Genomic DNA, 144,179 nt, shown 5'->3' on the forward strand with positions numbered 1-144,179 from the left:
TTTCTTTCTTTTTTTTAATGAGTTGAGTACCTAGTTCATGATGTTTCTCTCTACTCTATTCCCTTTCCTCATCTTTGGAGAATTCAATATTCATGTTAATGGTTTTTCTATCAACATTATCTCTCAATTTCTCAACCCCTTCATCTTCAAAAACCTCTTCCATTCTGCTTCAGGTACATGAAATATCTTTTAGATCTAATCATTTCTTAGAATTTGTACCATTTTCAAGATCCAGACATCTATAAAATTCCATTTTAACCGCAAGTCCTCATCCTTTCAATCTCTCTCCATCTTTATATTTATTATATCTGTTATACATACCTGTTTTCCATCCTTATTGTAAAACATTACTATTCTTCTAGTCTATTAACTGATTCTAGTTTTACTTGCTTCCATACCCATCCTTGACCCTTGTGATTTGCCATTTTAATGCTTTTTAGCCAATGCCTTGGAACATAACTTTTGCTGAGCTCCTCTGACTGCCCAGTAATCCTATTTTTTATCCTTATCAACTCCTTATTTTATTTCCAACAGCAACTTATTTCAATGTTTCCTTTTGTTATTTACATGCACCCTTAGAACTTATTACAAGTGACCCACCCTTCTAATTCACTGAGACAAAAAATATTCAATTCCTCAACTCTGCCATAGTTTTTCCATCCTTCCTTCTTCAGTAAGCATGCAGTTAAGACAACCAGGTTTCAAAACCTCATTCTGCTACCTACTATCTATGGACCCTTCAGTGAGAACCTTACTTTCTCTTACATAGCCTAGAAGATTCTTTCTTGCTCTAATCCTATGGCCGATTCCATTCCTTCTCACCTCTTCTAGAACTTGAGTTCATCAGGAAATCTCTCCCTTAATTCTCACATCTAATCAATTACCAGGTCCTGATAATTCCATTTCCATAATATTTCTTAATCCTCTGATTCCACCCCCTTTTTAGGGTCTTCAATGCTATCCACATTATTGAAATATTATCATTTCACTTATCAAATGAGATGATAAAAATAACTTTGTAAACCTTGGAGACATTTGTGTTAGCTCTTGTCAAGAATCCGTTTACATGTCTTCCCACTTCCAGTCTTGTCCTATCCCAATAACATTTACAGAATAATTTTTCTTGCATATAAGTCTAATTATGCTACTCTGCTAAAAAAATCTTCAATGACTCATTATGCATCTTGAGTTTCTTTTTTTGACATTGAAAGCCCTCTACAAGTTGGACCCACCCTACCATTATAGTACCCTTCATGCATGGTAGAGTTCATCTAAACAAGACAACTTTCTGTTTTTTGAACACATTGAATTCTTATACATCCAAGGATTTGATCAGCTTATATATTAAGCAGCCTGGCTGTGGGTCTCTATGACTATTTCTTAGTTTATGCATCTAGAATAAGGAGTTTTTAAATATCTTCTCCATATTACTTTTTGCATGGAATGTACTCTTTCTTTCCCATCATCATCATCTGACATGCACCTATTTGTTCTCTAAAACCCATCTCTTTAGAAAGGAGATAGATGCTAGAGTACTGTATATTTGAGTGTATTAGTGAATAATCCCTCAACTAAACTGTAAGTCCCTAAAAGAGAGGGACTATATCTTAGCTAAACTTGACATCGTCTCCAGTACTCAGGAAGTTGCACAGCAGGGGACTAGTAAAAGTTTGTTGACTGAGATTGAAGCACAAAGGCTAGGAAAATTAGGTAGAAAAGGGATATCAAAATGAGATCATTGGAAGTAAATGAAGATATACTACTATAATCTATAAAAAAGAATGCTGGACTAGAATAAATACAGCCGACTGTAGGTCTGTGTCTTAGTGTCTACATTCAGGAAATAGGTTTTATCATATATTCTCATCAACATCCTTGCAGGAAATAGTAGAGGTACTAAGTTGGTACATATTCATGCAATCAGTTAATTAATCAACAAATTATGAACTCAGCATTGTGTAGGATAGCAAAGTATTATAATACAGAATCCGATCTCCATTAATTTGCATTTTGGACATCTCAGAAGAACAACAGCACCTGACATTTATGCAATGCATTTATGTTTACAGAATGTTTTACATTCAGTACCCATTGGAGCCTCACAGCAATTCTATGAGGTAGGTACTCTGGTATTACTATCCTGGATTATTACCTTTATTTCACAGATAAGAAAACTAAGGCTCAGAAAGATATATTAAAATTCAGGCAATATGGTTTATATTATTGCTGATTGCCAAGTAAAGGTCCAGGACTTCAAGCCCAAGATGATGAGTCCCAAATAGTTAGAAACCCTAATATCCTTTTTTCCTTTTACCATCTATAAGATGTGAAAGTGTTGTTGTTGTTGTCCAGTAATACTTAAAGATTATTTCACAGTTTTAGGAGAAAACAGTCTATAAATGCAAAATTTATTACTGATGACTAAAAGAGACCAATTTCTCTGACACACTCGGTGGACTTAAACAAAACAAGAAAAGTTCTCTCAACTTCTTCTAAGAATAAGTTCCTAATCTCTGTAGAAATAAAAATAATTTTGTTACATGGTTTAGTTAGAGAAGTGGTTCTTAATCTTTTTTTGTGTCATGGATCCCATGACAGAGTGGTGAAGCTATGAACCTTTTTTCACAATAATGTTTTTAAATACATAGAATAAAATACAAAAGATTACAAAAGAAAGCAATTATATTGAAACACAGTTATCAAAATGTATTTTTTAAAAGTTCATAAGCTACAACTAATAAGCCTTGGTTTATTTTGTTTCATTCCTAAAATCATCATCAACTTTTTATTCTAAGAAACTAAGGAAATGATTTAGAAAATTCCACTGTCTCTTTCTCAATTGGTTAAAAAATGACAATGTTTCTTTGGAAGCATAAACAAGCCTATTTTGCTTTATAGACACCTCAGAAATGGTGAGGGATGGAAAAAAAAAATAAGATTTCACTGAAAATTTAGTCCAGAAAGGTTTTCTAAATACCATTTTGTTTAAAAGGAAATAATTTTCTTTCAAAATCTGTTGAACTTTCAAAATGCTCCTGGATCCTTTCAAAGGAAAGATTTATTAGGTCAGATCATTACTTCCAGAGTTCATTAGGGTCAATCTGTGGAATGACACTGCCACCTGGTGGCGGGCCCCTCTAACACACGCTATATGAAAAGGGTGTCAGCAATGATATATATGTTGGCTATACACCCTCCATGTAGAAATACTATTTGATGAATAATTAGATCTACAAATAAAAAGGAAATCAAACTTAAAGACCAGCCCTTCCTAAAGAGAGACTTATTCTAACAGAGGCTTCATATTGGGAAAAAAATTAACATGTAAACTGAATAAAAGATATTTCCTACCTACTCATTTCTTTGTATAGGGTGTTCTACATTATGCAATGAAAAAAACTGACTGTTCATAAAAAGTCCAGGACATTTTATTTCATAATAGTATACACATTTTAAAAAATGCAGAAACATTTTAATATAATAACACTTGACATTAGGAGAACCTTGTTTCGCTGGAATTCCAAAAGTCTCTTGGAAATCATCAGTTAAAAAAAGTTTTCTTTTTACATAGTAGTCTTTTTCATGGATGCTTGTGTGACACTGAAGAGATAAGCTTCATAGATTATATTTAAGAAATTGTCATCATTCTGGAAGACAAAAATCACAAGACATAATGGAATATGATACAGTTTCTAGGGACAAAAAAAACTTCTCCATTTGGGGGCTGAATAGGCTTGGGTTTCAAAAAGAGAAAATACTACCCTGGCACTCATTTCTAGACACCAAGGAGCTCATCTCTCTATGTATCTCTCTTATCAAGCTAGAAATTTTAATTGCATAAGTAAATGCTAAAGTACAGTAAGAGACCAGGCTAGGCAGTTAAGATTCTCACTGTCAGTGTGTAGGGTGACAAACAGTAAGAGAATGTATAATTGCATGGTAACATTAGAGTAATCCATTAAAAACTTCAGTTTGTTGCATGGAATAGATGGATGAGCTGAGATGAAATGACTATGGTCAACAAGTAGAGAATCTGGGAACTGAAGGTCCCCCCGTAATTCACATGTTAGGTTCATTTAACAGTCCATATTCATAATATGGCACATATACATTTATTTCTGGCAAGAATCATTAATTTGGCTTTGGCATCCTCAATGATGTCTTCTCAAAAATAGTACTAACTTTTCCATTCATTCAGCAAAACAGATACGGATGCAGGGGTTTGATTGTGGATCTTCTGCCCACCTGAGGGATGTCTCTAGTCTAAGTCAGAGGTTCTCTTAAGTTTTCATTTTGGGGCCTCTTTCCCTTCTCGGTCCCTTTGGCAACATTTAACACCACTCCAAAACAAAAAAGTGTGGCAGTTTTTATGCAATTAAGCAGAGCAATAATTTTTAGTTTTTCTGATTTAGAAAATTAATAGGTTATCACTTGTCCATCCAACTTAAAAGAAATAGGGAGAGGGGAAGTGCTAACAGTAGAGGGAGGTAGGGGAAAGGGGCAGAGGTACCTGAAAGAGAATGAAACAACACTGAGTATTTTGTTAGATGCCAGAAAGATGTTGTACTTATGCACTATACCCAGTCCCTGTGATAACCTTCCTTAAGAGATCTCAAACATCTTAGGCTTCTTGGGTTCTACAATGAGATATTCTTTAGGCTAATGTGATCTCAATGGAGTGAATCAAAATGGCATTTAAATAATTTTATTTCAAAGTTAATTTTCATTATTTATCTTTCATTTTAAAAATATGGTTGTCAATGGAAATTTCCCTTCCTACATTCTTACAAGTTCCTCATGAATAAATTACACAAAAGGAAAAGGTTTTTAACTTGATATTTAATAGTCTACAAAGTATAATTAACCCCTTAGCATCTAATTAGTTATATAAAATTACATTTCTATTATTGCACTCAGCTTCAATCTTTTTTTTTTCTGATTTTAGAGCCTACATTTTCTAATCCTCTCTAAAATGTTCCTATGTCTTTCCAGTCATTAGATAAAGATCATTAGAAGAAATAAAATATCTTGCCTTTTTAGTAAGAAAGGACAAATATAGCCATCATGATAAAGCCCCCTAAGAATCATTTGGCACTTAGATAAATTACTACAACAAACAATATACTAACATTATCTAAAGATCTCATATGAGCTATCTGAATCTGAAATCAGTGGTCAAAAGCATTCAATTGCCCAAGTCTAAATCTATCATCTTAGTTTCCTAATTCTTTTGACAATATAGCTATTCTTCCAGTGACCCAGGTTCAAAACACGAGGAAAGTTTGATTATTCCTTTTCTCCTATAAGTTCCACAATCAAAATTTCCAAATCCACTTGATTCTGCCTCTAGAAGTATCCTGCAACTTTTCCTGCTCTGCATTCATGTAGCTACCATTCTGGTGCAGTTTCCAAATGTCACTTCTTCTGCCCTAAGTCTCTCCTCTCCACAAAGCTACCAAAATAATCTTCTTGATGAACAGGTTCCACTTTTTCCTGTTTAAAAATCTCTATGGGCTCTTGACTGCCTGTGGGATAAAATACAAACTCTTCAATCCAGCTCCAACCAGTCTAATTTCACATGACTGTACTTCTTTATATACTCTCTTCTCCAAGCACACTGGAATAGCAGCTGTTTTGCAAACTGATTCTACCAAGTAATACATCTGTGTATTCAAGTAGTCAGTGTATCATTCTATACCTGGAATACTCTCTTTCCGTCATCTTCTTCATTTTAAAATGCTTCTCTTTCTTCAAAGCTCAGGTCAGGGGCCATTTACTCCAATGATCATCCACTGTTCAAATTTTCCTATAGTACTTAGGAGCTCTTATTTGCCCTATTCCATTTTATAATATGCTTATTGTATATGTGTTATAATTCTCCAACTATCAAATAGTAAGCTGAAAGCTCCAAGGGAGAGGTATTTAGTATTTGTATCCTTAGCATCTAGTTGTACAATTAAGTAATTAATAAATTTTATGTCTGCTAAGTTGATGGAATTGTTCTTGAAAATTATTTGGCATTATTTGAAAAAGATTACTAAAGTATTTATGTCCTCTGATCCAGCTATCCCATTGACTGAGTTTATACCCCAAGGTCAATGATAGAAAGAAAGGTCCCATATGAACTAAACTATTCATGACAGCATTACTTATAATAACAGAAATCTGGAATAAATTATGTTTTCAACAATCAGGAAGTATTTGAACAAAGTGTGGCATATGAAGGTAATGGAATATTAGCATGAGCACTTGATAATCTTCCTAATGATTCTCAATTAAAGAGTGCACAGAAAAATGAATGTTACAAATGCTCACCAAGGTAAAAGATGAATACATCAAAGTGAATTTTTTCTTGTTGTGATATATGATATTTATCTGCTTCATATTTTAATTTTCACAGCCTTTAATTTGCTGGTTACTTTTCCTTTCCCTTATTTTCTTTGGCTATTCTTTTTACTTTTCCTCATATTTCATAAATTATAGAAATATATGCAGTAAATTTAAAATATTGAAATAACCCTCTTGTTTTTCCCACAACGTTCTACAAAAGAAATTAATGATGTCTAGAGGTGGTGGGGAGAATGGAGAACCTACACAAATAGAAAAGGGATTACCTATCCATGGCAATGTTCTCCAGATGCTCCTGTTTCCAGATAACATTGTGCTGATTGCATCAAACCCCAGACCACCACAGGGCTTCCTCAATGAGATCCAGTCATTCAGAAGAGATTGGCCTAGTCATCCATACTGGAAAAATAAAGTGGATGAAGAAAGCATATTGCCCAGATGATGACATGCAATTGGATGGCCATTCTATTGAATTAGTCCATTAGTATATCTAGCTTGGACAAATGGGAAGTCACCTAGCCCCAGAAATGAATAGGAGGAAGAAAACAGGTTGGGTCACATTTGGGAAAATGTATAGCATTTCCACTGATCTCAAGCTGCTTGTAACTCCAAATTCATCTCTATTATCATCAATATGGATTTGGAATTAGAAGTTAAGGGTTCAAATAATGGCTCAGTCACCATGACTAATACTGTTATTTCACATTTCATGCCTCAGTGTTCTTATTTGTACAATATGGGGACTGGAGGAATTCCAAGGTCCCTTCTAGCTCTCTTGATAACCCTATGACTCCATGTACTATAAGAGAAGATGAAGACTTGAGAGACATAGGAAGGCTTTTATAAACTGATGCAGAACAAAGAGAACAATGACTATAATAAAGGATAGAGACACTAAAATCAAATATAATGGCCTAAATGGATTTCAGATGACTGAGATTAAAACATTCTCTTCTCCTTTCTATGAAGAAATGGTAAACTATAAATGGGAAGGTATATGTCCTGACAATCACAGTTGTATAGCTATGACTTTTTTTTTTTTTAAATAAGAAGACATCAGGGGAGTGAATGGTTTATTGAGAAGTAAATGAAGTGTCAAAACAAAATGTATCAAGATTTTTTTAAACAAATTGAGTATTTTTTGGGGAGGGGGTGGCAGAAGGAGGCTTGTTGCTAATAGTTGTTGGATCAGTTATTTGTATGATGACATAAAAAATCATGCACATACACATAACCTCGAATAGACAATAGACAAGGGGTTGTTGTCAGTGAAGTTCCTTATTATCTTTTATGGCATCATTCACTAGGTTCAAAATAAGCCACAAATTGCACATTGAGAAGTGTAAAGAAAAGTTAAAGAAAGCCATCTAGATTCCTTTGCTTTGTGTGGCTATTTCTTTTTCCTTTCCTTATACCTCAAAGGTTGTAGAAACATGCAGTAAATTTAAAATATTGGAATAATCCTCTTTTCTTTCCTACAACTTTCTATAAAAGAAATAGATGATGTCTAAAGATATTTGGGAGATAAAATAACAAAATAATGTCCTACCCTTATATTTGTCATGAATAGCACATAGGAATTTGGGAAGGAAGTCTGTAAGTCACTTACCTATAATCAAAATAGGTTAAAAAAATAACAATTTTCACAAGGCTTTATAAGGGATTTGACTCACTCCATTTAGGATCACACTAGTCTAAGGAAGCCCCCAGAGTATAGAGGCTCATTTACTTGTTTCTTATCAAGCCAACAATCTTCCACAATTCTTAGCTTACTATTTGTAAAATACATTCAAGCCTCATTTGTTTCCTACTCATGAACTCTTTGTAAAATACCCTTTAAAATGGGAATCATGTTAATAACTATCTTCTGGTCAACCTCAATATGTTTTTGTACTTTTTTTGAAGGCTTTCATCATTCTTTATAATCTAAAATATTCTTTGTAAATTGGGGGTACCCCAAGGCAATAAAATTATAAATACTATTGGCACATATCTCTATGAAGAATATCATCTTCTGGGTCTGAGAGGTGATTAAAAAGTTGTCTTATTTCCAAAGAATAGCCAAGTAGATTTTGATTAATTCCATTTTATGTCTTGGGTCAAAGAAAACTTAAATCTCACAATTAATATGGTTAATGTGCTTTAAATATTAGAAAGAGGGCAGAAGATTTGCCCTCTCTTACCTGGATGAGATGCAGAAGTGTTTCCTGAAGCTGTAGTTTGGTTAGCAAGTTGTTGTTAATCACAGAAGCCTCTGGGTTCTGGATAGGTAGAAGGAGGCTGGTACCAGCTGAACTGGGTTCTTTGCTTCCTAGTGGTAACAACTCACTTTCACTAACCTTGGGTGAGGAAGGTGTGGGCTGAGTGAATACCATAGGGGACATCAGCAGGGAAGGAGCCACAGTAGCAGGAATGCGTTGAGGTGAGATGACCTGCTTATGCCAAAACAGATACACAAAGGCCAGGAATTAGGAAATGTACTCAATGACACTCACAGAGCAAAGGCAAAGAGTTCTTTGGCCTCCACAGGCCTTTAACAAAAGATTCTACCTGTTCTTTGCTCAAGGCAGCTAGGTAGTACTTTGGTTAGAGTACTGCTTGGAGCTTCCCATTTCAAATTTAGCCCTAGGTACTTATTAGTGGTCTGACTGGGCAAATCAATTACCTTGTCTACCAGTTTCTTAACTGTAAAATGAGCTGGAGAAGGAAAAGGCAACCCACTCCAGTATTTTTGCCAGGAAAACTCTAAATGGGGTTTGAGAGAATCAGAAATCATACATAAGAATCAGACATAAATGAACAACAACAAATTCTTTGCTCACTATACAATAATGATATAATTGGCAGTGTGATATAAGTAGAATATGCTGGACCTGGAATTATGGAGACCTTGATTCAAATCCCATTTCCTAGTTTTGTGACCGTCACAAAATATTTCACCCTTCTGAACTTCAATTTCTTATCTATAAATATTTGAGTAATAATGGAGTATTTAACCTATAAGAATGATAAATATCAAATGAGATAATGTTTAAATTAACACTTTATAAACTTTGATGTCAGTTATATCATTGTTAATCATACTGTAAGTCACACAAAGTGCCGTATGGTATATATAAACTTCTAACAATATTAAGATTTAAGGAATCATCAATAAGCTTTTTAAATTTAATTATAAATTTCACTGCTGCATTTTAACATCTCTCCAACTTTGTACCTGCACAGCAGAACCTTTAACTCAATCTATTTACCTGAAAAAGAGGGGTCTGTTTTTCTGCATTCGATGTCTTGTCAATCCAGGATTCCAAGGGTTTCAGAGTCCTAGCATTCTGAGTAACTACAGGAAACTTAGCAGCTAAGGCAGGTCTGGTAGATGCATGCAACTGTTGCTCTTGCTGTACAATCTGGAGCTTTTTCAGCAACTCTTGAGGAGAGATCACTCCAGAACTGCTTGTTTGGTTGCCAGAGAGGGGGAGGGTTTGCCTTGAAACTTTAGATTCTTCTTTTCTAAGAGTCTGAGAGGGAAGAGAACCATTGAAGTACACCAGCTGGGGCTGGTTCATACCCTTTATCTGTGCTGCAGGGGCTGCAGGAGTAGAAGTCCTGCTGAAAACTGGTGCAGTTGAACTAGCAGGCACTGTTGCTCTCGATTCTATCTTGCTCGCTGTTCCAGGGGTACCCTGAAGTTTCTCTAAAAGGCTCTGAGCTCCAGATGTACTTTGTGCTCTGTGAGAAGTCTCAGTGCTATGTGGGGTCACTGGTTGGAAAAGACCAGTGAAAGCCTCTCCTGCAGGGTGAATGCTGCCATTTTCACACAGTCGAGTTTCAGGCAGCTCTGACACTGGATGGAGATCAGTGCCCCGGACCATGAGTTTCTGAATGGCTGGACAAAGCTGCTTCTCTGGGGTTGGTGAATTTCTTTTGGGTTCTTCATAGGACAAGGAACGCACTACCCCTTGTCTCATGGGAGGTTTTTCTTGCTGCTGTTGCTGCGGTGGTGGTGGCAGTTGTGATTTCTGCTCTGTAACTTCCTGATAAGCAGTTTTTTCTGGTTTTCCAAAGAGTGTAGTTAAGGATAAGTGTTGTGGTTCAGGATCTAAGTTCTATAGAAAAAAAGGAAATATTAAGAAGAGTTATTTAGGTAATTGTGAAAAAGATTTCCAGTTCTTCTATCCAATTGAAAAGACTTGGGGGGGAGAAAAGGCTGTATTTTACCATAAGACAATAAATGTTAAAGAGGAAATAATAATGTAAACAGTAAATTCTTACAAAGTTTTGAGAGGGAGATGAGAAAGCTATAAGCATATTTAGGAATTCTAGAACTCCTAAAGTAACCAGAAACTCTTTTTCTTCAAGAATCTAGTGGATCTGTGAATTTAGAAATCTTAACTCCTCTAATCACTGTAAATCACAATTCCTCTAATGTCTTAGTCCAATGGTTTTAAGTATGAATTTAAAGATGAAAACATTTTGTAGACTTTCATTTGATGACAGTTGTGATAAAAAAAATTACCTATGAATTTAGTAATTCTTTTAAGTGAATCTTCATTTTAATAATCACAATAGTATAAGAAGTGACAATCACACAGAATTCTTAAGTTTGCTATTGACATATACCATCTCATTTGAGCCTCATCTATGAGGGAGATCATCTCCCTATTTTGGTAAATTCAGAGAGATTAAATGACTTCCCCATGGTCATAAAGCGTCTAAGTGTTACTTATGCTAAGTCATGCTGCCTCCGTATTCACATACATTTAACAAATAAATATATAAAGGTGGAATCCATGATTTAATTAGTCTATAAAAGGATGAGGGATAACAAGAAGTCACTTAGCCTCTCAGTGGTCTAGGCAACTATCTAAAACTTTAAATGACAAAGAAGATACTGACTTGTACTGGCAGAGAAAGTTCCCTCATCTAGTTCTTTACACCAATGAAATCATAGAGTCACTCCCCTTCCCTGAAAAGAATATACTTCGTTTTTGACTTTATGAGTCAGATTTTTGTTGAAGCTAAAGCTAGATCAAAATTATGGTTCGTGGTGCTCACATTATGATTTATGAATCTCTTACAATAACTATATGGTCTCCCTGAGGTCCCATGAATAAAAGCCTTGCCAAATGATCTTGATAAGATGCTACAGTTATTGCCCTTCAATGAAGCTGTCATGAACCTCTTAAGCTGGTCCTTCACATGAAAGTCATATAGAAAATATTTATAATTTTGTAAAGTGCTTAGTACGATGCCTGGGACACAGTAGGTGCTTAAAAATGCTTGTTCCCTCCTTTTTCTTTTTTGCTACTTGAAACCTTACTAGTTCATTAGGGCTTATCAGACCTTTACACTTCATTAGCAAACCTTCATGATAGCACTACAAGGTACCAGAAAATTTTAGTGGACATCTTTTAGCTGCAAACAATGATCCTTTTTATAATTCACAAATGATTTTTAAAATATCCTGGCTGGCCTACAATGAGAATGTTATAACACTGTTCATCTCACTATCTTCCCCCCTCCCCCTTTTCTACTACTTCCCATATCACTAAGGTAAAACTGTAGAAGCTTCAACTACAGAAGTTTCAACTTCAAACACAATTCTACCAAATGAATTTGCTAATTGATAAATATTCTTTATTGTTACTTGCTCTTCTTTCCTGTTTTTTCTTTTAAAGAAAAAAAAAACTGTTTTTCATTATTGATATATTATTTCCATCCTATTTAAAGGGATAGAAAAAAGAGAAACAATTAATTATAAAATCATTTTAGATTATGAGATTCTTGAGGGCACGAATCATGTTTATGGTTTGTCAAGGTCTACAGCAATATTTGTCTATGTGACAGATGAGTAGTGTTAAATACTTCATTGACTGAAGATCTTATAATATTCTTAAGCAAACAATTTCAGAGGCTACCCAGTCTGCTACTCACATCAGTATCTGACTGGTTTGAACAGATTATTTATCCTTCTCTATATTAAAGAATGAATAAAGGTTCACGGAAGCCTCAAGGTGACAGTTCTGTTGCTACTACCTTTGCAACTAATGCAAATTACATTTTGAGAAAGTCTGTTCTAGGACTTTTTGATTAAAAAATGTAGTCAATATTCAAAATGGAAAGACCTTTCACTATACTGATATGTTAATTTTGTGTTTACCTATAAGATATTTTTAATATGAAAATATTTTAATGGACTAATTTTTCTTACTTCAAACCATTCTTGTAAAGTCTTAGTTTTGGGTCTTGGCCATTCTCTTGGTACAAATATTATGTGAGTACAGAGTATTATTCTAGAGTTGCCCAGTTTAGGAAATAGATGAAATAGTGTACCTGGCCTTGTTGAGGGACACGCTGATGATGTCCTTCACTAGGCTTCACTGGAATTGGCTTTATCAGATTAGGGTTGTCATAGATGGCAGATGAACTGGTTATCTGTTTTGGCTCAGAACAGGTTTTACACTGAAATGGAAGCAACACATTTTGGTGTTAAGTAATCTGTAGTCTTTCTGAAAGATTATCTATACTTCATTCTCAAACCTATCAACTATGAAACTGAAAAAAAAAAGTTCTTGAAGAGAAGACATTATCAAATCTATGAACATAATAAAAATAGAAAAATAACATTAAAATTTCTTCAACTTTTCAATTTGGTACCCTGACAGCTTGGAAGTATAAGGGCAAGACACGACTATATTATTTCCAGGATCAACAGCTTAGTCCTTAGGGGCTCTTAGGTATTTAAATCCCACAAGAATTCTTAAAGATATATGTGTAGAAAAAATTTTATATGTGTGTGCATGTATATATATATATATATACATACACACACACACACATACATACATACAGGCACTGACAATTTTATTTGTAACATAGGTTCATGCTCTCATTTAATTGTTAAGCAATGATGAAAGTCATTCTATAAAGTAACATGTATCTTTTTATGAGAAAACTATCTCTGTCTGGATTGAAATGGATTTTCTGTATTAAAAAACAAACAAAAAAACCCAATCTATTAAAAGTGTATAGCTAGTTTCATTAGTAAAATAGTAAAGACTTTGTGTCCCAAGAGCCAAGAAATTATTAGGCTGATTCGAGTCAGTGATTTTAAAACAATTAATGTCACCTTAACATGACAACTGTTTATAAAAAATAATTTTAATAGCTTGCTAAAAATAAGAATTTCTGAGATAAGGCTATAAGTTCAATGTGCTAAATTAATATCATATTTTAACCACTTTATATAACTGCTATCAGTAGGATACATGATATATAAAACACAACAATATTCTCCTTAATTAAAATACCAAATAAAACTGAAATTAAATTCTACCTTTTGGACTAACACAGTAACAACAACAGCCCTAGTAACAACAACAGCCCTCAACTCAAGTTTCTATTATGTAATTCAGTTTTGGGCCAAATTATGTTTTATAATGTACCTGTCCTAAGCTTTTCCTTCTTTTCTTTCTTTCTCACTTTCTCTCTTTCTTCCTTTATTTTCTTCTTCCTCCCCCCTTCCCTCTTTTCACACATTACAGTTATTAAAAAGAGATCCAGAAATTGATGTGGGAGCTCAATGATCAAATCACTCAGATGCTCCCTCTAGGGTTTTAGAACCAAAAGCAATCAGAATGCTAAAGGTACGAGAAGGCCTATACTTCATAACTGGAAACAGGTAGTATATCACTTGGGTGTGCATTTTGGAGGAAGTCTACAGAGCTGGTACCAAGATAAAATTTAGTCTGGCCAGGTGACTTGGTTGATTGCTCAAATTGAGACCAGATGTCTCAATTGTCATTCCTAGTTTCTCAGTGTATGGGATAATAAGCTATAAAAGCAAAAGCTTTGCCTTAGCTTTGTCATTATAGGAATTAAGACTGGGGTCCTGATCCAAGGTCAATAAAAACTCATTGTCTCATTTATTCACAACTTTAGTAAGAGAACATTTTTTTCTTACTTATTGTGGATTTGGGCTGGTCCCAGAGTAGTTTAAGTACTACATAAGACATTTGTATGTCACTTAATAGTAAACAAAAAGGAGGTTCTCTTAGGCACAGTCAGAATGGATACTTAACAAGTTTCTGACACTTAATTCAGAGGCAGAAACATAAGTGGTCTGTAGGGTAGGATGTGAAGATTTGAAGGACTTTAGGACTTCCGCTAAATTTTAAAAGCCTAGTGTCCAGGTTGGTAGGTCTTTTTAAGTGATCAGAAAGTTATATAGACATACCCTGAGACCATGAAGAAGAAAAGTCAAAAGTTAGAAGATATTAACCTTCAGTTTTTTTTTATTATTATTATTTTTTATTTAATAGCCTTTTATTTACAGGTTATATGTATGGGTAACTTTACAGCATTGACAACTGCCAAACCTCTTTTAACCTTCAGTTTAATCAAGTCTTAGGGAAAGTTTCCTTGTCTTTTAGAGAAAGAGCTAGCCAATCTACTTGGGGGGAGGGAAGGAGACTGGCAGATATTAATCCTATCAACATCTGATTCCCCAGTGATTGATGGACATTAATCCTATCCCAAAGAAAGACTTTTTAACTTTTAAATGACTTTGGGGTTATTTAGGATTAGCCAAATTTAAAAGAAGAGAGGAAAAGCATTATTGATGGAAAAAAAGAAGAAAAAACAATCCTAAAATTTAAAAGAACACAAACTAACAAATGAATAAAAAATTGAATGATCTTCAGAGCAAAAGGAGAAAAGAAGAGTTTTGCCTTAGCCTCTCCAGATGGACTCAAATCTGGTTCTTCTGGTGAGTGATGTCAAATCTCTGTTGCTTACAATGAGTTTCCTGATATAAGGGGGTAATCATAAACAAGTGATAGACTTGGACTATTAGGATCTCAGCACATCCCTGGTATGGTCACCTATTCATTATCACAGATTTATAGTAAAAATCTGTAGTAAAATAACTAAAAGGTCATGAGTATCTTGCATGCAGTCTGTCCAAGGATCTGAGCTTTCACAACTTCACTATTTCCTGGTTCAGGACCTCTTCCTCTCTAGGAGCCCTATTAAAGGGATAACAAATCTTTGCTTTTTTAGAAGATTCTGCTAAATAGTTGCCCTCTTCTTCCATAGAGACTGAATGCAGAGAGAGAAGCCCTTCCATGACCTGCCCACTTTGTGAGAGGTATCATCTTGCATCTACTCATAAAAGGCAACTTTTGGAAAAGAGTCATATGCTCAGTAGCCTAGTAGCATGTAAAATAATTGTTCTGTTTCGTACTAAATTTTTTTTTTGTTTGTTTTCAATTAAATAGTATTTCTTTCCCTCATCCCTAACTCCACAATAGAAATATTAAAAAAGTAAAGCAAAATCTTTATAATAAGTATGCAAGTTTAAGTCAAATTTCCACACAGGCCATGTCTAATACACAAAACATGTATTTGTGTATGCATGCATGTCTCCTCCTACATCTTGAGTCTATCAACTTTATATTATGAGGCAGATGTCATGCAATATCTCCAATCCTCTGAATTGTGATTGGCCATTTGCATTGATTAGATTTCTTACGTTTTTCAAAGTTGTTTGTTTATACAATGTTAACTTATAAATTGTTCTCCTGGTTTTGTTTATCTTCTTTTGCATCACTTCACACAAATCTTCCAAAGTTTCTCTGAAACTGTTCTTTTTATCACAGCAGTACTCCTATACATTCATATATCACAATTTGTTCAGTTACACTTCAATTGTTGAACATTCATTCCCTTAAGTGCCAGTTCTTTGTCATTACAAAAGTAGCTGCTAAAATTTTTTTATATAGATACTTTTCTTCTTTCTTTGAACTCTCTGGGTTATAGACTTAGTGGATCAAAGGGGCAATGTTCCAAATTGCAAGCCAGAAGAGCTGGACCAATTTATAGATCTATAAACAATATTTCAGTGGACCTATTTTCCTGCAGCTTCTCCAACATTTGTCATTTTCTATTTTTTCAACTTTCCAATCTGTTGGATAAGATGTGCCACTTTATAAGTTATTTAGTATGCACTTCTCTAATTATTTGGAGCATTACTTTCAATTTGATTATTATTACTTGGATTTCTTCCTTTGGAAACAATTTATTCTTATTCTTTAACCATATGTAAATAGGATTAGTTCCACAGATATCTTGGAAATGATCTTTATAGAAATTTTCCCTTCAGTTAAATGTTTACTTTCTAATTTTAGCAATATTGGTTTTGTTTGTTCAAAATATTTTGAATTTTATATAATCAAAATTTTCTTCTGTGATCCTTTTTAATCCTTTGCTTGGTCACAAACTCTTCCTTTTATCCATAAACCACAAAAGTCACTTTTTTCTTGCTCCTCTAATTTGTTTATAATGTGATTATATATATAATTATAAATGTTTATAATATATACATAAATGTATATATGACCTTGTTTATAATGTGATTTTATACCAATATCACATTATAAACAAGGTCATATATACATTTAGAGGTATCTTGCCATATAGTTTGAAATCTAAACCTAATTTATGCCTTGTGCTTTTCAGTTTTCCCAGCAATTTTTATGAAATAGTAACTATCTTAGGAGCAAGAGTTTTTGGGTTTATCAAACATTTTCTGTGTGTTATATACCTAATTTATTTCACTGACTTTAAAAGTATGAAATTATTTTAATAATTACTGTACTGTAGAATAGAAATATATGGCACTATTATGCTTCTTTCCTAACTCCCCTTTCCCCAATAATTTTCCTTGAAAATATTGATCTTTTGTTCCTCCAGATGAATTTTGTTATTACTTTTCTAGCTATATAAAATAATCCTTTGATAATGATTGGTATAGTGCTGAATAAAGTAGTACTACTATTTTAATTATACTGGCTCAGTCCACACATCAGCAATTACTCCAATTAACAAGGTCTGTCTTTATTTACATAAAAAAATGTTCGGTAGTTGTATTCATATATTGTGTGTTTTTCAATGGAAAGACAATCTCTTTATCTTTTCCAGCCAAGTTGTGTATGCAGAAGTGGAAATAACTTATTCAATATTTTGCTACTCTGCTAAACTTATTGTTTTAATTTTTAGTTTACTGCCTAGGGTTCTCAATAACACAACCATCTGCAAGAAGTGATAATTTTGGTTTTTTTCTTTGTCCATTCTTTCCCCCTCAATTTCTTTTAGTTGCTTTGTTGCTATAACTTACATTTTTAGCCCTACATGAAATAGTAAGATGGATACTGAATATTCTTGTTTTATCCCTGGTCATGTTGGAAAGACCTCCTCCCAATTTATCTTGATTATATATTATGACAGCTTATGGTTTTGAATAGATACTACTTATCATACTAAGGAAAGATGTTTATTTTTAATGTTTTCTAGTATTTTTTAACAGGAATAGTTGTTTTATCTTGTCAAGAGTTTTTGAATGCATCATTGACATAATCATATGATATCTGATTTTTAAAAAGAGAGTATAGAAAGAATGTTCATTATCAGTATTACTATTCCATACAAGGCTAAAAAATTCTAGCTATCTTTTGAATAAAGTTAATATTTAGTTTCTAATTAAATTTAACCCTTTAGTCAGCAGTCCTTTATTAAATATATTTTTATTTCATCATGGTTAGTAAAAGATGTTTGATTTTTCTGCAATTAAAGTGTTTATGTCCTAATACTTTGTCAATTTTTGTAAATCTATCATGCAGAACTGAAAAATATGTACACTCCTTTCTATACCTACCAGAGACCCATATTATCTAACTTTTCAAAAATTCCATATAGGTCCTTAATTTTTTTTTCTTTCTTAGATTTGTCTAGATCTGAAAGAGATATTCCATTCTTATAGTTTTACTACACATTTTTTCCCCTGTAACTCATTAGTTTTTTCCTTTAGATAAAATGCCATTCAGTGTGTGTGTGTGTGTGTGTGTGTGTGTGTGTGTGTGTGTGTGTAGGTAAATATTAACATTAATTAATTTATTGTCTATGGCACCTTTCCACATAATAAATTTCCCCATTTTTCTCTTTTAATAAAGTTTATTTTTCCTATTGCCTTGAGGTCATGATCATTACCTTTGATTTCTTGAGGCCAAATGAAGGATGACAGATTTTGCTACAATTATATTTTCTTGTACTTTCAATCTCTCTGCTCTCTGCCCTCTGTTTACAATGAAGAGACTGGTGAAAGAGGACTGTGCTCAATACAAGTGTTTGATGCTTCATATATCATTTCTTCTCCCAAACCCCAGTCACTGGTTTTTACTTTTTCATTTACATTCATTTATATCTTTCATGATGCACACTTTGAGATTGGGTTTTTTGGTTAGGAATAATTTCTCAATCTACTCTCTTCCTTCTCATGCCTCCTCTTTCTTCTGTTCCCTCCTACATCCTTATGCTTTAAATGTTTTTATATTAAGTTATATATATAATTATATGACCCAATTAGAAAACATGCTAAATCATCCCATTCTTTTTCTCCTTTTCTTTCTTAGTATATTTTCTTTTCTTTTAAGATCATAACATAACAGAACCATTCCTAGGACAACTATCTTATTTATTTGGTGACATTAAGAAACTGAGATGACATCTGTTATTATCTTCCCCAGTTAGAATGTTAGTAATATTTAACAACTGCCTGCTCTTACCTTTTTATGTTTCTCCTGACTACTGTGTTCATATTTCAAAATTTCCACTTAGCCTTTATATTTTCATCAATTGTATGACTTACTCAGTTTTGCTGGGTAAGTTATTTTTGGATGGAATCTTATTCCAAGCTCTTTGCTCTTTTAATATGGTACCTGCTAAATCTTGTGTGATCCAGAGTAGACCCTCAGTACTTGAACTTCTTTCTGTATGCATATAATAACTTTTCCTTCACTTGGAAGAATTACATTTTGGATGTAACATTCCTTGTAGTTTTTTTTTTTTTTCCAGGGATTACTCTCGGGTATTACCAGAGTGATTCTTTCCATTTTACCTCTTGAAATAGGATATGCAGGTTTTTAAATTAGGAATGGTTTTCAGTTATTTCAATGATTTTAAAATGATCTCTCTTTACTTGTTCTCCAGGTCAGCTGCTGTTTTTCTTTTGAGACAACTTACACTTTCTTCTGTTTCTTAGTCTTTTGACTTTGTTTTTAATATTTCTTTTTGTCTGAAAGAATTAACTCCTATTTGATCTGTATTAATTTTTGAAGAGTAGATTACTTGAATAAGGTTTTTTACTTCTTACTATGCTATTAATTCTCTTTACAATTCTTTCCTCCAAAGCTCTCATTTCTTTCCAATTATTTCATTTTTAGCTGCAACAGTCTTCCCTAAGACTTTTAACAACTGAATTCTTCATCAACAGATCACCACCTCCCTCTCTGCCTTTTCATCTTGTGCATTTTCATCTTTGTGCATTCTTTTAATGTTTCAAGGATAATCAGACTATGCCCTCACTCTCACTATGTCACCAACTTATCTCCTTTTCTAATCATATATACCCTTGATGATGCCTTTTATGTACCTTCTTCCATAAAAATTTTCACTGATAATATGTTGCTATTTACTTATGTCAACCAAATATTATTCCATTTATCTTTGGTTTATTTGGTATTTTGAATCTTCTCAGATTGTGTTGTTCCATGTCTCACAGACATATAGCAGTACATTTAAATTTAGGGACACTTGAGGTTATCTAAATCAACCCTCTCATTTTATAAATGGGGAAACTTGAGGCCCAGATAATTTATTTGACTTGTCCTACATTAGCAACTAATGGTCTGCACAACCAGGATGTGAATTTGGATCCCATGACTACAAGACCATACTATTAGAAACAAGAAGGGCTTGGGATCATTAAAAATGTTAAGCCATTTTCCAAATGTCCAATAATGGAATTTTTTTTCCTCTTCAATTTTTGTACCAAATATATAACAATTGTCTAAAAAAGGATATACTAATTCAATAGTATAATCTTACTGAACATCATGCAAGGTACAATATGATTTCCCTATCCATATTATTTTTACAATATGTTTGACGAAGCTAATATTTTCTGATTATTAATATTGTTAATGATGAGGAGGAAGATTACAGCTCACTGAGAAATCCCTGTGGTATTTTAGAGATTGATAAAATCAGCACAATCGTTTAAGGAAATAGGGGCATCTTGAAAATCTTGCTAAGGATAAGTAATTTCTTTTCTGTTTCTATTTAGTTTTCTGTTTACTTTTCCTACCTCTTCCAATTCTACCTATTTCATGGGGGGGAGAGGAGAAGTGGAGAAGTGGAGTTAGAAGGTTGTGGGGATGAAGAAAAGGGTTATCTCAACATTTTAAATTTTTGTATGTTTCTGTAAATTCTGAGGCCTTGGGAAAGGAAAAAAGAATAGCTAAGGAAAGGAAAAGAAGGAAGATTAGAATGAGGGTTATAAAAGGTGAGAACATAAAACAAACAAACAAAAACACCCCGTATGTGTCACAAACAGGAAAAAACTCACCTTGGTATATTCATCTTTGGCCTTGGTGAGCATTCGTAAGATATCAACTTCCTTGCCCTCTCCTGAATTGAGGATCATTGGGGAGATTCCTGCTCTAGCCCCCTGACGTGCTTTCAGTTGCTCATATTGAGTCAGGCTAGAAAGTGAGGGGTATAGAAGTAAATAGAAGGAAAAACTAGGGGAAAAAAAAAAAAAGACTGGCATAGTAAAAATAACAATGAATTGTAAGTCAGAGGGCCTGGGTTGGAATCCTTATTCTTACTACTTTGACAAGTCACCTGTTTTCTGGGCATCAGGCTCCTCATACTTTAAATAAGGCGGTTGTCACGAACTTCTAAGGTCCCTCTAGTTCTCTTTATATCAAATTACAGGCTGAAATTATTATTTAAAAAAAAAAAAACACTTTAAAAAAGGTAGTTTAAAAATGCCTCTTTTAATTACTTTCAACTGCTTATCTTTAGAGATAAGACTAATTAGGAATCCAAGGAAGTAGAAAGAATGAAACTTAAATCATAAGTACCTAGACTTCATATCCAAGTCATAACAAAAGTAATGGGGACTCTAAAGTTCTTCTCAAGGCAGCACCTGCAAACTCAGAAGACCCCTAAAGACATTGCAAAGGAAAATTCCTTACACTGAACTTGGAGTAAAAAAATTGGGCAGATTTCTAATTTAGCTGCTGGAGTAATCACTTGGAGAAGCCCTAACTCCATATAGCTGAGTCCCAACTGGGCCATTCAAAATATGGAGGAGTTCTTTTTATTTTTGGGGAAGAGGGTAGGAGAGAAAGGGAGAAGGGTAAACCTAATCACATAAAGACAAGTCCAGACAAGTCCAAACTGCTAATGCCCCGAAGCTACATAATCCTGAAAAAACTATTTTTACCTTGCAGTGATTTGGATCTTGAAGTAGGCCCTATCATGTCGAATAACTGCTTACTCCCCTAAAATTAATGAAGCCTGTAAGTCACACTAGGAATAGAGTTCCTAACAATTTTGCTAGTAAATAGCCCCCAAATTGCTAGGTTAGAAAAAAGAACAGCATCAAGGTCAATGACTGAGGCCTGGGAGGGAAGGCAAGCTAAACCATATCAGCTCCAGGGCACATGGCTACCCGGTTCTGATGCAAAACCCTGCTAAGCACACAGGCTGACATTTCTTTTCTAGACACACCCCCAAGAGGGCTTCAGATGCTAGGGAATTTTGTCTGACTTGATATCTGTAACCTGAAATCTGTCTCCTAAAACTGTTTCTGTGTCCTTTCCAAAAGCTAAGTCAGTTTATATTCAACCTGAGATTCCTATGTTTCATTTTCTGGGAATACTAGGTCTTGTCTCTTGGTCCTGCAGCAGCTGCAGGCATTACTGAGCTAGTACTGAAGATGCCTAACTTACACATGGCCTAGAAGAAGAACTAACTCCAATTAACTTGAATTCCATGGCAGACAAACAAGACCAAGGATTTTACTGAGGAACTTTATCCTGACAAAAAGTAAGGAATCACAAAAACTAATTACTAGTGATTTTTTTACTTGAATTATTGGTAATTACAGAAGAATACTTATGTATGTCAAATACTGCTATTATAAAACTACTACACAGTTTATAAAAGCATGAATTCTGAAACTCAATGTATATTATATTTCAGCTAGTTAATTAAAACGAACAATTACAAGCTAGTTGTTCAGGAATTAATGGTTATTAATGAAAAGGAAACTTTTGTATTTGAACATAATGTATTCAAAAATACATTATGTCTTTTGGCCACATTTTAGCAACCACATTTGCTCTGTCATTCCAGTGTGATCAGCAAGCAATGAACAAAGTCATCTTTGATAATATAGTCATAAGCAAACTCATTTCATTCTGAGGCTGTTATTTATTCATCACCCTGAATAGCTTAGACAGAATTGTTGCCTCAGAGTAAACAGATCAGAGAGTTCGAGAACTGACTGAAGGAGTAACCAATGGAAAAGTAGGCAGTAATAAGTCTCATTAGGGTTAATCAGTAGAATTAATCTTGAAGAATAATAAAGGTTCAACCAAAGTAGAACTGAGCATATTTGGTTGCACATTCAGAGTCTTACTAGGGCAGGGACAAGACAGGACTTGTGGGTTTTTTTGGCACTAGAAACTCTCTTTAAATTGTACTATCAAACACACTGCTTTTCTTCTACTTATAGCAGGATGGTAACAGACAGCAAGGCTGTCAAACTCAAATAGGACTGCATAATGACTTAAAAATTACAAAGTATATTATCTTATTGTTGTATTATATTTATATTTATGATATTACATTATATGTATTGTATTATGTATTATGTATTATATTATTTTTGTCTCACATGTCTCACATGTAGCCAGAAAGTTTGATACTTCTAGCCTAGAGCTTAAAGAGTTAAGTGACTTGGCTTTATCCTACAGCTAATAAGTGTCAGAGGCAAAACTTGTTTCCCGATCTTTCTGGTTACAAGGCCAACTCTCTGTACACTATGCATGCTACCTCTCATGGGCACTATTACTATTTTATTTTTTTTTTAAAGAGCTAACAGCAATGTTAGCATGAAATTGTACAATGATCAGTAATATAAATAATTCCTAAGAGATGAAAAAGAAAAAACTGCATTTACCATATGCACAGAAAAAAATTAAAAATCTACCAGAAAGTGGAAAATAGATGGGAATATCTGGCAGAGGAATAGGGAAATCAAACTCAGTTCAGAAAAGGGAGAAAAGATACCAGAAATGTAAATCTTTCAGTATTTCTCTCATTCTGCCTCTTTTCTTACTAATATGCTTGTTTTCTACAGCAAAAAAAGCTAACAACAATTGCATTTATAAAGGGAAAAATCACTATTTCACTACAAAAGATACACTCTTATTTGAGATTCATTTACATTTTACATCATTCCTGAAAAAACAGACCGAAGCTTATATGTTACATAAAACTAAATGTAGCAGGTAGACATCTATGTCTGTTTTTTGGTAAAATTTCTAATGTTAAGCATTTTTAATGTTAAGTATCAGTATTTAATTTCTCAATATTCATTATAAAGTATTTCCAAAGAGGAATATTCCATTAACATTAAAATTTATTTATATATGTGTATTTGTATGTGTGTCTGTATATATGTACATGTACATATAAATAAAAACAGTAGCTTATTACTACTTACCTTTTCATGAGCTCTGCAATTCTTTGGCATTCTTCCTTATCATAAAACCAAATTCCATAAATGGACACTACAAAAACACAAATATAAATTATGAGCAATTTCTCAACCACAAAATAGTGGGAAGTTCCTTTTCTCTTTTTCATGAATGAAAATAATCATAGAAATCAGAAGCTTAAAAAAAATAAGCCTTGAATCTGGGTGTAAATCCACAGAGAAATCTGCAATGACTAGGAATATATAGATTTAAGTGATGATTCAAAACCTATAAAGCATTTTATTTACTTGAAAATATAGTGATTAAAAGGATGTCTTTAAAACAGTATATGCTCAAAAAGTGTTTCTTGAGTAAATGAAAATAAGATTAAGAAAGTAGAATTCTAAGATTCTTGACTTTATATCTCTGTTTTACAATGTAGGGACACGTATCTTTATTTTTATGTTTAGAAAAACTTTTAGAAACTATTCCCAAGAAAGGTTTTTTTTTTCTTTCCAATTAAAATACTAGCAAAAATAGGCATAAAAGTGCAAAAAAAAAAAAAAGAAACTTAAAATAATCAGCTAATTATTATTTAATGTACATCTCTTGAAGTGAGTTTATTATGTGAGGAAATTTACAAGATAAAAAAGTTACTGGGGTTTTTTTATGCATTTGAAAATAAATTCCAAATTTTTTCATTTGTTCAACTACATCTTCTTAATAAACACAAGACTGAAAACATTTTCAAAATACATTTTAAATATCTAATTGAAAGATCTGACTGTATGAATTAAGGAAATATAAAGATCACATACATACTTTTTCCTAAAGCAAAGGGATTTATAAAATAACATTATAGGTTGCATTAGAACATTCTCCCCAGAAGTATTACTTTCTTTAAACATTTTTAAAAAATTGATATTAATTTTCTTTCTGTGGCCTTTTTCAAAAATGAAGGACCATCCCACTACCCTCATCACTACCATCAGCAATTTCCCCTTCCTTTAGTCTGCAACCCCTGTAAAAAAAAAAGAAAAAGAGAAACAAAACTCTTGTAATAATTATGCATGGTCAATAAAAATAAATTCCTATTTTGACTATGTCTAAAAATTAATATCTTTTTCTTTAAATCTCTCTGGCATGTTGGTGATCTATATACCCTTGGTTTTTGGTTGCCATCATCTCTCCCTGTTTGCATTATGTTTTCCCTCCCTAACCTTTGGCTTTCTGTTTTTACAAACTCTTCAAAAAAGAACCTATGACATTTGTTTTTGTTCTAAAAGGGAAAATGCACCTTTTCATATGTAGATTATTATAATAAATCAATGGGGATGTCACAAAATTTTAAAGAGCCTTATCAGCAAATCATAGTCTTTATAACAGACCTCATTTATTCTTTTTCTCTTTTCTTAAAAAGTGACTGACTTCCTATCTTTGAAATCAGTTTGCCCAACTCTGAATGATGATGGAATGGGATAGGTTAGTCCTCAAGTCTTAGACAACAAACTACTTTCACCAAGTCGTTAGGTGCCATTCTAAAATCTACTTTCTATGTCTAATCTCTAGGGACTTCTGGTCTTAAAGAATACTTATTCTGGATCATTCCCTTCTCTATAAAAGAGACAGGGAGAGAAGGGGGAAAGTAGAACCTTGTTCTTGTCCCTGATAACCAGATGGTAAAGACCCTTACTTTCTGGCCTCTCTAATATTCTTCCTTCTGTGTTACAGGTTTTAAGCAGCTCTGGAAACTGTTTCTTGAATATAACCCTTGACTCAAAGAGTCATTTGTATGGAACATTCTCTTATTAGTAGAGATTGATTATTCCAAGCCCCATACCTGTATAGGTGAGAGTTTGAGAAAGGGGAGATCCAGGATTTGAGAGATTTCAGCTATTTTCATTTACAAAATGGAGAAAACAGCACTTATCTCCCTAAGTTGTTATGAAGATCAAATGAGATAAGTATAAAGTGCTTATCACAGTCCCTGGCACAAAGTAGGTGCTATATAAATGTTAACTATTACTTATTAATTTTTGTCAGAAAAGGAGGCTCGGGTTCATCAATGAAAGTGCAACACCTGGAATCAGGAAGACCTGAGTTAAATCTGGTGTCAGCCATGTACTATCTATGTATCCCTGGGTAAGTCAGTAAACCCTGTTTGTCACAGTTTCCTTATCTGTAAAAGGAGTCAGAGAAGGAAATGACAAATCTCTTCAGTGTCTTTGCCAAGAAAACCCCAAATGAAATCGTGAAAAGTTGAACAGGACTGATATGATTAAACAAGAAACAATGAATTGACTCACAGTTAAGCAAACAAGCCTGGGAAAACAATTTAAACAAAGACAATACTATATTGGAAGAGGACTCGAAAAGACTTAAGAATTCTGATTAAAGCACTGACCACCCCAAACATAGGTTCCTGCTTCCTGGCTACAAGGAGAGGTATTCAAGAGTAAAACAAAACACATTTCTGAACAAGTTCACTGTGGAGATTAATTTTGCTTTGTTAGATCTATTTGTTACAAGGTTCCTTCCTCCCCTGTCAATTAATTGGGAAGCATGGGTTGGAAGAATTATCAACACTGATTCTCTCCCTACAAAACTAATACCAAGAGGGATAGTATAACATATTTTAAATGCACATAAGAGAACAAGGGGAAGTGAAGGCAACACTTTTAAAAGTAGTTTTTGTTTGTTATGTAAAAATAAAAAGCATGGGTATAAAATGAGAGATTTACATTTGAATGTGGAATCCTTTTTTTTGGGTTCCTGGAAATGCTCATTTTTGATGTTTAAGTTTAAAATGAAAAAAAAAAGTTTGTTAGACTGGTTTCTTATACATTCTGCTATTTTTGGGTTTGTTTTATGGATGAGTTTATTTCATTTACAGCCTATTCTACATTAAAAAAAAAAACACTAAATGAAATGAGAATTTCCACATATATTGTGGAAAAGGAGAAAACTGCTAGAAACTATGAATCTCTTATGTATAGTTTGCCTATTAAAGTATAACAACAAATTTGCCATATAATTTCAAAGCTATACTGCTTGTCTGTGGCTCCTTGTCTTCTTTTTTTCTTCTCTTTTGAGAGGGTAGGTGAAGACAGAATCCTATCTTTAATACTCCTTTGCCTTCTCTGAAATTGAAAGTAAAAAAGAAAGAAGACAAAAAACAGAATAAAAAAAAAGAAAAAACTTGTCACAAATACATACAGACAAGGGGGAAAAAAACTCCCACACTGGTCATGTATATATTTACTTTGTCTCTTTCTTTTAATCAAATCTATTTTTTGCTACTTCCTTCTTCCTCCTCCTCCATCATCATCATAATACTCATCATCTGTATATAGTGCTAAATGTCCTACAATTATCATTTGATCCTCAAAATGACCTTGAGGTAGGTATGCCTACTTTGTAGTTGAGGAAATTGAGGCAAACAGAAGTTAAGTGATCTTTCTAGAGTTCCATAATTAGTAGTAACTGTTCTGAGGTTGGATTTGACTCTAGACTTAGCATTCTATCTATTGCATGACACAGCTTCCCACTTTGTTCAAAGTTATTTATTATTTGATTTTTTTCTTCTGGAGTTTTAATTTCACTTATAATTTTATTTTTTAATTTCTTGTCTAATTTCTTTGAGGTCAAACCATTATTTTCTCTGAGGCCTTGCTTACAGTAGTTATGGAGTTATTTACTTTTGGCTTATCTCTTGGACAACTCCTGACCCATAATATTTTTCCATAGTGTTTTGGATCTTCTGTTTATTCTTATCTTTATTTTCAGTTGCTGATTTGAGACTTTGTGCCAGGGTTTAACTCTATACAACTCTCTCCCAAAACTCTTGAATAATCAGACTTTACTTATTCCAGACCTCAATTTTCTGAAGTTCTGCCATTGACTTCCATCTCTTCTTATGTGTCTATTTTTATCTTTAACTCCAAGCTTGAGTGTTTTCAAATGGACTTCTGCTAACTGCTAACTGCTAACTAGATGCCAGCCTCTGAGGGTTTCTAACTCAATTTCCTGTCCTTTTCATCCACTTCTGACCCCAGAAATTCCCTATCCAAATTTTATAGGCTTCTTGCTTCCTAAATAAAACAGGATGGTAAAATGTTTTAGGTAGGAAAGGAAAAATTTTGTCAAGAGTACAGACAGATTTCCCATTTGTTTAACTGCTACTGATTTCTATGATAATAGAGTCTTAGTATTGCTGGCTCCTATTCTGGAATCCAAGGTTTTTAACCTCTCTTCAAGCTTTCTCTGGCCACTTTCATATTCAACATCACTAAGAATAGAGAACTGAAAATTTCAGTAGTCCTTTAAGCATCTCTGGTCAGAATGCTAGGAATCTTTGCACCTCACTAACTTGCCTTCTTGCTGACTTCTCTGATAGAAGGGTCTTGCAGGGTTCTGTATTTCTTTTTGTACAGTCCTGTGCCATATGGGAAAGATCTTACTGTTGTTTCATTTTTGGCTTTCTTACTCATTGAATCTAGTCCCCTTTTAAGATTTTTGTCAGAGTACAAGTTGAAGAACAAGTACTCCATTTAATCTTTTATGCTTCCATTTTAAACCTCTATCCGCTCCCTTTTGATGTCATCTCCTTCTTTATTTAGGTCTTATGATTCTCTTCTGATCTCTCTGAATTCTTTTTTAGTTTCTTATCTTCCTTCCTTTTCCCTTCCTTCACTTCTCCACCTTAAGATTTTATTCCTGGTCCTTTGATCAACTCTCTACATTCTTTTTTTAGTGATCGCTATACAACCAGAGCATCAATTGACACCCACATTTTTATGCCTACTCTCAAGTTCTCCCTAAAATTCCATTAATATGGTTGTAACCACATATTATCTATTGTTATGTGGATATTGTGCCTTCACCTCAACCTGAGGCAATATGGTGTAGGAGAATGCTGGACTTGGAAGTTAGGAAGATATGGTTTCAAATACTGCCTCAGGCACTTACTAACTGTAGACCTTAAACAAGTCACTTAACTTTCAGTGCTACAATTTCCTCATCTGTGAAATGAGGGAGATGGCCTCTCAGGTCCCTTCAAGCTCTAAATCTATGATCCTATGGACAAAGTTAAAAGTGATCATCTTCCCTATAAAACCTTACTTTCCTTTTTCTGTCGATTTTTCCAAAATTATCTTCAGTTACATAGACTTGTAATCACTATCTTCTTTAGCTTTTCCTTTTTACTATTACCACTCTACCTCTCCTTCCAGTCCAATCAGTTACCCAAGTCCTATTGATTCTATTTTAGCAATATCTCTTAGGTCACTCCTCTCAACTCAAATGGCTAGCATACAAGGTCAGGCTTTCATTCTTCTGAAATTATTATAAGAACCTTTTAACTGCCCTTTCTTCTTCCCTCACCAAAAGAATCCTTTATATTGCTACCCAAGTAATATTCCCTGGGATTTTCATATTATATAAATTTCCTAATCAAAACTCTTCAAGGATTCCCAAGTATATACCGATTAAAATAAAAACTACTCACACAGCCTTCAAAAGGCTTACTATAATCTGGGTGCAATCAAATATTGGTTGATTGGCTCCAAACTATCTTTCCATTGTATTTCATATTCTTTCTTCTTCAAGTATACATTTATTCTAGAAAACTGGAATATTTTATGCTCCCTTTCCCCCAATTTTTGGCTCTTTGCCTATGTTACCTCCCAAGCCCAGAAAGGACCACAAACTTTTTCTTCTCCATCAACTGGAGTCCCTCCCTTCCTTCAAGGTCCAAATCAGGAGATGCTTCCAGTATGAAGCCTTCTCCAATCCTCCATCTAAAAGTGATCTCAATCTTACTCTTAATACCCTTTCCTTTGAATAAGTTATTTGTACACAAGTCTTCATCCTTGCTCCTCACCTTTATCTATTAGTCTGTAATATCCTAGAAGAACAAGGGCAGCAAGAGTAAAGGGAAAGCCACTTAACCTTGTTTGTCTCAGTTTTCTCATCTCTAAAATGAACTAGAGAGGAAATGGCAAGCAAACCACTCTATTGTCAAGAAAACCCAAAAATAAAATCATGAGAAGTCAGACACAACTCAGAATTACTGAACAACCAAAAAAAAAAAAAAAGATCTCTATTATACTTATCTTTGTAGTCCTGGGACCAGCCTAATGCTTTGCAAGTGGAGGATTATATTGAACTGAACTGAATTATAAGTTTTAGACTTCTATTTGTGGCATCTGACATGAGATCTTCATCAGAGGAAGGTGCCAAGAAAACTGTTAATATCTACCATGAAGGCAATTTGACATTGTCAGTACTCAATATAATTGAAATGCAGATTTGGGAAAGGAAAGTGCTAGGAAAGCATCTTTAAAATGTGAAAAAGTAAAGGAGGGAAAAACAGGATTCCTGGAAATTATTTTAGGACATGGAAGAAATTTTTCTACATCAGGAAACATTTTCTGGCACACACACACACACACACACACACACACACACAGCTTTAAAATTGAAACGAAATAATCTGTCCTATAAGTTGTGAGTACAGTTTAACCTGAACATCAAGTTTAAGTATCAGGATACAGTAACCCAAACTACTGGCCGGTGCTAAGCAATGACACATATTACCAAAATAAATAAATAAATAAATAAATAAATAAATGACTCAGGATTAGCCTCCCAAATAATATCTTTATGACTTTAGGAAAATCCCAACAGGACCAAGTAATGAATTTCATTAATGTTTTTAAAAAATGCAACTGTAGCTTTCTGTCAATGCCTCCACACCTCTAGACAAACTTACTGCTCTTCCCCTCTAGAGGTTATATGAAACTAACTAGTGGTGGTGTATAAAAACCAGAACTCCTCATGCCTCTGGAAGGTGAGGAGCTGACAGGCTGACAAAGACCATAATATCGTACTTCAATCCAAGTTTTCTTTGGATAAAACTGATCTGACTTTAGCCAGGCAGTGTTCACTACAACAAAGAAGGAAAGAGACTATGCTGTAACAAGATAAGAATAAAGACCTCTTTTAGTTTTAATTTTTTTTTTAATCATTATTTAAGAAGAATTTTTATAGCAGAAAAATGGCAATCTTGACAGAAACATAAAGAAAGTGATCATGGAAACTTCTGAAGATTAAGATGTGACAGAACAGGCATCTATGTTTTTCAATTTTATATTCAAAAAAGTTATAAAACAGGACTTTTTCCCTAAAATCCCAACAAAGCAACCAACAAAACAAATACAGGATATTTGGACATTTATAATGCTTCAAGCCTTTGTTAAATCAACGACTCCTGCATATCAGGCACTACCTAGTCACCTTCCAGCTGAAACAGAGGGGAAGTTTAAGGGCACTTTGGTGCATGAAGCTCAACTCAACTGTTTCTACATTTCACATGAAGGTAAGATATTTAATAACACAAAGAGTAAGAAAAACATGCTGAAATGTATTACAATGTATCTAAGTGATATATAAATAGTATGAGTTACATTCAATCACGATATGGATATTTCTTTGGCATTTACCTTGGTATCTAACACAGACTTTCAATAATATTGATATTTGAAGTCTGAGGTGCTACTATCTAATGGAGTTCTGCCTACAAACATGTGCCTCTGTAAACATATTATGTTATAGAAATTCTTAGGATGAAGATGTTAAGTTGGCAGCCTGAACAGGTAATATAATATTAAACATCTACTTAAATTAAAACATTAGTTCTATTTCTCTTTTCATTATTAGGTAAAAAAGACGGAAATTTTAGAATTAGTTTTCAAGTGATAATTTATATATAACAAATCAGTTACGACTAGGATAGTGATTTTGTTGTTGTTTTTCAATTTCTTCTGTTGAAAAGATAAAAATACTCAATTTCAAGATGTTAAAAGCATATGCAATTGATTTTTAAAGATCATGCAATCAAAAATTTTCATCTGCTTCTTTGTAGTGTGACACACCATTTAATTGAAAAGTTCTTGGAAATTTACTTATATAGTGTATACCCCTTAAAAGTATTTCTACATAAGATCTTTTAAAACATTTTTGTATTCCTATCACTTAGTATAATGCTTGACACATTTTAAGAGCTAACTGCTCCATATTTTATATTCCTTTCAGTTCTCAATCTCTAAAATGAGCTTTTAGAGTGGTTTGTTAATTATCTTTAAAAGGAACAGTGCTGCTTACATAATTTTAAAGAATAGGGGCATATTCCTTTGTACTAAGGCAATGGATAAAATATACATACTGGAATCAGACAAACTTTTAGAGGATATCACAGGTTCTCTTTATTTTGTGATGCTCTTTTCTTTTTTGACATATTGCCATAAGCAACTGGAAAAAAGAATTCTTGGTTGGCATGAATTATATTTTTATGGTTCCTTTTTCTTAAAACTAGGATTTTCAAAACTGAGAACATGAAAATTAAATTTAAGATCTCCTAGGCTTTTGAAATAGCAACCAGGAAAATGTTTTAAAAGCTCTTTTTTTTCCCCATGAGAAAGCATGTAAGATGGCCATTTCAAAAAAAGAACAAGAAATGCTAAGTCATGGATATAATACATACATTTGTCTGTCTATCTATCTAATACCATTATTCCCAAAAGTTACAAAGTGTTTTAGAAAGTTCACAATAGTCAGTGGAATAGAGAGTCACATTTTCAAATGAATTTAACTTCCTTAAACTTGACTATTTACATGATTTGTCATCTTGAAGGGCACTTGTATTACTTCTAAAATAAAGAAGAAAACCTAAATAAGCTTCTATTAATCTTTCTCTGCCTTCTTGCTACATATGCCTATCTTATCTCATAAAGGATGTCTGGAATTCCCAGTGTTGGCAGTACATTTGCAGCAGTAAATGCTGAGGTCAACTGTTACATTGCCCATGCACTGACAGCCATAGATGGGAAATGAAGGCTGTGCTTGGCTGCTGGCATGCTGGATTTGTATTACCAGTCCATTCTGAATTGTACTGAGTGCTTTCCCTTCAGCACATTTTTACTAATGCCTTTAATGTATTGTTCTTTCATTTCTCTTCTGTCTTAGTCTTACTGACCAAACAGGGGCATAATCTAATAATATGTAAAACCTTTACTGGCCAGTGGCAAGCAACATAGCACTCTTATCTTTGGTCTCCTGGTCTGTTTCTTTTCATATGACATAGAGTTTTACTATGTCTCACAAATCAACATTCCCGTGATCTTGAAATATCACAAGGTTAACAATAGATGTGGTAGTTGTTGTTTTAAGGATAATTCATATCTGTGAAAACTTTATTTAGAAAAAGTGGTAGAGAAGTTGAATATTTAGTTTAAAGAAAAGAGCAACCTTTCCCTTTCTAAAATTGGCTCTCAAAAAAAATATAAGAACAAAACTACCAACTCAGGTATTTTTACTAATTTGGATAAATCAGCATCTACTCTAACCTCTAAAATACAGTATTTTCAAAATGAAATATGGATTTATTAAACATAAATGTGTACCAAATACAATCATGTCACTAAGCCTCCCTATTCCATATAAACAGTCTTGGTCCTAAAAAAGTGAAAACTTAGTCTGACAATATTCTCAAGTTTAAGAGGCTAGATTCTTCATCCTTCAATACCTCTATATTCAAATTTTCTAGGAAAGTTCCAATTATGGAAGAGTACACAGCACTACTCTTGAAATTTAAGAAATGGGATATAGTAGGTTAGATAAAAAGCAATCCATCTACCTTTTTATTTAAATTATTTTACTTTAGCCATGAACATTGACCATTTTGACTAAAAAATCATTCATATATAGAAATATCTCTTGGTGTGCTCACAAATATGGCTTTAAATTTTACAAAATAGTTTTCTCAACAATAGTCCCAAGACAGATGTTGCAAATGCTATTATTTCCTTTTTTTCTAGGGAAACTAAGAGAAAAGACTCTCAAAATTAAAATCTAAATGTAACTTTAGACTCAAATACAACAGATACTGAAATGAATTGTTATGAAGATTAACAAAGAATGAATTATTTTATAGTCTTTTAATTTCAAAATGGAGTTTTATAAAAATTGTCAAAATAAGGAGGTTAAACACAGAAGGGAACTAGTTCAAAAGGCAAACAATTACTCTTTTTCTTTTAGTTTGAAAAAGTTTGAGATACACAAATATCAGAAACCAAAAGTGATCTACTGATCTAAGTACTAACTTAAAAGTTAGTTGTAGTAGCAGTAGTGTAGTAGCAGGTGGAAGATTCTTTTGTATATTTATTGAAGACTATCATGGTATCTCAAAATTGGAAGGAACCAATCTAGTCCAACCCAAGAATACTTTGTTAAAAAAAATCAAGAAACAGTCAATCAGGATGTTTCAGATCTTCAGTGAGGGAGAACAGTCAATCCACTCCACTTCTGGACAGCTCTAGGCATTAGAGATTTTTTTTTTTAAAACTACAAACCAATCCTAGATTTACTCATGTATGGTTAGTAGTTCTGTCCTTTAGATCAACCAGAAAAGGTTTAGATCCTCTCTACGTGACAATTCTTCATATCTAAAGACTCAGGTTCATTCTTAAAGCACCTAAAATATTCTCTTCTACAGCCTAAATATTCCCAATTCAGTTTCTTTAATCAATCTATTCAATTCAATAAGCTTTAAATACCTACTGATTTTTTAAGACAAAAATCAAATAGTCTCTTCCTTCAAGTGGCTTAAATTTTACTGGGGGATGGGAAAAGAACCAAAATATACCTAGAAAATTACATACAAAATATATGAAAAGTGATTTCCAGAAAAAGGGACCCATTCTAGGAATACTGAACAGCCTATGCAAAAAACATGGATAGCAAGTTGTATATGGTAAACAAAAGCAGTCTAGTTTGACTAGAATGACGAGTATGTGAAGGAGAGTAATGTCCAATAAACTTGGAAAAGTGGGCTTATAGGGCATGATCTCAAGGTACTTTTCTATTTTAGCTGTACTTTTTGGAGTACTTTCCTCCCTAAGATGTGGTATCCCAAATTATAAAATACAAAGCTTTAGGGAACACAACCCTAGTCTTACTTGGGCATATTATAGAGACCTATATCTTTCTAATTCTAAACATAAAGCTCTTAGTGTCTTATATACAGTAGGTACTTAATAAATGCAATCGAGTTAATTTGAATTCATTATGCCAGGTGCCACTGCAGCTGAAATGGCCAAACTTAGCACTAAATCAATAAGCATTTATTAAATGTTTCCTATGTACCAGACACCATGCTATGTTCTGAGAGAAATTTGATTCAAATCCTGCATCAGATACCAGCTGTGTGACTCTGGGCAAGTAACAATTTTTCTTTGCCTATTTTTATAATTTGTAAAATGAAGAATTTGGGCTCACTGGTCTATCAAGTTTCTTCCAGTTCCAGTTCTAAATCTATCCCTAAGCATTTATGTATGCGATATTTTTGAAATGTGAAAGGAGAAAATAAAAAGTTAATCTTGTACATAAAACATATATTCATTAGAAAGCTTCTACAATATTTCAAAGTTATCACGTGATCTGGAATCTATTCTATTCTACATGAAAATAGAAAAGAAAATTCAAAAGAGAGAATTGAAATTATTTAGAAAACTTGAAACCGGTGAATGGAAACAGTAAAGCAAGATTTTTTTTTTTCAGTGTAGATTGAATTTATTAAGTACTTATTAGAAGAATTTAAATTCAACAAATTAAAGGTAAAAATGTCAACAAAAACACATAACCTCCATACTAAAATAAAGTCAAAATAGATACATGATTTGAGCATAAAGGATAATACTATTAACAAGTTAGGAAAACAAGGGATAATTTATCTATCAGATCTTTGGAGAAGGGAGGATTTTATAACCAAAGAAGAAGTAGAGAACATTATAAAAGGTAAAATGGACAACTTTGATTATATTAAATTAAAAAGGTTTTGCACAAACAAAACCAATAGAAACAAGATTAAGAGGGAAGTACAAAACTGAGGAAAAAATCTTTATAGCCATTGTTTTTGGTAAAAGTCTTATTTCTAAAATATATAAAGAACTATGTCAAAATTGTAAGAATATAAGTCATTCCCCAACTGATAAATGGTAAAAGGATATGAACAATTTTCCAATGATAAAGCCATTTATAGTTATATGAAAAAATATTTTAAATCATTATTGATTAGGGAAATGCAAATTAAAACAACTCTGAGATACCACTTCACACATCTCAGATTGGCTAAAATGACAGGAAAAGATAGTTATAAATGTTGGAGGGGATATGGGAAAACTAGGACACTAATGCATTGTTGGTGGAGCTGTGAAATGATTTAACCAATCTGGAGAGCAATTTGGAATTATGCCCAAAGGGCTATAAAACTATGCAGCAGTACAATTATTGGGTCTGTATCCCAAGGAAATCATAAAGGAGGGGAAAAGGACCCACATGGGCAAAAATGTTTATAGCAGCTCTTTTTTGTGGTATCAAAGAATTGGGAAATGGGTAGATGCCCATCAATTGGGGAATGGCTGAACAAGTCATGATACATGAAGGTAATGGAATATTATTGTTCTATAAAAAATAATGAACAAGTTGATTTTAGAAAGACATGGAAAGATTTCTATGAACTGATGCTGAGTAGAACCAGGAAGACATTGTACACAGTATCAGCAAGAATGTGCGGTGATCAATTATGAAAGACTTGATTCTTCTCAGTGGTTCAAAGTAATTCCAATAGACTTTGGACATAAAATGCCAACTGCATCCAGAAAAAGAACAAAGGATACTGAATGCAAATCAACACATGCTAAGTTCACTACTTCTTTTTTTTTTTTTTTTTTAATCTTTCCCAGGGTTTTCCCCTTTTGCTCTGATTTTTCTCTCTCAATATAATACATAAAGCAATGTGTTAAAAATAAATAAAAACAAAACCAAAAGCACATAGCTTTCCAAATGTCAATATGTTTTAATCAATATGTACATAACTACATTTATATATTTAAAAATCAATATGTTTTAATCAAGCAAATCCAATTTCTATTTACCTTTTCTCAAGCATGCCTAAGCTTTCTTTGCCTTCTGGAATTTCATATTCCAAATCCTCCACTCCTTTAAAGTAGAAGCTGCTATAACTTATATGATCCTACTTCCACATTAATTGAATTATTTCTTTCTTAACAGAATTTTCTCCTTGAACTGGAAATATTTGAATTTGGATGGTTCTAAGATATCTGGGCAGTTTTCCTTTATGGTTTCTTGATATATATTTAATGTCTCTTGTCTTCTCTCTCTCTCCTCCTTCCTCCCCCCCCCCCACGTTTTTTTATGTTCCAGGTAGTCCAATAGTTTTAAATTATTTCTCAATATTTTCCAAATCATCACCCCCATCGCCACCACTACTGTCTCTCCCTCCTCCTTTCTTCTTCTTTGATTTTGTTTTAGTATTTCTTGATGTCATGGAATCATTAGCATCTATCTTGCCAATTTTGATTTTTAAGGAGTTATTTTCACTAGTATTTTTTCTGAGTCCTTTATTAAAATGTTCAGTTTTCAATTTTTTTTTGCATTTGTTCTTTCTCCCCATTTTTTTCTCTACTGCCCTTAAGATTTTTTTTCTTTTGCTCCTTTATTAATAAGTGCTTAATAAGTGTTTAACTAATATAGTAATGTAGTAACAACAATGAGAAAAAAATAAAGTAAAAATCTGTTGACTTGGATATTTAAGTTTTCTTATTTTTTAAAAATTAAAATATTTAATACTGATTTACAATGATGGGAAAGGAGTGAGGTTTCTATAGGGACAGCCTTGGCTCAAATATTCAAATGCATCCATGGTCTCATCAATTCAGGAATTTCCTCCAATGATGCAGATCACATTCTATCCAAACCTATTCATTCTGTATCTGTTGTCCATGTCCTTTCAAAAGTTCAATCCAGGAGATCTACCCAGTATGTTACATATTGAAGGCCTTCTTTATTTTCTCCCAATGTTACAAGGTGCCAGTGGAGTATCCTAGCCATTCACTTGCCATATGTCCATACCATCTTTTCTTTCTGTCATACAATTCTTGGATTATTTACATCTACTTTTCTTTAGAATTCTTCATGGATTACACGGTACAACTTGGACACATTTACTTTTTCTTTAAAGGTTTTCTTTAAAGTTTTCTAAGTCTTGTTGCCATAGAGCAACACCAATAAAATGTGTTGAAAAGATGTTGCTACTTAATAGTTTTTCAGTTTTGTCTGACTCTTTGTGAACCCATTTTGGCATTTTCTTGGCAAAGATACTGAGATAATTCACCATTTCCTTTTCTAGCTCATTTGACAGATAAAGAAATGAGGCAAAAGATAACTTGCCCAGGGTCACATGAGTAGTAAATGGGTGAGGCCACATTTGAACTCGGGAAGATGAGTCTTCCTGATTTCAGGCCTACCTCCAGTACTACCTAGGCTTCTGCTAATGTGGGGAAAGTGCTTTGAAATTTTTCAAAAGCAATCTAGGCGATTTTCTTCTTTCTTTTCAACACTACACTCAGCTCACTATCCAACTATTTTGTATACTCCCACAGGGTGTCCATTTAGATGTGTGCTAAAACCTAATGTGTATGTAGACAATCCAAATTCTTTTGTGTCATTACCAATCTCTTCTAGGAGGCTCTGCCATGTCTTGAGGTTTAATGTAATCAATACAATTCACAGACAGAAGCATTTGGAGGACTTCTTTATATTTTGAGAATCCTGCCTCAATCAACAAGCATTTATTAAGTATTGAATATGTGCCAGGTACCTGGCTTAGCACTAACATGGATTCTACCATTCACGTCTTCAATCACAGCTGAGAATAACTTGGGAGTACATATCTCCTGGTTTTATGCCTCATCTAATGTTTATTATCACAGGTTGAATAAAGTCATTTCTGTTGTTATAGTTTCCAGGGAATCTTGAATTATCTTGATATATGGACAAGAGAATTTTGTAAAAAAGCTTGTAAGGTGGAGTTTTGTTATATTAAATTGAATGTTTTATAGTCAACAAATAAGTACAATGGGATATTATATAATCTACATCTTTCTTTCAACTATGAAATGATAAAAATGTCCACTATTAAATATCATTTACAAAGGTCTGCTTGTTCCTGACTGAAGACCTTATCAAGAATGCTCTCAATTCATATATAGATAATTCTCATTAAGATTTTGTATAGATAGGTTAGTAGGCAAAAAGATTGATAATAGTGAGGTTTTCCTAACACCTAATTTTTTAATATTTAATTTTTTAAAAAAATTATTTATTGCACTGAATACAAAATAAGAAAAAAGAATAGAAAAAAAAAGGAAAATTAAAATAAGCAAAATAAAACAAAACAATACTGTCATGTACCCAGCAAAATATCAGAGAGGCTTCAAAATATATAACAATAAATTTCTACTTCAAGAAAGCATATATAACAGAAGAAATTATATTCACAAGTGTCCATTTTTTCTTTGCTTCTTTGGTAGGTTATTCCTTTGTTCTCTGCTGTGCACTTAAAAAACTTATTCTTTTTTTTCCCTTTTCCCAATCTCCCCAAAGCAGACTACACTTAAGCACAGATACACACACACACACACACACACACCCCTCCGCAAACATACATATTTATGCATACACATACATACATAAATATTCACACCCACCCAGAGACACACACATATACATATATCTATACATACACATACATAGAGCTGCATATATACCTAAGATATACTCAGATACATATATGCACACACATTTACCCATAATTAACATGCATTTAAAACAATACTAATATGGTTGATTGTAATTTAGATTTCTCTCTTGATTGAATCAAAACCAAAGCAGAACACTGTCATGTACCCAGGAGAATATCAGAGAAGCTTCAAAATAAATAATAATAAATTTCCATTTCAAGAAAGCATATATAACAAAAGAAATTATATTCGTGAGTGTCCATTTTTTCTTTGCTTCCTTATAGGTTATTTCTTTGTTCTCTGCTGCACACTTAAAACTTTTATTCTTTTTTTTCCTTTTCATTCCCCCCAACCTCCCCAAAGCAGGCTACAGTTAAGCACAGATACACACACACATACACACACAGACATATATAACTGCACACACACACACATATTTATACATATACATATATACACATACATAGAGCTGCATGTATACCTAAATATACTCAGATACATATATGCACACATTTACCCATATGTAAACGTGCATGTAAAACAATATTAATATAGTTGACATATAATGTAGATTTCTCTCTTGATTAAATCTTTGACTTTGTCTAAGATCAACTAACTTTTTCCCCTAATAATTCCTTATCTTTGTTACAGTGTTTGTGTATATCTCTTATTTCCTCTCCCTACAATTTTACTTTAATTCTGCTCCTTAACTTGCTTTGCTATTACTTATTCTCCCCCCCACTAATGGATCCCTCCCTTGTCTTCTTCCCCAACTCTTTTTCTTCCTTCTTTATCCCTTACCCATTTATCCTTAGTCTTCTCCCCATTCATTGCCCTATAGATTTTGGAGGTGCTATACCCATCATAATTTATAAATGTAGTATTTCCTATTTAACCCATTCCTGATGCAAGTACGTTTTCAGCTCTCTTCTCCCCTCTAATACCTCTGTATTGGTCCCTCCTCTGCACCTCATTTGTTACTATTTTTATCCTTTCCTAGACAGTATTGCTTTTTAGAATTAGATCATACTCAACTCTGTCCCAATATTTCTTTTGAGCTACCCAATTACTGATGTCAATCTTAAATGTATGGTATATATTTCCATGCATAACAAATAAACAATTTGTCCATATTGAGTTCCTTGAACTTATATGTTGAAATTTCTGTTAAGGTAAGGTTTCTTTGAGATGAAAGTCCTGAAAATCTGGTTCAATATAATGGATAATTTTGCTGGATATATTTTTGGCTGCAGATCTAATTCTTTTGATTGCTGGTATATGTTATTCTAGGACCTGTGGCCTTTTATTATGGCTGCTGATAAATTCTATGCAATTCTAATTATAGTTCCAATATATTTTAATTTTTTGTTTGTTTCTTGCAAAATTTTCTTTTTGATCTAAGGGTTCTAAAATTTGGCAAAAATATTTCTATGTGCTTTCCACAAAGGATTTCTTGAGACAGTGATCAATGGACTTTTTCTATTTCTACTTCCCCTCCAGGACAATTATCCTAGATTAGTTCTTGTATTATTGTGTCATGGTTCTTTTTTTGGTCACAGCTTTCAGGTAGTAAACTTATTCTTATATATTTTCACAATCTGTTCTCTAGATCTGTTATTTTTCCTTATATTTCACATTGTTCTATTTTTTTCATTCTTTATATTCTGTTTTATTATTTCTTGGTGTCATACTGTCACTGGCTTCCCTTTGTCCAATTCTAATTTTCTTTTTTAAAAAATTGTTTTTTTTTTTTAGTTATACATGCATATTAACTTTTTAAATACACATTTGTTTATGAGTAATGTTGGAAGAAAAAAAATCAAAAGGGAAAAACCATGAGAAGAAAAAAAAGTGAACATAGCATGTTTTGATTTGCATTTGATTTCCACAGTTCTCTTTCTGGATGCAGATGGCATTTTCTATCCAAAGTTTATTGGGATTGCCTTGGATCACTGAACAACTAAGAAGAACCAAGTCTTTCATAATTGATCATTGCACAATCTTGCTGTTACTGTGTACAATGTATTCCTGGTTCTGCTTGTTTCTCTCAGCAACAGTTCATGTAAATTTTTCTAAGCCTTTCTAAAATCAGCTTATTTTTCATTTTTTAATAGAATTATAATATTCCATTACTTTATAACTCAATTCTAATTTTCAATGTAATCAAAATTTTCTATTTTGCGATCAATGATGATCTCTAGTTCTTCTTTGGTCACAAATTCCTTCCTCCTCCACAAGTCTGAGAGGTAAACTATCCTATGTTCCTCTAATTTATTTATGATCTCGTTCTTTATGCCTAAATCATGGACCCATTTTGATCTTATCTTGGTTTATGGTGTTAAGTGTGGGTCCATGCCTAATTTCTGCCATATTAATTTCTAGTTTTCCCAGCAGTTTTTGTCAAATAATGAATTCTTATCCCAAAAGTTGGGATCTTTGGGTTTGTCAAACACTAGATTGCTATAGTTATTGACTATTTTGTCTTGTGAACCTAACCTATTCCACTGATCAACTAATCTATTTCTTTGCCAATACCAAATTTTGGTGATTGCTGCTTTATAATATAGTTTTAAGTCAGGTACAACTAGGCCACCTTCATTTGATTTTTTTTTTTCATTAATTCCCTTGAAATTCTCAATCTTTTGTTCTTCCACATGAATTTTGTTGTTATTTTTTCTAGGTCATTAAAATAGTTTCTTGGGAGTCTGATTGGTATAGGACTAAATAAATAGATTAGGTTAGGGAGTATTGTCATCTTTATTATATTCGCTCGGCTTACCCAAGAGCACTTAATATTTTTCCAATTATTTAAATCTGACTTTATTTGTGTGGAAAGCGCTTTGTAATTTTGCTCATATAATTCCTGACTTTCCTTTGGTAGATAGATACCCAAATATTTTATGCTATCGACAGTTATTTTGAATGGAATTTCTCTTTGTATATCTTGCTGTTGGTTTCTGTTGGTGATGTATAAAAATGCTGAGGATTTATGTGGATTTATTTTGTATCCTGCAACTTTGCTAAAGTTATGTATTATTTCTAATAGCTTTTTAGTAGACTCTCTGGGTTCTCTAACTACACCATCATATCATCTGCAAAGAGTGATAGCTTGGTTTCCTCATTACCTACTCTAATTCCTTTAATCTCTCTCTCTCTCTCTCTCTCTACTCTTATTGACGAGGCTAGCGTTTCTAATACAATATTGAATAATAATGGTGATAGTCGGTAACCTTGTTTCACTGCAGATCTTACTGGGAAAGATTCCAGTTTTTCCCCATTGGATATGATGCTTACTGTTTTAAATATATGCTTCAGACTATTTTAAGGAAAATTCCATTTATTCCTATCCTCTCAAGTGTTTTTTATGAGGAATGGATGTTGGATTTTATCAAATGCTTTTTCTGCACTAACTGAAATGATCATATGGTTTTTGTTAATTTGGTTATTGATATAGTCAATTATGCTAATAGTTTTCCTAATATTGAACCAGCCCTGCATTCCTGGTATAAATCCTACTTGGTCATAGTGTATTATCCTGGGGATGATTTTCTGTAATCTTTTTTCTAATATTTTATTTAAGATTTTAACATCAATATTCATTAGGGAGATTGATCTATACCAATTCTAATTTCCAAATAATTATTTTGTCCTTTAAGGCTCTATCTCCTTTTCTACCTAGTTAACTTGTTTTTTTCATCATCTTGCTTTTCTTGGATGGTTTTTGTTTTTTAAAATCTTTTCTGAGTTCTCTAAGTTCTCTTTGGGCAGGGAGCCATTTAACCTTAATCTATGGGGTAGAAGAAGCTTTCTTTCAATTCACTGTTCTCCTCTGAAGATGAACCTTAGTCTTCCTGATTCCCATAGTATGTTTTTGATTGGGTTCTTTCTTTTTTATCTGTTGTAAGCGCCTCTAATCTTGGAGTGGGAGGGATAGTGGCCTCTAACTTCACTTCAGCTCTCTACTCTGACCTGGAACTCCAAACCCAAAACTCCACCCTCCTACAAGTGTCTGCAGACAGCAGTATTCCTGCCCCTCCCTACCCCTGCACTCACTGAGCTGGTTCCTTCTGGGTCTTGTCTCAGCAGCAAAGCTGGGCTTGGAATTTCTGATCAAGTTGAGGTTGGCACAATTTTCCTGGACTCAGACCCATGCTGTCTGGGAGGTGAAAGTTTTTGTGGTTTGGGTTGAAGCTCCAGCCAAACCCAGCTAGCCCCAGGACTCCTATTTGCTGTTTATATGGAGCTAGACTAGAAGTGTTTGCACTCCACACTGGTTAATCCCAGAATAGGAGTCTTTCTTTGTTTATTTTTCAGGTTATCCCAGGAAAACTCCTGTTCTGTCCTAAGTCTTTTTGATATTTTGCCAGTCTATGTTCACCCTGAGGCACAAATTTGTTCTGTTTGTGGGGGAAATCTGGAGAGCTTGAAATTTTCTGACCTACTCTGTCATGTTTCCTGGATTTCTCTATTGTAATTGTCTAGTGATGTCTTGGTTCTCTTTAATGCGTTTTTCCTTCTGAAGGCATTTGAGGATTTTGATGCTAAAGTCTTAGTGGTTCGACTAGCCTAACAGAGTTTCCTGTTAGAACTTCTGCAAATTATTTTTGTTTTTCTTCTGTTTGTTGTCCTTTCTGTTTTTATCTTTGGCCCTTGGGATGACTTTGCAGAGCTAGATGCATACCTTGCCAGGCTTTGTTTAGACTGTATTTGCCCTGAAGTGATTCTTTCTGCTCACAATCTCCCATTTTTGTCTCTTTTATATTCTATACAAGTTTATATTCTAACCTAGTGGTGTTTTTTTGGCATTCATCTGACTCTTGTTAAGTCAAATGTTTATTGATTTAGGTCCCCTATTTATTTATTTATATTTTCCATTTGTTTATTTATTTATATGTATTTAGTTATTTATTGACTAAGGTCCTTTCTGTTTGTTTTGGTTTTGTGGGATTTTTTTTTGGGGGGGGTCCCTTAGTAGCAATTGATTTATGCTAGTTTATTTCTGGATGAAATTATTATAGATTGCAACAATATCATTTCTGCTGTCCATTTCCCTTCAAAAAATGTTTTTTCCTCATTACTATTCTTCTTGTATATTATAAATTCTGATTTTAGTTTTGGTGAATTGATACTCAGACATTTCAAAGAGTAAATTCAAAATAATCCCTACATTTATGGTAAAACTTTTTCTGTCTGTTAAAATACAATCACTTTTATTCTTTATATTATTTAATAACTTATATGTTCATGGCCTATCAAATCTTTTTAAAAGAAAGCATTTATGATATAATCTTTCTTCTTTTTAACATTTCTCTCCTTTTCCATATATTTCTTTACATTCTCACTTTTTCCTACCTTTGCATTGAAGTCACAAAATTTCAGAGTATGTGCCTTTTTGACTTGAAGCATCTTATCAAATTCTTCACAGAATTTCTTTACCACTTCATCTTTAGCAATTGACATTATAAGTTTCAATCATTTCTATAATGGTCTTTTTACAAAATTTCATCAGTACTGTGATATATAAGGAATCTGTGTCCCAGGAAATAATGGTTTTAGGGGAAAAAACGAACAACTTTTTTGTCTTAAAACTAACCTAGCTAATCACAAAGATATCTATCACCAATAGATTGGTCACATGATAAAGAATTTTTTGGTTGTGGAAAAACCTGTAAAATAAAGAAAAAGTTTTTAAAAAGCTGTTGGTTCTATGTGGCTCTCTTATTTCTATAGTGATAGTAAACAGAATAGTATGGAAGTGAGGGGCAAGAGAGGCTAAGAATCACATAGTTTATAAGATTGTCAATAAACTTTAATTAGACTGTTGGCACTCTTGATGAGAGAGCTTTGTCCAATGACCAAGGAGTGAAGATCCTATTAGAGGAGCTGAATTCTATCAATTCTGACAAGTGAAGTCAAGCAGGAAGTAACAGATAAATGAAAGGATGGCTTATAGGTATTCTTTGGAAGAAAAGAGAAGAGTTAGTAGAGTGAGTATTATTGAAAGTTATAAGAAATATTACTTCAGGGATTACATGGTCATTGTGTATTGTAACTTTTGTTAAATCTTTAAATAGATTTTTTGACTAATAAAAGTATTATTAATAAGTCTCAGTGAAGACATAAAATAATACACAACTATACCTGTACTGTTAGTAGTTCTGTCTGCTATTCCTCCCTTTTCCTGGTTCATATGTCATAAATTATTTGAAACAGGTGTACTAATAATACTATTTTCATAACCTTTATTAATCTAGATAGAAGAGAATTAACACTAACATGTAAACATATATATTTACATATGGTTGGCCAATGTCAACTCTGTATGCATGCATATACATGCACATTTGTGTATTCTTAAGTTACTCCAACAGTTTTTTGACATTATTTTATCTCAAATGAATCTTACTCAGGAAAACAAATCCAGTCATATAGTCTTAAACTACAAAATGACCAGATACTCAAATAATAAAAGCTTGCTCCTTTTAAAATAAGAAATTTGCTCAAATGAAAATTAGAATTTCTAGCATTTAAGTCAGAAAATTAAGTCAAGTGCTCAATCATCTGGCACAGTAATTTCCTAAAATACTGTAGTAAATTATGAATACATGATCACTGAAAATTTCTAAGAACTTAACTATCTTTTTGGCAGCGGTCTAGTCAATGAAGCCAACTCAACCTGACAGACTGAACGAAAAAGAGTCCAAAGTTTTGAGTTTGGGTCCTGCTGCCATATACTGATAACTATCACACATGGCTGGAGAGAAAGCAATAGTATTGATGGTCAGGACAACCACAGTTCAAATCATGTCTCAAACACTTAAGGGCTGTGATCTGATTAAGGCTTTTGAGCTCTCCATGCTGGAATTTCTTCATCTGTTAAATGAGGAGACTGGCTTTCTGTTATCACTTCTAGAACTAAGTTTAAGGTCCTCTAAAGGTAGTTAGTTGCAAACTGGCCAGAATGTTGTTTGGAATTAGAAAGACCCGAGTTCAAATTCAGCCTCAGAAAACACACTAGCTTTGTTACCCTGGAAAATTTATTTCATTTGCCTGCTCAGTTTTTTCATCTATAAAATGGAGATAACAGTATTTATCTCTCAGAACTATTGTAAGGAACAAATGACATAGTATTTGTAAAAAGTGTTTAGCATAGTAAAGGTATATATAATACCTATATACCTGTATATACATAGTAAAGGTGCCATGTAAATACTTATTCTCTTTTTCTCTCCCTCTACCAATAGAGATTAGCAATTATTCTGAAAGTTAAATCTTAGAAATCTGCCTAAGAAAACAAAAGATTAAGAGACTCATCTAGTTGACAGAGCTGATTTGAATCGAGGTGTTCCTGACTTTGAGGCTCTCTATCCAATGTTATAATCTTATTTTTTACTTTGTACTAAATAAAATCCAAGGGAAGGACATTACTATCTGAAGATATCCCAGAAGTTTTTGAAAAAGATGTGGCATTTGAATTAGGCTTTAAAAGATAAATAGAAATTTAAGGGCTCTCCTGGTCAGGATGAACTAAATGGCAGCTGAGTAGCCTAATACTTAGACTAGCAAAGACCAAAAAAGTGCCATAGGTCAATAATAATTAAGAAATATCTTCATCCTGTCAAGTTGCCACAAGGGAACACTGGAACCTTTAGAAAATAAGTATGAGATTTTACCAGGGAAATTCAGACAAATGCAGTCTTAAGTCAAAGATGAATACCTTTGAATATCTGGAACCTCAAGTGGCACTGTGAACCAACATATTTTTTGTACCCATGCTGCTCTCTCTGATCTCTTTGGGATATAGACCTAGCAGTGGTATGATTAGGTCAGAGAGTATTCACAATTAAGTAATTTTGGGGGCAAAGCTCCAAATTTCTTTCCAGAATGGCTAGAACAGTTTTATAGCTCTGTCAATTTTGTATTAATGTATGCGTTTTTCCCCACAGTCCCTTGAATGTTTGTTATTTTCTTTTTTTGTCAATTTTATCAATACGATAGTTATGACATAAAACTTCAGTTGTTTTCATTTGCATTTCTTTAATTATTAGGCATCTGGAATATGTTTTATATGACTACTGACAGGCTGGATTTCTTCCTCTGAAAATTGTTTGATCGTAACTTTTGCCAAATATTGACCAAATATCTTTTGATCATATCCTTTGATCAGTTAAGGAATGCCTTTTCTTCTTATAAATTTGAATCAGCTCCAAATATATCATGGAAATGATAACTTTATGAGGGAAACATGCTATAAAAATTTTTATTACCAGTTACCTGTTTCCTTTGAAATTATAGCCAAATTGGTTTTATCTGTACCCAAATTTTTATATTTTATTTAACCAAAACTGTCCATTTAATCTTTTATGATTCTCTATATTCTTTGGTCATAGACACTTCCTTATCCATAGTTCTGTTAAATAGTCTTTGCTCCTCTAATTTTAGGTTACTATATCTAAATCATATATTAATTTGGAGCTTATCTTGGTATACAGTGAAAGATGCTGATCTATTAATGAATGAAAAAAGGCATTTGTTAAATATTTATTAAGTGTAAAGTATTGTGGTAAGCAGATTGAGAGATACAGAAAAACAAGGTAATTCCTTTCTTCAAGAAGTTCATAGTCTAATGGGAAAAACAACAGAAGGTTTCAGCTGCAAGTCAAATGAAAAAGATCTATTATCCTTAAGGTGCTTTAGAAAGGCAAATAATAATGCCTCCTCTTAAATATAATTTCCACTGATAAAATCTTATGAAGTTTCACAATGAACTATTTAGCAATGTCTAAGACTTAAGTGGTAATATTTTTTTTCTAGTCTTCAGTAACTTTGGCTATAGCACATGAAAGAGAAATCACCAGATTGTTCCTCTCCAAAGGCTGCTTTTCAGAGCACTGTTTGTTAGCAGTAAATCATTTTGAAATTTACTACTTTGTAATATAGTTTGAAATTTGTTAATTTAAGCCTCCTTCTTAATTTTATTTATTGTTTCCTTGAGATTCTTGACTTTTTGTTCATCCAGGTGAATTACATCTTTAAAAATTTTATTACTTATTTATTTTAGTCTGATTAGACATCATGATTAAGTAAATTGATTTAGATAGTACTGACATTTTTATCATATTGGCTCAGTCTACCTATTTTTATAAAGAGTATTTTGTACTTGTATTCACATAGTTTCTGTTTCCTATAATTTCTGGCATGTATTTTATACATTCTTACAGTTATTTTTTTTTGTTCCTTTTGATTTTTTTCTCTAAACTATATCAAGTATTTGATAGAAATTCTGAAATGCAAACACAAGAGTAAAGAGAAACCTAAGAAGGTGAACTTGAGAAACAGAAAGGGACTGTATGAAGAGAAGGTAGAGATGATAAAAGATACAGAAGATCTTGGTTCAAATCTGGCCTCAGATTATTTCTTATCTATGTGATCCTGGTCAAGTCACTTCACCCTGTTTGCCCTAAGTTTCCTCATCTGTAAAGGAAATAACAAACTGCTCTACTCTTTGCCAAGAAAATCCCCCAAAGTGATCACCAAGTGTCAGACATGATGAAAAGGGATAACAACACCATCATGAAGTATTTGTATTCTCCTACCTCAGACTTCTAATGTCTTCAAGTATCATAGAAGTAATTAAAAGTAAATCAGACAGTGGAAGGATGGTTTTGTTCTGCTTTAATGATTTTTAAAATAGAAACAAAGAGGATGAGAAAACAAAGATACAAAGAAAGGAGAAGAAATGACCTGGGAACTTGAACCACAGAGAAAGAACTTAAAATACATTCTGTTCAGTGAAGAAATAGGTAGGGAGAATAGATGGGAAATGGCTCTGAGGAAGGGAGAACCCGGATGGAATCTGTCACAAGCAAAATGGCCCCTCACTTTGGAAAGTTGGTTATGATTAAAAGGTTTTTTTGACTTGATCATATTCTCCAGAGAAACCTTTAGTTTGCCCCTGTATGTTCTGTCTTTGAGATCAACATGTTTTGTATGTCTGGAAATCATGTTATTGCTTGGTGTTTTTCCTCTTCCAGAGTAGGCTTCATTTCTGTTTATTTGCATTTGCAATGAATTATTCTTAGTTAGACCTGGCACTACAGAGTCCATGTTTTCTATTCTGCCAATCATATCTTGTCACATAGGCCATATATCCCATTTTCACAATTCTTATTTCTCTTTTTTAAACCATGTAAGAACATTATGCTGTTGTTTATTGCTTTCTTGGGAATCCACAGGGTTGTCAGCTTCATCAAGTCCCAATTCATTTTCTTTTGCAAAATTTATTTATAAATATTTGGACTCTACCTCATCTGGATGCCATTTGCTTGTATCTTATTAAAATCTTTCCTATTGGTGTATCTGCTATGTTTAAAGTCTTCAACTGAGTTTTTTTTTCTTGAGGCTTTGGTAATTTGTCTTTTTTTCATTCAACTGAACTCCTCCTCCCAATTTGATTATGATTTCCCTACAGATTAGAATTTACAACAGTTTCACTCTTTTCTTGAAGGTCTGCATAATTCATATTTCCATAGCTTCAACCACTGATCCAAGTGACTTCTGTGGGACAGAATTCAAGTCAGCTGAATTCTGGGTTCTTTCCTAAGCATCATCAGTGAACTGTAATAAGGTCAAACACAGAAGCGTCCTATCCTGGTTTTCTCTGCTTCTGTTTCTCAGTTCTTTTTGCTGAGCTCATTGATAATCTAATCAGAATAAGTTTCTGCCTTTTAGTTTTTTGAGGCACTGAGAGGAAGATGGGGTTGAGTTAAGTTCTGCTGCAAGCCTGTGAGTTAGCCTGCACAGCCTACCAAAGCATATTGGGTGATGGGGGAGAGGGTAATGAACAAGTATGTTAGGGGTTAAGGATTAACATTTTCTGATATTAGTTCATCAAGTTTTTACCTCAGTAGGGTTTCTTGGTGTCCTAGATCATAGAGAAATTGTTTTATCTCTTGTGCATAATTCCTATTTTGAACATGTTTGAGAAGTCATGAGGATCATAGAACATGTCTAGTTCTCCATCTTATTTGGTCATCTGACCCAAAAAGGGCAAATTAAAAGGAAAGAAAAAAGTGTTAAATATTGTTGATCAGAGATTAGAGGCAGGAAGAACAAAGAAGTAAAAAGTAGACTGCTTCAGTTACAGAAAACTAGTGTTGAAAGAAACTCTTCTCTCATTACTTTCTTTGTAAAAAGGAGGGTAGGAAGAAGGGAAGAGATAGGAGTATGAGAATAGAATGGAAGGAAATAAATGTTAAAGGAATGAAATCATCTATATAATGGGAGCAGGCAGTAGAATGGATTAAGAAAGCCAAGTCAATCCATATATTACTTATAAGAAACAGTCCTTGAATTAAACAGAATTAAAAGAGAGGAACAGAGTATGTAATACTTCAAGTGAATTAAAAAAAAAAAAGCAGAAATAGTAACCGTGATTTGAGACAAGAACCAGGAAAACTAAAAAAGATTGAGATAAATCATATTGACAAATTACATTATATTTGAACGCACCATATACAATAAAATAATATCAATGCAAAATATAAATGTGTTAAATGGAATAGCAATTAATATACTAAAAGAAAAAAATGACAGAAAAAGTAGACAATGTGAAAGTTAGAAATTTGAATGGACCTCTTTTAGATAGATAAATATAGAAAATAAGATAAAAACAAGAAAAGACTTAAGATCCTGAAAAAGATTTTATTAAAGTTAGATATGATAGCTCTCTAACAATTACTGAAGGGGAACAGAAATGAAAATATATATTTCTCATTACTATGTGACACATTTACAAAAACTAATTGTATATTAGAACCAAATAAAACCTAACAAAAATCTATATTAGCAGAAATGTTAAACCATACTTTACTGACCATACCCAATAAAATTATATTCAATGAAGGGTCTTTGAAGATAGGATTAAAAGTTAAATTTGTGAATCAAAGAATAAACCATAGAAACAAAATTTCATCAAAGAAAATGGAAAGGAAGCAATATACCAAAACTTTTGGGATGTGGGCAAAGTAGTCCTAGAGAGACTGTGAATCCTAGATTCTCTAAAAACATTCTGGGATTAGAGATGTACAACTCATAATCATATCTAGGCTTTTCCACCCAATGTAGAAATCAAGAAAGGATATTCCAGAATCCTAAAGAAATCCTATGAGAAATACAACTAGGTAGGCAGATAGCTAAGTGCAGAGGGAAGGACATACTCTAGATCCTTGAGACCTTCAGGGTAATCCCTGTGTGAGCTCAGCACTACTAAACCCAGCTCAGCCCAGTCTGAATCTTCTCTGAATGGAGCTAGCAGAAGAGTAACTTTCTGAATAGAATCAGTATGGCACTTTCTGTTCAGCTAGAAAGGGTATGATGCTTTCTCAAAATCATTAGGGCATTTCAAATTCTAGGTAAGTGCTCTAGGGAAATAGAGCCTGAGGCCAGCCTTAAGACTACTAGGGAAAGCAGCTACAGGAAGCTCTAGGCATGGTCCAGTGAAACTCCATAGGCTCAATCCAAGGAACTGTGGGAGGAATGCAAAGTATAGCCCGAACAGTCCCCGAAATTTATAGTGTAAACCCAGCACAACAGTATTCCTAAGACTAGCATCAGGGAAAGAATCTAAGCTTTTCTTGCCACAGAGATATTCTGTGACAAGAGGGAGACTCCAGACCCAGTCCTGGGAACCCCTGAAAAAAGGTTGATCTACAATGGAACACTAAACTAAGGAATCGTTTATTTAGATTCCAAGTTTAACCAAAAAGAAGGCCTCCCATATTCTATTCCATACATATCAGGGTCCAACCAAATTGGTCTCTGTACTCGCTTCTCAATACACAACATTCCATCTCCCATTTCAAGCCTGTATATATCACCCCTCACTTTTTCTTAGAAGTAAAAATTCCCTTCACAGTTTGGGACATGTACTACCTTCTTCATGAGGTCTTTTCTAATTGGTCAGATGTTACTGGCTTACCCCTCCCCAAACTGCCTCATCTATTCTTTACCAATTTATGTATGGTTATTATTTCCTCAAGTTTAATTGCAAATTCCTTGAGAACAGAGACTATTTCCACTTTGGTCTTTATATCCTCAGGGTCTAGCACAGTTCCTGACACACAGTAGGAACTTGTTAAATTCATATTGACTAGATTGATTAAATTCATAATGATCAGAGTTCCTGGTGAGGAGGTTCCTCCATTGATGATGCTACAAAAATTTATCTAAAGTAATGAGTGATATGTCTAGAGTCACAGAATTAATATGTGCCATGTGGTACTTGAACCCAGGTTTTTCTGACTTCAAAATATAGTATTCTATTGTCATGTTGCCTCTTAGGAATTTCCTAAGGGGCTTTTAAAATGTGAAATGTTTGGACACATACCAAAACATTTGAAAGAACATTTTTTTTGTGTGGTAGCAAAGAACTGGAAGCAAAGTAAATGTCTGTTGATTGGAGAATGGCTAAATAAACTGTAGCATATAAATGTAATGGGATATTACTGTGCAATAAGAAATGAATATGATGAATTCAGCAGAAACATGAAGACTTATATGCACTGATGTAAAGTGAAGAAGAGCCAAGAAAAAACTTACACAATGATAACAAAATAAATAGAAAGAACTATCATGTTAGTAATTGATAATGAATGTTGCAAAATGTAAAAGAATAAGGTTGGCCCCAAAGAAGAGATTAAAAACCTCTCCCCAACTTCTTGGTAGAAGGTAGGGGGACTGACAGATATGGAACATGTCATATCAGATTTTTGTATATTGATCAGATTTGTGTGTTTTTTCATCTTCTTTACAACTGTGAAAAGGAAAAGAAAATGAATAACAAAATCCAAATATCTGGGTTTATTTTTTTAAATAAATGTTTACTGATAGCTTTTATTTTTAAATCACCTAAATTTCTCTCTGTCCCTTCCTTTCTTTCTCCAAGAAGAAGATTTTTTTTTAAAGAAAAAGAGGAAGATTAAAATAAATTAGCAATCTTTAGTATAGTCCTTCAAGATTTGTACTAAATTTGAAATGCTAATCTCCTTATTCCTTATTTTTCAGGAATTCAAGTAAACATACTTAAATGATTTCTATTCAATGGTACAGATCCTATCTAGTGAGAAAAATATTCTAAGGGAAAATGTTTAAGCCAGTTATTTGTAGTCACTATTCACTTTCATGCTCTTATAACAACACTAAGCAACCTAGAAAAATGCAATAAATTCTCAATTATTATGTTATAATAATTATAATATAGTCTCGAATTTTTTTCTAATATGACTAATCAGGGTAGATGACAAAATCCTATCTTGAAAAATTTTGAGATCTTTTTATTTTTATTCCTCCATGTAGCATGCAGGATACAGAAGGTCTTAGAAGCCAAAACACTTTAATCAATTCCACTATCAAGTTGAAGGGTACACTAGACAGCTCAGTTCATATTGTTGCTTTGTATTTATTTATGAAGTGGTACTATTTTGGAATGTAGTGGGGAACAGAACAGAATTCTAAGCAATGGATACTCTAAGGAAAGCTATATTAACTTGTTTATGAGTCAAGTCTACCATATGATGACATTACTTCTAAGTATCAAGCCCTACATCAAGCAACAATAAGGGATAAATCCATAAATATCTAGGAATAGGGACTAGATCTGTATTTTCATGAATACAGAGAATTATAAGTAAGGAAACTCTCATAAGGTCAACACCTTCTCTGAAACTTAATGTCTTAGTATTCTGGAAACAATGAGAGGTTAAGTAACTTTCTCAGAGACCCATAACCTATTTATGTCAAAGGCAGAGTTTAAACCCTGGCTTAAAAGCTATTTCTTTATTCACTATACCACACTGATTCTATACAGAAATATAAAATTGTAAAGCCAAATAGAAATAATTTTTGGATTAGCAAATTTATTATTAAAGTGATATAAGGTAATTAATACTATACTTTCAGGTACTCAATGGCACATAGTTTAAAAAAAAGAGAAGAGCCTGGGCTTAAGAATGAAGGATAGTTAAAAATATATATATATATATTGGCTATTAGGTTAAAAAAACTCTACTTGTAAAGTTATCAAACATGTAAATATTTATAAATAATATATAAATGAGCATAACATGTGTATGTGTGTGTGTGTGTGACATACATACACATGCCCATATATTTTCTTATTCTTTGTAAATGGCTTGGTTACTGATTTATAATTTTTCTTCTGAGCTGCCCAATGGTCAAAGATAGCTTGTTAGAAGGGATACAAGAATATATTGAGAACAGAAAAAAAAAAGATTTTTTTTTGGTAGGGAGGAGATAATTATCTGAACTAAAATTTGACCAGATTTATGCAGTTAATTAATTCTGCTTTGATAGTATGATAGTGTTAAAAAAATTCTTAATTATTAAAAGAAATAAAAAATCCCCTTTGATTTTGTTTTCACTTCTCATATGTTCCAAAGACAGCATTCTATCAATGCAGTAATGCTTGGTAGTGATACATCAGGATAGAGTATCACCTGCTAAAACCATTAACTCCATTTTCTGTTATAACTATGTGTAGTTCTGTTTCATAAGCAAGAATTAATCTGGCCCAGAGTAGATTAAGCTAATTAGATCTCCAACACCATCACAGGATAAAGTGATATAATTGGAGGAAACTTACATCATAATATTTAAACTTGTCTTCTTGGATATTCTTTCGTGGAAGAAGTTATTCCCATAATTAAGCCTGTATTAAGAAGTCAGACCTGTACCTAAGATTATCAATTTAGAAGCTGCGTGGAAGATGGATTTGGGAGAGAATAGGAGAAAGCTCAACCAAGATGCTACTACAGTAAGTAATGAAAGGAAGTGATGAAAGGCTGATTAGAGTGATGGCTGTATGAGCAGAAAGAAGCGGGAAAGTATGGGAGATAATGAGTAGAATTATCAAGTCTTAATAAATGATTAGAAATGGGGGTATATGACAGAATAAGGAGGTGAGGCTAGCTTATTGATTCAGTGAATCTTAGTAATTGTCCTTGTCAACAAATCTTGTATGATTTTAACATATGCATGACAGATTCCTTGTTAGAGAACTTTTGTTTTACCTGCTGAGTTAAATGCTTTAAAAATATATATACTTTATTATTTTGTAATTGATAAACACAATGTGGTCTATATAGTTGTAAGTAAGGATGTATCTTGCTATGGAAAAATGTTTATTAAAGGCTATCTGTTTCTATCTGATATTTTCATTGAGGATAACTTGATACATATGTATAACATTCTAATAATGATCTATAAAGAAGAGGGGGGAAAATAGGTATGCATTTCTTGAGCTAATCAATGCTGAGCAGGCAAACCACTGACATAAAGCAACAAAGTTTTTCATAGTATGATTTAAAACACACATAATGTCAAAAGAAACAATTTCCTAAGGTATTTAGATTATGACTCACATCTGGCATTCCTGTATAGAAGAAAAGGATCCTGAAGTTGGAAATCCAGGTCTTTTGTGATGGGTTCAGTCCTGTTTTCCATGCTCAGCCTATTCATAATGGTGAATCCATGCTTGGGAGAAGCTGATCTGAAAATCATCAGAAGAAAAAGTTGTTCTAAAGTTATTATAGGGTAGCTGGATGGCGCAGTGGATAGAGCACCAGTGTTGATGTCAGGAGGACCCGAGTTCAAATCTGGTCTCAGACACTTAAAACTTCCTAGCTGTGTGACCCTGGGCAAGTTACTTATTCCCAATTGCCTCAGGGGAAAATTATTATAATGCAGTTTTACTTTGGCAAGTCGCAACCTTTCTGATTCTATTCATGTAATTTAACTAGAGATCGGGAGAAATTGGAGGGTAAGGGAGAAGAACTAGGTAAGGTAGTGGATAGAGCACTAACCCTGGAATCAGGAGAACCTTAGTTCCAATCCAGCCTCACACATTTGACTTACTAGCTGTGTGACCTTGGGCAAGTCAGTTAACTCCAATTACCTTGCAAAAACAAAGAAATAAAAACCATAGATTAAGTGTTCTTAACTTTTGTGTATGGAGCCTCTGACTCTCTGGTGAAGTCTATGGACCCCTTCTCAGAACTGTTTTTAAATGCATAAAATAACATATATAAGATTACAAAGAGTTATCAATTATTTTGAAAAAAAGATGTAACTTTCCCCATTCAACTGTAAAGACCATTAAAATCTATCCACAGACCCCAAGAGGTCCATGGATGCCAAAATAAATTACTTGTGCTTTAGATTAACTTTTTCCTTTTTTCAATATTTCTTTGACCAGATATAAAGTGACATTTTTTAATTCTTGGTGTTTATATAGTTATACATCTGGAATATAGTGTTTATTTTTATGCCATTCATTTGTTAATTAATACTTTACTTTGAAAATAATCTCACATAAATTTTATATGTATATATTCTACAATTTTCCCATCAATATAAAATTTTTATGAAAATAATTCTCACATAGTTTCATATATAATCCTCTTTTCTATTCCTCTATATGAAATGCTAATGTTTGTTAAATTCATAATAGAAAGGGAGAATTTTAATATCTATGGACAAATTTGAGGGCATAACTGATAAAGATGTGAGAAAGAAGCAGAAAAGTTTTCTTATGTGACATCTTACCATAAACTACTTTATCTACACAAGGCTGATGAAAGATATAGGAAATACCAGATTTTACTGCGCTTACTTTTGCTATGAGGCTTCTCTTAAGCATATGTCAATTTTATACAAGATTCCTTATAACTATATGACAAAAATATCCTTATTTAATTTAACCTTCTGATCTTCCAAGTATAAATAAGGGAGTCATATGTTCACCAAAGCATCAAAATTGCGAAGTGATTGGGGTGATCTAGTACAGAAGCCAAGTAAAAGTGATTCCAGATGCTATTGTGTACAGATAATATTTTGCAAATGAAATACTCAAAAAGTCCTGGACAAATTCAAAAACCACTCAAAAAAGTTTAAGTTAACTATCTACACAGGAATAACCAAGTAGCTGAATACAGGCAGGTGCTGATTAGTGCAAATCAAGAATTCCTCTGAAGTGGTTGAATTTGAATTCACACTGTATATTTCCATTGAACTGAAACCAACTGCTATAGTTATATAATATTATATAATTATAATTTTAAGTAGTGCAGATTCAAATACATGTAATCTATACAGGGGATTTCTCATTTGCACTAATCAAGCTGCAAATGTCTATTGTTCAGATTATGAAATGCAGTTGGAATTACAATTTATAGCATATGTCTTTCAATATGTGTATACATGTATTTACTATACAATCATTGCAAATAGAAAACGAATTGAGCTCAGAATTAAAGAGGAAGTAGAGAAAAGGATGAACTGCTTTTCAAGAACTGGTTCATATTTTTAATATCAATACCTTCAATATGGTTATACAGCACTGACTTATGAAATGCCACAATTACCAAAATGAAATTGAGTAACATTCAAAGAGTAACAGAAAGGAACATAGTACCTATTAGTAAGCTGAGCATTATAAGGGGAAAATAGAATTAAAATGCCATGAAAATGTTTGAAAGAAAAAGAACACTGACTGGAAAAAGGTAAAAATGAGAGAAAATCAAAAGACAACCTATGAACTCATTATTAACCTCATAATGTTAGAATATAGAAAGTTCTCAACACACTATCTGCTAGTGAACATATGGAAGGACACTGACATACAGAATATGTAAGAATCATTTAGGGTACAAGGGAATACCCACATCAGTAAGATCACAAAATAGGATCACAAAGAAGAGTTGCTTCTTAAATACACTGTCTTTTTTGTACCCTCAAGAATGCTTAGCATAGCATCTTGAAGATAATAATCACTAAATTAAGTTATCTGTAGGTTGGTTTGTTACCAAAAAGATATCATTTAAGTGCTTGATTAAAATTGGAAGATGTGAAATTTCTTTGAGGAAAGATATACAAGAAGTTACTGAGCATGCCAACAGGCATTATAAAATTAAAGCATAAATATTCCAATCCAAATATCTTTAGGAACTAAATTTCCCACAGTGTAAAATCAAAGGTATTTAATTTTAAGAAGAGATTCAAATTAAACAGAACTCAAGCTTTAACAACTATATATTCATTTTTCTATCCCTTGTTGGGATTCCATGTGGACTTTTTGATTACAAGTAAAAACACCTTAAGATTATAGTGTGAAGCTGAAATAATAGAAATTAGCCATGGTATCAAATTCTACAAAATGATTAGCCAAAGAATAAAGAGGTTTTAGTTACTAACAAATGAGCCATTAGCTTAATATTTGAAAAACACCTCTAGCAATTCTATCTTATCTAAGAAAAAAAGTTTAGCATTTTATATCATTATACACTTTGCCCCAAAAGGCTCTCATTTTAATAATGACGTAAATTGACCTCCATTTTCTAGAGGCATCAATTTTACTAATGGTTATCTCTACATATTTTGTATTATAAGAAATAAATCACAAAATGAAATAACAAAGAGCAAGAAAAAGATTAAAGAATTAAATTAGCCCCCTCCCATAAGAGGTAGAATTTGATTTCTTCAGGCATTTGAAAAATAGCAAAATGTTTTCTCTTTAGAAGGTATCTTAAAACAGTTAAAATTTTTTTCTTCAACTTAAACACATTTTCTTTCCTTCCCTTTTCTACACCTCAAAAAAAAAATCTTATAACAACAATGCATGGTAGAGCAAAACTGATTCACATACTGGCCATGAGTTCATGTAGTGAGTAGCACTCTGCATCATCAATCCTCTGGAACCATGGATGGACATGGCACTAATCCTCAAAGTTATTCACCTTTACAAAATTGTGTTACCGCATATATTTTTTCATCTTGCTCTAAATACTTTGCTTTGAATCAATTCATACTAGCCTTCCCAGATTTCTATGAAATCATCCTTTTTATAATGTCTTATGGCACAATAGTAATTCATTACAATCACATCCCAGAATCTGTTCAGCAGTTCCTCAATTAAAAGATACTTCCTTAGTTTCTAACTCTTTGACATATTATATTTATAACAGCTATAAATGTTTTTGTACATTTGTGTCATTTTCTTCTTTCTTCTTTAGCAATTAAGAGATAATTGGAGAAAAAAGATATAATTGGTCAATACAGTTGAACAATGAGGCCAGAAACTATATAACAGAGGTCATAGGAGAGAGTAAAAGGGGAGGAAATGAAGATGACTCAAAAGATTTTTTCTCAAGGAGTTGAGCCACAACAAAGAGAAAAAGATACAGGACTATATAGTCTGTGGAATGTTTGGACCAATAACGTTTTTTAAAGGATGGGGAACATATTGGCATGTTTGTGAAGGAGCCAGAAAATAAAGACAGAATAATTATAGGAATAAGAAAATAATGATGGAGGCAATTTGCTGGAAAGGTTAGGATAGGATGAGATCAACAACTCATGCAAAAGTATTTGCCTTGTTTGCTTTACTTGGGTTTTTTCCCCCAACCTCTTAACCCAAGACTGGATTGAAAGAGGAGATAGTGGAGATTTAAAGATGTCTGAATGATGGTGATGCAGAAGCGAGAGAGTCCTCAACATATGGGATCAGTATTTTTTTTTTTTTTTTGGTAATGTCTGAGGAAGATTCTAAGGTAAAAGGGTGAGTGGAAATGATGTGGAAGGTTTGAGGAAAGAAAAGATTTGGAATAGTTGCTATGGAAAGTAGGACTAAGCAAACTGATTTGACAAAAGAAAAGGGACTGACTTGCTGAAATGAAGATTGTATAGTGCTGAACTGATTTACCAAGGTAGAGACTAAAAAGGGAAGAGAATGTAGTCAGTGTAAGGGTGATGATCTAGGAGAGAATCAAGGGGTATAGAGAATGAAAGTTATGAAGAACAATTAGGGGTCAGAAAAAGCTAACGGGGAGAGAGGTATACAGGAGGTGATGTTCAATGTTGTTAAATGTTGCAGAAAAGTAAAATCTGAGATAAGTTCCTTAGATTTGTGATTAATAGATTGTTAGTAGCTTTGGAAAATGCATTTCCAATTGAATAGTAAGGTCAGAAAAAAGACGGTAAAGAGTTTAGAAAAGAGTGAGTAAAGAGGAAACAAAGACGCCAAGTATAGATGACTTCCTCAAAGAATATAGATGAGATGAGGAGAGATAGGATGATGGCTAATGAGTATAGGAGGAACAACAGAGAATCTCTGAAGAATGGGTGAGACAAAGGACTATTTATAGGGAACAAGGAAGGAGCCAGTAGACAGAGAGATTAAAGATTAGAGATGGAATATGGGTAGTACTATAGGCAACTTGCTGGAGAAGACAGCATATATATGTGTGGGGGGGAGGGGAAGGGGTGTTGGCTAGGAGAAAAGTCACCTCTTCATTTGATACAGTAAAGGAAGAGGTATTAAGAAAAGATGTCTGACATGTTAGTTTCTATTTTTTTTTTTTGTGAAAGCTTTATAATGCATATAATTATTAGTTGGATAGTATAGGTATATACAATTAATCTTCACTATTAATGGATTCTATAATTGCAGATTCTCCTATCTGCTAAAATCTGTAACACCCAAATCAATATTCATGGTACTTTCTGCTTCATTCATGGACATATACAGAATAGCAAAAAAATATGATTTACATGACATACATGTGTCCAACTGAGGTCAAACGAGGCAAAAACATTCTCTGTGTTCTTGTTTCAACTTTGGTACTATAAACAAGTGTTCTTTTTCATGGTATATTTAGTGCTATTACAATATTTTTGCCTTTTTGTGCTTTTTGTGTTACATGTTTTGCTGTTTAGAGATTTTGCTATCTACTGTTCCTAAGCACAAGAAGGCTGTGATGTACCTTTTGGTGAAAACAAATGTTAGAATCCAATTCTCCCTGAGCAACAAGAGAACTGTTTGGTTCTGCACACATATATTGTATCTAAGATATACTGTAACCTATTTAACATGTATAGGATTGCCTGCCATCTGGGGGAGGGGGTGGAGGGAGAAAGGGGAAAAATAGGAACAGAAGTGAGTGCAAGGGATAATGTTGTAAAAAATTACCCTGGCATGGGTTCTGTCAATAAAAAGTTATTAAAAAAAAAAAAGAAAAAAAAAACAAATGCTAGCTAAACTTTATTTAGGCATGAATTTCAGTGCTCTTGCCTTTGAGTTCAAAATTAATGAATTAACAATATAGTACATCCAGAAAAAAGAAGAGGAAATTCACCAATCTGTATATGAGGCAGCTCTGGAAAGTGATAATGTAAATGTTGTGACGAGAGGCTTCCAAGAATTTCCAAGTATTTCTCCTGGGATCAATGATTCAAGATTCAATATTTCAGTGTTCAAGGAAATTTAATAGAAAATGACTACCACGAAATATGAGAATTAACTGTAATTTATAAATAAGTAAACAAACATGCTCTAAATTATTTTTACTGATAAGTGTTTGGAGACCATTAACCTAGAAAATCCAAACCCTTTAGACTTTCCTCTAAGATCATCCATAATCTGATCTCTACCTGTTTTTCTTGTCTTTTCCCCATCTATTCTCCAACAGGAAACCACTGTTGCAACTAAATTCACCATTTCTGAACATACACTTATGCTCCTATTCTACCTCTTGTCAATCTTCCTAACAAAAATGCTTTCTCCCTACCTCTCAGTTTATATAAGTTTTACACATCCCTCAAGGTATAACTTAAATCCCACCAATCCTCAATGATTTCTTCATCCACTGAACTCTATAAAACTTACTTTAGACTGTGAGGTTCAAAAGAAATAACCTATATGAAAGTCTTTAAAAACTTTCAATCACCATATGAAGTGAACTATTACTACTGCTATTTTCTATATTACTCATCTAAAAATGCTATCTTTTATTCTTTATTTATCTTTTCATATACATAGATTGCTCTCCCCTTCCTAGTTTGTAAGTTCCTTAAAAGTACAGAACAGATCAATCAATTCAATCCAATAAACAAACATTTAGGTATTTTTACTGCATGCAAAGAACTTTCGTAGGAGAGAGAGGGGGTGAGAGAGAGAGAGAGAGAAAAGAGAAGAGAAGAGAAGAGAAGAGAGAGAAGAGAAGAGAAGAGAAGAGAAGAGAAGAGAAGAGAAGAGAAGAGAAGAGAAGAGAAGAGAAGAGAAGAGAAGAGAAGAGAGTTTAGCTCAGATACAGTCTGCCGTCATGGAATTTACAATGTAATAAGTGGATGACACATACAAAAATAATATAAAATGATACAAAAAATGCTATGCGAAATCCAAAGAGGGGGAAGATCATAATAATTAAGAGAATAAGTGAAGTCTTCCTGGAAAAGGTGGCATAAGATTTGGATTGTAAAAGGATGGGTAAAAATATTGCAGGGGTAGAATCAGTCAGATTTGGTTTATGATTATATGAAGACAAAGTCAAAATTAACAATGCAGTTTTGGGAGATAGGGTGAAAAGTGGTCACTACTCATATCAAAGTAAGAAGGGACAAGTTTCAGTAAAATATATTGAGGTCCATTTTGGACATGACTTTAATAAAACTATGTCTTATACCTTGTCTTTGTACTTTGCCACCTAGGGGAATGAATGCCTGTATGTTATAAGAGACCATAAGCTGGCTGTTTGCTGATGAATTTTATCTACAACATTTCATAACTACAATAATACATGTCTCCTTTCCATTCTTATTCCACTACCCTGATTCAGCTATGTGTGAGTGTATGTATATGTGTATGTGTATCTATGATGGATGCATATAATGGTCTGTTAGTGATTTTCACAACTTTACCTCAGCAACATTTTAGGTGAAAGAATAAATGCTAAATGCTAAATGCCTAAATCCACTCTAACTAAACCTCTTTCCATCCATAGTAATTTTTAAAACCTTGTCCAATTCTAATGATGCTATTCTGAAAAACAAGATCTTTTTAATTTAAAAAAAAATAGAGGAGATCTTCTTTTTAAAATGCCAAATATGGACAACAATCTTCCTAATGGTAATAATTATTACTGAGCAGTACAAACTCTTATTAATTGTAAATCTTACATTCTTAATATAACATATTTTAACATTTATTTAATGTTTTGTTTTTAAAACTGCCAAAAAGGGTGAAATTTTAACTATTTAAAATATAATGGTTACATACTTAATAACAAGCTTATATTGAGACTTTAATTTTATTTCAAAAGTATTATTTCACCAACATAGATATCATCAATCAATTAAAAAGCATTTATGAAGTAAGCTGAGACGGAGTCAAGATGGCAAAAGTTAGCATTTTTGCCTAACTCTTCTAACACATTCCAACAACAGAACTGTCTAGGCAGACAGAAAGGGACCATGAGGGGGTCAGGGCTGGCCAGAAGTACAGCATGATGATCCCAGGTCAAAAAGAAAATATTGCAAGGAACCTAAAAGAAACAATTCAAGTACTATGGAATCACAGTAAGGATCATATAAGATTTAGTAGCTATTACTAAAAAAGAATGGAAAACTTGGAATATGATATACCAAAAGGCAAATGATCTAGAATCAGAATGAACAATAAACTATCCAGCAAAACTGAGTTAATTCTAGAGGGAAATAGATATTTAATGAAATAAAGATCAGAGATAAATGGAAAATTTGATATTCAAACAGTGAACTCAAGAATATCATTAAAAGTAAGAATGAGTGAGAAACCACAAGAACTGCTTATATATCAGAACTTTATCATCATCAGTGTTTTTAGGAGTCTGGATATAATTTTATGATTAGATGATCTCAAACTAGATGGGAAAGGAAGAGGAACACACTGGGAGAGGAGGAAGGGGGAAAATTATTTCTCATAAATGGTGAGCAAAATAAAGCTTGTATGCCAGTGAGAAAGGGAATGGACAACATTTGGACCCCACTTTCATCTGAACTGGTTCAAAGAGGGAAGAATACATATAGTTGGATACAGAAGTTCATTTTACCCAAGAAAGAAGTAGAAGGGGAAAGTGTTAAGAGAAAAGGCAGGGGAAAGAAAAAGAGAGAGAAGATTAAGAGAGAAATGATCAGGTCATTTCTTACTTATGCATGGTGCCTTCAGAGAAAATGACCATATATTATGGTATAAACATCTCACAGAAAAGCAGAAGTATTAAATGCATTTTTCTGACAATAATGCAATAAAAGCCCTTGGAGGCATAGATTAAAAATTAATTGAAAACTAAATAACTTAATTCTAAAGAATGGGTAGGCCAAAGAACAAATCATAGAAATTTAAAATTAAAAAACCCATTGAGCTAATTAGTAAAACTAGAGGCTGGTTATCTGGAAAAAGAAAAGGAAACAATAGATATTTGTCTAAAAAAAGAAGAAAACAAAATTATTAATATAAAATTTTTTTAAAAAGTAAATTCACAAGTAATTATGATGAAATAAAAGCAATTATTAGATTATTAGGAGCTATGTCACCCAAATATATGCCTAAAAAAAAAGGAGAATCTTAATGGAATAGATCAACATTTATAGAAATTACCCAGATTAACAGAGTGGGAAATAAAATAAAAATAAATAAACCTGTCTTAGAAAGGAAAAAAAAAAAAAACTGAACAAGCTTTAAATGAATTCCTTATGGGAAAAACATCCAAACAAACCATTGGAGCAAATTCTGTCAAACATTTAATAAACTACTAAATCTAATACCACCATCACACAGACTGAAAAAACAAGAAGGAATCCTACCAAATTCCTTCTATGATCCAAATATGGTCTTGTTACCTAAACCAGAGAGTCAAAATGGAAAAAGAAATCTCCAGATCAATTTCTTCTTGATCTATTTTTCAGATCTGTTGTTTTTCTTATGTTTTACATTCTGTTCTACTTTTTCATTCTTTATGTTTTGTTTTGTTATTTTTTGGTCTTTTATAGCTTCATTGATTTCCCCTTGCCCAATTCTAATTTTTAAATAATTATTATCTTCTTTAAAGTTCTATATTTGCTTTTCTAGTTGGTTGGTGAATTGTTTTGTTTTCCATAATCTTCTTGTTTTTCTTGGACAGTTCTATTTTTGCTTTGTTTTTCCCCAACTAAATGGCATTCATTCAGTTTCCAGTTTCTTACCACTACAAAGAGGGCTGCCACAAACATTTTTGCACATGTGGGTCCCTTTCCCTCCTTTATGATCTCTTTGGCATATAAGTCCAGTGGAGACAATGCTGGATCAAAGGGTATACATAGTTTGATAGACCTTTAGGCATAGTTCCAAATTACTCTCCAGAATGGTTGAATCAGTTCACAATTGCACCAGCCATGTATTAGTGCTCCAGTTTTCCCAATCCCCTCCAACATTCGTCATCTTTTCCTCTCATCTTCAGCAATCTGAGAGGTGTGTGGTCTCACTTGATTCTTAAAGTCTTTTTTGAGTTCTTCTACAAATTCTTATTGGGCAGGTAGCCATTTAATGTAACTCTTTGGGGTAGAAAAAAACTTTTTTAAAATTTAGAGCTCTCTGAAAATGAATCTCAATTTTCACTATTTTCCACAGTAAGTTTCTGTGGTTGGGTTCTTTCTTCTTTGCCACTTCATTTTTTTTGGCGGGGTGGGAGTGCGGGTATGGTACTTCTAGCTTCACTTCAGTCCTCCTCTCTGATCTGGGACTAAATGCTCTACTCTCCTGCAAGTGCCCATAGCCAGCAATGTCCCTAACCCACTGCCTTTGCACTCACTGGGTGCTGGTTCCTTCTCACCCAGAGTGGTGTCTCAGCAGCACAATTGGACCTGGCATTCCGAATCAGTAGAAGTTCTTTTGGTCTTCATAGACTGAGATCTCCAATTTTCCTTTGCTGTCTGGGTGGTAAAGTTCCTGTGGTTCCTGCTGAGGCTCTAATAAAACCCAACTAATCTCAGGATTTCTCATTTGCTGTTTCTGTGAGCTAACCTGGAGTTGTTTCCACTTCATAATACCTAAACTCTTCCTGGGGTCTTTCTTTTAAGTTGTCTCAGGTTGTCCTAGGAGGACCCCTATTTTACTCCAAGGTCTTCTTTGTTTTTCACCAGTTATGTTCACTCTCAGGTGTAAATGTGATCTGTTTGTGGGGGAAATCTGGGGAGCTCGAAATTTTCCTGTCTATTGTGCTATCTTCCCAGAATACTCTCTCTCCTTCTGTACTTATATTAAGATCAGAAAAATGTTGCTGGAACTGTAATTTGAGCTCAGAAAATATATCTCCTGTTAATCTGTGTGAGAATGAAGATTATGCTTATTTTAACTTAAGACAAAATGGGATGTATATAAAAGGCAGCCCAATGTTACTAATGATTCAAACATTAGTTGTTACAAATTCACTTTACCACAGTATAAGTTTTGCATTTAAGCACTCTTCTACCTTGAAAATTTAGGATGTCAGAGCATTTTTTAATGTGGCTACTAAGAGTTTTGATTTCTTCTGAAAACTACCTGTTAATATCCTTTATTGATTTATCAACTGAAGAATGGCTCTTATTTTCTTTTCAATTCCCTATTAGTTTATCAATTATTTACCTTTTATCCAAAATTCTTTAAATTTTGCTTTTCTCAAACACAACCATGTGCAACATTCCTATTTTTCTCCATCACAAAATTATAGCAGAGAACAGTTTCCTCAATGTTACCATCATTTTCACCTCGTCAGTATGAGAAAAGAATTTTGTTCATCAGTTTCTCTAACGTTGAGGGATAAAATCATTGTTAAAGCAAGCCAGGCAAGTTGCTTTGTAGAAGAGAAGTAATGTCAAGCACATATTCAAATGAGCAAAATCCTTATGACTATTCTATCATGTTTCTGGTCCAGGCTTGTGAGTTATTTTCCAAACTCAATCATTTCTTCTTTCTGTGTAGTTTATCATATACTTCCATAACAATATTGTTTCTGCCTCTATTATCTTTATTTAAATGTGTTCCAACATGCTTCCTTTCCTCTAAATTTCCTCACACTAGCATATTTTCTACTGTGCTATCCTATTCCTCAGCTGTTTTATCTATTCTGTTCCTTTAGAATTACATTTAGCCTCCTAGAGCCACATTCCATTTTGTAGGTCTCATTTTGCATGTTATCTATGAAGTCAAATTGTCCTCCTTGTGTGAGGAGCTCTAGTTTACCTTATTTATTGATTTATTTTTTTGCCCATAATTTTTGTATTTGTAAGAAGACAGCTGAGATTATGAGTTTAATTACAAACTCCTTCTTTGGATGTTTTCTTCTGTTAAGTTATAGGTACCTTTACTTCTATTTTTCTCATATTGTATATACTCTTTATGAACAGTAAGCCAACAAACATTTATTTAATATCTTCCAGGTGCCAGAACTGTGTTAAGCACTGGGGAGATAAAGAAAGTTGTAACACAGGCTGTTTTCAAAAAAATTGCATTTTAATAGGAGAGACAATATGAAAACAACTCTTTACAAACAAAATATACACAGAATATAGGAGATAATCAAAGGGAAAGCATTAGCAGTGAGAGGATCAGAAAAGTTTTCTTATCAAAAGTAATATTAATTGGGAAGGCAGGGAGACCAGAAGGTAGAAATGAGGAGGCAAAGAATGATAAGCAGGGGGGAAAAGCCAATGGAAATACAAAAAGTCAGGAGAAAGAGTATCTTATATGGGGAACAGTATTGAAGTCAGTGTCACTGGACTACAGAGTACATGAGGAAGAGTAAGTTGTATGAATAGTGGAAAGGTAAGAAGTACTGGAAAGGAGGACAAATTTGGTAAGGAAGAATTGATATTTATTGAATAGAAGGGTAACAAATCAGATCTAACTTTAAAAAGGTCAATTAAAGCTGAATGAATTAGAGTAAGGAGAGAATTGGGCAGAGACCCCAAGTAGAAAGCTACTACAATAAGGCAGGTACAAAGTGATGAGACTATACCACAATATCAGCAGTGTCAGAGAAGAAAAAAAAAGGGGGGAAGAGAAATATACAAGAGATAGTATAAAAGTAAAAATGACAGGACTTGTAACACATAAGATGGTACATAAGAGAGCTAAGAGTGACACCCCAGGCTATGAACTGGATACCTTGACAGATAACAAAAAAATCTGGAGGGAAAGAAAACTGATACAATTTTGGACCTGCTGAATTCAAGCTGGCTACGACACATCCAGTTCAGGATGTCCAAAAGACAGAGATATTAAAGCTCAAGAAGTAAATCTAGGAATCATCAGCACAGAGATGACAACTGAAATCCACGGGAGTTAGTAAGATCAGCAAGTGAAACAGTACAGAAGGAGGGAAAAAGGGCACAGAACAAAAACGTCTTAGGGGAATACCCACAGTTAATGAGAATGATCTAGATGAAAGTCAAGAAGGGATACTTATTAAGAGTAATTGAAAGAAGAATCAGGAGATGGTCAGTTCTGTGTTACATAGACTGGTAGATACTTATAGGTATTTCTTTTCTCTCCCTTTTTAATTTAAAGTCATTCTGATTAGATTTTCCATTTTCCATGAACATAGCTTTTTATCATCCTTAATTTTTTTCCTTCTCTTCCATGTGAAAACTTCAAACTAAATTTTCATTCTTTCTTGAAATAAATTGACTCTCAGAGAGGTGACAATATTAAATGGAATCATTCTGCCTAAAAGAATCCTGCTTTAAATACTGTCAGTTTTCTATGTAAAAGCATAATTATTCCTACCTTGTGTAAACAAACAGGGTTCCTTCTACATCAGTCTTCTCCTGCAAAAAACATACAACAAAATATAAATATATTCTCTCCATTTAAGCAAAGAGTCATGTATTTAGAGATTATAATTTTATCATGAAATAGAATAACCAGGTCTGATATCCAGTATGAAGATTAATCAACAAATATATTTATTAAGCAACTTCTATATGCAGATACTTACTAAAGGCTGGGGATACAAAACCAAAATGAAAGTCTCTGCTTTTGAGGAGCTTGCAGTCTAGCCAGAGAAGATTGCATGTACATTAACTATAGGTATATACAAAATAGATATAAGATAATTTAGAAAGCAAAAAAGCCAATAGCCAAGGAAGGGGAGTCAAGAAAAGCTTCTTACAGAAAGTGGAAAAGTAGACTAGGTGCAAGTTGTAAAAGGCATTAAAAGTCAAGAAAGTTTACAAATGATTCTAGAGGTGATACAGAGTTATTAGAGTTTGAATAGGAGAGTGATATGGGCAGAATGATGGGAAAATAACTTTGGCAGCTCAGTAGAAAATGGATTGGAGTAGGAAGACACTTGAGTCAGAAATAGGAATTTGGGATCCACTGTGATAATCTAAGCAAGAGTTAATAAGAACTTGAACCAGGGTGGTAGCTATGAGATTAGAAATAAGATGGCTGACTTGAGGGATGCTGTGAATATAGAAACAGGTGTAGTGACTAAAGACTAAAGACTAAAATATCATGGGTGAGTGAGAGCAAGAAATAAAAGTCGATAAATCTGTAATGGATCAAATATTAGTAATAGAAACACAGGAACAATTACTCTTAGAAAGCATAGGCAAGGAGATTTCCTGCCACAATCATAATACTGATTGATGATTTACTATTTGGAATTAGTAATTTTTCTTTTATCATCATAAAATAAATTATCATTAGCTCTCTTTACTAAATATAGAAATAATAATTCAACTTTGACTGAAATTCTGTTCCATGGATTCAGTAGGAAAAAGATAATTAAAAATGTATTGCCTCTTCTTCTCTACAATGGATATATTATAAAAAGCTATAAAAACCACTGCTGTATTTATTTTGCTATCCACTTATTTCCAATGTACATTTTTCTATTGCCAAATCCTATTCCCTGGGAGAATTAATAATCTTCTAGTACCTCTTCTTGATTTTTTAGATGAATGAAACCTTTCCCCGAAATTAAACATCTACATTCAATCTGGCATACGCTTATTATGTTCAGAATAAATTCTAAAACCAAGGAGTCTTTGAAATAAAATTCGACACAAATAATCCTCAAACTAAAACTATAGTTTAGAATTGTGGCTGAAAATGTTATGGGGAAGTTATCAAATTAATATTCATAGGTTATTTCAGCTAAGCTCAATCCTTCTCACTTCCCCAAAGACAGTAAAGCCTGAATTTCAAATATATAGAAACTAACCAGAAAACTGATAGTTAATGAAATTATCTCCAAAAACCTGAAAAATAAAATTTAAATTGAAAAAAACAAACAACTTTCCATTATGATTAATAAAAGGGTGTTATAAAAACATAAGAATAAGGTACTTGTTTACACAATTAGGAATTAAAAAGCTAAAATTTGGAATTTAAAAGCAATTTAATTTGTTAAGCATTTAAGCAGTTTACTTGTAATATTCTATTAAAATACTAAAATTCAATCAATTAATTTCTGATTATGTTTTCCAACTTTTTTCATTTCACAGATGCCTACAAACTTGCTAACAAATCAGCATCACATTCTTTATACCTTTCCTTTCATATCCTCCAAACACATAATTTTGGGTTATGATCTCCTAAGGGGGAGAAAATTCCGTCTAAGGCTAAATACTGGCAAGAGACCAATAGTCAACAAGTACCATAAGGGAAAGTTGAAAAGAACTTTGAAGAGAGAGTTCAAGGCCCGTGGAGGTGTGAATTCGATGTTTCTTTCTAAACTCTGAACTCTCCCAAATGTGTGAACTCCATTGAGTACTTAGATACTTATGAGCTCTCTAAAGGTATGAACACAAGCATTGTTTCCATCAGTATTAGCAACTTATCACCTTGTAAGGATTCAGTGTGAACCAATAAGCACTGTATCAATTCTATTGAGTTAACACCAGGGTTCTGACATCACCCTTGAGTTTTCACCTTGTTTCAACTTGAGTTGACACTGGGATTCCAACACGTAAATACATATAAGCCACTTTTCTTTCACTTTCTTCAGAACTATCACAGCCCCCACTTTATAGATAAAGAATTTATCTTTATAGATAAAGAATTTATCTTTATAGATAAAGAATTTATCTTTATAGATAAAGAATATGCAATGTAAAAGGAATGGCAAAGATCAGATTTATCAAGATGCTTTTCAGGTCCTTAAATATCCATTACCATTTGGTATGAAAATAACAAATTAGCTTAAAAGTTTCCATACAACTAATCCATAGGTCTTTTGTTTTGAGATTTTTAGCATTTCAAGATCCTAAGAAACTAATTGAAATTTTTCAAAATGTCATTCCTCCTTGTTTCTGTCCCCCTCTCCAAATAAAATAATCCCATGATATTTCATCATTAACATTATGACCATTATCATTTGGAACTTGGCTATTCTGTACTTTTGGGAAGAACTACACCCTTTAAATGTAAAGCTGTATTAGCAGTAATAAAGCCATTACAATATTTTATGTTGCATTTGAAATATTTTTCTTAACACTACTGAAATAATTTTAATATTTCTCTTCAGTCATTTTTATCTAATTCTCAATTTTAAGCAAATGCAGATTTTCTAAGAAGCTTGAAAACAGAAGCCAATTACTTCTCAAATTATGTATATACATTACCAAACACTTCTAACTGTTATTTTTAATATTGCATGAGTATAAATTGCAAGTACACACTTGCATATTTGGGAACCTTAAGATGTTGCTGCAGAATATGCAATTCAGAACTTTATAAATACTAAACATTCAAATAGTCCTTTTTTTTCCATGCTGTAAACATAATCAGCGGGCTCAGGAGTTGAGCATTATACTTTAATTACATCACTTTGGATAAAACATTCCAATAATTCTGGTCTTTCCTTAATTGTTATAATTAATAATTATAATCTAGGCATTATAATGCTAATTTTACTTCACCATTGTATTTTGGAAAATAAGATTACATTTCTAAAGCAGTTTTTAAAGTGCTCTGAGCTCTCAAGCTAAAAAATTTAAAGAAATAATAGAAATATTAGTTTTAATCTTTCTTTGGAGAAAACTCATGGCTCTTAAGAAATATTTCCTAAAAATAAAATAATTGTTTTTCAGAATCTACATAAAACTACATAAATTCTGGAAATATATAAAACTCAGGGCACTCAAGTAACATTTAGCAAGTGATTGTTCCACTAATATAAATATTTCCCAGAGCTGAGCACAGTGCCTGGAACATTTGTTCTTCAGTCATCTTCCAATTGTGTTAGATTCTTCATGACTCCAGATTTTCTTGGCAAAGATACTGGAGTGGTTTGCCATTTCCTTCTCCAGCTCATTTTACAGATGAGGAAACTAAGTGAGGGATGAAGTGACTTGATTAGGGTCACACAGCTAAGTTATCTGAGGCCAGTTTTGAACTCTGGATGCCAAGTCTTCCAGATTCTAGATTCAACATTCTATGCACTATGGCACCACCTAGCTGCCACATGCCTGGAATACAGCAGGCACTTAATGTTTATTTGATTGTTGGTTAAAATGATCTCATTGCTTCCTAATGTCTCTTTTATCCCCCTAGAAAAGTACCTAACTACTATTGAGTCATCCAGTTATTTTCCTAAAAATAATTATTTCTATCCATTATATAGCCAATGTGGTGGTGCTATGTCTAAAGCAAATTAGAAGACTAGATAGCGAATAGAATTAAATTTAGAATGAGACCCTGTAAAATTAAATGTCAGAACTACAATTCCCAGGTCAAAAAATATTTCCTCAGTTACAATATCTAGCTTTAGATATCTTACCATGAAAGCACTGAAACAAGATGTTTATATGTATAGACAAAGATTTTTAAATGTCTTCATTTAAGAAAGTTATACTTATTTGACAAGCATTTATATACTTCCTATGTGTAACACAATAGTAAGAGTTAAAATTCTAATTAGAGAATCAGGATATGCAAAAGTTATGGTTCTTCTGGGAACATTCTCTTTCTCATGTTGTTATTCTACATTATAAATATAACTAAGAATTTAATTGGCTTGATATATATAAAGTATGAATAATGTAGAACTGGTTCAGTAGCAAAGGTAGGTGACTTGCCAGGTTGGATAAGGCATTTTATTACTACATACCTGTGTTGTTTTTTTTTTTTTTTTCTCTATGGAAAGAGGAAAATAACTAATTTACATCACTCAGATTTTTACAGATTTGAAGAGGTAATTGTGGGTTACTTAGATAAAACATCTTTTGGAAATGCAAATAGCAATTGTACTCAGGTTCCAAAGACATCTGCAGAAGATAAACTCTTTTAGTGAACTTTCGTGAACTTCATGCCAAGAGAAAATATTTTGTTTAAAACAAAATTCTGTACCATTTAGGAATAGTTAATCTTTGTTTCAGTAAATCTATGATTCCATGTTAAAATAAGGCATCTAATTTTTTTAATTGAACTTTATTATAAAAGTTAAATTATGTTAAAATACTAAGTAGTTCAAAATAAAAATGAATTTGTATTGTTTTGCAAACTACTGAGATTTATCAAATATCAAGACTAAAAATATCTAAGACTTTTCACATAATTTCAGCTTATGTCAACAGTCATTGCTCAAATGATTAGACATTGCATTATCTGAGTGATTACATTATCCCTCTAAGCAATAGGACTATTCCTAATGGAAAATGATCAGAACTGGGGAAAAAAGTCATTACTGTATACTATTCAATGCTGCATAGATATTTGTGTGATGCAGGCTTTCTTGGCAACTATGAGCAAATCTTGCCCTAAATATCCTGTTCCAGTTATGATATTGTATTTTAAAGGGAGGGTGGGAAATTCTATGTTTATAACAATGTCTAAGCATCCATCTACTTCTTGAAGGGAACTTCATTCTTTATTCATACTTCCTACCCAATTCCTACTTCTTTTCTCAGTTTGTTTATAGTTAGGTCAGTTCTCATTTATTTTAAATACAGCAAAAACTGTCCCTCTGGCCTTCCACCTGCCTTCCTGCATACTTTCTTCTGTATCTCTCAAATATTTTCTCTATATTTTTTCTAACTTCATACTTAAAAGGTTCAAAGGCTCCACAGTGGCAGAAATTGATGGCAGCAGTGACAACTGTTATGTATTTCCATTGATCATATACTCAGATCACTTTACAGCTAAACTATTTTTTTTTCTTTTAGTTGCAAGGGTTTTGAATACTTTAAAAGAATGATCATTTGCTATGTGAATTACATATTACTTTAAGACGATTTGTTCTTGAAGGTGATTTGTTCAAAAAACAGAAAAATGAAACTTTGTGTTTCAACAAATGACACATTATCTCATTCTTTGCCCCAAATGTCAAGAAATGTGTATCCACTTCAGGAATACTTGGCACCCAAACCATTCAATTCCAAAATGAAAGGAAACATACCAATTATCTTATTTAGATACCCTAGCATTAATAACTCCTCCACTTCAAATATCCAACTTTCTCGCTCTCTTAAGTCTTATTCTATCTTTTTATTCCCACCTTCACTCTTCTACCTCGAAATACTTGCTTCATAATGGAAGGGCACTGACCTTAGACTCAGAAGATGGCAACTACTGTCTTAGGCAAAAGTAGATTGATTATATGCTGGAGGACAAGGATGGAAGAATTTCACAAAACCTCAGAATCGGAAGGGACCTCTATTAAAAGGTACCTGGTCCATAACTAAAAATGAAAAATAAAAAAAAAAAACACAAAAACTTCTCTAAACCCCCATATCCACGAAAGAAACTGACAACAGAAATTCATTTTTCCAATTTGTTAAGATTCCCAAACAATTTGATTTGGATTCATTTTACTTTATTCAACTGTTGACCATTTAATGACTTTAACCCCTGTTCTATTGCACTGGGTCACTATTTTAAACAGAAATAAAGTTCATTTTTCTAAATCACATCCATCAAGTGATCATCCAATCTTTAAGACATTAAATCAAGAGAATCAAATCCTTTCCCTTATATACACAGATACCATTGCAATTTTGGATAGCTCTCTTGTTACACCTCTTCCATCTTAATTTTGTGAGGTGGGATTTTTGTGATTCAAAGGGAAGACTTCATACTTATCTCTATCCAATTTTGCCTTATTACATTCAGCAGTATTATCTAGATCTGGGCTTTTCAAACTTTTTCCACTTGTGACCCCTCTTCCCTGGAGAAATTCCTGTGACCTCCAGGCATATATATATATATATATATATATATATATATATATATATATATAAAATATATAAATACTTTAAATTATTTAAATAAAATAGATATATAAACCAAACATATACTCATAATAAATCATAATTTCATGACCCCCCACAAGGTTATGGGATGGGGTCACAAACCACAGTTTAAGAAGCTGAGCTCTACCCCACCAAATCCTTTTTGAATCCCAAATCTCATCTAGTGGGTATAATTCTCAGTTTTGTGTTACTTGAAAATCTGCCTTTCTCTGAGTCAGAGATAAACAATTTAAAGCACAGAACCAAGGGCAGATCCCTGAATATTATATTCAGGAATATCATAAAATTGAAGCAAATCAGTGATCAACAATTTAAAGCGCAGAACCAAGGGCAGATCCCTGAATATTATATTCAGGAATATTATAAAATTGCAGCAAATCCGTGATCAACAATTTAAAGCGCAGAACCAAGGGCAGATCCCTGAATATTATATTCAGGAATATTATAAAATTGCAGCAAATCCGTGATCAACAATTTAAAGCGCAGAACCAAGGGCAGATCCCTGAATATTATATTCAGGAATATTATAAAATTGCAGCAAATCCGTGATCAACAATTTAAAGCGCAGAACCAAGGGCAGATCCCTGAATATTATATTCAGGAATATCATAAAATTGAAGCAAATCAGTGATCAACAATTTAAAGCGCAGAACCAAGGACATAGTGTTGGACCACTGGTACATCATCCGTGTCTTTATCCAAGCTAGTAATCAATAATTTAAAGCACAGAACCAAAAGACAGATCCCTGGAGCACTGGTATATATATCAGCCATATTTTTTGTCCAAGCCATTGATCAACAATTTAAAGCACTAAACCAAGGACTTATACATATCTATACCTTTATCCAACTCAATAATCAACAATTTAAAGCACTAAACCAGGACTTATACATATCTATACCTTTACCCAACTCAATAATCAACAATTTAAAGCACTAAACCAGGACTTATACATATCTATACCTTTACCCAACTCAATAATCAACAATTTAAAGCACTAAACCAGGACTTATACATATCTATACCTTTACCCAACTCAATAATCAACAATTTAAAGCACTAAACCAGGACTTATACATATCTATACCTTTACCCAACTCAATAATCAACAATTTAAAGCACTAAACCAGGACTTATACATATCTATACCTTTACCCAACTCAATAATCAACAATTTAAAGCACTAAACCAGGACTTATACATATCTATACCTTTACCCAACTCAATAATCAACAATTTAAAGCACTAAACCAGGACTTATACATATCTATACCTTTACCCAACTCAATAATCAACAATTTAAAGCACTAAACCAGGACTTATACATATCTATACCTTTACCCAACTCAATAATCAACAATTTAAAGCACTAAACCAGGACTTATACATATCTATACCTTTACCCAACTCAATAATCAACAATTTAAAGCACTAAACCAGGACTTATACATATCTATACCTTTACCCAACTCAATAATCAACAATTTAAAGCACTAAACCAGGACTTATACATATCTATACCTTTACCCAACTCAATAATCAACAATTTAAAGCACTAAACCAGGACTTATACGTATCTATACCTTTACCCAACTCAATAATCAACAATTTAAAGCACTAAACCAGGACTTGTACGTATCTATACCTTTATCCAACTCAATAATCAACAATTTAAAGCACTAAACCAGGACTTATACATATCCATGCCTTTATCCAAGTCAATAACCAACAATTTAAAGCACTGAACCAGGACTTATAGTATCCATACCTTTACCCAACTCAATAATCAACAACGTAAAGAACAAAACCAAGGACAGATCCCGGGAGCACTGGCATAATCTCACCTACCCAGAACCAAGGACAGATCCCGGGAGCACTTCACTAAAGACTTCAGAGCCGGCAACAAACTCAGACCGCGCCTGGACCACGGTCCTTCACCTTTCCCACAAGAGCACGAGATAGTGTGTGAAACGTCACTAAGTCTAAGCAATCACACAGCAAAAGGCTCTTCCCTTGGCTACCCGACCGACAAGCCGGCACATCAGTCTAACAAGCAGGGACTGAGCACCCATGGTGAGCTCCAGCACGATGCAGGGCTTGGCGGACTTGCGCTAAGCTAATCCGTCTGATCGTGCTACCCGCTCCGTCGGGGAAAGGGCGGCTTGCCAAGGGTCCCCCGCTAGTAAGCGTTCCTCTTGTCAGCGCCTGCCGCCGGACTCGGCCGCTTTCAAGCCCCAGCCCGCTAGTTTCGGTCTGGTTCCACCTGTCGGCTTCCTGGCTGCATCCAACTTCGAGCAAGTTTGGTTTCTCCTGACCCTAGAAGTAGATACAGTCCCAAGACCGGACTTCTCCCCCCCGTAGAACGACCTTCTAGGCTGCAAACGGTGCGTTTTGTCTTTGTATCCCCAAAGGAGCCCATCACAGGGGCATGCCCTCGGGTGGCACTTAACGTTTTAAAAGTTAATTTAAAAAGCCTGGCAAGGAGCGTTCGCTCCGCCGGTACGCGCTTGGCGGCGATCAGACTGTTTCTAAGGGTCTCTCCGCCTCGGGTCCCGGCCCTGCCAGGGGAGGGGGCTGCCGCCCCTCCCCTCCCCCCTCCGAGGGGTGTGTGTGGGTGTGGGTGTGTGTCTCCCCCCCCCCCCCCCCCCCCCCCCCCCGGGTCGAGGTCGACGGCTGGTTCCCCTCCCTACACCCCCTCGCCCGCCAGCCTCGGACCTCCGGTCCCAGCGGGAGTCCCGGTCCGGGCCGCGCAGGCCCAGCCCCTCCCCCCAGCCCGAATCGGCCTCGGCCGCCCCGTCGCGGCCTCACGCACCCACTCGTTGGCCCGATGGCCGAAAGTGTATAGGGCCACCTGGCTGGCCACATCCACTATGCGGTTGATATAGGGGTCGTGGCGCTGCAGGGCCGCCAAACTGATGTCCCGTCCCTTGCCCACTAGGCCACCAGCAGCAACCGCCGCCATCTTCCCTCCCTCCCGGACATCAACACGGTGAACCGGACAGACGCGGCTAATCGAGCGCCGAGAAGCGCGAACTTCCCCGCATCTAAAAAGAGAGAGAGAGAGAGGAAACCAGGCCCTCGCTACACGGCTCCAGGGCAGGCGAAGCGAGCAGGGGGTCCTTCCTCTTCTCACCGATTCCCGCGGCAGACATCGCTAATCGACACCAGCTTGTTTTCCTCTGGGGATTTTGTATCCATGGGCAACAGCGGGTCTAGACTCGGCCACATCTTTCATCTCTCCTTTAGCCTGCAGGTTCAGTTCCACGTTCACTGTGGCTTCCTTCTTTCACTTTTAAAAGGCCTTTGCCAGGAGCTAGTTAGGACGACAGTAATTAAGGCTTTTAGGACTATTTCAACTCAAAACTTAAAGATGATTATGAGTTCCTTTTCTGTTGCCAAACGTCTCTCTCTCATGCATCATTGTAAAATCAAAGCAGAATTGTTCCCACCTTTTCATTGACCTTTTCCCTTCCTTCCTTCCTTCCTTCCTTCCTTCCTTCCTCCCTCCCTCCCTCTCTTCCTTCTCCTTCCTTCCTTCCTTCCTTCCTTCCTTCCTCCCTCCCTCCCTCCCTCCCTCCCTCCCTCCCTTCCTTCCTTTCTTTATTATGAAGTAATCAAACTTTGGCATGATCTTTTGTATCTGTCTCCGTATCTTTGAAAGTGACTTCTTCTCCCCAAACACTTGGGAATTCATAAAAGGAAAGAGTTTTTGGTGAAAAAGATATTTTTCTTTCTTTTTTCCCTCCTCCCTCCTTCCTTCCTTCCTTCCTTCCTTCCTTCCTTCCTCCCTCCCTCCCTCTCTTCCTTCCTCCCTCCCTCTCTCCTTTCCTTCCTTCCTTCCTTCCTTCCTTCCTTCCTTCCTTCCCCTTAGTTTTCATTAATCTCCAATCAAACTAGACAGTTCCCTGAACCTCTTCCTCTTCCCAAATCAGTTTTCAAACTACAAACAGTTGCTGTTTCCCCACTCAAAGTAAATTCATTTGCTCCAACATTTGTCACCTTCATGTCTCCAGTGGACTTCTTACCTCTGTCTTCCAAATTTTTTATCCTTCAGGCCTCATCCCACTTGCCACCTTTCCCATGAAGTTATCATTCCTTGAAGAGTTATTTATGTTCTTTCTTCAATTTCCCAAGAGCACTCTTGATAAGTTGAGGGAACTCTTGATGGATTGAATATCAGTGAAAAGAACTTATTTTGAGAAAAACTGCTCAGGAAACCTGGTGGATTAGAGATATAATTCTCTCTATAGATCTCTTTTGAAAACTGGTGGAGAGATCATCCAGGTTTAGAAATCTTGCATCTTGCTTGCCCTCCCCTCCAACTAGACTGCTGGTGATGTTGGTATATTTCTCATTCTACTTTCTTTAGAAGTGGTCCAAACTTCAGATCATAGCTTGCTCTCAAAAATATCTAGCCTAGATGAACAAATCTGGGTTCCAAATGAAAGCTGCTTTCCTCCTATCATTTTCCAAGAGGGAGAATTATCTTTATCTTAAACTCACCTGCTCAGCCACTTCTCATAAAATTCTATCACAAATCTTGCCGGTTAAGCCTCAGCCTTAGATCACTCCCATTATTCGTTGCCTTTACTTAGGAAACTGGTGAAAATCACAAAATTTGAAATCATGCTGCCTGGTTCTACTACAAATACCTCAACTGGGTCCTCACTGCTATCAGGCAATCCTTTTGCACTAATCAGGGGATTAACATACTATTCGAATCACCATAGTGGCTCTTTCTTTTCACCCCTTTTAAAAACCACTCATGATTTCTCTGCTACTCCCCATCATTGCCCCCACTCTCTTAGTTTAAAAAATTGCCTTTCATAAAAAAAAAATGGAGCCTTTCACTGAGATTAGTTCCTTTTTCTCCCATCTTTCTCATTTCACATTTCCCAGATACCTTCTGTCACCATCTCCTCTACTTCTGCCACTGTGTCTCACATGATGAGGTGACCCCTCTTCTTGCCAAGGTAAACTCTCATTATATATCCCATTTTATTTTATCTCCTCCAGTATATTTTCCCCTCTATCACTCCCATTTCCTCCCTTATCTTTTATCTCTCTCTGGTTTCTGGCTGCTTCCTTAGTGTCTACAAATATGTCCATGTTTCCCCATCTTCAAAAACCCTTTACTTAAGGGTTTCTAATAGCTATTGTCTCCTATCTTTTCTTCCTATTATGGCAGTTAAGATGCCTCCTCTATCTCTTTTATTTGCTTATCTCTCTATAATCTGTTTTCTGATAATAATCATTCCATTGAAACTTCTCTTTCCAAAGTAACCAATAATCTCTTAGCTATCAAATACACTGATTTTTCATTCTTCTTGATCTCTCTGCAGTCTTTTACATTGTTCGTCACTCTCTTCTCTTTTATTTTTTCTTCCTTTTTTCCCTTTTTCTCCTACCATTCTGAGAGTCACTTTCCTATCTTCCTTGCTGCATCCAGGTCTTGCCTGCATGGATATTCTCTGGGTCTCTGTTTTAGACTTTCTTTTCTTGTATTATTATACTATTCATCTGGTGATTCCTTCAGCAATCATATTTATGCTAATAATTCTCAAATTTACTTATGCTGCCCTAACCTCTCTGCTAACCTCCAGTCTTACATCTACAAATACCTATTAGATACCTTGAACTGGATGTTCTGTAGACATCTCAAACTCAATATGTTCAAAATGAGCTCATTAACTTTTCTCATATCCTCTCCCCTCCCAAACTTTTCCATTACTGTTGGAGATACAACCAATCCTCCCATTGCCCCAGGCTTACCCCAGATGTCATCCTTGACTTCTCTCTCTCTCTTTCACCACTCCCAATACCCTTCCCCCCATATCCAATCTGTTGACAAGGTCTGTCAATTTCACCTTTGCAAAATTTCTCAAATATGCTTCCTTTTCTTCTCTGATATGGTCACTTCTCAAAATACCCATTGTGCCTAAAATTTCTCCAGAGAGTCTTGCAACACATTGGGTGAGCCAATTGAAGGACTGGATAAAAATACCTCCTCTGGGCCCCTTGAATACATAAAATAACTAAAATTTCCCGAGGGGCCCCCTGCCCATTCTTAGAACGATCCAAAGGGAGTGCCAAAATCATGTCACTCTAAACGAGAGGGCATAGTTTAAAAAAAAACCAAGCAATTAAAAATAAGTAAACTCAGAATGTCACATATGGAATTTTTTTTAAAAAAAAATTTAATTACTAGAGATTGATTGGAATCAGCTTCTTAGATCTTAGATAAGGTCCTCTGAGTGAAATAATGCTGCTATTATGGCATCTGGGCCCAAGAGGAAGAAAGTCTCTCATTTTGTCCACCAAGGAGCTCCTTTCAGCTCTGAACTCTTGCATGCAGAAAGGGATCAATTTTGGGGGGAGCCTGGTTTCTACAGAGAGGTACCAGGTTATTTTTTTCCTCACACTTTCTGGCTTTTTTTACTCCCCCACACCGGAGCCCTAGGAAAAACTATTTAAATCTTAGTTTTTTACATGCTTAGGGTCTTGCCAAAAGGAGGGGAGGCTTACCTAAACACATATGTACTTTAGCAGCCATATGTTCACAATTTGCCATTTCTGCCAAGAAGGGGGAACAGTGTTTCTTCCTTAGCCATACATGGGAAACAAAGGGAAGAAGAGTTACTTGACCATTGTTGGACTGAAGGAAAAGAAATCACCTCTTTTTAAGATTTACTGAATCAGTGGTTCTTTCCTGGAAGTTGCCAGGTGAATTCAGCTCATGCTCCATGGGGATCAGCCTGCACCATCCAGATGCATAATGCAAATATTCATGTCTTCAGACCACTCTGGGAGCACATATGTTTGCCTGCTTTAATAGTTAACACTATCTTAAATGAAGCATTTCCAGCAGATGGAGTATTGGTATTTCTGATATATTTTACCTTCCTGTGGTACACAAACTTGAACGTGTACCCACTCACTTGGCTATTCTTGCATAATGGGCCAGGCTACCATCATAGGCCATGCTGTCTCTTTTTTTAGAGTCATAGAAGCAATTCTGTATGGCCAGTACACTGATCCAAACAGAACTATTACCAGAACTAATTGGCCAGAATTGCAAAGCTTCTGCTAGGACTACATAACTAATGTAGACATGTCAAAAAACAGAGCCTCTACAGTTTATTACCTTAGTTCATACTCCTTTACTTTGCTATGTCTCTCTCTTTGTACAATATGGATAATGGGTTGAGTATTGGGGGAGTTAATATTTTTTATTATTACCGTTATTGTTACTGCTACTAGTTCTACTATTACTGTGATTTTTTATTTTCCCTTTACTTGGCAGATAGTGAATACTTAAAAGTTTATTGATGGGTTTATTGTTATTATTATGAGAATAATATATACATATATTAAAACATCTTTGATAATTGTATTAATGGAATAAGAAGTCTTTCTATAATCAATTTTCCATATTGAACTTTTCTCTCATATTCTGACTCAAAGCTTAGTATAATGCCTGGTTCATGGTAAATACTTATTAATTTAACTTGACTTAAAAGATGTAGAAAATCAGGATCTCAAAGAGTTTTTTGTTTGTTGACAAAAAAAAATTGATACAGTTATACAAAATGTTGCCTCTTCTAACAAAGATTAGTATTGTCTCCACAATTTGTTTTAGAAAGGTGTTAAGGGTCCTGAAAAAATTTTGACTTGCCCAGGATCATGGGTCAAGTTTAAGGAAGACTTAAACACAAGTCTTACTGCTTCCCAGAATAATTCTGCATTGACTAGACTAAAGATATATCAAAATTGTGGACAATTCCTTGAAATATTTGAAAACAAGATAAATTGTTCAATAACATTCTGATCATTAACAGTAGGAAAAGCATAAACTAGGATAATGTGCTTGCCAAAGTCATTTCTCATTGTCATAGAGGAAATAGGACAAAATTTGAGAAAAAAGGGATTCATTATAGATAATTACGTCTTTGTGATACTTCTATTTCTGGATGGCATTGTGCTCATTTTATCATGCTAAGAAATATAGTTGAGCCTTATTGATGAGATCCATGACCACTCAAAACAATTAACTTGACTATCCATATGTAATGTCTGAGCTAGCTTTCTGGAGGATCTCTGAATGAGTTTTGGTCTTTAGGTGGAGAAGTGATGAAGGCAAGACAGCCACCATGAGGCTGATCAAAGATGGAGTCCAGAGTCTGGAATCTGGAGTCTCCAGTCTTCTTTGTGTCTGTGCCTGAGAGAGTCTTCTGTGAATGTGACTCCCTTAAATACCTCAGTACAATTACATTAATACAGCACACTTGAGCATGTGCCATTACATCACCATATCCTCTCTGAAAAGGTGTTCTTGATTTAAGTGAGATAATGGTTCTCTAAACATATACTTAATGATCTGATAATGTAATGGTTGCACATGGTCAGTTGATGTAATCATACTGAAGTATTTAAGGGCTGGAAGGACTCAGAAGGAGCCTCTAAGACATAGACACAGAGGACACTCTCAGTCACAGACACAGAGAAGACTTGAGACTCCAGATTCCAGATTACGGACTGTATCTTCGACCATCTTTGTGAATCTCCTGCCTCCTTCACTCCTCCACTAAGACAAGTACTTGGGCTGATCTGGAGATCCTCCAGAAAGCTAGCTCAGACATTACATTCATACATAAGAAATCAAGTGGATGAAGAATGCTTATTGTCTAAAAGAATGGATGTAGACCCTTCTCTCCTTTTCCTCATTTCCTTGTTGAATGAAATGTATTTGTTCCCATCTATGTCTATGCTTATATTCTTCTCTCCCTTAATCAATTCAAATCAGACTAAGATTCAAGTGTAAACTAATCCCCACCTTCTTGTTTGTAAAGATGTCTACTTTCACAGTTTAATTATATACGATAATGTTCCATAACCTACCTTCCTCTTCTTTCCCTTCCTTCAATTATAAATTCTTCTTCTCTCTTTTTTTCCATTTTAAAAAAAGGTTATCAAGATATAACAGAACTAATTCTAGGTTTTCTGTCTAGATTCCTTCTATGATCCCTGATGATGTTAGGGCTCAGAAGAAATACATATTATCTCATATTAGAATATAGTCAATATTTGGTTGTTGCTCAATCATTTCTAACTCTGTGTCCTCATTTGTAATTCTCTTAGTAAAGATACTGCAGTGGTTTGCTTTTCTTTCTCCTTTAAGTAATATACATATATACAACCCCCCTTCCACTTCCCCCCTCACAAATATATATATCCCCCCCGTTTACTTTTCTATTCTTCTCTTGAATCCTATTATTGTAGATTAAAATTTCTGTTTAGTTCTGGTTTTTAAAATAGAAATGATTGAAAGTCTATTACTTCATTGAAACTCCATCACCTCCCTTGAAAGATGATGCTGAATCTCGCTGGATAGTTAATTCTTGGTTGTAAATCCAGGTTTTTTGCCTTCCTGAATATGGTATTCCAGGCCCTCCAATCATTTATTATAGAAGCTGTCAGATCCTGGATAATCCTGACTGTTGTTCCTTGGCATTTGAATTGTTTTTGTCTGGCAGCTTGCATTATTTTCCCCTTGAGATTGTAGTTTTGGAGTTTTACAACAATGTTCCTTGGGGCTTTCCTTGTGGGATCTCTTTCCAAAGGTGATTGATGGATTCTTGCAATCAGTATTTTACCCTCTGTTTCTAGAATATTGAGGCAATTATCCTTAATGAGCTATTGTAGAATGCTATTCAGGTTCCTTTTTTGGTTATGGCCTTCAGGTAGGCCAATAATTTTTAAATAGTCCCTTCTGGATCTATTTTCCAGGCCAGCTGTTTTTCCAATAAGGTATTTCACATTTTTCTCCATTTTTTCATTCTTTTTAGTTCATTTGATTGATTCTTGCTGTCTCACAAGTCATTAGCTTCCATTTGCCCTGTTAGTTTTTAATGTGTTATTTTCTTCAGTTAGCTTTTTTATATATTTTTCCATTTGGATAATTCTACTGTTTAAGGAGTTGTTTTCTTCAGACAATTTTTTTCTTTCTTTTTCCAAGCTGCTGACTCTCATGCATACCTCTCATTTCTTTTTTTCATTTTTTCTTCTACTTCTCTCATTTGCTTTTTAAGGTCTTTTATGAGCACTTCCAAGAAGCCTCTTTTGCCTTGAGACTAATTTTATATCACTCTTTGAGATTTTGTCTGTGGACCTTCTGTCCTCGTCACCATAGTAGCTTTCTGTGGTCAAGGTTCTTTGCTATTTTTTGCTCATTTTCTTTCCTTTTCTTTCGGTATTTCCTCTTTTTTTATTTTTTAATGTTGAGCTCTGCTCCTCAGGTATAGGGGGCACTGCCTCAAGCTTCCTGTGCAGCTCTGACCCTTGGTTTTGAGCATAAGAGCTCCTTGTATTTTTAAGGGGTAGCTTTGCCTGCTCTGTGCAGGAAACATCCTGATTTCTCAGAGTCTGTTTTCTGAGCTGGGACTGCAAGCTGCCCCACTGATTTGCTTCTCTACTGAGCCAGGACTGAGGATCTTAGTTGCTGATTTGCTGCGATTAAGACCTTCTCACTGGCTTTCTCAGAATCTGTCTGGGCTGAATACCCCAGCGAGACTGACCTTTCTTAAAGTCTGTCCTATCTATCTTGAACTGGGGGGTGGTTTCACTCCATCAGACTCTTTAAAGACTTGGTTTCAGGTTTTGAGAGAAACTAAGAGAATTTTAGAAGCTTCCTGGCTTCACTGCGCCATGTTGGCTCCCACCATTTCCTTCTCTAGCTCTTTTTACAGATGAGGAAACTGAACCAAACAGTGTTAAGTCATTTGCCCAGGGTCACACAGCTGGTAAGTGTCTGAGCCTGGATTTGACTCCAGGACCAGCACTCACATCTAGCTGCATAGAATAAAACAATAAAACAGAGCAATTTATACTTGCTTAATTCTTTATGATTGTTCATGTTTTCCTTCTTCTGGTTCTTTTAACTCCGATGTTTGAACTTCAAAGTAGGTGCACAGGTCTGATTTTTTCATCAGATATTATTAGAAGTCCTTTATCTCATTTTTTTCTCTTATGGGAGGATGCTCAAATTTACTGGGTAAGCTATTTTTAATTGTAAACTTATATCCTTTGCTTTCTTGAGTACGGTATTCCAAGGTCTTCAGTACTTTAGAGAGATGCTTATGAATTTGGGTGTAATACTAAGTATGATGACTAGGTACCTGAATTCTTTCTTTCTGGCTGCTTTCAGTATTTTTCCTTTAACCTAGAAGATCTAAATTTTGACTATAATGTTCCTAGGAATTTTTTTTTTTGGATTTTCTTCAGGAAGTGACTGGTAAATTCTATTTTCTTCTTTGGTGTCTTATTCTAAAAGATTGTTTTTAAAATTGCTTCAAATGGGTTGTCTATTACATGAACTGATGCTAAGTAAAGTGAGCAGAACCAGGAGATCATTATACATGGCAACAACGAGATTATATAATGATCAGTTCTGATGGATGTGGCTCTTTTCTACAATGAGATGATTCAGACTAGTTCCAATGGTCTTGTGATGAAGAGAACTATCTACATCCAGAAAGAGGACTGTGGGAACAGTGTGGATTACAACATAATTATTTTCACTCTTTTTGTTGTTTGCTTGCATTTTGTTTCTCATTTTTTCCCCTTTTTGATCTGATTTTTCTTGTGTGGCATGATAATTGTAGCAATATATATAGAAGAATTGCACATGTTTAACATACATTGGATTATTTGACATCTAGAGGAGGGAGTGCCAGGAAGGGAGGAAATTTGAAACACAAAGTTTTGCAAGGGTCATTGTTGAAAATTATCTATGCATATGTTTCAAAAATAAAAAAACTTTAATAAAAAAAGGAAAGATGGGTTGTCTAGGCTTTTTTTTTTTGTTATGGTTTTCAAATGGTATAATGATTCTTAATTTTTTTCTCCTTAATCTGTTTCACTGGTCAATTATTTTTGCTATTCTAAATTACATTTTCCCTATATTTTCAATTTTTTGACTTTGTTTTAGCACTTTTTTATATTTCATGGAATTATTGACTTCAATTTGGTCTATTCTAAATTTCAGGAAATTTGCTACCCACTTTAACTTTGTTACATTTTTTTGCCAAACTGTTAATTGACATATCCCAATTATTTATTCTATTTATTTCATTTCCACTTCTTTAACATGCTCATTTCATTTATTGATGAGAGAAAGAGAGGAAGTGTGAGAGAGAAAAGCGGGAGAGGAGAGAGGAAAGAAAGGTGGGCATAATTGTGAGTAAAGTATGCAGAAGAGAGGAAGGATGGGATCAAAGATTCAAGCTATGGAATGGTTGAGAAGTACATTTTTTTTAAGACATTGGAGTAGAGAGGAGAATGCAGAAGGGAGATGATGCCAAGGGGTTTTGAGATGTAAAAAAGGGGAAAAGAGGGACTTTGTTGTAAATTGCTTCTATTTTCTCAATAAAATCTGAGGTGGGTGAAATGGAAATGGAGAAGGTAAAGTAGGAAGCATGAGAAAAGAAGAAAATGTCTAGAACACCCTTTTGGGAAAGTATGATAAATGACTGGAGAAGAATAAAGGGATTGCCTTAATGTAAGAAACTAGTCAAAAGGTTGGTTTTTTTTGGGGGGGTGGGGAATGAGAGATATATCCAGACCTCTGATTTCACTGGTGTGGTGTGGTCTTGTGTGGTGTGGTGATGGTGGTGGTGATGGTGATGGTGGTGGTGGTGGTGGTGGTGGTGGTGGTGTGTGTGTGTGTGTGTTCCTAGTGAGAAAATTCCCTCTACCCAATGCAGTTCAGCAACTGTCATCCAATTATTAAGATTAGAAAAATATAAATTTATACTGGACCTCGTTCAGTCATTATGGTTATGTGACTTCCTCAGGATTACCAATGTGTAGGAACAGAGGAGACAAATGGTAAGAGAACCCAGGTCTGGGATTTGTAAGGAATAAGATGTTAAGATAAGGAGGCAAGGAATTTGACCTTAGAAAAGAGTGTACAATAGAATAGGTTATTAATGGGTCCAAGATTGGGAAGGGAGAAAAGTCAAGCATCATCAGAATTGAATTGAATCATCATCTGAATTGCCTGGGAAATAATGAAATATGAAGGGATTAGAAATCAAGGTGCACATGAAAAAATATATTTAGAAGGAGTGAAACATCTGGGAAGAGGCAATAACTTGTGGGAAATAGAGGCTAAGAAAACCATGAAATATTAGGATATGGGAGACATCTATTGCAACCTTCCTATTTTACAGATAAAAAAAACTAAGGGTTGGGAGGTTAATGACTTTCTTAAGGTCATACAGATAGTAAACATAAAAGGTAGAATTTGAATGCAGACAATCTTATTCCAGAGCCAGTGATCTTTTTATTATACTATGCTGCCGCTTATCGTCCAAAAAGACTTTCTCCGGGCTCCCTAGATGATGATTTACATGAAGTACACTTGTTCTGCAGGTATAGGTTACTCATCATAATGAGTGTCATATTTTGTTGAAAATTTACCCCACATCTGCTGATGGATTTGTGTGTTTTTCCTCCTAGCTATTATTATTTATATGGGTAGTTATGCTAATTGTTTTGAAATGTTGAACAATCTGTTCATTCCTTTTATAAATACAATTTGTTCATAATGAATATTTTTGAATATATTGCTGTGGTATGCTAAATGTATTTAAAATGTTTTCTCTTGGAAATTCAATTTTCTCCCCTTCCAAGTTGAATAATGATTTATTGATTGGGCTAATTCTGAAAAAAATCACTTCAATAGTCTTAATTTTAAATTTTTATTTCTTTCTTGAATTAAAAAAGTCTTCTTTCATGTTTGTTTTGAGAGCGTTAATTTGTTGAACTAATAAGTTTTTTAAATAATAGATTTTCATTTTCAAAATATATGCAAAGAGTTTTTTAACATTCACTCTTGCAAAACTTTGTGTTCCAAGTTTTTTCTCCCTCCCTTCCCCCGTACCTCCTCCCACGAACAGCAAGTTAACAATATATGTTAAACGTGCAATTCTTCAATACATATTTCCACATTTATCATGCTGCACAAGAAAAATCATATCAAAAGAAGAAAAAAATGAGAAAGAAAACAAAAAGCAAGCAAACAACAAAAAAGGTGAAAATACTTTGTTGTGATCCATATTCAGTCTCCACAGTTCTCTCTCTCTCTCTCTCTCTCTCTCTCTCTCTCTCTCTCTCTCTCTCTCTCAATGTGGAAGGCTCTCTCCATAACAAGTGTATTGGAATTGGCCTGAATCACCTCATTGTTGAAAAGATCCTGTTAGCCATCACATAATTTTGTTGTTGTTGTTATGTATGATGTTCTCTTGCTTCTACTTACTTCATAGCATCAGTTCATGTAAGTCTCTCTAGGTCTTTCTGTACTCATCCTGTTGATCATTTCTTATGGAACAATGATATTCCATAATATTCTTATGTCATAAGTTATTCAGCCATTCTCCATCTGCTAAGATATGCACTCAGTTTTCAGTTCCTTACCACTACAAAAGGGCTGCTACAAAAATTTTTGCATATGTAGGTCCTTTTCCTTTTTTTATAATTTTTTTTTGGGATACAAGCCCAGTAGAGACACTGCCAAGTAGAGACAAGCTGGGTTTACACAGCTTGATAGCTCTTTGGGCATAATTCTGTATTATATGCATACATAATTATGTATTATGTATTGATCTACAGAATGGTTGGATCAGTTCATAGCTCCACCAACAATGTATTAGCATCCCAGTTTTCTCACATTCCCTCCAACATTTATCATTGTCTTTTCCTGTCATCTTAACCAATCTGAGAGGTGTGTAGTGGTACTTCAGAATTGTCTTAATTTGCATTTCTCTGACCAATAGTGATTTAGAGCACTTTTTCATATGACTAGAAATGGTTTTCCATTTCTTCATATGAAAGTTGTCTGTTCATATCTTTTGATCATTTATCAACTGGAGAATGGCTTGTATTCCTATAAATCTGAGTCAATTCTCTATATATTTTAGAAATGAGGCTATTATTGGGACCACTGGATGTACACTTTTCTCCCCAGTTTTCTGCTTTCCTTCTAATCTTATCTACATTGGTTTTGTTTATACAAAATTTAAATTTTTAAAAAATTTAATATAATTAAAATTATCCATTTTGAATTTCATAATGTATAGAGGGCTGAAACTATTGAGTCTTTGCACTGAGGTCAGAACTGCTGAGCACTTGAGGCTAACTCTGATTGGGCAATACTCTATGGGCATATGCTTGGAAAATGGTCCTTTCCACTATCTGTGCTGGCTCAATGATTGGTGTATACAGAGGATTGTAGGAAGGACTAGAAGGTGGAGTAAGACTAGTCAGAGTCACACTTGGGCAGTAGATGAGGGAGAAGGCAGTCACGGAGATTCTGCTTTCATCCTGTTTAATCCCGCGTCTAAAACCAAGAATAAAGACTGAGGACTTTTGCTTATCCTGATTCTGGATGATTCTGAGGTATCCTGGGTGCTAGCATGGTCGTCACAATAATGTACTCTAGTCCTTCTTTGGCCATAAATTCCTTCCTTCTTTACAGATCTGAGAGATAGACTATCCTTTGTTCTTCTAATTTGCTTATAATATCACTCTTTATGTCTAAATCATGAACCCATTTCAACCTTATCTTGGTATATGGTGTTAGGTGTTGGTCAATGCCTAGTTTTTGCCATATTAATTTTCCAATTTTCCCAACAATTTTTAACAAATCCTAATTTCTTATCCCAGAAGCTGAGGTCTTTGGGTTTATCAAACGCTAGATTACTATAGTCATTGACTGTTGTGTCTTGTGAACTTAATCTATTCCACTGCTCAACTACTCTATTTCTTAGTCAGTACCAAATGATTTTGATGACTACTGCTTTATAATATAGTTTTAGGTCTGGTACAGCTAGGGCATTTTTTCCATTAATTCATTTGAAATGACCTTTTGTTCTTCCAGATGAACTTTGTAATTATTTTTTTTCCCTAGCTCTGCAAAGTAATTTCTTGGGAGTTTGGTATGACATTGAATAAGTAGATTAATTTAGGTACAATTGTCATTTTTATTACATTAGCTCAGCCTACCCAGGAGCACTTGATATTTTCCCAAAAGATTAAATCTGATTTTATTTGTGTAGAAAGTGTCTTGTAATTGTGTTCTTATACTTGATGACTTTGTCTTGACTCCCAAATAGTTTATGTTATCTACAACTATTTTAAATGGAATTTTTCTTTGTATCCCTTGATGCTGAACTTTTTTAGTAAGATATAGAAATGCTGAAGATTTATGTCCATTTATTTTGTATCCTGCAGCTTTGCTAAAAGTTGTTAATTATTTCTAGTTGGTATTAGTTGATTCTCCAGGATTCTCTAAGTATATTATCATATCATCTTTAAAGAGTGATAATTTGGTTTCCTCATTACCTACTGTAGTTCCTTTAATTTCTTTTTTTTCTCTTAGTGCTAAAGCTAACATTTCTAAAACAATATTGAATAGTAATGATGATAGTGTGTAACCTTGTTTCACTCCTGATCTTATTAGGAATGCTTATCCCCATTACATATAATACTTGCTGATGGTTTTAAGTAGATGCTACTGATCATTTTAAGGAAAACTCCATTTATTGCTATGCTCGCTAGTGTTTTTAATAGGAATGGGTTGGATTTTGTCAAATGCTTTTTCTGCATCTATTGAGGTAATTATATGATTTCTGTTAATTTGGTTACTGACTATTATAATAGTCAATTATGCTAACAGATTTCCTAATATTGAACCAAGCCTACATTCCTGGTATAAATCCTACTTGATCATAGTGTGTTATCCTGGTGATAACTAGCTGTAATTTCTTTGCTAATATTTTATTTAAGATTTTTGCATCAATATTCATTAGTGATATTGATCTATAATTTTCTTTCTGTCTTTTAACCCTACCTGCTTTAGGTATCAGCAACATGTCTGTGTCATAAAAGGAATTTTATAAGACTCTTTCTTTCCCTATTTTTCCAAATAGTTTGCATAGTATTGGAATTAATCATTCTTTAAATGTTTGGTAGAATTCACTTGTAAATTTATTTGACCTTGAAGATTTTTCCTTAGGGAGCTGATTAATAGCTTGTTCAATTTCTTTTTTCTAAAATGTAATTTATTTCCTCCTCTATTAATCTGGGCAATGTATATCTTTGTAAATATTCATCCATTTCACTTAGATTATCAGATTTATTGGCATATAGTTAGGCAAAATAGTGCCTAATTATTGCTCTAATTTCCTCTTCATTGGTGGAAAGTGCACCGTTTTCATTTTTGATACAAACAATTTGATTTTCTCTTTTCCTTTTTCTAATCAAATTAACTAAAGGTTATAGGTTAACCTAAAGGAATAGGTTATTAATAAGTCCAACACTGGGAAGGGAGAAAAGCCAACCATCAACAGAGCTGAATTGCCTGGGAAATAATGAAATACAAAGGGACTAGAAATCAAGGTGCGCATGAAAAAATAGATTTAGAAGGAGTGAAATATCTGAGAAGAGGCAATAACTTGTAGGAAATAGAGGCTAAGTTCACCTTTCCATTTCTGATACTAGCAATTTCATTTTCTTTCTTTTTTCTAATCAAATTAACTCAAGGTGTATCTATTCTGTTGATTCTTTCATAGAGCCAACTCTTAGTTTTATTTATTCAATAGTTTTATTTCAATTTTATTAATCTCCCCTTTTATTTTAAGAATTTCAAATTTGGTATTTACTTGGCGTTTTTAAAATTTGTTCTTTTTCTAGCTTTTTTTAGTTGCATGCTCAATTCATTGATGTGCTCTTTCTCTATTTTATGCAAGTAAGCATCTAGAGATATAAAACTTTAAAAACTGCTTTGGGTACATCCCATAAATTTTGGTATGTTGTCTCATTATTGTCATTCTCTTGGATGAAATTATCAATTGTGTCTATGATTTGTTGTTTCACCCACTCATTCTTTTAGATTAGATTATTTAGTTTCCAATTAATTTTTCGTCCTGATTTTATTTTTTTAAAAGCAATTTTTTTCTTATGTCAATATTTCAAAAACATTCTTTTTCCTCTGAGGACTATTTTAGATACATGCTGCAAATTTTGATATGTTGACTCATAATTATTCTTATTAGGATAATTATTGTTTTTCCTATTCTTTATTTATTAGAATGTTATTACTAAAAATTATTTTAAGTCTATAACTTTTGCTCTTAATGCCTTTAATAATTATTATTTTAATTAGCCTTAAAAGATATATGTCACTACATTTTTTATGTTACAATATCAACTTGTAAGTAATGTTGGAAATATGTATGTGTATGGTAGATAGTATAGTAACTATCAAAACTCTTTTAATTTTTTTCTATATTCTGTTCTATACTTTAAGAGAGGAATATTAATGCTTCTTAAAATAATTGTGCTACTATCACTGTAAGTCAGCCATTTCTTTAGAAATTTGATTCTGACATTTGGTGCATATATTTTTGAGCATAATGAAATCTACCTATTTATTTCTCTTTACATAACCAGTTTCTATAGTTGCTTTATCTAAAGAAATGATTTCAAGGCCTGTATTTCAAACTGCCTGAAGTATGTTCCATTTTTTCTAATACTTTATTTCCATTTACTCTCTATGATTTGTGTATTATAAATTATCAATTTTGGTTTTCATAGCCAAATATAGGCTACATTTTGCATGGATTAAGAATTTTAAAATATTGCTTTTCAGCAATATTTACTTTATTTCCAGGGGCTTTGCTAATTGAGATATTATCATATCTAAAAGCTATGTAACTGAGTTATTTTATATGTTAAGTACATATATTCCATTTAGTTAATAGCATTAGTGTTATGGTAATATAAATGGTGGAAAACAAGCAAGTAAGCAAAAAAATACAAACTGACTCTTAGGTCAAAATAGTGTATGTAAGAAACCAAACCAAATTATACCTCTTCATATAAAATTTGGGTACTAAGATAATTAAGGACTCTTCATGAAGCCTGAACACTGAAGAATGTAAATCTACCCAACAAGAGAGAGTACTTCTTTTTCTGATTATAGTAAATTCACAAGGAAAAATCTGTCACTGTTGAAATGAGACATTAATAAACTAACGCTTGAAAACTAAGCATGTTATATGTTCTTTGTTTTTGCTGACTAGGGAGATAAAGTGGACCTTAACTCAGATACTACTACTTTAGATGAAATATATATTTCAAATGTCAATGATGGTTTACTTGGCAGACCAAGTGGAGGTATGAAAAAAATCTAACTATTTATTCCTGTTATAACCCACTGCATTTGTTTTTTACTTTATGATTTTTTTCCTATTAACTTTTTAAACTGACATATCAAGACTCAAAGGAGACCAAATATTAAATATCGTGCTGAACTAAAACTGTCTTGTTTTAACTCTAATAGTCTATTAGTATTTGATCTGCAGATAGATCTCTAATGATCTCTAATGATACAAAAGAGGAAAAAGTACTAATATTTCTCTGTGCATTCATACTTAGGAAATATTTCTCATTCTTATCTACTCTGCCCACTAAACATATTCCATGTTTTTCAAACCAACCAAGCAATCAGTAACTATTTACTGAGCACCTGTATGTGTTACCTGTACAAAAGAGTTACTCTAGGATCTCATTTTAATTTGGAAATGCTCCTTATTTGTTGAAAGCTATGCCAATAGAATTCCAACCCTGGAAGGTACTGCTGGAAAGTTTTTAAGGCCAGATTTTTCTTTGAGGATCAGCCTAGCTAATGTAAGCAGGTTTATCAACAAAAGGATGGTCAGCAGGTGATTCATTTTTTTCTCACCACAGCAATGCATGATGACATTCTGCTAAGGTATGTGAAAGAGAAAAAAAAATTGTCAGTGTCAGAACTGCTGATCCCATAAAATGAAGAATCTTTGGAATCTCAATAATCTCAGTCCCATGCTCTCTGATGCTGATGCATAAAAATATAAGATAGTGTCTTTGCCCTCAAAGTACTTATTCAAAAAATTGCTTTAAAGTGTGGGCAAACAACGGGAGGGAGGCCTCTCTAGCAGGTATTGCTTCTGGAAGCAAGTCTATCCTAAGCTTCTATGCCTTTGCCTGGAATGCTGGGTGAATGTATCCCAAAGGATTGTACACATGAAAAAATAGAGAATAAAAAGTACTTAATTAAGTGCTAAATTTTGTGGTAGAGTTTTTAAGTTCTATATTCAGAGAAGGGGAAGAAATAAGGGCTAAAATAATCTGAGGAAGTGATTTCATCACAGTAAAATTCTGATATAGCAAAAGATCTGAACATATTTGCCATCCATGACAAAAGATTTAACTTTTATTTATTACTTCAATATAACTTGTGGAACCAATATTTTTGGACTTGGCACATAAGGGATTCCTTTAATGACAAGAAAGTTTTTGAAAATTATTTTTGCTAGTGGGTTTTTTCTGGGAATAGATATTCTTCCAATTATCCTAAATTCTAGTCTTCATCTCGGTCACATGGTCCACCTTTTTTCTTTTCTGAATGATATTCTATTTTTTCTCCTTGTTGTCCCATAACTAAACTTTTGGTATTACTAAAGCTCAAGAGAGGAGAATAATCCCCAATTTTAATAAACCAATAAAGGACATCTTTACCATTCCAAGAATTGCCTTACAGTCACATAATAAGTTAGTAGAAAAGGCAGGTTTATAGCTTCTTTTTTACCTCCATAAGCAACCACTAGTTTGTACACTCTCAATTTTGTGACTGAGGTCAAAGGCTATAATTTAGGATGTGATTTGGAATCTTTTGTAGCCTTCCTCACTATTTCTAAGGTTCATTATGGCTTGTTTGGAGGTCATTAGCTATGCATCTCATGATGGAACCTCTATCTAATCCTTTCTGTTTTACCAGACCATATAAGAAACATATTAATTCCAATAGCAAAAGCATTTAATGCATGAAATGATGTGTAATCTGCCTTTTGAGGGCCCCAAATCCCACATTTGTGCACCCAATGCAGCTTTCAGAGTTTTCCCTCTGATATCTATTGTTGTGAAGTCTGGGATTGCTGTGTTTCACCAGAAATGTTTGAGATAAGCTCTGGAGGCTATGTGTGTATGTATATGATTGTTGCTATGTTTTTTGAGGTAGTTTTCAGATGTAAATAAACTAAGAGAATCAAGCAGTAAAAACACTCTCAGCAACCATAAACCAATGGGTACTGTCTCATATGTCTCTCTAGATGTGATCAGGGTACATGAATGAATAAATGAAAAAAGCATTTATTAAGTACTTAGAATGTGCAAAACACTCTGATGAGTGCTAAGGATACAAATAGAAAAGTAAAAACCTATTCTCAAGGATCTCACTTTTTAATGGGGAATGTGACAAAATATACAGAAGGTTTTAACTGCAAGTAAGAAGGATTTCATGGTCTTTAGGGCAGCGTAACAAAGCAAATTGTAATGTGTTTTCTTTCATGTCATTTCCATTAACAAAACCATATTGGTTTTTGATTTTGAACTAGTTGATAATGCCAAAAACTTTGGTAGTAAGAATTTCTTTTTCTAGGTTTTTAGTAACTGTGCCTACTGAGAAGGTGGAAATTGGAGTACCTGCGGAGGAAATTGCCAGTTGAATTTCCACAAAGGTAGCTTCTGGGGACAATGTCGGGGACCAGGCTGGAAGCAAAGCAGGTGATCAAGGGTCAGAGGAAGCAGGGCAATGCTGCTAATTCTGGAGCACTTGGGTTGGGGTCCTGGGCTGTCTCTTGACAGAGTCTGAAGGGAAGTAGTAATTGAAGTGCTTTGCCCAGGCTGGCAACATGTTGCTTTCTGTTTCTCTCTTTTCCAGAGTGCCTTGCTTATCCTACCCTCCAGAGGTATTCGATATGGGTGATAGTGGGAATGGTGGATCTCCTCTCTTCTAGGATTATTCCCTTTGATAATGACTGCAAGGACTGAGCAGGAAGTAAGGCTAGTGGTCTGAACGGCTGCTATTCCCAGAACTCTGGTCATTTAGTTGCACAAGGTCAGCCAGTGATCTTGGAAATAAATATATAAATGCTAAAATAAATAATATACATTAGCTATATAATGTTATAATATTATATTATACATAATTAACAATCAATTACATATATTACATATATATTATAATATAGTCTGGTAAAACAGAAAGGATTGGAGAGAGGTCCCATCATGAGAGACATAGCTAATGACCTCCAAACAAGGCATAATGAGCAATCATAAATTAATAATTAATTAATATAGTAATAATATTATATGATACATTATATTGTAATTAATATATTATAGCCAAAATGTATATTTATTATAGCCGTAATAAATTGCCATAAGAAAATTTATGAGAAGTAGGTCAATTTTATCTCTGCTTTAAGGTAATCAAGGTAATGAAACTGTAAATCTATCTCCTCTCCTCTCTATCTTTTCTTGATCAACATGAAGATCTGCTGCAGGCTAGAATATGCAAAAAACAAAACAAAACTTAGCTCTAAAGTTATTAGGATTCTGTCTCAACTCCTCATTTTTCCTGGAGTCCCTGGGCTCTCACAGCAATGCTTGTCTCATTCCATCTGTAAGCTGGATTCTGTGCTTCCTGCTCAGGAATTATCCAGCCAGGATTTTTTGAATGACCTTGTAGTCTTTTCACTATGTCCAACCCAAACTCATGCTTGCCTCTCCCCTTTCTAAATCTTCTGCCATCTTTCTCTTTTTTACCCTGTCTTTTATTATGTTCTATGACTTTGGCAGCCCCATTTTTTTTTTTTTTACTTCCCCACCCCACTATTGCATAGAACACTTATCACCAATCAGTCTTCACCTGATAATGTTACCTACCACACTGCAGTCAGCCTGGGCATCTTTAGTTAATCAGCAAACATTTGAAAGTATGTACTATATGTCAGGTACCGTGCAAAGTGCTGGGGATATAACAAGAGGCAAAAGTCATTCCCTGTTCTCAAGGAGTTTGCAATCTGGGAAGATACAACTTGTAAACAATGAAAAAAATTAAAAAGAGGAAGGCAATAGAAATAAGAGGGGTTGGGAAAAGCTTCCTGTAGAAGGTGAGAATTTACTTGGGAATAAAATTCAAAGGTCCTACCTACCACACTTTGTATTTAGAGTGCTGCATAAATTTAGCAATAATCTATCCCTATGCAATAGTTTATCTAATGTTGCTGTGGAAATCTTAGTTATTTTCAGCTACTCTTAATACATTTGGCAATTGGGAAGGCAGCATAAGAATAAATAAGACAGGAGCCTCTTCAGTTTTTTCCTTTTGTAACTTCTTTTCACCCAAGAAATTTTTGAGAGCCCAAGTATATAGGTATATAAATCAAACATTTATTGATAAAACCCCATAATTTGGGGACCATCACTTTCAGTTATGTGACCCCATATGGAGTCATAACCCACAGTTTAAGAAGCTTTGATTAGAAAATGGGATTCCCTATTTCCATTCTAATCTCATAAACTCAGCATGTTAAAGCTAGAAGGAATCCTGGAGACTCTCTTGGGGATCATCTCATACAGTCCCATTTTTTGTCTCTAGTTTGTACACTTAATATTTTATTGTGTAATTCACAGAGTTTCAGAGTTGTGAAAGACCTCAGAGGTCATTATGCCAACCCAGAGCTGAACAGAAATCTTCTCTAAAACATTTCTGTCAAAAAATCACTCAGCTTTTGTTGAGGCCATCATGTGATTGTAACTCTATCCCATTCTAAGACAGCTCATGTCACTTCTGGATGGTTTGATTTGTTACAAAACTTTTCCTGGACTTAAATTTGGTTCTTTGGAATCTCCTTCTCCCCTTCTTCCCATTCTTCCTGGTTCTGCTGAAGAGGAGCAGAACATATATTCCAGCTACATGACAGTCCTTCAAATTCTTGAAGACAGCTATCATGTCAATTTTGATTTGTCTTAATGGATTCAAAACATTCCCATGACCTGATGTGTAGAGTACTCAAGGTTAATTTGCTTTTTTTTATTTTAAAGAATATACTTAGATAGAGAGAATTTATATTTTTAAGTAGCTGCTGTTGCTTTACCAGATAGCACTGATTCTAGGACAGTACTGATTCCTGTCATCGTGGAAGACAGTTCTAGTCATTTGTTCCACCCAGTTCTTGACTTTTATTCAAACTGGATAACTCATCCGAGCAGGTTGTGTTGAAATAGGGATTCTAAGCCAGGGCTTCTTAAACTTTTCCCAGTCACAACTCCTTTTCACCCAAAATATTTTTACCTGATTCTAGGCACATAGGTATATAAATTAGGCAAACAAAGAAAAGATTTACTGATAATAAATAATAATTTTGCTACCCCCACATTCAGTTACATGATCTTATATGCTGTTGTGATCCACAATTTAAGAAGCTTTGGTCTAGACCTAGGATTGTTCATACCCCTCCCCACTTTCTGTAGGGTACCCCATAGGTTCTGTTTTTTGTTTCTTTTTCTTTATTTCTACATTGTCTCTTGGTGATAACACAAGCCTCATAGATATATAATTTTCACCTCTATACAGATGACTATTAGATTTATATATCTAGCCCCATTGTCTCCTGAACTCTAGCCTCTATTAACAACTGGATATCCTATAGGCATCTCATTCTTAAAGTTTCCAAAACAAAACTCATTATATTTTCCTTCAAATCCAGCTCTCATCCTAATCTTTTAATTTCTTTTGAGTGTATCTCCATCTTTCTAGTAACCAGTTCTCAAAACTAGAATCATCCTTGGCTTGCCATTCTCCTTCACCCCATCTATTCAAACAGTTTCCAAGTCTTATCAGTTTTTCCTCCACAAAAATCTCTGCATCTGTTCCCCCATTTTTTTCATAAGATCATAACTATAGTCCAGGCCCTTACTATATATATCATTTGATTAGTAGCCTCTTAATTGGTTTCCCTGCCTCCCAGTCCCTTACCTCTCCTATGTAATTTATCACATAGCTTCAAAGTGATATTACTAAAACATAATTATGAACCTCATAATTATAATATAAATATATAATAGCTCTTTTTTACTTTTACTATTACTTTTACTTAATAATATCTGAGTATTTTCCCCAGAATAAAATATCACAAAATTATGATATATCATCAGTAAATGTTTGATTTGAATACATATTTTATATGCCTATATACTTGGGGTCTCATAAAAATTTCTTGGGTGAACAAGAGTCACAAGAGGAGAAAATTTAAGAAGCTCTGTAATAGGGCAAAATCTTTTTCATTTTTGTATCACCAGTATAGGATGAGTCATATGTGTTGGTCAGTCATTTCTGACTCTGTATGACTCCATTTGGGATTTACCTGACATATATACTGGAGTGGTTTTCCACTTTCTTCTCTGGATCATTTTACAGATGAGGAAATGGAGGCAAACAGGGTTAAGTGAGTTACCCAAGGTCACACAGCCAGTAAGTGTCTGAGATCAGATTTGAACTCAGAAAGATAAGTCTTTCTGAGTCTGGGCCTGGCACTTTATCCACTCTGCTACCACCTCACATAGTAATTACTTAATAAATCCTCATTGGCTGAGTGACTGAGGGAATTTGACCTGAGCTTAGTCCAAACTGGATGGGATTTCCTGAGTAGATTCTCTGTTCTGGGTCAATTATTAGGCATGTACCAGGGTTGGATGATTTATGTAAGCTAGGAGAGACTGTAATGGCAACCCAGACTAGACTTATTTCCAGAATAATATTCCTAGCTACCCCTCTTCCCTGAGGGCTGAACCTGGAGTCAAGCAGATCTGAGTTCAAATGCAGTTGTAGTTCCTTAATAGTTATGTGAACTTGACCAAGTCTCTTGACCTCTATCTGTATTAGTTTCCTCATTTTAATATGAGAACAATAATATTACCTGCCTTTTAGAGTTATTGTGAGGATAAAATAAGAATATTTATAAGGCACTTTTAAAACTTTGAAAACATCATAGAAATGTTAATAATAATAATAAATTATTCTCTGGACTAAAGACACTCGGAACTGATACAAGAGTCCAAATGGTGTCAAACTAGGTCAGAGTACAGTGGAATTTCTTGTTTCTGCATAAACTTGCATCTCTTAATTCAATCTAAGATAGCATTAGCTCAACTATCACATTTGTGTTGACTCATACTGAGCTTTTAGTTGATTAAAGTTATATCTGAGTATGTATTTCATCCCTTAACTAACCTAAACTTTATGAGAACAGGACCCTTACTTAATTTAAATTTTGTATTTCCTCCATTGCCTAGCATTGTAGTCTATATATATATTTAGATGCTTTTAAAATGCTTTTTAAAAAACTGAATTGAAATGAATTGAATTGATTTAAGTTGAGTCATCGAGACCAAACTCCTCATTTTGTATTCAATCCACTGCTGGAGAAATTATGAAAAAAAAAAAAACTCGCCTCTCTCCTTTCTCCACAAAATGGATGTAATAGCATTTAGCTTTCAGGAATGGTCTAAGTACTACTAAGATAACTTTGGTAAAATTCTTTGAAATCCTTGAGTTATTCAATATAATAATAAAACATGAAGTTTTCATATCATCTTTGGTTGAAATAAAGGTTATGTTTTTCCAAAGGGATAATGACTGAAAATAGAATTGTTTTCTTCCCTTTCTTTCTTCTTTCTTACCCTCCATCCTCCACCCCAACCCTGGTAATTTGAAGATGAAAGGGCAGGGAATTTTTCACATTTCCTGTAGGTAAATAGATCATACTGCTCCGATGCTTTAACCTTCCCTGTCATTGTGTAGCTGCCAATGTGTAGTTGCCATGACTCCAGCCAGCCTGTGTCAGGTTTGTGCTTGCAGGATTGTTAACTTGGAGGGCTTTTATTTTTTAATATTTTCTTTAAAATCCAAAATATGGAAATTGTTGTTTGATTTAGCTCTATCCCATTGAAAATTATACATACTTAATAAAAGAGAAAAACATATGATACATACCTCAACAACAGACTTTTAGTACAAATAGTTGAAGATCTTTTGATACATAAATAAACCCAGGACATAGAACTTCCTGGTGAAATATGCATCAAGTTCTATTATGCCCATTTTGTTGAAAAATTGAAACAAAAAAAGGTGCTGTGCCCTCATTTCATCATACCTAGATTTCTGAAATAAGAGAAAATGAAGTGAATAAAAGGTGTCCTATTTTTTGTGTCCTCTCTTTTATATTTACATCCACCCCACCATTCCTAATCTTATATCTCTTACCAGTCCATCAGGCCATGTCTACTTCCATATCAGCACTAGAGGTATAGGATCAGAGCTGAGGCAAATGGCTACTAGAAATTTTAGTTCAACCCTCATTTCTCCCTGCTGTGGTTTAAAAATTTCTAGGTATACTAGATAGGTTCTTCAGTCAAATTCTGGAATTGGGTCTTTTCTAGGGAAAGAGTAGATGCCTATTGTGTATGAGACTACCAAGGTCCATTTCTCTCCACCAGTGGTAGATTTGATCTGAAACTGGCTCCAGGACCAAAACTTTGCCTGGGAACTCTTTAGACTAAGTAAGATCCTCTCAAACCACTCTGGACTACAGTTGATTTCCTTGCTTTAGCAGAACTATCCCATTGTGAAGAACATGTCTGTAACAGATTCAGCACTAAATTACCAAGTAAATAGGGATATAGAACGCAAAGACCTTTATCTGGCTTAATTTTATCCTGTAATATACCATGGAGTCTCTCTACCTGTGATAGAGTATTGACTTGGAAATCACATCTGAGTTTGTATACTGCTTTTAAATCCCAACTTAATCAGTCCCTTAACTTCTTTGATTCTCTTTTTCATCATTACTTATTTCACAAGGCTATTGTGAGAAAACTTTGATTTTCTTCTTGTTCAGTTGTACTTGACTCTTTGAACTATTACATAAATGTGTTATTATTATCATGTCTTTCTCCTTCATACAAATCACTATGAGTCAATTGCAGAGAAAATTAAGTAAAAATTTCAGGTCTAGTTAACTATTTATAGACTATTACTCTATGATTTCCTTCCAAAAAAAATTCTTCAAGTTAAGATCAATAGAATGTTCTTATTAATCAAAATGTATTCCATTTTTTTCTATTTTACAAAAGAAAGATATGTCCTTTTCAGTTCCTGCACTCTCCACCCACTGTTCCTCCTTCAGCCTTTAGGCCAAGCAAATCAAGTCTAATGCCTCTACCATAAGGCAGTTCTTCTATCACACTTATTCATTGACAAATTCGAGTCCCATGTTATTCCTGTCTTCCCCAGGATTTGCTGAGTCTATAAGGTAACTAACTGTGGGCCAGCATGATTATTTGTCTTTTTTCTTCAACTGGGCCAGTTCTAAGGAAAATATGCAAACTCTGTGATGTTGATAAATTTTGTAGGCAGAGAAAATTCAGAATTAGAAGAGATCTGAAACACTTGACTCTAAATCTTTTTCTCTCAATAGTATTTTGTTTTTCCAAATACAAATACAAGATCGTTTTCAACCATCGTTTTCTAAGACTTTGTGTTCCAAAGTTTTTACCCTCCCTCCTCTCCCCCTCTTCCCAAACAACAAGCAATCTGATATAATCTAATCCTTTATTTTACTGTTGAAAGAAACAAACAGAAGGTTCAGAGACCAGCTCAAGATTGTACAAGTAGTTAGTAGTAGTTAGCAATAGACTTAGAACCCAAAGCAACTGACTTCTAGCTCAGTTGTACAGAAGATTATAGGATTTAGAATTCAAAGTCATCCTAGAGTAATGTAATAAAGCTGTTTCATTTTGAAGATGAGGAAAAGAGACTTAGAGATAGGAAGTAAAAATCAATTAGGCAGTAATAGCAGAACTGGCACCTAAACCCAAATGCAATGAATGTTCTTTCCGTTATAACTTCCATTACAGTCATATAATTTTCATTGATGGTACAAGGGAAAGTGCAGTAGGAGGTTAGGTGTCTTTGGTATGATGATAACAATAACACCATCAGTTAGCATTTTTATATTTCCAACCATGCATCAGGCTCTGGGCTAAGTGCTTTAAAATATTATGCCATTTGATTGTCACAACTACTCTGGGAGTTATTATTATCTCCATAATATAGTTGAGGAAACAAGTAAAATGACTTGTTCAAGATCACGCAGGTATCTGCTTTCTTTGTTCTGTAGCTCTAATGTTTTCCCATATTAATTTAATAGGCTGACATTTAACTTGCAGATCAAATTTGTTTTATTTTTTATGTTTGTATTCCTAGTGAAAAGTACAGTGTCTACCCATTGTACACTTAAAAATGTTTGTTAATTAATCTATCAATTCACTGAGAGAATCAGAGAATCTCAGAATTTCAGAAGACCTGAAAGTTCATCCATTTCAACCTCATTATCCCTAAATGGCTGCCTGGTTTCTTCTGAAATATCCATAGTCACGAGGAACTCACTAATTATTGCAGGGATAGGAAAAATTCTGTCTAAAATCTGCGAAAACATTTGTTAAGGCAACCACAGATGATGATAAGTTAAAAGCTGGTTACAACAACCTTTCATGGCTTGAGTTCTAGAAGTTGATAATTTTGTATGGCCCACAAATTATATATCCAAATGACCAAAAAGGTTCTCTATCTCTGGCTTATTGGATATCTTGATTATTCTGTAAACATCTTGACAACTTTGAAGCAGAAATTATTATCTTACTCTTTGAGCCTTCCTTTCTTCTGAATTGCTTTATTACTATCAAGTACATCACAGTCATTTTAGTTCTTCAGGTTTGAAACCTTGGTGTTGCCTTTGACTCATCATTCTCATTCACTCCACATTTCCAAAGAGTTACCAAATCCTGTCACTTCTGCCTTCACAACATCTCTTGTATAAGCCCTCTTCTCTCCACTTCCACAGTCACCACTTGGTACAGGTCCTCTTTACTCCACACTAGTCTCTTCCCACACTATTTCATCTTCTATTCAGCTGCAAAAATAATTTTTCTAGAGTATAGGGTTTTACCATATTATCCTCAAATTCTCTAGGATCTGGAAACATTTAAAGCTCTGACTCTTTCCAATTTTTCCTCTTTTCTTAGACTTCAGTCTCCCCTGTACTATTTGATCCAACTGTATTGGTTGATTTTCTGTTCCTCAGACATAGTACTCTACTTCCTGTCAACATGTCTTTGTATTGGCTTTCCTCCCCATTCCTAAATGTTTTCCTTCACCTCTACTTCTTTAAAAGTAAATTTCTTGAGGGTTAGGACTGTTTTTGCCTTTCTTTGTATCCCCATCATTTAGTATAGTACCTGGCATATTGTAATTATTCAGTAAATATTTGTTGACTCATGCAATATACTTCATTTTGTAACAACTCTAATTATTAGTCATTTTTTCTTATGTTGAATTGAAACCTCCATACAATACCTATCTATGGATCTTAGTTCTTTCCTCTGAAGCAGATATAAGGCCTCTTAACTAACATATCATTTGAATATTTGAATGTAGTTATTGTGTATTATAGATGGCACAGTAGATAAAGTCAGAGAGACTCATCTTCATGAGATCAAATCTGGTCTTAGATAATTACTAGCTATGTGACCTTGGGCAAGAAACTTACCCCTGCTTGCCTTAGTTTCCTCATCTGTAAAATGAGCTGGAGAAGGAAATGGCAAACCATTTCAGGATCTTTGCCAAGTAATCCTCAAATAGGGATACAAACAGTAGGACATAACTGCAATGATTCAACAGCAAATCATTACCTTAAGTTTTCTCTAGGAAAAACATGGTTTCTAAACTCCTTATTGATTTGTTCCCTTAATGGATTTTGTCCAATTTACCAATAATCTTCCTAATATGTAATGCTAAGAGACGAACATTCCATTTTTGTTATCACCAAGAAAATAGTGGGACTATTTTCTACTATGTTCTGGACATTATATTTCTATTAGTGCAATCTAAGATAATGTTTGTGTTTTTGTCAGCCACTTAACGCTATTTACTTGTCCCAGCCTAAAGTTGATTAAATCTCTAGGTTTTTTTTCCCCCTACATGAACTTTGATCCTTATTTGGATTCTATGCTAGAGTACTATGGTCAGGTTTTTTTGGTGCAGTTAATTATAATACAATAAATACAGAAGAATTTTGTTTTTCCTATACATTTCACTCAATTATATAACTCTGAAACTGTAATCTTCTTTGGAAAATGGACATAGAAAATGTGCCTATTACCTACTCATATTTTTATCAAGGATACTTCCCAGCACAAATAATAGGCAAATCTCATAAGAATTTTAGAGAGAAAGAAAAATTAGAAATGTTATGTCAGTTGTTTTATGGAAGGTAATAATACTGTCTGGGGTCTTTTCTATTTTTTGGTAATCCTCTGGTTTTTGAATGAATGTTGCTTGATCCCTGAATTTCTTTAGAATTATGCTATCTCTTACATGGATTTATTCTGGATGTATTTGATCCAGTTCAGATGCTCTTATTGATTACATCTAAGGAAGTGGCATTGCTATTTCCCCAAATACTGTGTAGGTTCTGAAGTGTTAGCTTATGCCTAAGTGTGGACATCCAATGTCATGGATGATGAAAAAATAAAATTTTGAGAAACACTGGTGAACCTGTTCAATTAAACACTGATATGTTCATCTTTTTGAAATTTTACCTAGACAGTAAAAGCCCTTAGAATGAAAGAGCTTCATTGGATCTCATGTCCCACTTTCTTTAGAGTCTACAAAAGTTTTTACCTCCTCATTTTCTTACATCATCCTCCCCTGTAGTGTTTTGCAACAGAGTTCGGATTTTAAATTGATGTTGTTCTTGTATTTCCTATCTTTCAGCTTAACTTGAAGGCTGTTTGAAAGCTGACCTGATTTCTGAGCTTTTTTGGGCATTCTTATTATGGCAAATATGTTATTCTTTTTTTTATTTCTTTAAAGTATTTATTGATGCCATTTGTCCTTTATGCTGCAGTCATTTTCCTATATACCTGTCTTCCCCAACCATTTTTTGGTAACAAAGAAAAAGTTTATCAAATTAACAGACACAGAGATTGCATCAGTCAGTGTATACTGCATTCAGCATCAATATAGAACCTGCCCCTTCCTGAAAAAGAGAAGTATGTTTTATTATCATGATAGATGTTTTAAATTTAAATATATTAGTTAAACTTCTCCAGGAAATAGTAATGAGTGCACATATTATCTTTTAAGGAGAATGGGAACCTTTGTCATGAAGAGAGAAAGGAAGGGAATTAGTACTTATTAAGCACATACTACGTCAGGCACTGTAGCAAGTATTTTACAAATATTTAATTTGATCCTCAAAACAACCCTATCAGGTAGATGTTCTTATTATCTCCATTTTACATTTAAGGAAATAGAGACAGACAGATTAAGTGACTTACTCAAGGTCACACAACTAGGAAGCCTCTGAAACTACATATGAACTAAATTCTTCCTGACTTCAGGATAAGAGGTCTATCTATTTATTGACCAATCTAGCTAGTTTGATGGCATATATTTCTAATGATTTCTGAAGGCTATTGAAGTTTCAAGGTAATTTGCATAACTAGGTGCCGTTTACAAGGAGTGGAATTGAGGGACAAAGGGAAAGAGATACAAATGTTTAGCTCTAATCTAGTAGAGACTTAATGGTAGGTACCAGTCATGAGGCGGTAGTTGCATTCTAAGGAGGAAAAGAGGTGAACAAAATTCATTAGTCCTAACTCATCTAGGACTAAGTACTTTGGACTTTGTACAGAGCTTTCTTGAGTGACCATTTGTGTTCTATTAAGGAGCAACTATGGGGCCGTTTTATAATGAAGTTCAATCGTGTTCTGTATTACCTCACTTTCAGAAATAATAATACTTTTCTGAGTAAGCAATGGAAGACAGCTAATAATTCCAAAGCATAGTAGCAGAGGATGAGGCAGAACTTTGTAGATTTAGGTAGAAGAATTTCCAACTGTAACATAAAGGAGAAGTTATTGAGGTGGAAACTCTATTCTACCTTGGATAGTGAATTTTTCTAGGGAGCTCATTCACTTGCTCACTGATGAGTCTGCAAGATATTTTGCCTATTTTGTCTGGGGTGGGGTGAGAGGGCATGAGGAGGCACTGAGGATGAACACATTGCTTGATTTCCCCTGTAATTTATTTTGCTATTCTGCCTGAATTGCTATTCAATGTTATTGTTTTAATAGTTCCTGTCTGGTTAGTTGATAGAGAATGCACTCGGAGGGGGGGCTTAAACTAAATATTATTCAAATAGCAGTGTGGTTCTATATTTGACTGGGATACCAGTTACACTTTTATCTATTTCCCACTGGAAATTTACCTATTGAACTGAGCTAGATTATTCACAACAACTAAATTCTGTCTAGTGTGAAGAAAGAATTCTTTTACTCTGTTCTTTAATAAATCCTAGTATAGCAGGCATTTCCCATAACACATAACATAATTCACAGATGAATAATATCCACTTCATTAACTTGATTTTTTCCAAGTTGAATCTTCCATTTGGGGCCAGCATATTTCTGGCCTAAAATATTTAGAATAGCTAGCAGAATTTGGTAAGATTGACAATGTAATTTTTGCTTACCATGTTGAAGGGAAGATAGGTCTCCAGACATTTGTCCTTACTTATTATTAACTAGTATAGGAATTATTAGGAATGTGTTATAAATTCCACCAATTGGTTAAGTTTAGAACCCCTGAAAAGCCAGAGAATGTAGCCTTATGAATCTAGTGGGAGAGGGAATAACTGGATAAAAACATTGTATGCTTCACTGTTTCCTGGTTGTTGTTAATTGTTATTGAAAAACTGACTGCTGAATCGATTGGAGTGAGGCTGAATGAGACCTAGATAGCCATGAATGTACAGAAGATAGAGGATCAATTGGTGGGAGTCAAAAGTGGGATAGAGAATACTGTGAGTATAATTAGCTAATTGTACAATATTTCAGAGTCTGATTCTTTTTGTACAGCAAAATAACGTTTTGGTCATGTATACTTATTGTGTATCTAATTTATATTTTAATGTATTTAACATCTACTGGTCATCCTGCCATCTAGGGGAGGGGTGGGGGGGGGTAAGAGGTGAAAAATTGGAACAAGAGGTTTGGCAATTGTTAATGCTGTAAAGTTACCCATGCATATATCCTGTAAATAAAAGACTATTAAATTAAAAAAAAAAAGAGAATACTGTGAGTAGCATTGTATCCTGACCCAAATTTAACTTTGTTAGCTCAGGTAACTAGAGCTATTAGAGATGGAGTTTGGGAGGAGACCATGACTAATAGAGTGATGACTTTCCCTTTACTACCTCATCCCATTAATCTTGATTCCTACATCATACTTTTTAAAAGTAACTTTTTATTTTTTCAAATACATGCAAAGATAATTTCCAATATTCACCTTTGCAAAGATGTGTTCCAATTTTTCTCCCTTTCTCCCTCTTCTATACAGCAAGCAATCCAATATAGGTTAAACATGTCTAGCAGCATGCTCTAAGGATACATGGATAGGATGATTTTCTATTATATTAAACATTGTTAATAGCTGCTGACTTCTCAAATGGTTCTCCCTAAAAGAATAAAAGATAGGAAGACTTGCCTAGTTGGAAGTCATGGAGGGAGATTTTGGAGAAAAAAGGAGATTGACAGTTAGCAGATGACAGTTTCACACCTTGTTTAGGAAAAATCAGGAGAAGAAGAAAGGGTCAGTAAGCCTTTGGCACCCATATCTCTTATGCCTCTGTCAACTTCCTTGTAATCTGATTTTACGAAATTTAAAACTTTTAAGGGTGGGGTCAAGCTTCTCAAATCCATGTAGTTTTTACCATTGGATCAAACGGTGGTGGTAATCTATTGGATAGGCCTTTTAAATTTGGACACAGAAAGAAAAGTCACCTTATTTGACTTAGGCGTGGAAACTTTCAGGAGGTGAAGGGTGACTTCTCAAAAAGTCACTACAGAGGGGCAAATCACTTTTTGGATAAAGGTGGGAGGATAATGGGCTGTACATGATTTCATCATAAATATAAATTATGCTAAATATATAGTGAAGATAGATTTGATGAGTTTAAGTGGTTCTGGTTAGGACTTTGCTTGGTACGCAGGCATATATTAGGATAATTGAAGAAAATACCTTAGATATTCCTGAGGGTACTTGTCCAGTTACTCCAACACTTCAATTTGAAGCTTTAGATACTTATCTCTCTAGTGCTTGGTTTGTGTATTATCCACTGTGTTGAACATTCACTATACTTAGGGGTTCCTAGGCATTGGAAAATGGAGCACTCTTCTTGTTGGGCTGGGACTTGGAGAAATATAAAAGAAGCAAATGGTCATCATTTGTACTCTTAGGTAGTTGTAGTCTCACTGGATGGGTGGGAATTTCAAAGGTTAGACCACCAAAAAGCACAATCAATAACAGAATTTTTCTAATCTTGCTCACTTCTTGTATTCTATGGGCAAAGTTAGTGCTTATCAATGCCTGGTTCTACCTCAGCTGAATGGAATAACATTGTAGACAGACTCCTTCCTTATGGCCTTCTTGCTTCAATTTATTTAAACAAAACACATTTTTCTTGCCTCAGGCATCATGTTGAATTGGGCTAAATTCCATAACATCATTTAATGTTTTTATTTGATTTATAACCTTTAGACAATAGTGGGTCTCAATAACAAATGGAATGGACTTTTCAAAAATCTGCTTCGTTTGCTGGCTCCTGCCTTCACAAAATGGACTGATTTTTTTCCTATTTGCCCTTAATCACTGTTAGTTCCCTAACGGGAGTGAATTTCCAGACAAGTGTCTTTTTAATTTCAGTCAGGGGAATGAAAGTGTTGATGGTGAAGGTATAAAACACTGTTCAGGACAACTTTAGAAAGAAACATTTTCATCTTTAGTCTGGCTTTGTTGGGAGCCATGAACCTGCTACTGAAAGCAAAGGGTATAGGTACTTTCTCCCTTTGAGAAATGTGGGACATTCCTTTCAACTTTTGAATGGTTTGGAAACACAGTCTTCTTGAATACCAGCTGCAGAGGGAAGGGATGATAAGCCCTTTCTATATGGGAACAAATGATCTTGCACAAATTGGGTAAGGGAGAAGTTGAGTGGGAGAAATGAGATATTGTGTCCAACTGGGAAGTAGGACCCTAACGGAACCTGGAAATCTTCATATTAAGAGAAGAAAGGATCATTTCACAGAACTAGGAGTGGATTTTTCAGTGAAGGAGAGGTGGTAACCAAGGGATGGGGAAATAAAGAATGATGATAAAACAAGTGGAAAAGAAATACTATTTCAGACCAAGAAATGATTAGCTTCTCTAATCAGCATTTTGCTATTGTTTTGAAACAAAGACACACTACAAGATTTGGTTTTGGTAGATGACTTTTGATCTCTGGTTGCTGTTCTCTTGGATTTTTTTGGCTTCTCAGTCTGTTGGAACCTTTTGACCTTTTTATGACCTTGGTGACAACATAACTTTTCCAATTTAGGGATAAGATTATGTTTTTGGCTATGATTGCTTTTCTAATTTGTTTTCTTGGTAGAGAGAGAATTTTAGAATTTCCTAATAACAATGAAATCATAGGTCCTGTCTCTAGTCCTTTTTGTTTAGATTGTGTGTGACTTGCTATTTTCTTTGGGTGTTTTATTTGTTTATATAGAGAACCTAGCTTTCAGTCATTTACCACTAGTCATAAAAAGTGGTGTCATTTCTGATGTGGACACTCTTCCTCCTTGTCCTCGTCCTCGTCCTCCTCCTGCTCTTCCTCTTCCTCCTTATCTTTCTTTTTCCTCTAAGTTGTGCAGAGAGATGTCAATCATTTTGTGGGACTGCAGCTGTGAGGGTGGGAAGAGAGGAGGGGAGATTTGACATGTATTCTTTTTGTATATCCACAACAGAAATACAATTCTCAAGAGTTATTTTTACCTTTTCTGCATCTCTTGAGTTCTATTCTTGGAGATCAAATTTTTTGTTTAGTTCTGGTTTTTTCTTCAGAAACAAATGGAATTCATTTGTTTCATTAAATGTCCATCTTCTTCCCTGGAAGAAAATGCTCAGCTTAGCTGGGTAGTTTATTCTTGGCTGCATCTCAAGTTCTTGTGCCTTTCGGAATATCATATTCCAGGCCCTTCTTTCCTTTAATGTAGAGGCAGCCAGATCTTGGGTGATCCTTATTGTGGCACCTCGGTATTTAAATGGTTTTTTTTTGGCTGCTTGTAAAATTTTTTCCTTAATCTGATAGTTCTGAAATTTTGCCACAATATTCCTTGGGGTTTTTATTTTAGGGTTTCTTTCAGAAGGTGTTCGATGAATTCTTTCAATGCCTATTTTACCTTCTGATTCTATTACATCTGGGCAGTTCTCTTTGATGATTTCTTGTAAAATAGTATCTAGGCTCTTTTTTTCATCATAGTTTTCAGAAAGTCCAATAATCCTCAGATTATCTCTCCTAGATCTATTTTCCAAGTCTGTCGTTTTTGCAAGTAGATAATTCATGGTTTTTTCCAGTTTGTCATTTTTTTGTTTTTGCTTGACTGATTCTTGCTGTCTCAATGAATCATTAGTTTCTATTTGTTCAGTTCTAATTTTTAAAGAATTATTTTCTTCATTAGCTTTTTTTACTTCTTTCTGTATATGTCCAATTGAGTTTTTGAATGTATTGTTTTGGTCTGTGGAATTTTTTTCCATTTCACTAATTTTTTTTTTTAGTGAATTATTTTCTTTTTCCAATTCACAGATCCTACTTTCTTGCGTGTTCTTTGTCTTTTCCAATTCACGGATCCTACTTTCTTGCGAGTTCTTTGTCTTTTCCAATTCACAAATCCTACTTTCTAGTGAATTCTTTATTTTTTCCAATTCACAATTCTTACTTTCCTGAGATTTTTTTACTTTTTCCAATTCGTATTTCAGGAAGTTGTTGCTCTCTTGTAAGGCTTCTCTTTCCTTTCCCCATTTATCTTCTAACTCTCTTTTGAGACTTTTAATGGTCTCTTCTATGAGAGCATCATGTAAAGGAGGACAGTCTGATGCATTTTTGCTGTTTGAGGTCTCTTCAGGTTTGCTGACCTGCTCTTTTTCTGCATAGAAGCTGTCGATCGTTCTTTTCATCTTTTTATTCATGTTTTAAAGCCTTTAGGGTAGGTCTCCTAGGCAAGGGGGTTACCAGCTTCCTCTGCAGAGCAGGGAAAGATGTAAACCGATTTCCGGCTCCGAGGTATGGGAGTGCTCTGAGTGAGAGTTTTCCCTTCCCCCAACAGGAAGTGGATTCAGCACTGGCCGAGCTATCAAACTGCTTAGTAGGGCTGAGTGGATTATCGATTGCCCTAGGCTAGAGACTAAGTGGTGAAAGTGTCACCGCCCCAGGCCGGAGCCTCTTGTGGGACTGTGAGTATTAGCAGCTGACTGCAGAACGCAGACAGCCACAAACTCTGCCCAGTGTCTCTGCCTGATGCAAATCGGCCCTGGAAAAGCTCTATGGCCCCAAGCCGAGCTCCCCACTGCGCAGATTGGAGGCTAACCCGGGCTGCGTCCTCCTGCCGTGCAGGATCACAACTGCCCCAAGGAAAAGCCCGTACTGCGGGTTGGGGCTGCGCGCTTGTGCTGAGATCTGTGCCTTCACCCTCGGTTTGAGACTCTCCTCGGAACCTAATTTCTCTCCCAGTCTGCGCCGATCTCCCCCCTGGCCCCGGAACCAACCTTTTTTGGTGAGACTGCAGATTTTCTTCGGCCGGTGAGTTGTTCTACTTCTTATCTTTACGAATTGTAGCAGTCAAGACTATTTTTGAGGCTCGATATAATATTGATAAAGAGGGTAAGAGAAGAGCTTAGAAAGTCGCGTGTGACTTCTCCGCCATCTTGGCTCCCGAGGAGGGGAGATTTGAATAGTGGTGGTAGTAGTCTTACAGTAGGGATAGACCTTGAACAAGCCTGAAGGTTTACTTGTACTTCTCATATAGATTCATGGAGGCTAGTGGGGGAAAGAACACTGAGTGACAAAAGTCAGCTATCAAAAATTTTAAATATTAGACTTCTGTGAGGGAGAGAATTGTGGGAATAAGACAGCAAATTACTTAGCTCTGCCAAATTCCCCTTCTCCAAATAACTTCAAATAATGCCTCAAAATAAATATTAAAGTGGCAGAAATAATTACAAGCTGGGGTAAAGCAGTTGTCCAGTCTAAGATAAATTGAGAAGATATTAGGAAAGATATGACTGCCTGGCATGGTAGTATGACCTGAGTGAAGTACAGATACCGCCAGGCAAATTCCACTGAGTCAACAAACAACAAACTACAGAGACAGCTGGTAGCAGTCTTGGTTTGGGGAACTTTTGTCCCACTGACATTGGTGGGATCCAGCAGCTGATCAGGGGAAGATTGTGGGCAGATGTATGCTGGTTGGTGGAGGAATGAGCATAGACTGAGTGAGTGTAGTCACAGAGAGGAGGGGGCCCTGCTGGTTGTGGTCACTGGCAGCATAACAGTCTGTGGCTTTGGTTCTGGGGCAGAGGGCTTACATATGTACCTCTTGAAGGACCATAAGGAGCAAGAGCTTTTGCACTTACAGTAGTGGTGGTGAAGGCCTTGGTCCTGGCTCAAAGGTGGAAAGAAACACCTGAAGTCACTTATAAACCAAGGAGTGAGCCTAAGGAGCAATGACCACACTTAGCCTTAGATTGTACATCTTGAACCAAAAAGTTAAAGACTCCCCTGAAGCCGGAAGTGTCATCCCCCTACACCTTGGAAGCAAAGCCCAACTTTAGTGTAAAGTTAACAATCAAGGAATAGGCCACTTAAGAACAGGAGCAAACCACAGTGAAAGAACCTGACTATAGATAGCAACTAGAGGGATAGAAAAGATTCAAATTCAGAAGGAAGATAATGAAGTCAAAACAGCTACTGGTAAAACTTCCAAAAAATGTAAACCCCAAAAGAATTCTTGAGAATCTTAAAAAAAGATCAAGTAAGAAAGAAAGAAAAAAAATTTGAAGAAAAATTGGAGAAAATAATAAGAGTAATGCAAGAAAATCAAGATAATTATGTAAAGAAAGTTAAAAAAAACTTACCTTAACCATTCTGGAAAGAAATTTGGAATTATGCCGAAAGGGCTGTAAAACTATGTATACCCTTTGATCCAGCAATACCACTGTAAGATCTATATCACAAAGAGATCATAAGAAAAGGAAAAGGATCCACATGAACAAAAATATTTATAGCAGTTTTTTTGTGGTAGCAAAAAATTGGAAATTGAGGGACTATCCATCAATTGGGGAATGGCTGAGCAAGTTGTGATATAGACTACTGGAATTCTATTTTTCCATAATAAATGATGAGCAGGAAGAGTTAAAAAAAATGATGAGCAGGATGTGGAAAAACTTACATGAACTCATGCTGAATAAAGTGAGCAGAACCAGGAGAACATTGTACATAGTAACAGTGAAATTGTGCAATGATCAACTGTGATAGACTTAGCTCTTCTCAGCAATACAATGATTGAAGAAAATTTCAAGAGTCAATGGAAAATGTTATCCCTATGAGAAAGAACTATGGGATTCAATGAAGATGGAAGCATGCTATTTTCATTGTTTTTGTTTATTTTTTCTTTCTCATGGTTTACCCCTTTTGTTCTGATTCTGTTTTTGTAACATGACTAAGTGGAAATAAGTTTAACATGATGGTACATGTATAACCTTTATCAGATTGCTAGCTGTCTTGGGTTCTTTCAATATCTACAATCCAAGGCCAGGTGTGATACTGCTCCTTAGACTCACATCTTGGTTTATGAGTGATGGCAAATAATTCAGTATATGTTAAACATGTACAATTCTTCTATACATATTTCCACAATTATGTTGCACAAGAAATACCTTTTAGCTTTTCTTCCTTTTTTATTAAAGCTTTTTATTTTTCAAAACATATGCATGGACAATTCTTCATCATTAGCCCTTGCAAAACCATGTGTTCCAATTTTCCCTCTCTTTTCCCATGCCCTCCTCTAGATGGCAAGTAGTCCAATATATGTTATGATAGAAATATATATTAAATCCAATATATATAAACATACTTATTCAATTATCATGTTCCACAAGAAAAAAAAGAGAAGCAAAGTAAAATGCAAGCAAACAAGTGAAAATGCTATGTTATGAACCATACTCAGTTCCACAGTCCTTTCTTTGGATGTAGATGGCTTTCTTCATCAATGAACAATTGGAAATACTCTGAATCATTTCATTGTTAAAGAGGGCCATGTTCATCAGAATTGATCATTGTATAATCTTGTTGCCATGTATAATGATCTCCTAGTTCTGCTCATTTCACTTATGCTAAGTTAATGTAAGTCTCTCCAGGCCTCTTTGAAATCATCTTGCTGGTCGTTTCTTACAGAACAATAATATTCCATAGCATTCATATACCATAATTTATTCAGCCATTCTCCAATTGATGGGCATCCATTCAGTTTGATAACTTTTTGTTCACAGTTCCAAATTGCTCTCCAGAATGATTGAATCACTTCAGTTCACAACTCCACCAACAATGTATTAGTGTCCCAGTTTTCCCACATCCCCTCCAACATTAGTCATTATCTTTTCCTTAGCCAATCTGAGAGGTGTGTACTGGTACCTTAGAGTTGTCTTATTTGCATTTCTTTGTTGATAATATATAGAAATGCTGAAGATTTATGTGGATTTATCTTGTATCCTGCAACTTTGCTAAAGTTGTTAATTGTTTCTAGTAGGTTATTAGTTGATGCTCCAGAATTCTCTAAGCATACTATCATATCATCTGCAAAGAATGATAATTTGTTTTCCTCATTACCTACTCTAGTTCCTTTAATTTCTTTTTCTTTTAGTACTAAAGCTAACATTTCTAATACAATATTGATTAGAAATGGTGATAGTGGGCAACCTTGTTTCACCGCTAATCTTATTGGGAATGCTTCCAGTTTATTCTCATTATATATGATGCTTGCTGATGGTTTTTTAATAGATGCTATTGATCATTTTAAGGAAAATTCCATTTGTTGCTATGCTCTCTAGTGTTTTTAATAGAAATGGGTTGGATTTTTGTCAAATGCTTTTTCTGCCTCTATTGAGGTAATCATATGATTTCTGTTAATTTGGTTATTGACTATTATAATAGTCAATTATGTTAACAATTTTCCTAATATCGAACCAAGCCTGTATTCCTGGCATAAATCCTACTTGATCATGGTACATTATCCTAGTGATAACTTGCTGTAATCTCTTTGCTAATATTTTATTTATGATTTTTGCATTAATATTCATTTTGACCTTACCTGGTTTAGGTATCAGCACCATCTCTCTGTTATAAAAAGAATTTGATAAAATTCCCCTTTCCCCTATTATTCAAATAGTTTGCATAATATTGGAATTAATTGTTCTTTAAATGTTTGGTAGAATTCACATGTAAATTTATCTGGCCCTGGAGATTTTTTCTTAGGGAGTTGATTAATAGCTTGTTCAATTGTTTTTTTTCTAAAATGGGACTATTTAAGTAATTTATTTCCTCCTCTGTTAATCTGGGCAGTCTATATTTTTGTATATATTCATCCATTTCACTTAGATTATCATGTTTATTGGCATACAGTTGGACAAAAAAAGCTCCTAATTTTTGCTCTAATCTTCTCTTCACTGGTGGAAAGTGCACACTTTTCATTTTTGATACTAACAATTTGATTTTTTTTCCTTTTTTAAATCAAATTAATTAAAGGTTTATCCATTTTGTTTTTTTTTTTTTATATACCCAGTTCTTAGTTTTGTTTATTAGTTCAATTGTTTTTTTTTGTTTTGTTTCATTTTGTTTTTTACTTTATTAATCTCCCCTTTTATTTTCAGAATTTCAAATTTGGTATTTACTTGGGGGGGTTAATTTTTTCTTTTTATAGTTTTTTTAGTTTCAGGACCAATTCATTGATCTTTTCTTTCTCTCCTTTATGCAAGTAAGCATCTAGAAATATAAAACTTCCCCTAAGAACTGCTTTGGGTGCATCCCATAAATTTTGCCATGTTTTCTCATTATTGTCATTCTCTTGGATGAAATTGTTGATTGTGTCTATGATTTGTTGATTCACCCACTCATTCTTTAGGATCAGATTATTACATTTCTGATTAATTTTTGGTCTATTTTTCCTGACTTTTTATTATATGTGATTCTTATTGCACCACGATCTGAAAAAGATCCATTTACTATTTCTGTCTTTCTGCTTTTGATTTTGAGGTTTTTATGCCCTAATATATGGTCAATTTTTGTGTAGGTTCCATGAACCACCGAGAAAAAAGTATACTCCTTTCTGTCTCCATTCAATTTTTTTCCAAGATCTGTCATACCTAACTTTTCTAAAATTCCATTTAACTCCTTAACTTTTTTCTTATTTATTTTGTGGTTTGATTTATCTAGTTCTGAGATAGTAAGATTGAGATCCCCACTAGTATAGTTTTGCTGTCTATTTCTTCTTGCAGCTCTCTAAATTCTCCTCTAGGAATTTGGATGCTATACCACTTAGTGCATATGTGTTTAGTATTAATATTACTTCATTATCTCTGGTATCCTTTAGCAAGACATAGTTTCCTTCCCTATCTTTTAATTAGATCTATTTTTGCTGTTACTTGATCTGAGATCAGGATTGTTACCCCCACTTTTTTTTTTTTTTTTTACTTCACCTGAAGCATAATAGATTCTGCTCCAGCCTTTTCATTTTACTCTGAATGGATCACTTTGCTTTAAATGTGTTTCTTGTAAACAACATTTTATAGGATTCTGGCCTTTAATCCAGGCTGCTATCTGCTTCCAATTTATGGGAGATTTCAACCTATTCACATTCAGTTAAAATTACTAATTCTGTTTTTTCCACCATCTTACTTTCCCCAAGTTATAATTTTCTCTTTCCTTTCCCCCTTTCTTTCCTCCCCATTATTTTGCTTCTGACCACTACCTCCCTCAAACAACCCTTCCCTTTTACAGCCCCTGCCCCTTTCTTATATCTTTCCCCTACTACTTCTGTTTTCTCTTCTATTGGCCTCCCACTTTCCTTTCTCCTTTCCCCTCCTACTCGCCTACAAATTTTTCTGTGAAGCTAAATATGTCTGCCATATTTTGGCTTTCTTTGAGCCAAATCTTATGACAGCAAGATTCACACAACACCCTTCTTTACCTCGATTGTAATAGGTCTTTTTTGCCTCTTCATGAGATGTAGTTTATTCCATTTTACCTCCATTTTCCTCTTCTTCCAGTATAATTCTCTTTCTATCTCTAGTTTCTTTTTTATATTATCACAATAGAATCAAATTATACCAACACTCTAAATATACCTATAAAAGAGAAACAGTTCTCAAGCATTATTTCCTTTTTACCTTTTTGTGTTTCTCCTGAGTTCTGTGTTTGGAGATTTTCTATTCAACTCCAGTCTTTTCATAAGAAATAAATAAAATTCATTTGTATCATTGAATGTCCATTTTCTTCCCCGAAAGACAATGCTCAGTTTTGTTGAATAGCTGATTCTTGGCTACAATCCAAGTTCCTTTGCCTTTTGGAATATCAGATTCCAAGCCCTTTGATTCTTTAAAGTGGAAGGTGCTTTAAAGTGGAAGGTTCTGGGTAATCCTGATTGTGGCTTCTTGATATTTTAATTGTTTCTTTCTGGCTGCTTGCAATATTTTCTCCTTGATCTGATAATTCTGTAATTTAGCTATGATATTTCTTGAAATTTTAATTTTGGGGGTCTCTTTTAGGAAGTGATGAGATGAAATCTTTCAATGGCTATTTTACCCTCTGGTTCTAAGACATCAGGGTAGTTTTCTTAGATGATTTCCTGAAAGATGATTTCTACACTTTTTTTTAAATTATAGTTTTCAGGAAGTCCAATAATTCTTAGATTGTCTCTTTTAGATCTATTTTCCAGGCCAGTTGTTTTTCTAATGAGATTTTTTAATATTTTCTCCTATTTTTTCTTTTTGGTTTTTGTTTGATTCTTGATGTCTCATTGAGTCATTCATTGCCATTTGTTCAATTCTAACTTTTAGTGAATTATTTTCTTCAGTTACCTTTAACTCCTTTTGCATTTGGCTAATTGGATTTTTAAATGAGTTGTTTTGTTCAGTGATTTTTTTTCTATTTCATCTGTTTTTCAAGGAGTTGTTTCCTTTTTCCATTTCACTAAATCTATTTTATAAGGAGTTTTTATCAGATACTTTCTGTTTCTTTATCCAAATTCTCCTGCAACATTCTCAATTTCCTTTTCCCATTTTTCTTCTAAGTCTCCTTTAAGATCCTTTTTAGGGACAGCTAGATGGCGCAGTGGATAAGAGCACCAGCCCTGAAGTCAGTGAGGGACCCGAGTTCAAATGTGATCTCGGACACTTAACACTTCCTAGTTGTGTGATGCTAGGCAAATCACCTAACCCCAAATGCCTCAGCAAAAAAAAGAAAATAAAAAAGAAGATCCTTTTTGAATTCTTCCATGAGTTTTGTGAGATAGGAACCAACTCATATCACCCTTTGCGGCTTCATCTGGAGATGATTTATTTTTATTGTCTTCAGGGTTTAAGGTCTGTCTTTCTCCATAAAACTATCTATGGTCAGAGTTCCTTTTGCTTTTTTGCTCATTTTTTTAAAAAAAAGTTTGAGGTCTTCTCTTAGGGCAAAGGGGAGATTGTCCCAAGCTTCCTCTACAGGTGACAATGGCTGTGCTGAGTCGGTACTGCTGACTTCTGGTGCTGGGTAGGTGTGACCAACTCCCCATTATTCTGGGATTCAGAGGCTCAGTATTTGCCTTTTGTAGTTGTGTTGGATGTCTTACAGCTAATCTGCTGATCCATTGGCTTGTAAGCAGGATAGAGTAGCCGATTTTGCTGTATTTTTTGTTAAAAGCCTCTAGTAGATTCGTGGTCCATACTGCTCTGGGACTCTGGTTGAGCCTCCACTCTGCAACCTTCCCCCATGTCCAATTGAAACAGACTTTTTTTCTGAAGTTCCTCCAAAATATCTTCTGCTGAAAATTTGTTATACTCCAAATATTTGTGGGTTTTGTCATTCCAAAACCAGTTCAGAGGCTTGAATTGGTGTTGATCTGAGGGATGTCAGGAAGAGCTCAGATAAAGATGTGTCTTCTTTCCACTATCTTGGCTTTGCCCCCTTCCTTCTCTTTTTTAACAACAGCATAATATTAAACTATAGCAGTAACATTTGATGATAATGTTTATTATCATTATCTTTTAGTGTCCTATCTAGCATACTCCTTCAAGTTGCCTTTACAATCACAGGTTAAATCTCCATATAACAGCTGCTACCTTGGGTTCCCTACCACTCTGTAGGAGGCTGCTCCAGAAACTATAGGTCACAAGCTTTCATTGGTGTACTTGCTATGCCTTATATCCAAACTAGCTAAAAATATTTACTAGAAAGCATAGTAAAAAAAGAACAAAACATTTCCTCCATGTACCTGGAGTACATTCTTCCAAAAATATCATCTATAAGAAAAATAGGCTCAAATTTAGAACATGATGGTAGTGAGATACATATGTAAGACATAGCTATAGTAAGATCAGTTCACTCTCTTGATACTACAGGGAGTACAAGTCCATTTCACTGAGCTCTTTTTGTAGGCAGATCTTCTGGACTGGTTATTTAGCTATGTTTTTAGGTTGTGTTCCTCTTTGCACATAGCTCTCTTCTCTGCTTCCAGGGACATTGTTCCTTTTAAATTATTTTCTCTCTTGGATGATTATCTCTGTCTATATTTCTGTTCCCTCAGTTGTGTCATGAGCTTTCTCAAACTACTAGATGGGGTTTCTTCTTCTAGGTAAGTCTCTATGAGACATTGTGGCTGATGAGGAAGGAGAAGAGAAATTCCCTGCTTTCCTCCCCTTCAGAGTGTCCTCCACAAATCCTCTCTGTGTCCCTACCCCAAACTGAACTTCTATCCTTAGGGTTTTGCTATATAAATACATCAAAGGCATGTCAAATTTTTGTTTGCCCAATAACATTGTTTTCTTTAATTTCGTTAGAGAAAAAAATTTTATATGCCACAAAGGGATCAGGAAATAGACAGTTTATAGTTACATGCCTTTACAGTTAAATGCCTCATTAATTCCTTCTGAGTACATTCTGGGCCTTCTGGGATGAAAAGTGGTAGTTTAAAGTCTCCTACAATGATAATTCACATTTATGTAACATTTTAAATTTCACAAAGCACCTTCCTCATAAAAATATGAAGAAGGTAAACTATTGATTTTCCTCATATAAAGATATGGAAACTATAGCATCCAAAATCAGACTATATGGTGCCAAAGTGGATCTTTTCTTTGAGTATAGACTACTTATTCTTTTGATATCCATAACAGAAATTGAAAGGAAAGACATGGAACAGTAGTAGCTTGAGGGAAGAACAGAATCTAGAGAAGGTCTTTTTGCAACACAACTATTATTGATGGTGTATCTTTTCATCTTATCCTGTTGCACTTTTTGTATTCTTTGTTCCTACCTCTTTCTTTACAATGAAAAATTGGCAGAAGAAAGGGACTATATGGATTCTTTCTTCTTTTCCTTATAATCTTTATTCTACTTACTTTCCTTCAATTTTTGAGTTTATTTGATTATTTGATTGATAATTTGACTATTTCCTTAACTATCCTGCCCTGCCTTTAGATTTCTTTGTATTCTTTCCTTGTCCCTGAACTTTTCCTTTCCCCTTTAAAGTTTGATATATTTCTAAACAAAAATCTCTTTGTATGGAATGTGTGAGTTAATATGATAGGAAGGGAGTGTGTGTGTAATTGTCTTCTATTTTACTTTATCTAGCTCAACTAAAAGTAAGGTTTATGGAAGGTCCATTCCCTTTACCCCTTCCTTTGGTATCATATACTGTTCATTGTTTTGCATGTATATTATACAATAGTGATTTTGCTCTTCTTTTCCTCTTTCCTTTCTGTAATGGGCTGAGGCTTGAGTTGATGCACTGAGGTCCCAAACACGTGAGGATAAATAGTAATTGGACTATACTCTATTAATATACATGCGTGGATAAAGAATGGCCCCCACCCACTCTCTGTGCAAGTCCTGATGTGTTGTATAGGAAATGATGATTTTGGTGGATGGAGGTAGAGAGACAGGACGAGAGGCTGGGAGAGATTGGGCCTGGGTTCTATTCTAGTAGCTGCTGGTTGTGTGGCTTCTGGTCTAGTTAGCTTCTTGACTCAGCTGCACACATTGCTATTGCTCATTCTCTTCCACCTCCGATCTTTCTTCACTGAGAATAAAGATTGACGATTTTTCCCTAACCTGAATTCCTGACTCCGGCTGATTTTAAAATATGCGGTCATCACACCTGTCCTGAATAGCCCAGTTTCTTTCATTTTGTATTCTGATTCTTCAGCCATTAAAAATAATAAATTCGCAGATGTTCTGCCATTTTAACCCCTTTTTATGGCCCTTAAAAATACTAGCATACTGAATGTGTTCATTTGTTTCTTATCCTCTTAGTAACATGTAAATAATGCATCTTTCTTTCATTTAAACAAAAACATTAAGCATTCTCTTGGCCTTTATTTTTTCATTTCAAAAATGACAACTCAGTTCTGGCCTTTTCATCAGGAATGCTTAGAAATCTTCTAATATATTAAAAATCCATTTCTCCCATTTTGGATTATACTTAGTTTTACTGGCTAGATTATCTTTGGTTTGAAATATTTATCTATTACCTTTTGTAATATAATGTCCCAAGCTCTCCTCTTCTTTATGTAGTGACTGCTAAGTCTTATGTAACCCTTATCATTATTTCTTGGTATTTGAACTCCTTTTTGGTTGCCTGAAATATTTTTTCTTTGACTTAGAAGCTCTGAATTTTGATTCCTGTGAGTTATTTTGGGTTTGTTTTTTTCAAGAAGTGATCAGTATTCTTTTTGTTTTCACTTTGCATTCTGCTTCTAAGAATGTAGGGCCATTTAATTTAAAACATCCTAAAATATGGTACCCAAACCTTTTAAAGAACATATTTTTCAGACAGTCTGATAATTCTTAGGTCATTTCTTGATCAGTTTTCCAGGTCAGTTGTTTTAAAGATTATATTACTTAGATTTTCTTCTTTTTTCAATTTTTAGTTTTGTTTTCATATATTTTTTTACTTTATTGAGTTAGTATTTTTGGCTCAATCTAATTTTCATAGTATTTCAGTGCTTGAATGAGTTTTCAGAGCATTCAATGGTTGATAATTTTCCACCATCTGCCTTAAGGCATCAGCTTTCTTTGTCATTCTTTTACTCCCTAGTCTGTCCATTATATATTTATTTCATTTTCTCTAGGTACTTCTGAAGTCACGTTGCCATAACTATTTTTTTTCCTTCAAGGCTTTCTTGGAATTATTCTAGAATTAGTGTGCTCTATGGAGTTTACCCCTGGAAATCTCATACTGTTTAGAGTTCTCTTTGGTTTATTTAAAATTGGGGGGAGAGGACTTACACTTGTAATTGAATGAGATAGGCAGGGTCTATGTGATCCTGAAGATAGTTAGCCAAATTAGGATTCTCAAGGCATTCCAGGAAGCTCCAGTACTATACCGTACATAGATCTCTCTATACAGAACTCTGAAACTTTACCCCATTATAAGTTATTTCCAGAGGTTTTCTCTCTGCTGCATGGTCCAAGGGTTACTCTTATGTTGGATCTCCTTGACAGGCCTCAGGAATTGCTTCTTCCTACTCCCCATTTTCTTCAGCTGGGCTTAGGCCACTTATACAATACTAAACCCCATTGGATGTACCTAATACTGCTTTCTCTACTTGGTTAGAGATAGACTAGGGGGGTATTAGCAGATTTCCAAAGCCTCTGCCTGGATCAGAATGGCTACATTAGACTCCCTTAGATTGGCCTGACGATGTTCCCCCTAGACCTGGGCTCAGGCAATCATCCATCAGACGGTTTGAGCTAAACTGAGTTTTAGTAGTACTCTACCAAAGTCTCCCTAACTTTCTAGGTCCTCAAGAAAGAGTACAGAGCTGAGCTGGCATGGAATAATCGAACAGCCCTGAAGGTTCCATGGGTTTCCTGGGCTCTACCTTTAATACTTTTTCTTTCATCTTTACTAGTCTGCTTATCACAGGATTTTCACACCACTCCAGAAATCCCTCTGTGGATTCCTGGTTTGAGGTGAGAGTGGGACTGGTTAGAAGAGAATCTTCTGCTTTTTAGGAGAATTCTGCATCTCTAAGATTCAATGGAATGTCTATAGGCTGTTAGGAATCTTCAGCTGTCATATAGGTTAAGTGACTAGCTCATGGTTGCATGGCTAATAAATGGAAAAACCTCAGTCTTTTAATTTTAAATCCTGAGCCTCTCCAATATACTATTCTAATTATATTTGTCTATTTATAGTCAATGATCTCTTGGGTAGTGAAAAAAATATTGAAACTGGAATCAGGACAATATTTGTAAATCAAAATGTGTTACAAACATTAGTGTATTATATAAATATGATTTAGATAACTCCTATTTAAAAATAATTTGTCTCAGCTTTTCTTCTGAGTTTCAGTTCCATGTTTGCAACTGTTGAATATTTTCATATAAACATGCTGCTGTCCTGCAAACTTTAGATATTTCAAAACAAACTTATCATCTGACCCCTCAACAACTACTTTGAGATCTTCTCTCTTTCTATTAATGGCATCATTGTCTTTATTAAGCAGACTGAAAATTTAAGTGTCATTTTGGATTTTTCCTTTGTCTGTCATATGTTACCTCCTTTTCCACAATAAATTCCTGTGATCTCCCATTATCTCTGAGATCAAACATAATATATCCTAATTGGCATTTAAAAATTTTTACAACCTATCCCTTTCCTATCTTTTTAATCTTTTTAGAACTTACTCCCCTCCATATAGCTTATGATTCAGCTAAACATACTGACTTGTACTTTCCCATCTCCAGTCTTTGCATTGTTGCTTGAAATGCCCTGCTATGGAAACTTTGCTGGAGATTCCTCTTAGTTTTCCTGGTTTCTTTAAGACTCAGGTCAATTCCTAGTCCCTCATCTATTAATTTCTTCCCCTCACAAGTTACCTTCCATCTACTCTCTATAGATCTTGCATATAACTAGATATTTAACTGTTGTTATATCAATTCCCATAAAGACAGCTGAAGCAGATACTCTGGAGCACTTAGATCTTGGTCAGACATCAAAGATACCAAGATTATCCATTGCATCCTGGGCCATTACCTTGACTTTTGTCCTGCCCCTTAACTTGGATGACTCTGAAAGAGAATATGAGGTTGATAACTTTGTGCAGCTCTGTCTCACTTAAATCCAAATTCATGTTTAAGTCAAGATATCACTCTGTGATGTCATCCATCCTCTTCAAAAATGAAGGATGAAGACAAGTGCCTAGCACATGGTAAGAATTTAATAAAGGCTCATGAACTGAGTAGTCAGTTGCCAAATGTATTTATTCCTTTTCTGAAATAACTTTTGAATCAATCCCCTTTTTAAAATTTATATTCGATCAATTTTGATTAGGTAACACGTCACCCCTCCTTTGAATTATTGAAATAGGATTCTTGTATGCTACTAATCTTTCTATCTCCAGTTTTTTCTCAACTTTAATCCTGAACATATCTGATAATTTAATGTTTTTATATTATAAAATTATAGATTTAGACAAGGAAGGGACTTCAGATATTTTAAAGTCCTACTCAGAAAACTGAGTTCTATGGCAGTTAAATGACCAGTCCAAGTTTATACAAATAATAAATAACAGGGTCAGTTTTAAAATGTAGGGCCTCTGATTCTAAAGCTAGTGTTTTTATTTTTTTCACTATATCTTAATTGCCTCTTAAGGAAGTGAGACTCTGATGTAACTATTTGAATACTCAAATGGATCTCCTTGATTTGGAAGGCCCCTATAATATTACAGATCAAAACCCATCCATTTTGCCTATTCTGTGTGGTTGTAACTTTGTCCCCTAAGTTCACCATGGGAGCATTACCAAATGTGCTAGAGTCCTTCTTTACTGTCTTGATATTATCAGGAAACCAGTGAAGAGCTCTGGCTGTCCATCTGTCATACCTTGGTCTTATCATACCTCTTCTCTTCCTGTCACATAATTCCTTCATCCTTCCTTGATGCAATCAACATTTCACTCACAAAGAGGAGCACCTGGGGAGCATTATCCCCACTGGGATCATCCACTAGGGTTCCCTTTTCAACCTGAACTGTGTGTGAATCTCTTCCATCACAATAATGAATACTTTTGATCATCATAGATCTTCATTTGGGCCTTGTCTAATGTCTATTATCAGATGGTGGCTGGAGATTTTTTGATTTAAAGATCTTTTCACTTTTCCTTCTATTTGAAATCCTCCTTCCATTTTTATCATTGAATAACCTTAGGACAATCATGTCCCATTTGTCCTTCCTTGTTTCTCTTTGCTTTATGGGTCCACACTACTTGTAATCATTCATCAGCTCCCCCATTAGAATATAAATTCCTTGAGAGCAATGAATATGTTTGCTTTTTCTTTGTATCTCCAGAATTTAGCATAGTGTCTGGCACATACATAGTGGGTGTTTAATAAAGATTTATTGATTCAGTGATTAACAATCCTTTTTCATAAGATTTTTACAAATGAGTGTATATTCTAAATTGGTGTTTTCTTTGGCATTCATTTCTTTATTTGTCAAGCAAGTTATGTGTTTGCTGATTAAGGTGCTTTCTAGGCTCTTTTCATCTAGTTCTTTTAGTAATTAATTTATATTGGTTAAGCTTCTGGATAAAATAATTATTATTAGTGTAAATGTCATTTTTGTTCTCCATTTCTCAGTTTTGGTTTTCAATTATTTATTGAAATAGTTCAGCTCTTTTACTTGTACAACATATTTTTCTTTCTTTTTATTTTATCTTATTAATTCTAGTTTTAGCTCTGAAGAATTAAGGCTCTGATGTCACACAGATGTTAACTCAGAAATAATTCACATCAAGAACAAATCTCTTGCCTATTAAAACTAAATCTATTTTGTTCCTTTTTGGTATCATGAGAGGAAAACCCACAAACGTTAGGAGGGAAGAGAATAGTGTACAATTGAAACAATCCTGGATCTAGAATTAAATGATTTTCATTTAAATACTACTTTTGGTGTTTACTGCCTATAAAATGTATTGGATCAGGAAGACTGAAACCATAAAGTCTACATGGCTCCAATCTTGAAAGAGGTCTGATGAACCCTCTGATCTAATCTCCTTACCTTATAGTTGAGGAAACAGACAGAAGGAAGCTAGGAAACTTATTTAAAATCACAGGTAATAAAGATCAGAGGCAAAATATTTAAACTGAAGCCCCCTGATTTCAGAGTCAGTGTTCTTTCTATTGTGGGAAAAGAGAGGAGGAGATAAATCCAAGAAATATTGTGGAAGTAGATTCAATACAACTTAGCAATTGATTATATGTGGGAAATAAGAGAGTATTAGAAATAGCACTCAGGTTTTGAACATGGGAGCCTATGAAATCAGTACTCACATTATATACCATTTTACAGTTTAAAGGTACTTGCCTCAGGAACTGGAAACTGAGTGGATGCCCACCAGTTGGGGAATGGCTGAATAAGTCATGGTGTATGAATGTAATGGAATATTATTGTTGTATAAGAAATGATAAGTCTGATTTCAGAAAAGCCTGAAAAGACTTACATGAATTGATGCTAAGTAAAGTGAGCAGAACTAAGAGAACATTGTACACAGTAACAACAAGATTATGTGATGATCAAATATGATGGACTTGGCTCTTTTCAACAATGAGTTGAACCCAGACAATTCCAGTAGACTTGTGATAGAAAATGCCATCTGCATCCAGAAAGAGAACTATAAAGACTGAATATGTATCAAAACATAGTATTTTCATCCTTTTGTTGTTCTTGTTTGCTTGCTTTTTTTTTTCTTGTGTTTTTTTCCCTTTTTGATCAGATTTTTCTTATGCAGCATGATGAATATGTAAATATGTTTAGGAGAATTGCACATGTTTAACCTATATTGGATTGCTTGCTATTGAGGAGGAGAGAGTGGGAAGAAGAGAGAAATTGGAAACATAAGGTTTTGCAAAGGTAAACATTGAAAAATATCTTTGCATGTATTTGGAAAAATAAAATACTATTTTTAAAAAGCACTTGTTTCACAATAGCCTTGTAAAATATTAAATGAAAGTTTTCATATCCTCATTTTACAAAGAAAAAATAAGTCACTTACTAGAATCACACAGTAAGCATTAGAATCTGAATTCGAATCCAATTCTTCATTTTATTGCACAAAGTCAGAAGGAGAAACAAGTCTTTGGGGAAAGCAAATATATTTAGTTTCAGATAAACCGAGTGCCAGTCTGGGTTAAAATTTAGATTCTGCCACAATCACAGCCTCTTGGAAGCTAAGTTTTACTGTGCTGCCCATAATGTAAATGCTTGATAAACATGTGTATTAATAATATTCATTTTATATTATGTTGATATTAGATGTTTTAATGACTATTTGCTTTTTGCAGGGTTTAAAATGTCATGCCAGAATTCCTTTTACCAATCTCATTTCATTGATTACACAACAGCTCATGTAGAAGTTTTTTATGTCGCCTAAATTTTGTTAGAAAAAAAAGATCTTGATTCAGATATAACACATTAATTTCTTTGATGGTTTGTTCCTATTTGTTGCATTATTTATTTTTGTAAATAGTAAGTGGCTATGACATTTTTGATGTTAAATATCAGACAAGTTGTGTATTCTATGTTCCAGAGAAAAGAAATTGTATTTCTGCTTTGTTGGGTGATATTTTTTCTTTAGAGTTTTAATGGATAAACAAACTAATAATTCATAGGTTTGCCTTTTCTTCCATGCCAACTGAGAAATTAGCTCTAAACCTCTTTCTCCATGCCTCAAAGAGAAGGTACTGATCTGATTAACTCTATTTTTTTCTTTTTTTGCATCTTTTAGCCCAGGAAAATGGTCCTTAAACTGACGAAGGTTCATAGATAATTACTGTTGGAATAGACACCAAAGACCACTTCTTGTTTTACAGATAAAAAAAAATGAAACCCACAAAGTTCAAGTAATTTGCCCACCCATCTTCCCTCACATATTAACTCAGGGGCAGGGGTGAGATTTCAATCTGGGTTATCTGAGTCTCCTAGTGCTGATGTTACCTCTGTTCTTTCATTTTATCTTTGCAGAAAAAAAAAGAACTGTGTCTAGGTTTCTGTTTCCTCAGTACTATACAAATGCTTTGCCTGTGGGGTGTTATATACTACTGAAATGGCAGTGCTAAACAGATTAGGCAGAATTTCCTTTTCTTTCTTTTCAGTGATAGCTATAACCACATAATTGTTTTTAAGTTAATTGACTCAGATGCTACATTGTTACTTGGGGAGATCAATCTTGTTTTTCTCCAAATCTATCCCTTTGTGCTTTAAGAAAAAAAAATTAGCTCCTACTGCCTAGATGTTCAACAGGCTATCTGCTTATCCCCTCGGCTCTCTGATAGGGAGAATAAATTAACTTTATGTTATGGCTGCTATTAATATATTCATGTTATATTGTCTTGGCCTCTGAGTTATGGGTAACCGTCTGCCTTGAATAGTGCATCATAACAGTTGTATAACCACTTTTGAACATTGCAGCAGCTTTAAATTTGCAAATATTTTGTGGAGTGAGGGAGTGGGGGTGGGAGAGTAGAAAGGAAAAAAACATGAATGTAGGTATTGGAAAAGGAGGCTGTCTTGAGGTGCTTTGATAGTATTTTGCTTTGTACCTTTTTTATATATTATTTTCATCTCTATTTGTGGCTTATACCCCCTACAAAATGAATAAAAGAACTATTGTTCTCTGTAAAATGTAAAGCTGTAAGAAATATTTTTGAATGACTGAAAGGTTCTTTCTTCTAGGGTATGGTTTTTTGTTTTGTTTTGATCTATGCTATTTCATTGATGCTGGAATCACTACAGAACTGCAGCTCTTCTGGGACTTATATTCTTATTGATTAGTCTGGGGGCCCTGAGTAATTAGGTGATGTGTCAGTAATTAGGTCACACAGCCAGGATGTGTCAGAGGTGAGGTAGGGAACCAAATCTTCCTGACTCCAAAGTCAACTCTCTCATCCATTGTGTCCACCCTTTCATTAACTAAAACAAAGAACACCACTTGGAGAGTTTGAATAGAAAACCTCTTTTGAATTACATTTTGGGAATAACAGTGGTATTTGTATTCTGATATAGTACTTTATACTGTTCAAGAATTTTGTTTTATTCAGACCTATGATTTTATTGCAAAAAGTCTGATCAGCAACAGTTGGACATACTGTAACTTGATTCTAACACAATGATATTATTTTGGTTCTCTTTGAGAATGAAGGACAACAACAAGCCAATGTGGTATCAGTAGTGGGTCTGACAGAAAAATAATAAACTGTGCCCAGAATTGAATAGACTACTAGACTGGGATGCATTTGAAAAATTGCATAATTATTTCAGAATCACAAAACATCAGAGTTGAAAGGGATTTCAGAAACTGTCTGGTACAACTTATACTCAAATGAGATTTCCCCGTATAGCTTCCCTGAGGAGTTATACAGTATTTGACCCAATTTGGAGTTTTTATTGATGAAGATACTGGAGTGATTTGCCATTTTCTTCTCCAGCTTATTTTACAGATGAGGAAACTGAGCTAAATAGGGTTAAGTGACTTGTTGAATGTCGCACACTGTTATGTGTCTGAGACCAGATTTGAACCCGGGAAGTGGATTCTTCCTGACTCTAGGGCTGATGCTCTATCCACTAAGCCACCTGCCTGCTTCTTGCTGTAAGATGAGTATACTCAGTACCATCAATCAATACTCATATGGGATGCTTTTACAATCCTCAAAATCTAGGTTATCTTCATCTGTAAATTCTCATCAATGTCCTTCCAAAATTGCAGCACCAAAATTTGGATGCTATATTCCAGGTCAGAATAATTTAGCACTATCACTTCCTTGTTCTGGATGTAGTAGTTCTGTTAGTGCAATCTAAGATTACATTGCTTCTGTCAGTGCGGTCTAAGATCACATTTCTTTAGCTACTATATCACACTGACTCCTGTTGAGTTTATTAAACCCCCAGATCTTTTCATATGAAAGGCACATTTGTCTTAGCATTCCTTCTCTCTCTTGTTCTTGGGAAGTTGATTTTTTGTTTTCCAAATGGGAAGCCATGGATGCAAACGGCAATACCAAGTTATTACATAAATTCATTTGTAATATCTTATGAAGAAGGGTGCTGACAATTATGGGCAGTAAGCCCATAAAAAAGAGAAATGCAGGAGGAATAAAACTGCTTTAAAGAAAACTTGGCAAGATATTTAAGTTATCAAAACCATTTCAAGGGCATCCAAAGACAAAAATGAAACAAGACAATAAAAAGAAGAAAATGAAAACAATTTGTAAAAATTGATTGTGATGAACTGTTTTTATTCATTAAGGATAATGGAACCACTACATTTACATCCTATACTATCCTATGTGTGTCTAGAAGGGAGTTAGAAGTGATACTAAAGAAAACAAAGACAGGAAAAACAGCTGGATTGAACTAAGGGCATAGAACTGATTGGTGTTGGAGGACATCAGTTATGAAATCACTTTGTACATGTATACAAAGGAGTGGAAAATTGGAAAAAAATTTATTAATACTGAAATAAGGTAACAGAGCTTATAGATAACTATCATGCTTACTCCTGCATCTCTACACAATCTTTTTGAGAGTTATATTTCCTGGTACCTATATTTATTAGGAGAAAGCAGGGAAGGCTACCAGTATGTTGGTGAACTCCCTATGGTACACTTATAGGAAGACTTGGCAAGAATGGCAAGAAAGGCAGGTCTGGATCTGTACTATTGTAGATAACTTCCAAGTCAATGTAGTCCTAGCTGGATTTGGATAAATTCATGGAAAACAAAACAAAAAAGATTTTTAAGTGCCAAAGTAAGTCATCGGAGAATATAGGGAAGAGGATGAGGAGTTAAGAGGAAAGAGAATGGATGCATTAGCTTTTTAAAAAATTCTTAATTGAAGGAACACTCCACACACACACTCACCCCAAAGAAAATATTTCTATTTACAAAGTTTAAAAATTGAGTTTCTTAAGCATATAATAAATAAAACACCACTTTCAAAGTTGTCCTATTTATCTATTTCCCTTCTAATTGAGGATTTATTTTAAATATTTTTACTCAAACATCTGCCATGGTACACAGGAAATAGGGATACAGAGATAAGCTATCTTTTGTTGAGGTATTGTTTAGAAGGGTGTCAGTCTCTCTTTGGAAGAGTTCTAAGATTCCATAATCTAGTCAGATCATGCTACAAAGAAAAGGATTTAGGAGAGTGGGCAAGTCATCAGAATATGCTGGCCTTGAACTAAGTATAGTTATAACAGGTCAAACTCTAGTCCCCCTATACTCATGTTGTTGTTTAGTTATTTTTCTGTATGTGACTCTTCATGTCTTCATTTGGGATTTTCTTGGCAAAGATTCTAGAGTGGTTTGCCATTTCCTTCTTCAGCTCCTTTGACAGATGAATAAACTGTGGGCCAAGTGACTTGTCCAGCTAATAAGAATCTGAGGCCAGATCTGAACCAGGAAGATTATTCTTCCTGACTTCAGGGCTGATACTCCACCTACTGCACCACAGAATACTCATAAATGACCCCAAAGGCAGAAAGCAATTGGCTAATACTTTACCAAATCTGATGAAGGGAAACATAAATGAATGTTAAACTTGGGGGGGAGGGAGAAAGGGGAAGTCTAAGAATGTCTCTGGTGTTGTTTAATTAAAGATGACAGCCTTTTAGTCCCCTTCAACACACGAGAAGAAAACAAACTGGGATGCAGCATTAGGAGATCTACCTTGAAAAAGTCAAGTCCTCTATTTCTTCCTTAAGGTACATTTCTTTGTCCTTTTGATAGAAACACTTAACTCTGAGTCCTTGCCTTTCCACATAAGCACTGAGAATAAGAGAAAGATGAAAGCTTATAGTTTTTGCTTTCTGATCATAATTTACCTTTAGTGTCTCCAGTTTGCTAAGTCTTTGATGTTCTAAATTCCTAGGTCCTACTTGTCTAGACTTAATATATTTTCTTGATCCTTCCAGCCTTGGTTGGCTTTACTGAATATAATCTCATGATGTTTAGACTCATGCAGGGTACCTGCCTAGGATTTCCATTCCTGTTCTCTATCCACTGTGCCATCTAGCTACTCCTAGTTTCATTCTCTTCTAAGTTCTCTAAAACTTGCCTGTTTGCTTGCTAGACTTGTTATCTGTTGGAGTCAGTTGTCTAATTTCCAACACTAACTCTTCCTTGTTGCTATCCATGCCTTAGCAGAGCCATTGGCATTTATATCAGGCACATAGAATCAAGGGACATGTTTTTGCACATATGGAAAATCCAAACACAAGACCCCTTTGTTTTTTCTTGAAGAATCTGGTAATGAAACTGAACATAGGAGATGTTGAAATGGAATGCCCTAGATTTCCTCCCCATGCTGTAGTAATTGGAAACTCAGAAATTTGGTTTTAAAATACATTTCTAGCAAAATAATCCAAGGAGCTATTAGTTTATTGGAGAAAAGATTATTTTTAAACCTAAATTATCATAGGCATGATCTTATCTTAATAATATTTCTTTAGCTAATTATGAGATTTGAAAAAATGAACTGTAATTTTGTATGAAGAAAAATTTTTTAATTTTCTCATAAAATCTAAATTCTTAAGAGGACTTATCAGTGGTAATTTATCTGGGGACATATTCTTTGTCTTACTCAAAATATCTCCTCAGTTTCACAAAGATAATCATTCCCTTATCAAACGAGTAACCCAAAGTTATATAATAATGTAAAATACTCAAGGAGCCTCTTAATGACAGAATTATATAGTTTTCATCTTGTTGCCTCTGGTGTACAGTACATATCAAATGGTTATAAGTGTTTGTTAGACTGGATTGGATTGCATTGATTTAAGCAAAAGAAAAATAATTAGTTCAGTTTGAGACATGTTCATTTTGAGCTGGTGAAACATTTAAGTGGTATTACGCAACTGTTAGAATCATAAATAGGTTGTGGTCATCAGGGCTTTTCTCCAGGGTGCTGACAATATTGATACTTGTGTTGCTTCATTGGGTAGCAGCAATTGAATTTAGAACTTAACAAGAATAATTAGTTAAAAACAAGATGCTATCAATGGATCATGGAGAGAGATGTGGGGGAGAGAATTTAAAATTTTTGGAAAATAAAAAAAAATTGTTTTAAAAAATAGATGTGAAATGTTACATGTAGTTTCTAGTGATGAGGTCACTGTATTATTTAATTGTTTTGTTTTGTTAAAAGAGATCTCTCATGAAATGGGAACAATCAGTCAATATGTGTAATGCAAAAACAAAACATCAGCAAAAGCTTTTATTTAATGAAAATAAAAAAGTGCTACCTGAAGGTGCATCTAACAATATGGGCTGGGCCCATATCTGAGACTCTCTGTCCTGAGTCCACCTTGCTCTTTCTTTTAGTAGCTGCCTTTCAATTAGCAGCCTCAAGAAATCTTGAGATCTTATGTCTACAAATGATGACATCTTTCCTTTCAAGTCTCCCCATCCCCAAAGAAATTTGCCTTAAAATTGTGACTTGATTTGAAGGTATCTTTTATGTTCCTTGCCCTCAGACATATTTTGTATTTTTTTCTCTGGATATCAGAATTTCTAGTTAAGGTTCTGCAAGCAGGAAACTGGAGATGTGGGGCTAAAGCTCCAGAGAAAGATTGATTCTGAATAGACAGATTTTTAGGTCATTTGCATGATATGATAACTTAGCCTTCGGAAGAAGATGAGATCAACTCAAATATAAGCTTTAGGAAACAGACAGTCAGTCCAGGTGCTTATTTCAGAAAACTATTTGTTTTAATAAAATTTCCATGTTGGGTCTTAAACTGTGGTTTTTGACAGTTTTAGTCTAAGTGTCATTTTGTTCTTCAAATGTATCCCAACTGACTTTCCATCCAATTTTGCTTCTTTTGATAATGGCAGAGTAATTTGGAAGACAGTTCTGTCTCTGTATTAATCAAAAGCTTTAAGATTGCCTTGAATTTTATAACAAACCTTTATTATACAGTGAGAAAAGCTTTGGTGCAATTTAGATGTGAGATGTACAGAAAGCTGGGTTAGCTATAAGTGGTACCTTTGGTGTCCTTTTTGCATTTCCCTTCAGAGACCTCCTATTTCTACTCAACTACTTCTAAGCTGCTAATTTGCTCTGTGAATACTGAAATTTCCTATGCAAGCGTGTACTCAAGGAGAGAAAGGACAGGTGGTAGGATCTTATACTTAAATCATCCAGAAAAGATTCTTCTTTTGACATTTTGTTTCTCTAACTAACCTCAAGAGGCAAAGTGTTTGCTTTATTCTTCCTTTGTTATTGAGACAGGAAGAAATTCAAATTTAAATCTCCTTTCTGCATCGGGCATAAATGAGAGTCGGACCACACAGCAATGCCTGGCTGCATGTAAGCAAAGATATAGAAGTAAGGGACTACTAGCTAGAAGTGTTACTTTCTCCAAATCTGATAAGTGTCAAGGAGAGTTATTGACCTGTAATGTGGGAAAAAATCTTGGTATCTGAAAAACTCATTCATCATTAGGTAAATGTTTATATTGTCATAGCTCACTCTTTTAACTCTAGCTTTGATCTTGTAGATTATGTATCTATGTCACATTCTCAAAAAATCTTGTTTCCTTGTTGTTTCTGGAATAACACACACACACACACACATACACACACATTCCTCAATTAGATGTTTAAGATCTCCCACAACTTTCTATAAATTGCCTTTTCACATGAATTTCCCATCAAAGCACTTTTTTTTCTAGTCACCTGGCCTATTTGTTATTCCATGGGCAAGATACTCCATTTTTCAGCTTGTGCCTTTGTACAGATGGTCCATGTCTGGAATGCCCTTCCTCCTCACCTCCACTTCATAGAATTTCTTGTTTTCTTCAAAGCATAGTTCAGATATTACTTCTTATGGGAGGCTTTTCAGATCTCTCCATTCCCCCACTTCTTTACTAACATTCTCTATCTCCTGAAAATGTTTTATATTATTAGATATTTGTTTATTTGTGCATATGCTGCACCCACTCCCCACCCTCAATTAGAATGTAAGTTCCTTAAGGAAAAGGATTATTTTTCTTTTGTTTTGTAGCTCTAGCACTAGCAAAGTGCCTAACATAGAGTAAGTATTTAATGTAGGTTTCCTGGCTAGAATGAGGACTGCCAGCCAAGATGGTTGCCTGAATGGACACACAATTATTCCAGACTGAATAATCAAGAAATCCATTGGGAAACTATAGAAAGTGACTGATCACCCTGGAAGAATATAAAAAGTCAACCAAAAGTCCTCCAGAAAAGTTAGCATCTCTATAGACAAACAAGAAAGACGTCACCTGGTGGGACTAGATATCTATTGCCTACCTGCAAGGAAGCACCCAAAATAGAAGAATTCCATTAAAAAATCCCAGTGGGGTTGGAAATCACTAGCATAAAACTTCAAAGCACCTGGAATAGAGCTCATACTGGGTCATCCTCATGAGTGAGGTATAGTCTTCTATAGAAGAACCAGTGCTCTGAACCTCAAAGATGGTAGAGAGGAGGGGAGGAGGGTGTGTTATAATACCTATTAAGACTCAGTGTTGCCATAATCCAGGAAGTGGAGATCCACACAGAAACTAAAGTGACCCGGGTCAAAATCAAGTATAATTTCCACCAAAGAATATAATTCATCTGGAAGAACAAAAGGTCAAGAATTTCAAAGAATTTGATGAAGAGAAAAGAAAATGAAGGTGGCCTAGCTGTACCAGATCTAAAACTATATTAACAAAGCAGCAGTCATCAAAACCATTTGGTACTGGCTAAGAAAGAGAGAAGCTGATAAGTGGAATAAGTTAGATTCACAGAACAAAATAGTAAATGACTGTAATAATCTAGTATTTGACAAACCCAAAGGCCCTAGCTTTTGGGATAAGAATTCACTATTTGACAAAAACTGCTGGGAAAATTGGAAACTAGTATGGCAGAAAGTAGGCATAGAACCATACCTAACACCATATACCAAGATAAGGTCTAAATGGGTTTATGATCTAGACATAAAAATGATATTATAAACGAATTAGAAGAACATAGGATAGTTTACCTCTCAGATTTGTGGAGGAGGAAGGAATTTATGATCAAAGAAGAACTAGAGATCATTATTGATCAAAAATGATAGAAAAAGATAATGAATAATATTGGAGGGGATGTGGGAAAACTGGGCCACTGATGCATTGTTGGTGAAACTGTGAACATATCCAACCATTCTGGAGAGCTGTTTGGAACTATGTTCAAAAAGTTATCTAACTGTGCATACCCTTTGATTCAGCAGTGTTTCTACTGGGCTTATACCCCAAAGAGATCTTAAAAGAGGGAAAGGGATCCACATGTACAAAAATGTTTGTGGCAGCCCTCTTTGTAGTGGCAAGAAATTGGAAACTGAATGGATGCCCATCAGTTGGGGAATGGCTGAATAAGTTGTGGTATATGAATGTTGTGGAATATTAGTGTTCTGTAAGAAATGATAAGCAGGATTATTTCCGAGAGGCCTGGAGAGACTTACATGAATGGATGCTAAGTGAAATGAGAGAACCATTTTCAATTGTCCAGTAATAAAGAGAGTCATCTACATCCAGAGAGAGAACTATGGGAACAGAGTATGGAACAAGACTATATGATGATCAATTCTGATGGACATGGCTCTCTTCAACATTGAGATGATTCAAACCAGTTCCACTTGTGCAGTGATGCAGAGAGCCATCTACACCCAGAGAGCGAACCATGGGAACAGAGTGTGGAACACAACATAGCATTCTCACTCTCTGTTGTTATTTGCTTGAATTTTGTTTGCTTTCTCAGTTTTTTCTTTTTCTTCATTCTTGATCTGATTTTTCTTGTACAACAAGATCACTACATAAATATGTATACATATATTGGATTTAACAAGTATTTCAACATTAAAAAATATAGACCTTTAAATTGAAAACAAACAAAAAGAATATAATAAGGATCAGAATCTACCCCTGGCACAAAGCTCTAATTCAGGAATGAAGGTTGGAGATATGAGTAAACTAAAGAAGACAGTGACAAAGAATTATTATGGGTCCCCAAACACCCACAAAATCCAACCCTAGGAGGAAAAAATACCTCCATAATACCAGCAAGGAGATACCAAAAAGAAAAAAAGAAAAAAGGATTTTCCATATTGATTTATTTAATTGAATGCCCAACACAAAGACAACTCTATTACATATTTTATTGTTAGCCTATCTGAAGTGAATTCTGAATGGATTCATCACTATTCTTATGGTTCAGAGAAACACTTTGGAATAGGTTCTTTATATATGTATTTAGTATTTCCTTCTCCCACCCTTCCCTCCCACCCCCCACTCCATTCCATCTTAGCTTAGCAAATGTGGTGGTGTTTTAACTATAGACAAAGTTCAGGAAGTGGGTGTTGTTGAAAACCTGACAAGCATGAAAGCCTGCTGGAAACAGTCATGCGATTAGTTTGCTGTGTTTTCTGGTGTTCAGATGTGAATTAAATTGATCCATTACACTTGTTTTGTGTTCATCTGGCTGCAATATTTTTATGCAGAATTTATGAAAGGAGACATAGCTCACTGGTGTTTATTAGTGACCTTGTCTTGTCCTCAGAGTTATGGGCAGATGGCTTTGAACATCGGGAGACGTTACTAACAATCATGATGTGTGTCTCTGTGTGCATGCATGCGTGGGGGCCATATTTTGCTTTCCTCACTCAACCTCTTAGATATTCCTGCCAACTCAGGCTTGAGTTTAAAAAAGAAAAACAGTGAATACAGACTTTCAAGGAAGAATTTTTTCTAGCTACAAACTCTATAACAGTAAAGGTCAATTTAATTCAACAAACATTTATTAAATGCCTACTATGTGGGTTAAGCATGAGGGACATCATGACAAAAATGGAGCAATCTTAACTCTCAAGGAGCTTGCTTCTTCCAGGGAAAATCCTGTACACAGATGACTATGTATTATCCCGAAGTCAACAGGGAGCCACTGGAGTGCCTTGTGTTTATGCTTTAAGAATTACTTTGGCACTTGGTATGGAGGATAAATTAGAGAGGAGAAAGATTTGAGGCAATCATATTGTGTACGGGGAATAACAAATTGGACAATTTGACTAGAGATTGGATAAATTTAAAAAAAAATCTGAAAAACTAAAATTCCCTCAAAGGCTGGTTTTAATGCTTTGCATTGTGCCAAAGGCAAAATCTCCAAAACATACTCAAAGACAAAACTGATATGAAAAGTCAATATTTTTTCAGTATAAAATCATTCAGGGGTTAATGATGTCATTTATGTGCATTATTCAGGCTCCTGGCCTCTCCCTTTTTTTCCTGTGAAGGTTTAAGATAATCTCATTATCCTTTAGTTCTTTTCAACAGATGTTTGTTGTGTCCATCATCTCCTTCTCCTCCTTCTCCTTCTTCCTTCTTCTTTCTTTCTTCTCCTTTCTTTCTTCCTCCTCTTCCTCCTCCTCCTCTTTTCTTCTTCTTCTTCTTCTTCTTCTTCTTCTTCTTTTTCTTCTTCTTTTACTGTCTGAAGTCAAATTTGAACTCAGGTCCTCCTGACTTTAGGGCTGGTGGTCTATCCATTGCACTACCTATCTGCTCCTCTCACCCTAATTTTAAAAAAATCCTCAAGAAAAATAAAATTAAGACACACACACATACACACAGAAAGAAAGACAGAGAGAATGCTCTAATCTATAGTCATAGACAATCGGTTTCTTCTCTGAGTATGGATAGGAATTTTCAATATAAGTACTTCAGAATAGTCATGAATCATTGTATTGCTGAGAATAGCAAAGTCATTAGCAGCTGGTCATCCCAGAACATTGCTATTACTTTGTATACAGTACATTTCACTCTTCTTGAGTTCATGGAGGACTTTCCAGGTATTTTTTTCTGAGAGCATCCTGCTCATCATTTCCCTTGGACATTTCTTTTTAATGGCAGTTGAAAAAGGAGGTTACCATGTCCTCCTTTACAATCAGTTAAATCCCTTAGGGGCTGTAAGAGTATGTTAGAGTCATCTTGAACATGGTTCATGAAAGCCAATTGTTAAATTTTCAGTGTAAGCAGTTATACTTCAGAAACTGACAAATAACATAAACTAGGAGCTAGTTTATTGTTTTATTGATTGTCTAGACTTAAGAAAGTGATGGAGAAAATGTTAATAATGCATATTCAACTTAAAAGAGCAGTTTGTTTACATTTTCCCCATAGAGTCATTTGTTAAAAGTATAATAGCATTCTGCTGCCTTGGGGGGACATTGTGATTTTTCAGAAAATGGAAACTTTTATCCTAGCATTGGCAGAAACTTCTCTAGTTCTGCTCCCTTGATTGGATTCTGAGGTTTGTTTGTTTTTTTCTCCTCTTACTTCTCAGATAGTAGTGCAGAGAAATAGAACATCTAATTTCTTTCTTTGACAGCCTCTCTAATTCAAAGCTTTAGCTCTGTCAGTGAAAGATCTTATTTTGACTTATGGCAAACATCTAGAATATTCCTCAAATCTTTATTTTTCACAGCAAGGTGACACCATGGTAAGAGTTCTGGACTTCAAGTCAGGATGATCTGATTTAAAATTCTGCCTCAGACACTTATTATCTGTGTGGGGTACAGAGACCTTAACCCAAGATGACTACTCGGAGATCTCTCAAAATGAAGGTTGAAAGGTTTTATTAGAATCTCATGAGAAGCAGACAGTTCTTACCTCTGGGAAGTCCAGAAGGAGGAGGCAGAATTCACAGAAGGAGAGCTCAGTTAAATAAAGAAGCACTACCCGACCTTTCTCCCAAATCTCCTTATGCAAAGCTTTTAGTTTAGATTGGCTCTTGCAGTTATTTTTCCTTTATATGGCGGGTAGGGTGATAATGAGCTGACTAGAAATGAGGTAACTACATAAAAAGTTTCATTTCTTCAAGTTCACATGAAAAAAAAGCAAAACTGAGGCCTAAAGCTTCTCTTACTTTAGCAGACAGTTTCTGAGAAACCACATCTTGCCCCACACGTTATCTATGTGACGAGTCTTAACATCCTTTAATCTCAGCTTTCTCATCTCTAAAATGGGGTTGATAACAATTGTACCTACTTTTATGTTTTGAGGATCAAAGGGGATATTTGTTTTGAGGACCAAAGGGGATAACATAAGTAAAATATTTTGTGATTATTGTTATTAATATTATTTTTATTTTATCACTTTTCCATATTATTATCACTTGCCCAATAATCACCAAAATTCTCTGTGGTTCAAAATAATCCCATTTTTAAACTCTAAGTTTTTCTTGTTGGTTTTAAAAAAAATAATATTTTATTTTTCATCATTGCATGTAGAAACAAATTTAACATTTAAAAAAAAATTTGAGCTCCAAATTCTCTGACTTCCTTCCTCTCCTTTATCACTGAAGCAATTTGATGGTAAGTGATTTGATATATATTATACATATGCAATCATGCACAACAATTTCCATATCAATCATATTGTGAAAGAAAACCCAAACACAAAGAAAATGAAAAATATATGCTTTGATTCAGATTCCATCAGTTCTTTAGAGGCGGATAGCATTTCTTGTTGTTTTTATGCAAAAGTCTGGTCCATAAGGCTAACACAGTAACAAGTTCTGGGAACAAGTCCATTGTTTTGAGGGTTTTCCTGCCTTTGCAAATCAACTATTCAAAGCCTCACATTGTATCTGCTCTTAATCTTTAATGTGAAAGGGGGATACCTTTATTTGTGTATTATAAGGAAGGTCTAAAGTTTCCATTAGATAGGAACACAGAATAGACATAATTGTTAATTTTTTGCTTAAGGCAAATAGAGATCTACCTTGTTCCAGATGTAGTTTAACTAACCCTACAATCATATCAAGTCCCAGCTTCAGGAGTCAGCAAGTGGAGCAGTTCAAGTAATCAGAAAAACAAAACAAAACAAAACAAAAACAGCTCCTTCTGACTGGAAAAGTATTATGAGAAACATTCATGCCAAAGATGTGTATGCACTGGATGATTATACTTATCTCTTTGGACTGTAGCCAAACTGTGGGGAAGGGAAAGCTATATAAGGAAGAAAGATTATCTATGTAAATTCAGACAGATAAAAGAGGCTCCTGATAGGTGACTAGAGAGTGCTAATCACAGACTATCAGAATGAAAATTCTAAATGCCAGAAAGTAGGGAGAAAGCTGTCCAGTAGTCCTTAATTGCCTATCAGAATCAGAATGGGTCTTATGGATGTATCTCTTGGGCTTTTGCCTTGTAAAAAAAGTACATGGTGAGTTATGGGTTATTTCCTATTTATGTCTAGGAAATGCAATGAAGGTTTAATTAAT

General features: G+C 34.4%; 1 protein-coding gene across 6 annotated transcripts; it reads right to left on the minus strand.

Annotated features, from left to right (window-relative positions):
- Positions 1-3,404: 3,404 nt before the first annotated feature.
- DCP1B (decapping mRNA 1B) lies at positions 3,405-79,072 on the minus strand. Of its 6 annotated transcripts, none has more exons than XM_031937798.1 (10): positions 78,532-78,581; positions 75,015-75,147; positions 69,246-69,286; positions 56,053-56,180; positions 23,981-24,047; positions 20,807-20,942; positions 12,679-12,807; positions 9,600-10,451; positions 8,532-8,783; positions 3,413-3,647 (listed from the first exon to the last, which is right to left on the minus strand). In XM_031937798.1, exons 4-10 carry the CDS (start codon positions 56,147-56,149, stop codon positions 3,564-3,566), a joined length of 1,617 nt encoding a protein of 538 aa, XP_031793658.1. In that variant the 5' UTR covers positions 56,150-56,180; positions 69,246-69,286; positions 75,015-75,147; positions 78,532-78,581; the 3' UTR covers positions 3,413-3,563. The 6 variants fall into 6 exon arrangements, 5 of the variants coding, with proteins under 5 accessions (XP_031793655.1, XP_031793658.1, XP_031793659.1 ...); XR_004229448.1 differs by lacking the exon at positions 75,015-75,147 and adding an exon at positions 6,615-6,747 and having other exon boundaries at positions 3,561-3,647; positions 78,532-78,765; XM_031937795.1 differs by lacking the exon at positions 75,015-75,147 and having other exon boundaries at positions 3,405-3,647; positions 78,532-78,764.
- Positions 79,073-144,179: the final 65,107 nt, after the last annotated feature.

Source organism: Sarcophilus harrisii, chromosome 5 (genome assembly GCF_902635505.1).
Source record: "Sarcophilus harrisii chromosome 5, mSarHar1.11, whole genome shotgun sequence".
Lineage (NCBI taxonomy): Eukaryota > Metazoa > Chordata > Mammalia > Dasyuromorphia > Dasyuridae > Sarcophilus > Sarcophilus harrisii.

Excerpts from the sequence above, each read along its gene's own strand:
- DCP1B (XM_031937795.1), bottom strand. The coding sequence starts at position 78,681 with ATGGCGGCGGTTGCTGCTGGTGGCCTAGTGGGCAAGGGACGGGACATC. Across the intron at positions 69,287-78,531 it reads GCCATCGGGCCAACGAGTGG|GAGAAGACTGATGTAGAAGG; the intron begins GTGCGTGAGGCC and ends TGTTTTTTGCAG. Across the intron at positions 8,784-9,599 it reads AACAGACCCCTCTTTTTCAG|CAGGTCATCTCACCTCAACG; the intron begins GTAAATAGATTG and ends TTTTGGCATAAG.